Raw genomic sequence first — 125,000 nt, 5'->3', positions numbered from 1 at the left:
AGCTCCTCGTATCGGCCGGGCGAGAGTGGGCATCGAGCCAGGTGCCATGAAGCCGGCTCTCTACGCATCTGGTCTCCAGTGCGTCTCCTCGGGCCGGCGTACATGGCACCAGCCTTACGCATGGTGTCCCTGGTTCACCAGCACAGCCCAGTGCGGGCTATTCCACCTCGCCGCACTGGCAGGGCGACCGGGAGCATTCAACCAGGTAAGGTTGGGCAGGCTCCGTGCTCAAGAGCTCCAGTGCGCCTGCACGGTCCGGTCTATCCAGTGCCACCTCCAGTGCGCCAGGCTGTCTCTCTGTCTTCTCCATACAGGTGCTCCCGCCTGTCCAGTGGCGCCAGAGTCTCCCGCCTGTCCTGAGCCGCCAGAGTCTCCCGCCTGTCCTGAGCCGCCAGAGACTCCCGCCTGTCCTGAGCCGCCAGAGTCTCCCGCCTGTCCTGAGCCGCCAGAGTCTCCCGCCTGTCCTGAGCCGCCAGAGACTCCCGCCTGTCCTGAGCCGCCAGAGACTCCCGCCTGTCCTGAGCCGCCAGAGTCTCCCGCCTGTCCTGAGCCGCCAGAGTCTCCCGCCTGTCCAGCGCCGCCAGAGTCTCCCGCCTGTCCAGCGCCGCCAGAGTCTCCCGCCTGTCCAGCGCCGCCAGAGTCTCCCGCCTGTCCTGAGGCGCCAGAGACTCCCGCCTGTCCTGAGGCGCCAGAGTCTCCCGCCTGTCCTGAGGCGCCAGAGTCTCCCGCCTGTCCTGAGCCGCCAGAGTCTCCCGCCTGTCCTGAGCCGCCAGAGTCTCCCGCCTGTCATGAGCCGCCAGAGTCTCCCGCCTGTCCTGAGCCGCCAGAGTCTCCCGCCTGTCCTGAGCCGCCAGAGTCTCCCGCCTGTCCTGAGCCGCCAGAGTCTCCCGCCTGTCCTGAGCCGCCAGAGTCTCCCGTCTGTCCTTTGTTTTGTCTTTATTTAGTATGGTCAGGGCGTGAGTTGGGGTGGGCAGTCTATGTGTGTGTTTCTATGTTTTTCTATTTCTGTGTTTGGCCTGTGTTTGGCCTGATATGGTTCTCAATCAGAGGCAGCTGTTTATCGTTGTCCCTGATTGAGAACCATATTTAGGTAGCCTGGGTTTCACTGTTGGTTTGTGGGTGTTTGTTTCCGTGTGTGTGTTTGTCGCCACACGATACTGTTTCGGTTTGGTTATTTCACATATTTGTTTATTGTTTTTGTATTTGATAGTGTTCAGTGCTTTTCTTATTAAAATGGTCATGAACACTTACCACGCCGCATCTTGGTCCGATCCTTACTCCTCTTCAGACGAAGAGGAGGAAATCTACCGTTACAACTGCCTACTGTCTTCTGCCTACTGCCTACTGCCTACTGCCTACTGCCTACTGCCTACTGTCTACTGCCTACTGCTTACTGCCTACTGCCTACTGTCTACTGCCTACCTCCTACTGTCTTCTGCCTACTGTCTTCTGCCTACTGCCTACTGTCTTCTGTCTACTGCCAGCCTACTGCCTACTGTCTTCTGCCTACTGTCTTCTGCCTACTGCCTACTGTCTTCTGCCTACTGCCAGCCTACTGCCTACTGTCTTCTGCCTACTGTCTTCTGCCTACTGTCTACTGTCTTCTGCCTACTGCCTACTGTCTTCTGCCTACTGTCTACTGTCTTCTGCTGTCTACTGTCTTCTGCTGCCTACTGTCTTCTGCCTACTGCCTACTGTCTTCTGCCTACTGCCAGCCTACTGCCTACTGTCTACTGCCAGCCTACTGCCTACTGTCTACTGCCTACTGTCTACTGTCTACTGTCTTCTGCCTACTGTCTTCTGCCTACTGCCTACTGTCTTCTGCCTACTGTCTACTGTCTTCTGCCTACTGTCTTCTGCCTACTCCCTACTGTCTTCTGCCTACTGCCTACTGTCTTCTGCCTACTCCCTACTGTCTTCTGCCTACTGTCTTCTGCCTACTGTCTTCTGCCTACTGCCTACTGTCTTCTGCCTACTGTCTTCTGCCTACTGCCTACTGTCTTCTGCCTACTGTCTACTGTCTTCTGCCTACTGCCTACTGTCTTCTGCCTACTGTCTACTGTCTTCTGCCTACTGTCTACTGTCTTCTGCCTACTGTCTACTGTCTTCTGCCTACTGCCTACTGTCTTCTGCTGCCTACTGTCTTCTGCCTACCTCCTACTGTCTTCTGCCTGTTACCTCCTGTCTAATGTCTACAGTATACTGTCTAATGCCTACCTCCTACTGTCTTCTGCCTGTTACCTCCTGTCTAATGCCTACTGTCTACAGTCTACAGTCTACTGTCTACTGTCTCTGTTGGACCATGCCGTGTGTTTGTGTTCAGAAGTTACAATCCAAGCTGTGAATTGACCTTATCCCTGTTGTTGCTGACTCTCTCACTCTTTCCATCATCTCTCTCTCTGTCTGTCTCTCGGTCTCTCTCTTTCTCCTCTCTCTCAAATTCAAATGGCTTTATTGGCATGGACTGTGTTACCACATGCATTGCCAAAGCAAACATGATGATGATTTGATATCTTTCTCTTTTCTCTCCTCTCTCTCTTTATCTCTCTCTCTCATTAAAGGAAGCTTCATTCTGATCAAAACTTTTGTTGCTTCTGTCTGTGTAATGATGATGGCTCTGGTGTTTCTGTCATGTTGTCTGTCTGTGTAATGATGATGGCTCTGGTGTTTCTGTCATGTTGTCTGTCTGTGTAATGATGATGGCTCTGGTGTTTCTGTCATGTTGTCTGTCTGTGTAATGATGATGGCTCTGGTGTTTCTGTCATGTTGTCTGTCTGTGTAATGATGATGGCTCTGGTGTTTCTGTCAGGTTGTCTGTCTGTGTAATGATGATGGCTCTGGTGTTTCTGTCATGTTGTCTGTCTGTGTAATGATGATGGCTCTGGTGTTTCTGTCAGGTTGTCTGTCTGTGTAATGATGATGGCTCTGGTGTTTCTGTCAGGTTGTCTGTCTGTGTAATGATGATGGCTCTGGTGTTTCTGTCATGTTGTCTGTCTGTGTAATGATGATGGCTCTGGTGTTTCTGTCATGTTGTCTGTCTGTGTAATGATGATGGCTCTGGTGTTTCTGTCATGTTGTCTGTCTGTGTAATGATGATGGCTCTGGTGTTTCTGTCATGTTGTCTGTCTGTGTAATGATGATGGCTCTGGTGTTTCTGTCATGTTGTCTGTCTGTGTAATGATGATGGCTCTGGTGTTTCTGTCATGTTGTCTGTGTCTGTGTAATGATGATGGCTCTGGTGTTTCTGTCATGTTGTCTGTGTGTGTAATGATGATGGCTCTGGTGTTTCTGTCAGGTTGTCTGTGTGTGTAATGATGATGGCTCTGGTGTTTCTGTCATGTTGTCTGTCTGTGTGTAATGATGATGGCTCTGGTGTTTCTGTCATGTTGTCTGTGTAATGATGATGGCTCTGGTGTTTCTGTCATGTTGTCTGTGTAATGATGATGGCTCTGGTGTTTCTGTCATGTTGTCTGTCTGTGTGTAATGATGATGGCTCTGGTGTTTCTGTCATGTTGTCTGTGTAATGATGATGGCTCTGGTGTTTCTGTCATGTTGTCTGTCTGTGTAATGATGATGGCTCTGGTGTTTCTGTCATGTTGTCTGTCTGTGTAATGATGATGGCTCTGGTGTTTCTGTCATGTTGTCTGTCTGTGTAATGATGATGGCTCTGGTGTTTCTGTCATGTTGTCTGTGTGTGTGTAATGATGATGGCTCTGGTGTTTCTGTCATGTTGTCTGTGTCTGTGTAATGATGATGGCTCTGGTGTTTCTGTCAGGTTGTCTGTCTGTGTAATGATGATGGCTCTGGTGTTTCTGTCATGTTGTCTGTCTGTGTAATGATGATGGCTCTGGTGTTTCTGTCATGTTGTCTGTCTGTGTAATGATGATGGCTCTGGTGTTTCTGTCATGTTGTCTGTCTGTGTAATGATGATGGCTCTGGTGTTTCTGTCATGTTGTCTGTCTGTGTGTAATGATGATGGCTCTGGTGTTTCTGTCATGTTGTCTGTCTGTGTAATGATGATGGCTCTGGTGTTTCTGTCAGGTTGTCTGTCTGTGTAATGATGATGGCTCTGGTGTTTCTGTCATGTTGTCTGTGTGTGTAATGATGATGGCTCTGGTGTTTCTGTCATGTTGTCTGTCTGTGTAATGATGATGGCTCTGGTGTTTCTGTCATGTTGTCTGTCTGTGTAATGATGATGGCTCTGGTGTTTCTGTCAGGTTGTCTGTCTGTGTAATGATGATGGCTCTGGTGTTTCTGTCATGTTGTCTGTCTGTGTAATGATGATGGCTCTGGTGTTTCTGTCATGTTGTCTGTCTGTGTAATGATGATGGCTCTGGTGTTTCTGTCATGTTGTCTGTGTCTGTGTAATGATGATGGCTCTGGTGTTTCTGTCATGTTGTCTGTGTGTGTGTAATGATGATGGCTCTGGTGTTTCTGTCATGTTGTCTGTGTGTGTGTAATGATGATGGCTCTGGTGTTTCTGTCATGTTGTCTGTGTGTGTGTAATGATGATGGCTCTGGTGTTTCTGTCATGTTGTCTGTGTGTGTAATGATGATGGCTCTGGTGTTTCTGTCATGTTGTCTGTGTGTGTGTAATAATGATGGCTCTGGTGTTTCTGTCATGTTGTCTGTGTGTGTGTAATGATGATGGCTCTGGTGTTTCTGTCATGTTGTCTGTCTGTGTAATGATGATGGCTCTGGTGTTTCTGTCATGTTGTCTGTGTGTGTGTAATGATGATGGCTCTGGTGTTTCTGTCATGTTGTCTGTGTGTGTGTAATGATGATGGCTCTGGTGTTTCTGTCATGTTGTCTGTGTGTGTGTAATGATGATGGCTCTGGTGTTTCTGTCATGTTGTCTGTCTGTGTAATGATGATGGCTCTGGTGTTTCTGTCATGTTGTCTGTGTGTGTGTGCGCATGTGTGTGCGTCTGTGTGTGTGTGTGTGTGCGCGTCTGTCTGTGTGTGTGTGCGCATGTGTGTGCGTCTGTGTGTGTGTGCATGTGTGTGCGTCTGTCTGTGCGTGTGTGTGTGTGTGTGTGTGCGTCTGTCTGTGTGTGTGTGTGTGCATGTGTGTGCGTCTGTCTGTGTGTGTGTGTGTGTGCGCATCTGTCTGTGCGTGTGCGCATCTGTCTGTGCGTGTGTGTGTGAATCTATTGTGCTGATGTTGTTCTGGGTGATTTGACTCCCGCCACGGTGATATCATCTGGGATAACAGTGACACGCTGCACAGGGTCACTGTCCCCCAAGATGAGAATTACATGGCTTGTATCCCAAATGGCACCCTATTTCGTATGTAGTGCACTACGTTTGACCATAGGGAATACACACTTAGAAAAAAGGGTTCCAAAAGTTTGGGGGCTGTCCCTTTAGGAGAACGCTTTTTGATTCCAGGTAGAACTCTTTTTGGTTCCAGGTAGAACCCCTTTGGGTTTCCTGTAGAACCCTCTGTGGAAAGGGTTCTACGTGAAACCCAAAAGGGTTTAATCTGGAACCAAAAAGCGTTCTCCTACAGGAACAGCCCAATAGCCCTTATCTAGGTTTTTTAGGTTCTAGCTTTTTTTCTAAGAGTGTAGGACAGGAATGTAGGGTTCTATTTGGGACACAGACTCTTTGATATCTTCATTGGATTTTCTGAGTCAGACTTTATCTTCAGAGACTACGGGGAACTCAACACAGAACATCTGATTCAATAAAAAAAAGCTAATATGATCATCTTGTATAAGCTAGTCAGAATGTTTATATGGACTAGTCAGTATGGACTAGTCAGTATGTTAATATGGACTAGTCAGTATGTTTATATGCACTAGTCAGAATGTTTATATGGACTAGTCAGAATGTTTATATGGACTAGTCAGTATGTTAATATGCACTAGTCAGTATGTTAATATGGACTAGTCAGTATGTTAATATGGACTAGTCAGTATGGTTTGAGAGTCTGATATATGACAGTGAGAGAGACCCAGAAAAGTGTTCATTAATCATCCAAGGAGAATCTGTTTTGTATTTGCAGCCGACTCAGCTCTTGGTTTAGCTTGATTTCTCCCAGGATAGGGAGGATCCTGAATCTATCTTCAGTTGGACCCAGAGACTGAACAACTCAATGAGCTATTTTGACTGTCTGCTGAGTAGCTTTGTGTGTATTTTCTTTAGCCTGGCAGCAGGTTGTTAACCTTTGACCCTCTAGTGGCAGCAGGTGGGTTCTCTCAGCACCATCATATCCTTGTCTGTCAGATCCATCATACACTATATGTACAAAGGTATGTGGACATCCCTTCAAATGTAATGGATTCTATTTCAGCCAAACCTGTTGCTGACAGGTGTATAACATTGAGCACACAAACATGCGATCTCTATAGACAAATATTGGCAGTTGAATGGCCTTACTGAAGAGCTCAGTGTCTTTAAATGTGGCACCGTCATAGGATGCTACCTTTCCAACAAGTCAGTTCGTAACATTTCTGCCCTGCTCAAGCTGCCCAGATCCACTTTAAGTGCTGTTATTGTGAAGTGAAAACGTCTGGGAGCAACAACGGCTCAGCCGCGAAGTGGTAGACCACACAAGCTCACAGAAAGGGACAGCCTCGTCCTGAAGCGAGGTAAACACTCACTACCGAGTCCCAAGCTTCCTCTGGAAGTAACGTCAGCAACAGACCTATTCATCGAGAGCTTCATGCAATGGGTTTCCATGGCTGAGAAGCCACACACAAGCCTTTGTTCCCCATACCCACTGCCAAGCGTCGTAAGCAAATTCATAACATATTGTACGAATTGTAATTCGTAACATATCATATGAAATGGATGATGGACATGCATTTCATATGGTATGTATTGTGTAACATATCACACTGTTCTCGGATTTACATACAGAATAATATGAAATGCTCTGAGACCAGGTTGCACCATCATATCCTCGTCGGTCATATCCATCATATATTGTTTCTATTACAATGCCAGCATAACTGGTAAACTAATCATCAAGTTAGTTTAAATCCTTGATTAGTGCTGGAATAGAACAAATATGTGTCACGGTCTAACTAGATGTCCCAATGGATCAGAACAGTGAGCTCTGTCTGTCTGTCATAGGGGGAAAACACAACAGACATGCCAGCCCAGCCCGGGCAGTGAGCCGCCGTGTAAAGCCGAGCCCACTTCCTGTTACAGGGCCTCACAAGCACTGAGCCCACAGCTGTCTCTCTTGATCTATGACACAGACAGAACTCATCCAGGCAGCTCTGTTATGCTCTGTTCTGCTCTGTTCTGTTCTGCTCAGTTCTTCTCTGTTCTGTTCGTCTCTGTTCTGTTCTGCTCAGTTCTTCTCTGCTCTGTTCGTCTCTGTTCTGCTCAGTTCTGTTCATCTCTGTTATGCTCAGTTCTGTTCGTCTCTGTTCTGCTCAGTTCTGTTCATCTCTGCTCTGCTCTGTTCTGTTCGTCTCTGTTATGCTCAGTTCTGTTAGTCTCTGTTATGCTCAGTTCTTCTCTGCTCTGTTCTGCTCTGTCCAACGCCTCTGACTCACCACCTACACCGCACCACACCCAACCCATGTCCTGAAGGCTGGGAGGCTAGATATGCGTCCCAAATGGCACCCTGTTTCCTATTTAGTGCACTACTTTTGACCGGGGCCCTATAAAGGGAATAGGTTGCCAACCCTGGTCAAAAGCAACGCACTATATAGGCAATAGGGTGTTGTTTTTAATGCAGAATCGGGACTATCCCAGGTCCACAAGACAACGAGTTCAGGAAAGCTGCAAGCACAACGCCTCACACAATAAAGCTTCTCTTCTTGTTCTCGCTCCCAGTAACATAAAGTAGCCTACTGGGTGAATCTAGTCCTGCATCAATACTTCTGTGTGTTGTGCTGAAGGCTCTCCTTGCCCTTCGTGACATCACAGTCTTACCAGAGACTGAAATACACTATTGTAGCTCTGAGTCTTACACCTCTGCACAATGATCCTCACAAAGTCCCTCATAAAACGCATACATCTTGACTAAACATTAACTTGAGGAAATGCATATCTAGTGGATATGTAACCAGAGCCAGGACTGGTGCCTGTCCTCTACTGGCTGTTGTTGTTTCTGTTACTATGCCCTCATGGCAGGAAGGATTCAAGACGCTCCAGTGAAATCTTCAGCTGCATAAACAAACTGCTGCTCTGCTTTTATCTGAACTATGTAGCTACGTCTGTGTCACAAATGGTACCCGATGCCCTACTTAGTGCACTATACAGGGAATAGGGATACATTTTGGGACGAAGCCACTCTGGACAACCAGAACGGAGCTTGTTGAAGAGGAGCAGAGAGAAGTGATGGCCGCTCTAAATGCCAAGGTCAGGTGATGACACGGCAGAGCCAGGACAGCATCGGTCGGACAGATCATAACTCAATTAAATGTTATGATCAAATTATGTTTAGTGGATTTACTCATTATGACGTCACTGTCCAGCAGAGCTCCCGAGTGGAGCAGAGGTCTAAGGCACGGCATCTCAGAGCTGGAGGCGTCACTACAGACCCTGGTTCAGAGGTCTAAGGCACGGCATCTCAGAGCTGGAGGCGTCACTACAGACCCTGGTTCAGAGGTCTAAGGCACTGCATCTCAGAGCCAGAGGCGTCACTACAGACCCTGGTTCAGAGGTCTAAGGCACGGCATCTCAGAGCTAGATGCGTCACAACAGACCCTGGTTCAGAGGTCTAAGGCACGGCATCTCAGAGCTAGAGGCGTCACTACAGACCCTGGTTCAGAGGTCTAAGGCACTGCATCTCAGAGCTAGAGGCGTCACTACAGACCCTGGTTCAGAGGTCTAAGGCACTGCATCTCAGAGCTAGAGGCGTCACTACAGACCCTGGTTCAGAGGTCTAAGGCACTGCATCTCAGAGCTGGAGGCGTCACTACAGACCCTGGTTCAGAGGTCTAAGGCACTGCATCTCAGAGCCGGAGGCGTCACTACAGACCCTGGTTCAGAGGTCTAAGGCACTGCATCTCAGAGCCGGAGGCGTCACTACAGACCCTGGTTCAGAGGTCTAAGGCACTGCATCTCAGAGCTAGAGGCGTCACTACAGACCCTGGTTCAGAGGTCTAAGGCACTGCATCTCAGAGCTGGAGGCGTCACTACAGACCCTGGTTCAGAGGTCTAAGGCACTGCATCTCAGAGCCGGAGGCGTCACTACAGACCCTGGTTCAGAGGTCTAAGGCACTGCATCTCAGAGCTAGAGGCGTCACTAAAGACCCTGGTTCAGAGGTCTAAGGCACTGCATCTCAGAGCTAGAGGCGTCACTGTCCAACAGAGCTCCCGAGTGGAGCAGAGATCTAAGGCACTGCATCTCAGACCCTGGTTCGATTTCCATGATGTATCACAACCGGACGTGATTGGAAGTCCCATAGGGCGGCGCACAATTGACTCAGCGTCGTCCCGGTTAGGGTTTGGCCGGAGTAGGCTGTCATTGTAAATAAGAATATGTTCTTAACTGATTTGCCCAGTTAAATAAAGGTTAAATAAAAAAGAGGAGAAGATGGAATAAGTGAAGGGACAAGAGAGGAGAGGAGAGGAGAGGAGATGAGAGGAAATGGAGAGGAGGGAGAGGAGAGGAAATGGAGAGGAGAGGAGAGGAAATGGAGAGGAGAGGAGAGGAAATGGAGAAGAGAGGAGAGGAAATGGAGAGGAGGGGAGAGGAGAGGAGAGGAGAGGAGAGGAGAGGAGAGGAGAGGAGAGGAAAGGAAAGGAAAGGAGAAGAGAGGAGAGGAGAGGAGAGGAGAAATTAAGGGAGAGAGGAGGAGAGAAAAGAAGGGAGATATGTTCACTGACATGTTCACTACCCTTCATGGATTTGAAAAGAAATTACTGGAATTTGTAAACTCCGTCTCCAAGCCAACACCAATTAGTTTCTTTTAAATTTGTGTGGAGTAGTGAACTAGTGTACACTTCAGGAAGAAGGAGAGATGATTATGACCCACCTCAACTCTGGTCCCTGGAATGTTGCTGACCGGTCCTCAAATGGCACCAGATTCCCTACATAGTGCACTACATTGGACCAGGACCCAAAGGGCTCTCGTCAAAGCAGTGTACAATATGGGGAACAGGGTGCCATTGCGGATACACCCTCTATCTACTCAGTCAGTTCTCAAGTGTCTGTTTTAATATCAACTCTTATTCACCAAGGAGTAGACAGCACCGCTTCTCAGTCTGGGGTCCACATTCAGCAACACTGAAGGCTGTGAGACACTTAACAGGAACCCATAGGAACGACAACTAACCAAACACAACCACCTTAGTCAGATAGGATTACCCTGCTAGTCACGCAGAGAACAGACCTTTCCTTTCCCGTGACCCTCCAACCATTTGGACCAGCTCAGAGATCAACACCCTGTGTGTCCCAAATGGCCCCTACTCCCCCTTTTGGTCAAAAGTAGTGTACTAAATAGGGAATAGGGTGCCATTTGGTACGCAGGCCATTCAGATCAGACTAGCGGGGAAACAGCTTGCTCTCGACTTGGTGGACCTCCTCTCACACTCCATTGTTTTGGATAGTTAACCTCGCTTACAGTTATTCTCCCATTTCAACGTTTGCATCCCCCCTGATTTCACAGCGAATGTTCTACTTTTCCAACGGGTCTTGTGATTCTTGAACAGCTGTTTCCCTCGTTGCCAGGAGAGAACAAGAGGATGGAGGAATCAGTGGGAGGACACAGGAGGGGATGGACAAACAAGGAAGGAGAGAGGGAAGAAAGGAGTGAGGAGGGAGAGAGAGACGGAGAGAGAGAAAGAGGACAGATGATGGGATGGACAGACATGGAGGGATAGAGAGAGAGAGAGGGAAGGAGAGTGGGAGGGAGAAAGAGAGAGAGGGAGAGAGAGAGATAAAGAGAGAGAGGGAGAGAGAAAGAAAGAGGGAGGGAGAAAGGGGGGAGGTGGAGAAAGAGAGGGAGGGAGGGAGAGAGAGAGGGAGAAAGAGCAGGAGGGGAGAGAGAGAGAGAGAGAGAGAGAGAGCAGGAGGGGGAGAGAGAAAGAGAGAGGGGGAGACAGAGAGAGGAAAAGAGAGAGAGGGAGAGAGATGGGGAGAGGAAGTGAGGGAGGAGTGAAGAGGAGGGAGGGAAAGGGGAGAAGGAGAGATACAGATACACAGAGAGGGGGATCAGCATCACACTTGTTTGATTGTGTCTGCTCAGTTCAGCTCTGTGGGGAGAACGAAGAGGAGGGGAAAAATGTACATGAACACCACTCTGGAGAATGTGTGTCCCCGTGGCAACGACAAGCCATTAGCTCAAACAAGATGGCCTCTTTCATAACAACTCAAAACAAACAGCATGTCTCACCATATCAGCCCACTCAAATAACCTTTCTCCCATTGACCAAATGAGGTTGTCTGTCTGTCTCCTGGTCTGTCTGTCTCCTGGTCTGTCTCCTGGTCTGTCTCCTGGTCTGTCTGTCTCCTGGTCTGTCTGTCTCCTGGTCTGTCTGTCTCCTAGTCTGTCTGTCTCCTGGTCTGTCTGTCTCCTGGTCTGTCTGTCTCCTGGTCTGTCTCCTGGTCTGTCTGTCTCCTGGTCTGTCTGTCTCCTGGTCTGTCTGTCTCCTGGTCTGTCTGTCTCCTGGTCTGTCTGTCTCCTGGTCTGTCTGTCTCCTAGTCTGTCTGTCTCCTAGTCTGTCTGTCTCCTGGCCTGTCTGTCTCCTGGTCTGTCTGTCTCCTAGTCTGTCTGTCTCCTGGTCTGTCTGTCTCCTAGTCTGTCTGTCTCCTGGTCTGTCTGTCTCCTGGTCTGTCTGTCTCCTGGTCTGTCTGTCTCCTGGTCTGTCTGTCTCCTAGTCTGTCTGTCTCCTGGTCTGTCTGTGTCCTGGTCTGTCTACTGGTCTGTCTGTGTCCAGATCTGTCTCCTGGTCTGTCTGTCTCCTGGTCTGTCTGTCTCCTGGTCTGTCTGTCTCCTGGTCTGTCTGTCTCCTAGTCTGTCTGTCTCCTGGTCTGTCTCCTAGTCTGTCTGTCTCCTAGTCTGTCTGTCTCCTGGTCTGTCTGTCTCCTGGTCTGTCTCCTGGTCTGTCTGTCTCCTGGTCTGTCTGTCTCCTGGTCTGTCTCCTGGTCTGTCTCCTGGTCTGTCTCCTGGTCTGTCTGTCTCCTGGTCTGTCTCCTGGTCTGTCTGTCTCCTAGTCTGTCTGTATCCTGGTCTGCCTGTCTCCTGGTCTGTCTCCTAGTCTGTCTGTCTCCTGGTCTGTCTCCTAGTCTGTCTGTCTCCTAGTCTGTCTGTCTCCTGGTCTGTCTGTCTCCTGGTCTGTCTGTCTCCTGGTCTGTCTATCTCCTAGTCTGTCTGTCTCCTGGTCTGTCTGTCTCCTGGTCTGTCTGTCTCCTGGTCTGTCTGTCTCCTGGTCTGTCTGTCTCCTGGTCTGTCTGTCTCCTAGTCTGTCTGTCTCCTGGTCTGTCTGTGTCCTGGTCTGTCTACTGGTCTGTCTGTGTCCAGATCTGTCTCCTGGTCTGTCTGTCTCCTGGTCTGTCTGTCTCCTGGTCTGTCTGTCTCCTGGTCTGTCTGTCTCCTGGTCTGTCTGTCTCCTAGTCTGTCTGTCTCCTGGTCTGTCTACTGGTCTGTCTGTGTCCAGATCTGTCTCCTGGTCTGTCTGTCTCCTGGTCTGCCTGTCTCCTGGTCTGTCTGTCTCCTAGTCTGTCTCCTAGTCTGTCTGTCTCCTAGTCTGTCTCCTGGTCTGTCTGTCTCCTGGTCTGTCTCCTAGTCTGTCTGTCTCCTAGTCTGTCTGTCTCCTAGTCTGTCTGTCTCCTGGTCTGTCTGTCTCCTGGTCTGTCTCCTGGTCTGTCTCCTGGTCTGTCTGTCTCCTAGTCTGTCTCCTGGTCTGTCTGTCTCCTGGTCTGTCTCCTAGTCTGTCTGTCTCCTAGTCTGTCTGTCTCCTGGTCTGTCTGTCTCCTGGTCTGTCTCCTGGTCTGTCTCCTGGTCTGTCTCCTGGTCTGTCTCCTGGTCTGTCTGTCTCCTGGTCTGTCTCCTAGTCTGTCTGTCTCCTAGTCTGTCTGTCTCCTGGTCTGTCTGTCTCCTGGTCTGTCTGTCTCCTGGTCTGTCTATCTCCTAGTCTGTCTGTCTCCTGGTCTGTCTGTGTCCTGGTCTGTCTCCAAGACTGCCTATATCCTAGTCCGCCTGTCTCCTAGTCCGCCTGTCTCCTAGTCTGCATGTATCCTAGTCCGCCTGTCTCCTAGTCCGCCTGTCTCCAAGCCTGCCTGTCTCCTAGTCTGCCTGTATCCTAGTCCGCCTGTCTCCTAGTCCGCCCGTCTCCTAGTCCGCCCGTCTCCAAGCCCGCCTGTCTCCAAGCCTGCCTGTATCCTAGTCCGCCTGTCTCCAAGCCCGCCTGTCTCCAAGCCTGCCTGTATCCTAGTCCGCCTGTCTCCTAGTCGCCTGTCTCCTAGTCCGCCTGTCTCCTAGTCCGCCTGTATCCTAGTCCGCCTGTCTCCTAGTCGCCTGTCTCCTAGTCCGCCTGTCTCCTAGTCCGCCTGTCTCCTAGTCCGCCTGTCTCCTAGTCCGCCTGTATCCTAGTCCGCCTGTATCCTAGTCCGCCTGTCTCCTAGTCCGCCTGTCTCCTAGTCCGCATGTATCCTAGTCCGCCTGTATCCTAGTCCGCCTGTATCCTAGTCCGCCTGTCTCCTAGTCCGCCTGTATCCTAGTCCGCCTGTCTCCTAGTCCGCCTGTATCCTAGTCCGCCTGTCTCCAAGCCTGCCTGTATCCTAGTCCGCCTGTCTCCTAGTCCGCCTGTCTCCTAGTCCGCCTGTCTCCTAGTCCGCCTGTATCCTAGTCCGCCTGTATCCTAGTCCCCCTGTATCCTAGTCCGCCTGTCTCCTAGTCCGCCTGTATCCTAGTCCGCCTGTCTCCTAGTCCGCCTGTCTCCTAGTCCGCCTGTCTCCTAGTCCGCCTGTCTCCCAGTCCGCCTGTCTCCCAGTCCGCCTGTCTCCCAGTCCGCCTGTCTCCTAGTCCGCCTGTCTCCTAGTCCGCCTGTCTCCTAGTCCGCCTGTCTCCTAGTCCGCCTGTCTCCTAGTCCGCCTGTCTCCTAGTCCGCCTGTCTCCTAGTCCGCCTGTATCCTAGTCCGCCTGTATCCTAGTCCGCCTGTCTCCTAGTCCGCCTGTCTCCTAGTCTGCCTGTCTCCTAGTCTGCCTGTATCCTAGTCCGCCTGTATCCTAGTCTGTCTACTGATCCAGCTACAGAGAACACTCGTTATAACTCAGGACATGTGATTGGCTGGAGGACAAACAACATCATAAACACACACACAATCAAATGAACAAACACACAGGCTGTCAGAGATACACACTCAACCCCTTTAGATTCAACCAAAAGTATCATGGAGATTTTTATCCAACATAGTGACCACTTATTGTGCATACTGTAGTCAATGTTGCTAACCAACGGAGGCCCAATTACACTTTCTGTGATGCAGAAGTCCAACCATGGATGAATATTCTTGTGTATTTGAATACTTAATTCAAGGTTTGAGGTCAGCTCTGTCCAAGGCTGTAGAATTGGCGTTGGGAGTGAATGGGGGTTAGGCTCAGTTGGCAGGGCTGCTGACCCAGTTACACAGCAAACTGAGAGAGAGAGAGAGAGAGAGAGAAGAGAGAGAGAGAGACAGCAAAGAGAGAGAGAGAGAGAGAGAGAGAGAGAGAGAGAGAGAGAGAGAGAGAGAGAGAGAGAGAGAGAGAGAGAGAGAGAGAGAGAGAGAGAGAGAGAGAGAGAGAGAGAGAGAGAGAGAGAGAGAGAGAGAGAGAGAGAGAGAGAGAGGGGGGGGGGAGGGGGGGGAAAGAGTGAGGGTGAGAGAGAAAGAGTGGGGGAGAGATAGAAAGCGAGAGAGAAAGAGAGGAAAAGATAGAGAGAAAGAGGGGAAGAGAGAGAAAAAGAGCGAAGGGAGAGTGATAGATAGATGGAAAGGGAGAGGGGGGAGAGAGAGAGAGAGAGATAAAGAGGGGGAGCAGTGTAGGAAGTGTCATTGTTAGGTGATCCAGCGTGCGATGTAGAGTAGAAAACACCCTGGACCTGGTCAACGACCTGATTAATAATCACTCACAGACAGAACACAGTTCACCCAGCACCATGTTGCTGCATTGTTGTGTGGGTGTGTGTGTTCACAGAGCCAGTTCACCCAACTATCTCCATGCTCTCACATTGTTGTGTGGGTGTGTGTGTTCACAGAGCCAGTTCACCCAACTATCTCCATGCTCTCACATTGTTGTGTGGGTGTGTGTGTTCACAGAGCCAGTTCACCCAACTATCTCCATGCTCTCACATTGTTGGATGTGTGTGTTTGTGCATGTGCATGCGTGCATGAACAGGCGTTTGTTCAATTATCATAAACGGTATGAACCTCTCTGGTGCTAGCTACCTCTCCAACAATATGACACCATGCTCTCCGGTGCTGACTACCTCTCCAACAATATGACACCATGCTCTCTGGTGCTGGCTACCTCTCCAACAATATGACACCATGCTCTCCGGTGCTGACTACCTCTCCATCAATATGACACCATGCTCTCTGGTGCTGACTACCTCTCCAACAATATGACACCATGCTCTCCGGTGCTGACTACCTCTCCATCAATATGACACCATGCTCTCTGGTGCTGACTACCTCTCCAACAATATGACACCATGCTCTCCGGTGCTGGCTACCTCTCCAACAATATGACACCATGCTCTCTGGTGCTGGCTACCTGTACAACAATATGACACCATGCTCTCTGGTGCTAGCTACCTGTCCAACAATATGACACCATGCTCTCTGGTGCTGACTACCTCCAACAATATGACACCATGCTCTCTGGTGCTAGCTACCTCTCCAACAATATGACACCATGCTCTCTGGTGCTGACTACCTCTCCAACAATATGACACCATGCTCTCTGGTGCTAGCTACCTCTCCAACAATATGACACCATGCTCCCTGGTGCTGACTACCTCTCCAACAATATGACACCATGCTCTCTGGTGCTAGCTACCTCTCCAACAATATGACACCATGCTCTCTGGTGCTAGCTACCTCTCCAACAATATGACACCATGCTCTCTGGTGCTAGCTACCTCTCCAACAATATGACACCATGCTCTCCGGTGCTAGCTACCTCTCCAACAATATGACACCATGCTCTCTGGTGCTAGCTACCTCTACAACAATATGACACCATGCTCTCTGGTGCTAGCTACCTCTCCAACAATATGACACCATGCTCTCCGGTGCTAGCTACCTCTCCAACAATATGACACCATGCTCTCTGGTGCTGACTACCTCTCCAACAATATGACACCATGCTCCCTGGTGCTAGCTACCTCTACAACAACATGACACCATGCTCTCTGGTGCTAGCTACCTCTCCAACAATATGACACCATGCTCTCTGGTGCTGACTACCTCCAACAATATGACACCATGCTCTCTGGTGCTAGCTACCTCTCCAACAATATGACACCATGCTCTCTGGTGCTGACTACCTCTCCAACAATATGACACCATGCTCTCTGGTGCTAGCTACCTCTCCAACAATATGACACCATGCTCCCTGGTACTGGCTACCTCTCCAACAATATGACACCATGCTCTCTGGTGCTAGCTACCTCTCCAACAATATGACACCATGCTCTCTGGTGCTGACTCTCTCCAACAATATGACACCATGCTCTCTGGTGCTAGCTACCTCTCCAACAATATGACACCATGCTCTCCGGTGCTAGCTACCTCTCCAACAATATGACACCATGCTCCCTGGTGCTGGCTACCTCTCCAACAATATGACACCATGCTCCCTGGTACTGGCTACCTCTCCAACAATATGACACCATGCTCTCTGGTGCTGACTACCTCTCCAACAATATGACACCATGCTCCCTGGTGCTGGCTACCTCTCCAACAATATGACACCATGCTCTCTGGTGCTGACTACCTCTCCAACAATATGACACCATGCTCTCTGGTGCTAGCTACCTCTCCAACAATATGACACCATGCTCCCTGGTACTGGCTACCTCTCCAACAATATGACACCATGCTCTCTGGTGCTGACTACCTCTCCAACAATATGACACCATGCTCCCTGGTGCTGACTACCTCTCCAACAATATGACACCATGCTCCCTGGTGCTGACTACCTCTCCAACAATATGACACCATGCTCTCTGGTGCTAGCTACCTCTCCAACAATATGACACCATGCTCCCTGGTACTGGCTACCTCTCCAACAATATGACACCATGCTCCCTGGTGCTGACTACCTCTCCAACAATATGACACCATGCTCCCTGGTGCTGGCTACCTCTCCAACAATATGACACCATGCTCTCTGGTGCTGGCTACCTCTCCAACAATATGACACCATGCTCTCTGGTGCTAGCTACCTCTCCAACAATATGACACCATGCTCTCTGGTGCTAGCTACCTCTCCAACAATATGACACCATGCTCTCTGGTGCTAGCTACCTCTCCAACAATATGACACCATGCTCTCTGGTGCTGACTACCTCTCCAACAATATGACACCATGCTCCCTGGTGCTGGCTACCTCTCCAACAATATGACACCATGCTCTCTGGTGCTGACTACCTCTCCAACAATATGACACCATGCTCCCTGGTGCTGGCTACCTCTCCAACAATATGACACCATGCTCTCTGGTGCTAGCTACCTCTCCAACAATATGACACCATGCTCTCTGGTGCTAGCTACCTCTCCAACAATATGACACCATGCTCTCTGGTGCTGACTACCTCTCCAACAATATGACACCATGCTCCCTGGTGCTGGCTACCTCTCCAACAATATGACACCATGCTCTCTGGTGCTAGCTACCTCTCCAACAATATGACACCATGCTCTCTGGTGCTAGCTACCTCTCCAACAATATGACACCATGCTCCCTGGTACTGGCTACCTCTCCAACAATATGACACCATGCTCCCTGGTGCTGACTACCTCTCCAACAATATGACACCATGCTCTCTGGTGCTAGCTACCTCTCCAACAATATGACACCATGCTCTCTGGTGCTGACTACCTCTCCAACAATATGACACCATGCTCCCTGGTGCTGGCTACCTCTCCAACAATATGACACCATGCTCTCTGGTGCTAGCTACCTCTCCAACAATATGACACCATGCTCTCTGGTGCTGGCTACCTCTCCAACAATATGACACCATGCTCCCTGGTACTGGCTACCTCTCCAACAATATGACACCATGCTCTCTGGTGCTGACTACCTCTCCAACAATATGACACCATGCTCCCTGGTGGCCCTGAATCATGCCTGACTCATGTTCTTGACTGGGGGATGTGGCTCCACTTATTGTCCTCAACTTCTCTGATGCTTTAACTATAAACAATCATTGCATATTGGACTGAAACGTCATGGTCGTTTTCCTGAGGCTCTGCAGCTATTCAACATCCTGTGCTTTAACAGCGTTCAGACATATTGACACCAACAAACGCGTGTTCATGCACAAACACACACATCCAACATTGTGAGAACATGGAGATAGTTGGGTGAACTTCAGACATGCCGGGGCGGCAGTGTAGCCTAGTGGTTAGAGCGTTGGACTAGTAACCGGAAGGTTGAGAGTTCAAACCCCTGAGCTGACAAGGTACAAAATCTGTCGTTCTTCCACTGAACAGGCAGTTAACCCACTGTTCCCAGGCTGTCATTGAAAATAAGAATTTGTTCTGAACTGACTTGCCTGGTTAAATAAAGGTTAAAAAAAATAAAAAATATTCATTGCATATTGAACTGATCAGAAACCGCAAGCCTTTATGAGATCAACAGTTGGGTGCATTTGATTAAAAGAAATATCCTAATTAAATCAAAACGTATGTGTGGTTATGATTAATCTCAAACAGACAGCTGGTACGGTTTGACAAATTGTCTGTGTTACAGTAAAAACACCACTAGATATGGGTAACGACAGTATGATACTGTATAAACACCACTAGATATGGGTAACGACAGTATGATACTGTATAAACACCACTAGATATGGGTAATGACAGTATGATACTGTATAAACACTAGATATGGGTAACGACAGTATGATACTGTATAAACACTAGATATGGGTAACGACAGTATGAAACTGTATAAACACCACTAGATAAGGGTAACGACAGTATGATACTGTATAAACAACACTAGATATGGGTAACGACAGTATGATACTGTATAAACACCACTAGATATGGGTAACGACAGTATGATACTGTATAAACACTAGATATGGGTAACGACAGTATGATACTGTATAAACACCACTAGATATGGGTAACGACAGTATGATACTGTATAAACACTAGATATGGGTAACGACAGTATGATACTGTATAAACACCACTAGATATGGGTAACGACAGTATGATACTGTATAAACACCACTAGATATGGGTAATGACAGTATGATACTGTATAAACACTAGATATGGGTAACGACAGTATGATACTGTATAAACACCACTAGATATGGATAACGACAGTATGATACTGTATAAACACCACTAGATATGGGTAACGACAGTATGATACTGTATAAACACTAGATATGGGTAATGACAGTATGATACTGTATAAACACTAGATATGGGTAACGACAGTATGATACTGTATAAACACCACTAGATATGGGTAACGACAGTATGTTACAGTAAAAACACCACTAGATATGGGTAACGACAGTATGATACTGTATAAACACCACTAGATATGGGTAACGACAGTATGATACTGTATAAACACCACTAGATATGGGTAATGACAGTATGATACTGTATAAACACTAGATATGGGTAACGACAGTATGTTACTGTATAAACACTAGATATGGGTAACGACAGTATGAAACTGTATAAACACCACTAGATAAGGGTAACGACAGTATGATACTGTATAAACACCACTAGATATGGGTAACGACAGTATGATACTGTATAAACACCACTAGATATGGGTAACGACAGTATGATACTGTATAAACACTAGATATGGGTAACGACAGTATGATACTGTATAAACACCACTAGATATGGGTAACGACAGTATGATACTGTATAAACACCACTAGATATGGGTAATGACAGTATGATACTGTATAAACACTAGATATGGGTAACGACAGTATGATACTGTATAAACACCACTAGATATGGATAACGACAGTATGATACTGTATAAACACCACTAGATATGGGTAACGACAGTATGATACTGTATAAACACTAGATATGGGTAACGACAGTATGATACTGTATAAACACTAGATATGGGTAATGACAGTATGATACTGTATAAACACTAGATATGGATAACGACAGTATGATACTGTATAAACACTAGATATGGGTAACGACAGTATCACACTGTATAAACACCACTAGATATGGGTAACGACAGTATGATACTGTATAAACACTAGATATGGGTAACGACAGTATGATACTGTATAAACACCACTAGATATGGGTAACGACAGTATGATAATGTATAAACACCACTAGATATGGGTAACGACAGTATGATACTGTATAAACACCACTAGATATGGGTAACGACAGTATGATACTGTATAAACACCACTAGATATGGGTAACGACAGTATGATACTGTATAAACACTAGATATGGGTAACGACAGTATGATACTGTATAAACACTAGATATGGGTAACGACAGTATGATACTGTATAAACACCACTAGATATGGGTAACGACAGTATGATACTGTATAAACACCACTAGATATGGGTGCGACAGTATGATACTGTATAAACACCACTAGATATGGGTAATGACGTATGATACTGTATAAACACTAGATATGGATAACGACAGTATGATACTGTATAAACACTAGATATGGGTAACGACAGTATGATACTGTATAAACACTAGATATGGGTAACGACAGTATGATACTGTATAAACACCACTAGATATGGATAACGACAGTATGATACTGTATAAACACCACTAGATATGGGTAAAGACAGTATGATACTGTATAAACAACACTAGATATGGGTAACGACAGTATGATACTGTATAAACACCACTAGATATGGGTAACGACAGTATGATACTGTATAAACACCACTAGATAAGGGTAACGACAGTATGATACTGTATAAACAACACTAGATATGGGTAACGATAGTATGATACTGTATAAACACTAGATATGGGTAACGACAGTATGATACTGTATAAACACCACTAGATATGGGTAACGACAGTATGATACTGTATAAACACCACTAGATAAGGGTAACGACAGTATGATACTGTATAAACACTAGATATGGGTAATGACAGTATGATACTGTATAAACAACACTAGATATGGGTAACGACAGTATGATACTGTATAAACACTAGATATGGGTAACGACAGTATCACACTGTATAAACACCACTAGATATGGGTAATGACAGTATGATACTGTATAAACACTAGATATGGGTAACGACAGTATGATACTGTATAAACACCACTAGATATGGGTAACGACAGTATGATACTGTATAAACAACACTAGATATGGGTAACGACAGTATGATACTGTATAAACAACACTAGATATGGGTAACGACAGTATGATACTGTATAAACACTAGATATGGGTAACGACAGTGTGATACTGTATAAACACTAGATAAGGGTAACGACAGTATGATACTGTATAAACAACACTAGATAAGGGTAACGACAGTATGATACTGTATAAACACCACTAGATAAGGGTAACGACAGTATGATACTGTATAAACACTAGATATGGGTAACGACAGTATGATACTGTATAAACACCACTAGATAAGGGTAACGACAGTATGATACTGTATAAACACCACTAGATAAGGGTAACGACAGTATGATACTGTATAAACACTAGATATGGGTAACGACAGTATGATACTGTATAAACACTAGATATGGGTAACGACAGTATGATACTGTATAAACACCACTAGATATGGATAACGACAGTATGATACTGTATAAACACCACTAGATATGGGTAACGACAGTATGATACTGTATAAACACTAGATATGGGTAACGACAGTATGATACTGTATAAACACCACTAGATATGGGTAACGACAGTATGATACTGTATAAACACCACTAGATATGGGTAATGACAGTATGATACTGTATAAACACTAGATATGGGTAACGACAGTATGATACTGTATAAACACCACTAGATATGGGTAACGACAGTATGATACTGTATAAACACTAGATATGGGTAACGACAGTATGATACTGTATAAACACCACTAGATATGGGTAACGACAGTATGATACTGTATAAACACCACTAGATATGGGTAATGACAGTATGATACTGTATAAACACTAGATATGGGTAACGACAGTATGATACTGTATAAACACCACTAGATATGGATAACGACAGTATGATACTGTATAAACACCACTAGATATGGGTAACGACAGTATGATACTGTATAAACACTAGATATGGGTAATGACAGTATGATACTGTATAAACACTAGATATGGGTAACGACAGTATGATACTGTATAAACACCACTAGATATGGGTAACGACAGTATGTTACAGTAAAAACACCACTAGATATGGGTAACGACAGTATGATACTGTATAAACACCACTAGATATGGGTAACGACAGTATGATACTGTATAAACACCACTAGATATGGGTAATGACAGTATGATACTGTATAAACACTAGATATGGGTAACGACAGTATGTTACTGTATAAACACTAGATATGGGTAACGACAGTATGAAACTGTATAAACACCACTAGATAAGGGTAACGACAGTATGATACTGTATAAACACCACTAGATATGGGTAACGACAGTATGATACTGTATAAACACCACTAGATATGGGTAACGACAGTATGATACTGTATAAACACTAGATATGGGTAACGACAGTATGATACTGTATAAACACCACTAGATATGGGTAACGACAGTATGATACTGTATAAACACCACTAGATATGGGTAATGACAGTATGATACTGTATAAACACTAGATATGGGTAACGACAGTATGATACTGTATAAACACCACTAGATATGGGTAACGACAGTATGATAATGTATAAACACCACTAGATATGGGTAACGACAGTATGATACTGTATAAACACCACTAGATATGGGTAACGACAGTATGATACTGTATAAACACCACTAGATATGGGTAACGACAGTATGATACTGTATAAACACTAGATATGGGTAACGACAGTATGATACTGTATAAACACTAGATATGGGTAACGACAGTATGATACTGTATAAACACCACTAGATATGGGTAACGACAGTATGATACTGTATAAACACCACTAGATATGGGTAACGACAGTATGATACTGTATAAACACCACTAGATATGGGTAACGACAGTATGATACTGTATAAACACTAGATATGGATAACGACAGTATGATACTGTATAAACACTAGATATGGGTAACGACAGTATGATACTGTATAAACACTAGATATGGGTAACGACAGTATGATACTGTATAAACACCACTAGATATGGATAACGACAGTATGATACTGTATAAACACCACTAGATATGGGTAAAGACAGTATGATACTGTATAAACAACACTAGATATGGGTAACGACAGTATGATACTGTATAAACACCACTAGATATGGGTAACGACAGTATGATACTGTATAAACACCACTAGATAAGGGTAACGACAGTATGATACTGTATAAACAACACTAGATATGGGTAACGATAGTATGATACTGTATAAACACTAGATATGGGTAACGACAGTATGATACTGTATAAACACCACTAGATATGGGTAACGACAGTATGATACTGTATAAACACCACTAGATAAGGGTAACGACAGTATGATACTGTATAAACACTAGATATGGGTAATGACAGTATGATACTGTATAAACAACACTAGATATGGGTAACGACAGTATGATACTGTATAAACACTAGATATGGGTAACGACAGTATCACACTGTATAAACACCACTAGATATGGGTAATGACAGTATGATACTGTATAAACACTAGATATGGGTAACGACAGTATGATACTGTATAAACACCACTAGATATGGGTAACGACAGTATGATACTGTATAAACAACACTAGATATGGGTAACGACAGTATGATACTGTATAAACAACACTAGATATGGGTAACGACAGTATGATACTGTATAAACACTAGATATGGGTAACGACAGTGTGATACTGTATAAACACTAGATAAGGGTAACGACAGTATGATACTGTATAAACAACACTAGATAAGGGTAACGACAGTATGATACTGTATAAACACCACTAGATAAGGGTAACGACAGTATGATACTGTATAAACACTAGATATGGGTAACGACAGTATGATACTGTATAAACACCACTAGATAAGGGTAACGACAGTATGATACTGTATAAACACCACTAGATAAGGGTAACGACAGTATGATACTGTATAAACACTAGATATGGGTAACGACAGTATGATACTGTATAAACACTAGATATGGGTAACGACAGTATGATACTGTATAAACACCACTAGATATGGGTAACGACAGTATGATACTGTATAAACACTAGATATGGGTAACGACAGTATGATACTGTATAAACACCACTAGATATGGGTAACGACAGTATGATACTGTATAAACACTAGATATGGGTAACGACAGTATGATACTGTATAAACACCACTAGATATGGGTAATGACAGTATGATACTGTATAAACACTAGATATGGGTAACGACAGTATGATACTGTATAAACACTAGATATGGGTAACGACAGTATGATACTGTATAAACACCACTAGATATGGATAACGACAGTATGATACTGTATAAACACCACTAGATATGGGTAACGACAGTATGATACTGTATAAACACCACTAGATATGGGTAACGACAGTATGATACTGTATAAACAACACTAGATATGGGTAACGACAGTATGATACTGTATAAACAACACTAGATATGGGTAACGACAGTATGATACTGTATAAACACCACTAGATAAGGGTAACGACAGTATGATACTGTATAAACACCACTAGATAAGGGTAATGACAGTATGATACTGTATAAACACCACTAGATATGGGTAACGACAGTATGATACTGTATAAACACCACTAGATATGGATAACGACAGTATGATACTGTATAAACACCACTAGATAAGGGTAACGACAGTATGATACTGTATAAACACCACTAGATAAGGGTAATGACAGTATGATACTGTATAAACACTAGATATGGGTAACGACAGTATGATACTGTATAAACACCACTAGATAAGGGTAACGACAGTATGATACTGTATAAACAACACTTTACACCTCTGTAAACTGTGATCAGTTTTATGACCTTGTTGTCATTGTAAATGTAGTTTTAGTTCTGGATTCAGGCCAAAAGGGCAACATGTGGGTCGTACAGTTGGAGAAACCCTGCTGTGTGTTGACTGTCACGGAGGCTAACACCTGAAACCAATAAAGTGTGCCTGCCGACCTTGGGCACACATACGCGCACTGTTGCTGGTCGTAAAACAACATTCGTGTGTTTGTTTGTTGTGAATGTATAATATGCATCTGAAGGACTGCAGATTCTGCGTTGTGTGTGTGTGTGTGTGTGTGTGTGTGTGTGTGTGTGTGTGTGTGTGTGTGTGTGTGTGTGTGTGTGTGTGTGTGTGTGTGTGTGTGTGTGTGTGTGTGTGTGTGTGTGTGTGTGTGTGTGTGTGTGTGTGTGTGTGTGTGTGTGTGTGTGTGTGTGTGTGCAGAGAGGAATGTACGTGTCCTGCCAAATCTGTGAGTTAGGTGTGTGTGGTGTGTGTGTGTGTGTGTGTGTGTGTTTCGGTCCGTGTGTGGGTGTCCTGCCAGAGTGTATGCGCGTGTTGTGACAGAGCAGTAACTAGGAGTAGGTGGGTGACAATAGAAGCTTGGGATTGCAGTATGCAGTCTTCAGTGCTACCATGGAGACAGAGACAGTTCTAGAACACAGAGAAGTCTTTCATCTAATGTCTCTGCTGTGTACTCCTCCCTCCCTTCTCCTGTTATGTACTCCTCCCTCCCTTCTCCTGCTATGTACTCCTCCCTCCCTTCTCCTGCTATGTGCTCCTCCCTCCCTTCTCCTGCTATGTACTCCTCCCTCCCTTCTCCTGTTATGTACTCCTCTCTCCCTTCTCCTGCTATGTGCTCCTCTCTCCCTTCTCCTGCTATGTGCTCCTCCCTCCCTTCTCCTGCTATGTGCTCCTCCCTCCCTTCTCCTGCTTAGTATTCCTCCCTCCCTTCTCCTGCTATGTACTCCCCCCTCCCTTCTCCTGCTATGTGCTCCTCCCTCCCTTCTCCTGCTATGTACTCCTCCCTCCCTTCTGCTGCTATGTGCTCCTCCCTCCCTTCTCCTGCTATGTGCTCCTCCCTCCCTTCTCCTGCTATGTGCTCCTCCCTCCCTTCTCCTGCTATGTACTCCTCCCTCCCTTCTGCTGCTATGTGCTCCTCCCTCCCTTCTCCTGCTTAGTATTCCTCCCTCCCTTCTCCTGCTATGTACTCCTCCCTCCCTTCTTCTGCTATGTGCTCCTCCCTCCCTTCTCCTGCTATGTACTCCTCCCTCCCTTCTCCTGCTATGTGCTCCTCCCTCACTTCTCCTGCTGTGTGCTCCTCCCTCCCTTCTGCTGCTATGTGCTCCTCCCTCCCTTCTCCTGCTTAGTATTCCTCCCTCCCTTCTCCTGCTATGTGCTCCACCCTCCCTTCTCCTGCTATGTACTCCTCTCTCCCTTCTCCTGCTATGTGCTCCTCCCTCCCTTCTCCTGCTGTGTACTCCTCTCTCCCTTCTCCTGCTATTTTTTCCTCCCTCCCTTCTCCTGCTGTGTACTCCTCCCTCCCTTCTCCTGCTATGTACTCCTCCCTCCCTTCTCCTGCTGCTCCTCCCTCCCTTCTCCTGCTATGTACTCCTCCCTCCCTTCTCCTGCTATGTGCTCCTCCCTCCCTTCTCCTGCTATGTGCTCCTCCCTCCCTTCTCCTGCTATGTGCTCCTCCCTCCCTTCTCCTGCTATGTGCTCCTCCCTCCCTTCTCCTCCTCTTATTCCTCATACTTCCTCACCTTTGCTCTCTCTATTCTTCTCTCATTCTCTTTCTCCATTCCTCCAGTCCATACCCTAATTGTTTTAACACTGCAGGGCACCACTACCTCCAGCTTCACATTCAGTATCACAACATCATCATCTGAAAACACTAACAGGTACAAAGAATTCTGATGATGATTGATGATGATGATTGATGACATGGGGTCATACTGTAACTGAATGCTCACTGAGGCATGCCTTTAGTCTGGATACAACAATTCTGGAAATAATATCAGAATTCAGTTGGTGAAGGTTCATAAATAAATCAACAACAAATAGTTTCCTCATCTCTGATATTGTTTGTCAGCGTTTAAATCGTTGCCATGCAAATGTCAAGCAAAAGATCATCAGTCACGTGACCGGACCGGTTATAGCAGAGGCAGTAGCTTTCGCTGGTGGTCATTAAATTAAACTCTGGTTTGTATCCACTGAGCGAGCGCCTTTCCCAATGGAGGAGCGTCTACAGCGGACCGGTTGCCTTCGGAAATCTTTTGAGAGAATACATATTTTTCATTGGACCTCCTCTCTCCTGATGTAAGGATCTACTTTTTGAAAGGACTAGTTTAACTTCCACCCCTTCGCAGCACCCGCGTTATCGCACCGATACCCCTCTGATGTCCGCCCGGTAGCAGCAACAACCGCAGCTTCTCCAGACCCCCATCGCGTGCCACTTGCCAATGCAAACCAAGCGTAAGTGGGGAGAAGCGCTCCGTGGGTAAGGATTTTCACATTTTATAGCTTATTATTTCATGTGTGCGTCATCTAGGTTATTATTCATCACCATACTTCCTATATAATTACCTATTCAGGCGTCCAATGTAGGCTAATGAGCACGGGGAGCATCTGAGCGAGACTTATTGAGAAGTTCTGGAATAATTCATGCCCAAGCAGATTTAAATTGATATCTATAGGCATATGTGAGTGATGGTGAAACATAATTTCATCAACATTTATAATTCAATAACGTTCGTGTTTTGGACACTGTGTTGATATCTGTTAATAACAAAGTGCAAAGGTTATTGTCACTCTTTATGGTATTATTTTAGCCGATACATCAGATCCCCAAAGTATTAGCTGACGTCACGGAGATAAGAGATAATCAGAAGAGAAGAGATACTGTTTTAACCAGTACTTCCCGTTTGTTTGTTCATAAAACAGGTTCATGACATTTCTACTGTCCAGGACATGAAGGCATACAGATAGATGCAAGTAGGCTACTGTTGGCTGTAGTTTAAACACATTTCCTTATTCAGAATGCCTTCGTTCATAGGAAGGTGTTACATGGCTGCTGCAGACTGTCCTACAGCCTGTCCTATTCCTATGGAGAAATCTAGTTGATCAGCCTGTCCTATTCCTATGGAGAAATCTAGTTGATCAGCCTGTCCTATTCCTATGGAGAAATCTAGTTGATCAGCCTGTCCTATTCCTATGGAGAAATCTAGTTGAACAGCCTGTCCTATTCCTATGGAGAAATCTAGTTGATCAGCCTGTCCTATTCCTATGGAGAAATCTAGTTGATCAGCCTGTCCTATTCCTATGGAGAAATCTAGTTGATCAGCCTGTCCTATTCCTATGGAGAAATCTAGTTGATCAGCCTGTCCTATTCCTATGGAGAAATCTATGGAGAAATCTAGTTGATCAGCCTGTCCTATTCCTATGGAGAAATCTAGTTGATCAGCCTGTCCTATTCCTATGGAGAAATCTAGTTGATCAGCCTGTCCTATTCCTATGGAGAAATCTAGTTGATCAGCCTGTCCTATTCCTATGGAGAAATCTAGTTGATAGAACCAGTATGATATACTACTGTACAGTCCCTGCTTCCAGTCTGTACTGAAAAACTACTATACAGTTCCTACTTCCTGTCTGTACTGGGGGGCATATGAGAGATGGAGGTCACATAGTGCACTATTTTTGACCAGTTCTCTATGGGGTTCTGGTCAAAAGTAGTGCACTTCATAGGGAATAGGGTGCCATTTGGGACATATCCAGAGTTTCCTCCTACTTGACACAGCGAACAGAGCATCCTTACCCTCCCAGCCTCTGGAACCTTCCTCCAGCACTGCTCAGCGCTGAAGAGAGCACCTGACCTCTAACCTTTAACCCCAGGGGAAGGACATTTTTAAGCCATATTAAAACAGTGGAAGTTGTGTAACTGCTTGACCGAATTCCACCACAGCTCTAAATTCCTAAGGCAGAGATCATAGTCCCTTGTGCACACATCCCCCCCCCCTCCCCCAGCTCCAGTCTGGTGGCTAAAAATACGATGCAGGGCTCGCGGGTCTGGGTTGGAGAATGTTTCCCAGCCGCTGTGACTGACGGTCCAGGCATCCGGTCACATTCAGAAGGGCTCTGATCTCTCTGGTCACTTCAGCAGAACTACAGGTCTCACTGGTCACTCCAGCTGATCTACGGGGCTCTCTGATCGCTGCAGCAAAACTACAGGTCTCTCTGGTCACTGCAGCAGAACTACAGGTCTCTCTGGTCGCTGCAGTAGAACTACAGATCTCTCTGATCTCTCTGGTCACTGCAGCAGAACTACAGATCTCTGGTCACTGCAGCCAAACTACAGGTCTCTGATCTCTCTGGTCACTGCAGTAGAACTACAGGTCTCTGGTCACTGCAGCAGAACTACAGGTCTTTCTGATCATTGCAGCAGAACTACAGATCTCTCTGGTCACTGCAGCAGAACTACAGATCTCTCTGGTCACTGCAGTAGAACTACAGGTCTCTGGTCACTGCAGCAGAACTACAGATCTCTCTGGTCACTGCAGTAGAACTACAGGTCTCTGGTCAATGCAGCAGAACTACAGATCTCTCTGATCTCTCTGGTCACTGCAGCAGAACAACAGGTCTCTCTGGTCCCTTTGGTCACTGCAGGAGAACTACAGATCTCTCTGATCTCTCTGGTCACTGCAGCAGATCTACCAGTCTCTCTGGTCACTGCAGCAGAACTACAGATAACTCTGGTCACTGCAGCAGAACTACAGATAACTCTGGTCACTGCAGCAGAACTACAGATGTCTCTGGTCACTGCAGCAGAACTGCAGGTCTCTCTGATCTCCCTGGTCATTGCAGCAGAACTACAGGTGTCTCTGGTCACTGCAGCAGAACTACAGATCTCTCTGGTCACTGCAGCAGAACTACAGATCTCTCTGATCTCTCTGGTCACTGCAGCAGAACTACAGATGTCTCTGGTCACTGCAGCAGAACTACAGATCTCTCTGATCACTGCAGCAGAACTACAGATGTCTCTGGTCACTGCAGCAGAACTACAGATGTATCTGGTCACTGCAGCAGAACTACAGATCTCTCTGATCACTGCAGCAGAACTACAGGTCTCTCTGACCACTGCAGCAGAACTACAGGTCTCTCTGATCACTGCAGCAGAACTACAGATGTCTCTGGTCACTGCAGTAAAACTACAGATCTCTCTGGTCACTGCAGCAGAACTACAGGTCTCTCTGGTCACTGCAGCAGAACTACAGGTCTCTCTGGTCACTGCAGCAGAACTACAGATCTCTCTGATCTCTCTGGTGACTGCAGCAGAACTACAGGTCTCTGGTCACTGCAGAAAAACTAAAGGTCTCTGGTCACTGCAGCAGAACTACAGATGTCTCTGGTCACTGCAGCAGAACTACAGGTCTCTCTGATCTCCCTGGTCATTGCAGCAGAACTACAGGTGTCTCTGGTCACTGCAGCAGAACTACAGATCTCTCTGGTCACTGCAGCAGAACCACAGATCTCTCTGATCTCTCTGGTCACTGCAGCAGAACTACAGATCTCTCTGATCACTGCAGCAGAACTACAGGTCTCTCTGATCACTGCAGCAGAACTACAGATGTCTCCGGTCACTGCAGCAGAACTACAGATGTCTCTGGTCACTGCAGCAGAACTACAGATGTCTCTGGTCACTGCAGCAGAACTACAGATGTCTCTGGTCACTGCAGCAGAACTACAGATCTCTCTGGTCACTGCAGCAGAACTACAGATCTCTCTGATCACTGCAGCAGAACTACAGATCTCTCTGATCACTGCAGCAGAACTACAGATGTCTCTGGTCACTGCAGTAGAACTACAGATCTCTCTGGTCACTGCAGTAGAACTACAGATCTCTCTGGTCACTGCAGTAGAACTACAGATCTCTCTAATCACTGCAGCAGAACTACAGGTCTCTCTGATCACTGCAGCAGAACTACAGGTCTCTGCAGCAGACTACAGGTCTCTCTCTCTGGTGACTGCAGCAGAACTACAGGTCTCTCTGGTCACTGCAGAAAAACTAAAGGTCTCTGGTCACTACAGCAGAACTACAGATGTCTCTGGTCATTGCAGCAGAACTACAGGTCTCTCTGGTCACTGCAGCAGAACTACAGGTCTCTCTGGTCACTGCAGCAGAACTACATTGTCTATAGACTGCATGACTAGTATAAGAAATAGCATCATCATATAAACAAACACAATCTTCTATAACAGTGAGAGAAGGGTCTGTTTTATCAGCTGAAAGATCCTTGATGTATTACTGACTCACCACATCTCACCTGTCTAGGTATTACTGACTCACCACATCTCACCTGTCTAGGTATTACTGACTCACCACATCTCACCTGTCTAGGTATTACTGACTCACCACATCACCTGTCTAGGTATTACTGACTCACCACATCACCTGTCTAGGTATTACTGACTCACCACATCACCTGTCTAGGTATTACTGGCTCACATCTCACCTGTCTAGGTATTTAGTGACATCACACTTCACCCCTACCTATATGTACAAATTACCTCAACTAACCTGTAACCCGCACACTGACTCAGTACCGGTACCCCCTGTATATAGCCTCGTTGTTGTTAGGTTATTGTGTTACTTTTGATTATTTTCTATTATTTACTTTAGTTTATTTGGTAAATATTTTCTTAACTCTTCTTGAACTGCATGGTTGGTTAAGGGCTTGTAAGACAGCATTTCACGGTAAGGTCTCCCTACACATGTTGTATTCGGCGCATGTGACAAATAAAGTTTGATTTGAACTCACCTGTCTCGGTATTTAGTGATGTCACATCTCACCTGTCCTCTCCTTCTCTCCTCTTCTAGGTCTCCCTCCTCCATGGCCTCTTTTCCCTCCATCTCATCCCCCCTTCCCCTCCTCTCCCTCTTCCTCCTCCTCTCCATCCCTCCAGTGGCTCCTATCCAGCCCCAATGGCCCCTGCAACGCGTCCCTGTGGTCTTACCCCAGGTGACAGAGGACCGACCCGCCCCTCACTTCCAGGCTGACGCCCGATTGGACGTCACCTCCCCATGTGACCCAGAATGCCACAAGAAGGCTCTTCCCCCCAGCTACTGGGACCTGCGTAGCATCCTGTCATACGAGACACTCCATAGCAACGGTCGCCTCACCGAAACCGCCGTGGGGATCTACGGGTACACCGCCCGCACCCAGACCACGCCGGCACTGCCTTCCCGACGCAAACGTCAGATCTTTGGCCATGACGGGCGTTTCAGCATTGTAGGGCAAGACTTCCTGTTGAACTACCCATTCTCGGCAGCGGTCAAGCTGTCCACCGGGTGTTCCGGAACACTGGTGGGCGACCGGCACGTTCTAACCGCCGCCCACTGCGTCCACGACGGGAAGAACTACGTGAAAGGGGCGCAAAAGCTCCGGGTGGGTTTCCTGAAGCCAAAGCAGCGTGACTCTCCCAATCCGGCCTCTGCCACCAATGCATCCAACACCCATCCATCACCCCCAGATAAGATGAAGTTCCAGTGGATTCGTGCCAGGCGCACCCACGTGCCCAAAGGCTGGATCAAGGGCAACGGCAACGACATCGGAATGGACTACGACTACGCCTTATTAGAGCTCAAGAAGGCCCACAAACGACGCCACATGAAGCTGGGCGTCTCCCCGCCGGCGAAGCAGCTGCCCGGGCGCAGGGTCCAGTTCTCCGGCTATGACAACGACCGGCCGGGCCAGCTGGTCTACCGGTTCTGCCGGGCTGGAGAGGAGACGCCAGACCTGCTCTACCAGCACTGTGACGCCCAGCCCGGGGCCAGTGGCTCGGGGATCTACGCTCGTATGTGGGACCGGAGGAGGCGGCGCTGGGAGAGGAAGGTGATCGGGGTGTTCTCAGGGCACCAGTGGGTGGATCGAGACGGGGCGTCGCAAGAGTTTAACGTGGCGGTGAGGGTGACGCCTCTGAAATACGCCCAGATCTGCTACTGGATCAAAGGAAACTATGTAGACTGCCGAGAAGGATGAGGAAGAGGTGGTCATGCACATACTGCACACACACACACAGAGAGGATAATGGAGGACAAAGGGGTCTTCACTTCCCTCGCTGAGGAAGTGAAGTTGACAAGTGGACCCGTCATTCACACACATGCAGAACACACTTCATCACGCATCAATACTGTTTCATTACTAATACATACCATTGTTCTGCATGCAGAGACATCCCTCCCAACACACAACTAAGAACGACTCACATTTACATCCAGGAAGTCCTACTGTACATACATACATCCTCACTAACCCTTTCCGTCGTACATTAAGTCAAATGTAAAACATGTATTCGTGCCCTTCTTACTGCATGATCAACACTGTGCTTTGAAACACAACTGAAAGGTGTTATGACTGAGCTTTAGAAGATGGCTTTGACCAGGGACTCCCTGGACCAGCGTGTTATGATGGTGAAGAGAACATTTAATGCACTGAAAGAAAGGATGAAATAGGAGGAGGAACAAGAAGATGTGTAAGAGATTGGTGGAGAGACAGATGCAGTTTCACTGCTAATTCTATAGATTGTCAGAGCTCTGTTGGGACAACTTTTTTTTCTTGTTATTGCCAATGAATGTAACCCTGTCATCAACCAAAGGTGCTACCCTGCTCTTAAAAAATGTAAACTCAAGGTATAGACTGTCACAGTACAAACGGTTGTAGTTTCAAATGGACCCAAGAAAAATATCAATAGCTCCCTCTGCTGGGCCAAATACAATACTACAGGCCACTTTGATGACAGCAGAGTGTTGACTCTGGAACACTGACCCTCAACTACTCATGATATGCACTTTGTCAAACCTTATGGGTGAGCTATTTTTCTGTTTCAAAAACAATTGTGCAGCAATATATATATATATATATCAACTTTATAATGCTTTGGAATAAAATGCATAATGTGGTTTTGCAAATGGGTCTTTGTGGTTTCATCTCTTATCTACATGGTCTCATGGACAAACAAACATTTCACTAGTCAGTTTAACAGCATTATTTTAGTTTTTTATTTCAGATTTCAACAGCATAAAAAATGCTCATCAAAAATCAAACACTGTGAGCCATACGATAGTCCATGTCCCCCCCCCTCCATCTTCCTTCCACCTCACCCACTGAAAAGATAAACACACAGCTAACGTTCCAGGTCATCTTTATTGCAGTCATCCTGCACATATCAGATCTCACAACATCGCAGGTACCACATTCATCATTCATTTCATATAGCAATCTGCTGTGAGGCGCCTACAGCAGGACTGCATTAAAAGACAAGGTGGAACGCGCCCGTGAACAAACATGATCATACAGGCAACCTGGGATTTTGGCACGTTGATAAAACATGAATCATTCTAGATCAGCTGCTCATAGAAAAGGAACGAGATAGAATGGATGAGCGGACAGTTATGGCACTGGAAGCCATCTCACATCGTCATCTGGGACTGGCAACAAGGCAAGCTGTTTAAAATAACACTGCTAGCAGCGGAGCACAACTTGTAGCATTGAAGATACCAAGTGTCATTTGTAATTTAATTTCAAGCACACACTGGAAAGTAAAGCACATACACATGTCTGCACATTCAATGCGGTTCGTCTCCCATCTAGAAAACGGCAATCTGTTGCGGTGGTGGTGTCCATTCTATCCAGACTATATCTATGTTTTTCGCTTCTCAGGCACAGTGAAATGAAGAGCGGCAATTTGTGGTAAATGAATGACCTGAATGAACATGACACTGTGAAGAAGACATTGTGCCTGTCCCAAATGGCACCCTATTCCCTACATAGTGTAGGGAATAGGGTGCCATTTGGGACGTGGGTATGTTCTACAGGCACCAGAGTCAGCGCTCATGGCCAAACTGCAGACGGTCTTGCTACGAAACGAATCCTAATAAAACACCGTAAAGGGATGAATATGTTCTCTAAAGAGGCAGTGTGCAGGGAGAGGCGGGGTCTCCTCAGTCGCTTCCTTGATTGGCCAACCGAGCCAAAGTCTCATCCTTGATTGGCCACCGGTACCATCTGATTGGCTCTGAAGCCTTCTTTAAGCATCTTTGGTGGAAGTCGGAACGCGGTGAGCATAGGGGGAGCAGCTTAGCACAGCACGTGGGCGGGGCCTCATGGCATCAAGAACACAACTCACTCTCTCCCATCCAATCGCTTTGCACCATGAAGCAACAACAAACATCACATGACAATACTACCGTAATGCCCTGTTACTTTTGAAAACAGTATACAAAATAAAATATTATTTAAATAGGTATAAACATTGCATGAAAAATAGAACCGTATCAAAACAATATGAGTTCACAGTCAGTCCCTCCTGCTGCACGCCGACCCCTCTCTCACCTCCACCCCCTCCGTACAGCCGTAGTGGCAGGGAGGCTAGGGAGTATCCGAACCCACGTCCCCAGCTCCAGAACCCTCTCCTGGGGTGTCACTGGGACTTGAGCCCCAGGCCGTTGGTGGTGCCGGACCCGGGGCTGGAGGTAACAGGGTAGGAGTAGGCCTTGCCCAGCACGATGCGGTCCCGGAGCATCTTGAAGAGGACGTAGTAGTTACAGAACAGGATGAGGCCCAGGGACAGGGTGTGGTTCCAGCTGTCAGAGCGGAGCAGGGAGTACAACTGGTACAGGACTACGCTGGACTCGATCCAGATTAACAGGTTTAGGATCCGCAACGGCTTGTGGAAAAGGAACTGCAACACACATAACATCACGACTGGTATTTATTTATAAACATGTATTTATAGTTAGACTTGTAAATAAAAGGGACATCTCAAGGCAGTACATGGGCAGTACATAAACACACACAGACTAAAGGGTCTAGTGAAAGGCAGTACATAAACACACATAGACCAAAGGGTCTAGTGAAAGGCAGTACATAAACACACACAGACCAAAGGGTCTAGTGAAAGGCAGTACATAAACACACACAGACTAAAGGGTCTAGTGAAAGGCAGTACATAAACACACACAGACCAAAGGGTCTAGTGAAAGGCAGTACATAAACACACACAGACTAAAGGGTCTAGTGAAAGGCAGTACATAAAAACCAGACTAAAGGGGGAGACGTCTGAGGGCAGGGCCACGTTAAAGGGTCCTACAGCCTTGTACAGGCTGTACATAAACACCCCCTGGGGCCAGACTGTACTCTCAGACCATCTGCAACACACAATGAGAGGTGGAGGTTGATCCTGAAAGCCGACAGATCAAATAGAACCCTGCCTAGAAGACTAGACAGTCTGGTGGACAAGGGTCTAACCCTCTTCCTGGAGACTCCTTATGCAGGGCTTTCCTCCATCCCTGCTCTAACGCACCTGGTAGAGTCCTGAACAACATTAGATTAGAGTCAGATGTGTTGGAACAAAATCCTGCATATGTCTAGTTCTCTAGGAGAAAAGGTTGGGTTACGTACTGACACACAAGTGTTGCGGGGCGTTGTTGTAGAAGTATGTGTGTGTGGGGTGGACCACCTAAGCATGCTGTGGGCCGTTGCTGTAGAAGTATGTGTGTGTGTGGACCACCTACACGTGCTGTGAGCCGTTGTTGTAGAAGTATGTGAGTGTGGGGACCACCTACACGTGCTGTGGGGCGTTGTTGTAGAAGTATGTGAGTGTGGGGACCACCTACACGTGCTGTGGGGCGTTGTTGTAGAAGTATGTGAGTGTGGGGACCACCTACATGTGCTGTGGGGCGTTGTTGTAGAAGTATGTGTGTGTGGGGACCACCTACACGTGCTGTGGGGCGTTGTTGTAGAAGTATGTGTGTGGGGACCACCTACACGTGCTGTGGGCGTTGTTGTAGAAGTATGTGTGTGTGGGGACCACCTACACGTGCTGTGGGGCGTTGTTGTAGAAGTATGTGTGTGTGGGGACCACCGACACGTGCTGTGAGCCGTTGCTGTAGAAGTATGTGTGTGTGTGGACCACCTACACGTGCTGTGGGGCGTTGTTGTAGAAGTATGTGAGTGTGGGGACCACCTACACGTGCTGTGGGGCGTTGTTGTAGAAGTATGTGTGTGTGGGGACCACCTACACGTGCTGTGGGGCGTTGTTGTAGAAGTATGTGTGTGTGGGGACCACCTACACGTGCTGTGGGGCGTTGTTGTAGAAGTATGTGAGTGTGGGGACCACCTACACGTGCTGTGGGGCGTTGTTGTAGAAGTATGTGAGTGTGGGGACCACCTACACGTGCTGTGGGGCGTTGTTGTAGAAGTATGTTAGTGTGGGGACCACCTACACGTGCTGTGGGGCGTTGTTGTAGAAGTATGTGTGTGTGGGGACCACCTACACGTGCTGTGGGGCGTTGTTGTAGAAGTATGTGTGTGTGGGGACCACCTACACGTGCTGTGGGGCGTTGTTGTAGAAGTATGTGAGTGTGGGGACCACCTACACGTGCTGTGGGGCGTTGTTGTAGAAGTATGTGTGTGTGGGGACCACCTACACGTGCTGTGGGGCGTTGTTGTAGAAGTATGTGAGTGTGGGGACCACCTACACGTGCTGTGGGGCGTTGTTGTAGAAGTATATGTGTTTGGGGACCACCTACACGTGCTGTGGGGCGTTGTTGTAGAAGTATGTTAGTGTGGGGACCACCTACACGTGCTGTGGGGCGTTGTTGTAGAAGTATGTGTGTGTGGGGACCACCTACACGTGCTGTGGGGCGTTGTTGTAGAAGTATGTGAGTGTGGGGACCACCTACACGTGCTGTGGGGCGTTGTTGTAGAAGTATGTGAGTGTGGGGACCACCTACACGTGCTGTGGGGCGTTGTTGTAGAAGTATGTTAGTGTGGGGACCACCTACACGTGCTGTGGGGCGTTGTTGTAGAAGTATGTGTGTGTGGGGACCACCTACACGTGCTGTGGGCGTTGTTGTAGAAGTATGTGAGTGTGGGGACCACCTACACGTGCTGTGGGGCGTTGTTGTAGAAGTATGTGAGTGTGGGGACCACCTACACGTGCTGTGGGGCGTTGTTGTAGAAGTATGTGTGTTGGGGACCACCTACACGTGCTGTGGGGCGTTGTTGTAGAAGTATGTGAGTGTGGGGACCACCTACACGTGCTGTGGGGCGTTGTTGTAGAAGTATGTGTGTGTGGGGACCACCTACACGTGCTGTGGGGCGTTGTTGTAGAAGTATGTGAGTGTGGGGACCACCTACACGTGCTGTGGGGCGTTGTTGTAGAAGTATGTGTGTGGGGACCACCTACACGTGCTGTGGGGCGTTGTTGTAGAAGTATGTGAGTGTGGGGACCACCTACACGTGCTGTGGGGCGTTGTTGTAGAAGTATGTGTGTGTGGGGACCACCTACACGTGCTGGGGGCGTTGTTGTAGAAGTATGTGAGTGTGGGGACCACCTACACGTGCTGTGGGGCGTTGTTGTAGAAGTATGTGTGTGTGGGGACCACCTACACGTGCTGTGGGGCGTTGTTGTAGAAGTATGTGTGTGTGGGGACCACCAACACGTGCTGTGAGCCGTTGCTGTAGAAGTATGTGTGTGTGTGGACCACCTACACGTGCTGTGGGCCGCTGCTGTAGAAGTATGTGTGTGTGGGGACCACCGACACGTGCTGTGGGGCGTTGCTGTAGAAGTATGTGTGTGTGGGGACCACCTACACGTGCTGTGGGGCGTTGTTGAAGTATGTGTGTGTGGGGACCACCGACACGCGCTGTGGGGTGTTGCTGTAGAAGTATGTGTGTGTGGGGACCACCGACACGTGCTGTGAGCCGTTGCTGTAGAAGTATGTGTGTGTGTGGACCACCTACACGTGCTGTGGGCCGCTGCTGTAGAAGTATGTGTGTGTGGGGACCACCGACACGTGCTGTGGGGCGTTGCTGGAGAAGTATGTGTGTGTGGGGACCACCTACACGTGCTGTGGGGCGTTGTTGTAGAAGTATGTGTGTGTGGGGACCACCTACACGTGCTGTGGGCCGCTGCTGTAGAAGTATGTGTGTGTGGGGACCACCGACACGTGCTGTGGGCCGCTGCTGTAGAAGTATGTGTGTGTGTGGACCACCTACACGTGCTGTGGGCCATTGCTGTAGAAGTATGTGTATGTGTGTGTGTGTATGTGTGGACCACCTACACGTGCTGTGGCGCGTTGCTGTAGAATCCGTGCTCCAGCTTCTGCCAGCGCCCCAGGTGGGCTGCAGAGCGGTGCAGCAGGTCACAGTAGCTGGGAGGTAACAGCTGGCTCATCAGCATAACAAACGCATTGATCCACACCATGATCAGGTGCTCACAGGACCAGCGCATGTCATAGTACTGGGTACTCTGGAGGGGGAGAGAAGACCACGTTTTAGGGTTCAGGGGCCTTAACACAAACGCAGGAGACAACACCTAGGATACCTGGAGACTGAAGGAGGAGACTGTGAACACACAAAGACTCAGGGGAGGGGAGATGAGTACCAGCAGGGTGGACAGTTCCTTGGATAACGGGGAGGGAGATGAGTACCAGCAGGGTGGACAGTTCCTTGGATAACGGGGAGGGAGATGAGTACCAGCAGGGTGGACAGTTCCTTGATAACAGGGGAGGGGAGATGAGTACCAGCAGGGTGGACAGTTCCTTGGATAACAGGGGAGGGGAGATGAGTACCAGCAGGGTGGACAGTTCCTTGGATAACAGAGAGGAAGGCTACGTAGTAAGGGGGGAGATGAGTACCAGCAGGGTGGACAGTTCCTTGGATAACAGGGGAGATGAGTACCAGCAGGGTGGACAGTTCCTTGGATAACGGGGAGGGGAGATGAGTACCAGCAGGGTGGACAGTTCCTTGGATAACGGGGAGGGGAGATGAGTACCAGCAGGGTGGACAGTTCCTTGATAACAGAGAGGAAGGGGAGATGAGTACCAGCAGGGTGGACAGTTCCTTGGATAACTTGATGAAGCAGAGGGGAGATGAGTACCAGCATGGTGGACAGTTCCTTGGATAACGGGGAGGGGAGATGAGTACCAGCAGGGTGGACAGTTCCTTGGATAACAGGGAGGGGAGATGAGTACCAGCAGGGTGGACAGTTCCTTGGATAACGGGGAGGGGAGCTGAGTACCAGCAGGGTGGACAGTTCCTTGGATAACGGGGACCTTGGGGAGATGAGTACCAGCAGGGTGGACAGTTCCTTGGATAACGGGGAGGGGAGATGAGTACCAGCAGGGTGGACAGTTCCTTGGATAACGGGGAGGGGAGGAGAAGGAAAGGGAGAGGAAGTGTGACGTACCTTGACGAAGGAGAGAGGAAGGCTACGTAGTAAGGGTTAGGGTTTGTACCTTGATGAAGCAGAGGGAGGAAGGCTACGTAGTAAGGGTTAGGGTTTGTACCTTGATGAAGCAGAGAGGAAGGCTACGTAGTAAGGGTTAGGGTTTGTACCTTGATGAAGCAGAGAGGAAGGCTACGTAGTAAGGGTTAGGGTTTGTACCTTGATGAAGCAGAGAGGGCTACGTAGTAAGGGTTAGGCTAGGGTTTGTAGACGAAGCAGAGGAAGGGTTAGGGTTTGTACCTTGATGTAAGGGTTAGGGTTTGCAGAAGCAGTTAGGGGAGGAAGGCTACGTAGTAAGGGTTAGGGTTTGTACCTTGATGAAGCAGAGAGGAAGCAGAGGGTTAGGGTTTGTACCTTGATGAAAGGCTACGTAGTAAGGGTTAGGGTTTGTACCTTGACGAAGCAGAGGGAGGAAGGCTACGTAGTAAGGGTTAGGGTTTGTACCTTGATGAAGCAGAGAGGAAGGCTACGTAGTAAGGGTTAGGGTTTGTACCTTGATGAAGCAGAGAGGAAGGCTACGTAGTAAGGGTTAGGGTTTGTACCTTGATGAAGCAGAGGAAGGCTACGTAGTAAGGGTTAGGGTTTGTACCTTGATGAAGCAGAGAGGAAGGCTACGTAGTAAGGGTTAGGGTTTGTACCTTGACGAAGCAGAAGAAGGCTACGTAGTAAGGGTTAGGGTTTGTACCTTGACGTAGCAGAGAGGAAGGCTACGTAGTAAGGGTTAGGGTTTGTACCTTGATGAAGCAGAGGGAGGAAGGCTACGTAGTAAGGGTTAGGGTACCTTGATGAAGCAGAGAGAGGAAGGCTACGTAGTAAGGGTTAGGTTTGTACCTTGATGAAGCAGAGAGGAAGGCTACGTAGTAAGGGTTAGGGTTTGTACCTTGATGAAGCAGAGGGAGGAAGGCTACGTAGTAAGGGTTAGGGTTTGATACCTTGAGGGTTTGAAGCAGAGCAGAGGGAGGAAGGCTACGTAGTAAGGGTTAGGGTTTGTACCTTGATGAAGCAGAGAGGAAGGCTACGTAGTAAGGGTTAGGGTTTGTACCTTGACGAAGCAGAGAGGAAGGCTACGTAGTAAGGGTTTTACCTTGATGAAGCAGAGAGGAAGGCTTAGTAAGGGTTACCTTGTACCTTGATGAAGCAGGGAGGAAGGCTACGTAGTAAGGGTTAGGGTTTGTACCTTGATGAAGCAGAGGAAGGCTACGTAGTAAGGGTTAGGGTTTGTACCTTGATGAAGCAGAGGAAGGCTACGTAGTAAGGGTTAGGGTTTGTACCTTGACGTAGCAGAGAGGAAGGCTACGTAGTAAGGGTTAGGGTTTGTACCTTGATGAAGCAGAGGAGGAAGGCTACGTAGTAAGGGTTAGGGTTTGTACCTTGATGAAGCAGAGAGAGGAAGGCTACGTAGTAAGGGTTAGGGTTTGTACCTTGATGAAGCAGAGAGGAAGGCTACGTAGTAAGGGTTAGGGTTTGTACCTTGATGAAGCAGAGGGAGGAAGGCTGAGTAAGGGTTAGGGTTTGTACCTTGATGAAGAGAGGAAGGCTACGTAGTAAGGGTTAGGGTTTGTACCTTGATGAAGCAGAGGGGAGGAAGGCTACGTAGTAAGGGTTAGGGTTTGTACCTTGATGAAGCAGAGGGGGAGGAAGGCTACGTAGTAAGGGTTAGGGTTTGTACCTTGATGAAGCAGAGGGAGGAAGGCTACGTAGTAAGGGTTAGGGTTTGTACCTTGAGCGAAGCAGACCTTGGAAGCAGAGGAAGGCTACGTAGTAAGGGTTAGGGTTTGTACCTTGATGAAGCAGAGAGGAAGGCTACGTAGTAAGGGTTAGGGTTTGTACCTTGATGAAGCAGAGGAAGGCTACGTAGTAAGGGTTAGGGTTTGTACCTTGATGAAGCAGAGAGAGAGGCTACGTAGAAGGCTAGGGTACCTTGATGAAGCAGAGGGAGGAAGGCTACGTAGTAAGGGTTAGGGTTTGTACCTTTGAGCGAAGCAGATGAAGAGAGGAAGGCTACGTAGTAAGGGTTAGGTTTGTACCTTGTAGGCCGTAGTAAGGGTTAGGGTTTGTACCTTGAAGCAGAGGGAGGAAGGCTACGTAGTAAGGGTTAGGGTTTGTACCTTGATGAAGCAGAGGGAGGAAGGCTACGTAGTAAGGGTTAGGGTTTGTACCTTGATGAAGCAGAGAGGAAGGCTACGTAGTAAGGGTTAGGGTTTGTACCTTGATGAAGCAGAGAGGAAGGCTACGTAGTAAGGGTTAGGGTTTGTACCTTGATGAAGCAGAGAGGAAGGCTACGTAGTAAGGGTTAGGGTTTGTACCTTGATGAAGCAGAGAGGAAGGCTACGTAGTAAGGGTTAGGGTTTGTACCTTGATGAAGCAGAGAGGAGGAAGGCTAGCGTAGTAAGGGTTAGGGTTTGTACCTTGATGAAGCAGAGAGGAAGGCTACGTAGTAAGGGTTAGGGTTTGTACCTTGATGAAGCAGAGAGGAAGGCTACGTAGTAAGGGTTAGGGTTTGTACCTTGACGAAGCAGAGAGGAAGGCTACGTAGTAAGGGGCTACGTAGTAAGGGTTAGGGTTTGTACCTTGACGAAGCAGAGGGAGGAAGGCTACGTAGTAAGGGTTAGGGTTTGTACCTTGACGAAGCAGAGGGAAGAAGGCTACGTAGTAAGGGTTAGGGTTTGTACCTTGACGAAGCAGAGGGAGGAAGGCTACGTAGTAAGGGTTAGGGTTTGTACCTTGACGTAGCAGAGAGGAAGGCTACGTAGTAAGGGTTAGGGTTTGTACCTTGATGAAGCAGAGGGTTAGGGTTTGACCTTGAGGCAGAGAGGAACGTAGTAAGGGTTAGGGTTTGTACCTTGATGAAGCAGAGAGGAAGGCTACGTAGTAAGGGTTAGGGTTTGTACCTTGATGAAGCAGAGGGGGAGGAAGGCTACGTAGTAAGGGTTAGGGTTTGTACCTTGATGAAGCAGAGGGGGAGGAAGGCTACGTAGTAAGGGTTAGGGTTTGTACCTTGATGAAGCAGAGGGGGAGGAAGGCTACGTAGTAAGGGTTAGGGTTTGTACCTTGACGAAGCAGAGGGGGAGGAAGGCTACGTAGTAAGGGTTAGGGTTTGTACCTTGACGAAGCAGAGGGGGAGGAAGGCTATGTAGTAAGGGTTAGGGTTTGTACCTTGACGAAGCAGAGGGGGAGGAAGGCTACGTAGTAAGCGCTGAAGAGGGAGTTGAAGAGGACTTCCTTGATGCGACGGTTGAAGTCGCTCCGGAGTTCCTCCACCTCGCTGCGGATGAGTTCTGGAGACGGGGACTGGGGACAGGTGTGGTGGGGGATGTGGCCTGGAGTGGTAAACTGCTCTCTCAGGTTCTCCCTTAGTAACGCTAGGAAGTCCTTAGGCCTGGAGGGAGAAGAGAGAAGTAAGAATGATCTAGGATCAGTTTTTTCATAATGGAATAAGACTACAAGGACAAGGAGACCAGGGCCCGGTATCCAAAAATATCTCAAGAGTAGAAAATTGGTAGGAAGTGCTGAAAACAGACATTTTACTCCTACTCTTATGGGTAAAAATAAAAATCTATACATGAACCCTCTTATTAATAAATGTCACGACCTAGGCCCCTGTGCGCAAAGCATTTCAGAAAAGGTCGTAGGGATCCTGTTTAAACCTGTTTTAAGACGAACCTCCCAGCTCAGAGTAAGTTTTAGGATGACGTTAAGACACTACCCAGACAAACTCAGCCAGGAGTAAAATCAGGTCATGAAAATTGCTCTCAGATGGTTCTCATGAAAGTTTGAGGTACCACAAAGGAAAGATAGTGATGACGCTCATTAAGCCAGTTGCAAATGATTTGATATATTAGGATCCCCAGTAGCCAATGGTGACAGCTGGTCTTCCTGGGGTCCGACACATAACGATACATTTAAAAACATCAACATAGTGTCTGCATCTATCAGTTCCACATACACGTCAGTACAGACACACACCAGTAGGTCACATGGGGGAGAGGCGTTGTGCCGTGAGGTGTTCCTTTATTTGCTTTTGAAAATAGGTTTGCTGTCCACTTGCTCTATATGAGTGCAGCCCACTGCACTGAGGCTAGGAAACATTGTTGTCACCACAGATAAATCCACGATACTTGAGAATTTCAAAAAGCATTTTTCTACGACTGGCCATGTTTTCCACCTGGCTACCCCTACCCCGGTCAACAGCCCCCCCCCCCCCATTTCTCCATCACCCAAATACAGATAGCGGATGTTCTGAAAGAGCTGCAAAATCTGGACCCCTACAAATCAGCCGGGCTAGACAATCTGGACCCCTACAAATCAGCCGGGCTAGACAATCTGGACCCCTACAAATCAGCCGGGCAAGACAATCTGGACCCCTACAAATCAGCCGGGCTAGACAATCTGGACCCCTACAAATCAGCCGGGCTAGAAAATCTGGACCCCTACAAATCAGCCGGGCTATTTGTATGCTCTCGTTGGCTGGCCCTCGCTACATATTCGTCACCAAACCTACTGGCTCCAGGTCATCTATAAGTCTTTGCTAGGTAAAACACCGACTTATCTTAGCTCGCTGGTCACCATAGCAGCACCCATCCGTAGCACACGCTCCAGCAGGTATATTTCACTGGTCATCCCCAAAGCCAATTACTCATTTGGCCGCCTTTCCTTCCAGTTCTCTGTTGCCAATGACTGGAACGAATTGCAAAAATCACTGAAAATGGAGACTCATATTTCCCTCTCGAACTTTAAGCACCAGCTGTCAGAGCAGCTCACAGATCACTGCACATAGCCCATCTGTAAATAGCCTATCCAACTACCTCATCCCCATACGTTCTTTTTCTTCTTCTCCTTTGCACCCCAGTATCCCTACTTGCACATTCATCTTCTGCACGTCTATCACTCCAGTGTTTAATTGCTCATTTGTAATTTACTTCACCACCATGGCCTATTTATTGCCTTACCTCCCTTATCTTACCTCATTTGCACACACTGTATATAGACTTTTCTATTGTATTATTGACTGTACGTTTGTTTACTGATAAGCACTGATTTGCTTTATCTTGGCCATGTCGCAGTTGTAAATGAGAACTTGTTCTCAACTGGCCTACTTGGTTAAATAAAAAATAAATTTCAAATGAGATGGGAGTTCCATATACTCATGGCTCTGTATAATACTGTACGTTTCCTTGAATATGTTCTGGACCTGGGAACTGTGAAAAGACCCCTGGTGGCATGTCTGGTGGGGTAAGAGCGTATCCCATTTAACAAACCAAACATTCAATACCGTTATAGAAGGTAAAGTAAAAAACAAAACCGGTCCGCGCATCAATACTGGTATATAGTCAAATACGATGTACCGCCCAGCCCTAGCAGTCAGTCTTTCCTCAGCTCTTAGCCAAGAGAGACTGGCATGCATAGTTTTAATATTATTCCTCTGGTTACAATGAAGAGCAAGACGTTCTGCTCTGTTCTGGGACAGCTGCAGGTTAACTAGGTTTTTCTTTGTAGCACTTGACCACATGACTGGACAATAATCAAGATAAGATAAAACTAGAGCCTGCAGGACTTGCTTTGTGGAGTGTGGTGTCAAAAAAGCAGAGCATCTCTTTATTACGGACAGACCTCTCCCCATCTTTACAACCATTAAATCTATTTGTTTTGACCATGACAGTTTACAATCTAAGGTAACGCCAACTAAATTGTCTCAACTTGTTCAACAGCCACACCATTCATTAACAGATTCAGCTGAGGTCTAGAACTTAGGGAATGATTTGTAGCAAATACAATGCTCTTAGTTTTAGAGATGTTCAGGACCAGTTTATTACTGGCCACCCATTCCAAAACAGACCAACTCTTTGTTAAGGGTTTCAGTGACTTCATTAGCTGTATATGATTGAATCTTCAGCATACATGGAGACACATGATTTGTTTAATGCCAGTGGCAGGTCATTGGTAGAAATAGAAAAGAGTAGAAGTCTGAGAGAGCTGCCCTGCGGTACACCACAATTTACATGTTTGACATTAGAGAAGCTTCCATTAAAGAAAACCCTCTGAGCTCTATTAGATAGATGGCTCTGAATCCACGATATGGTAGAGGTTGAAAAGCCACAACACACAAGTTCTCAACAACAGATTATGGTCAATAATATCAAAGGCTGCACTGAAATCTAACAGTACAGCTCCCACAATCTTCTTAATATCAATTTATTTCAACCAGTCAGTCATTTGTGTCATTGCAGTACATATTGAGTGCCCTTCTCTATAAGCATGCTGAAAGTCTGTTGTTAATTTGTTTACAGAGAAACAGCATTGTATTTGGCCAAAAACAATTCCCCCAACAGTTTTCTAAGAGCTGGCAGCCAGCTGATTGGTCTGCTGTTAGAACCAGTAAAAGCCACTTTACCACTCTTGGGTAGTGGAATGACTTTGGCTTCCCTCCAGGCCTGAGGACAAAGACTTTCCTCAGGGCTCAGATTAAAGATATGACAGATGGGATGGTAGCTGACTCTAGAACCACTCCTATATAGCTTTCCATCTAAGGTGTCAATGCCAGGAAGTTTGTCATTATTGATTGACAACAATTATTCCACTTCTCCCAGACCAACTTCACAAAATTATAACTTAGAAAAACATTGTTTCATTATTAGTTTTTTAAATGTATGAATACGATGGATCACTCACTGTTCGTTGTTGGCATTTCCTGCCTAAGTTTTCCCACTTTGCCATTAAGTAATCATTAAAACAATTGCCAACATCCGATGATGGAGAATAATCCATCGCTGTGAACCCAATAGCATGTGTCAGACAACCACAGTGAATGTGACTGTACATTAAAACATTGCAATGATAAAACGTTTGATATCCTTTTCACATGACACGATCACTTCCTTCTCTTAAATTGTGGATGAATATGTATAATCAGTTTTTAAACTCATTCTGATCATGTATGATAATGTTGCATATGACATTTGAAAGGTCTAGAATTCTTTTCCCGAACACAATCAAAAGTTAACATAGGCCCTAGATGCCTTCAGCTGCCCAACTTATAGGCATGTCCAATCAATCAAAAGTTAACATAGGCCCTAGATGCCTTCAGCTGCCCAACTTATAGGCATGTCCAATCAATCAAAAGTTAACATAGGCCCTAGATGCCTTCAGCTGCCCAACTTATAGGCATGTCCAATCAATCAAAAGTTAACATAGGCCCTAGATGCCTTCAGCTACCCAACTTATAGGCATGTCCAATTTGGGCACCTTTTAACAATGTGATATTGTGCTCCAAAGGGATAGCTAGAAATAACATGATGTAGGTTAATGAAATAATACAAATAAAAATGTGAAATCACTGTCAAAGATACTGCTGCGTCGAGTGGAGCAGCGGTCTGAGGCTCAGGCTCGCTGTGCAGCATCGCTGTGCATCGTGCATGCTGTGCATCGCTGTGCATCGCTGTGCATCTGTGCATCGCTGTGCATCGCTGTGCATCGCTGTGCATCGCTGTGCATCTCGCTGTGTGCATCTCGCTGTGCATCTCGCTGTGCATCTCGCTGTGCATCGCTGTGCATCTCGCTGTGCATCTCGCTGTGCATCGCTGTGCATCTCGCTGCTGTGCATCTCGAGTCCAGGCTCGCTGTCGCAACCGCCGTGCACCGGGAGACTCATCGGGGCGGCGCACAATTCGCGTCATCTCGGGTTGGGGAGGGCTTGGCTGGTGCATCGTCCTGTCCCATCTCGCTGTGCATAGCTGTGCATCTCCTGTGATCGGGCATCGGGCGCAGTGCATCGCTGTGACACGGTGGCCAGGTGTATGTGCATTTCCGCTGACACATTGGTGCGGCTGGCATCCGGGTTAAGTGGGCATTGTGTCAAGAAGCAGTGCGGCTTGGTTGGGTTGTGTTTTGGATCTCGCTGTGCATCTCGCTGTCGCCTCTCCCAGTCCGTACGCTGGAAGGGATGTCCTTGCAGTTGCAGCGATGAGACAAGACTTTAACTACCAATTGGATCCCACAAAATTGGGGAGCATCTCGGTGTACATTTTTTTGTAATAAAAATTACAATTGACAATAATGTTGCATTTAAGTCTAGATTTATCATACAGAAATATCAAAACATTCTTTCAACATCTCCAAAGCAATTGCCTGACTAAGGCGCAGGTACCACTGACTCACTGCCCTTCTCTATTATCAAGAAGCTTGTTATAAAATAATACTTCTAATAAAGAAGAAACCTGCTGGTAACTGGTAATTGATTAGGACAGCTGGTGTTCTAAAGATATGTCAACTAGGTAGGACACTTACGACTAGAGGTTTCATGAACAGCTTGTATTCTGAACCATAAGAGCAGGAGATTCTCTATTCTCAGCACTAAAGACCAATTTTCTACTCTGAGCCTCTTTGTGGATACGGGGCCCAGCGCTCCTACTGCCATTAATAATACAGACACAGGAATAAAACAGATCAGACAAAAGTCAAGTCCTCTTCTGTCTTATTCAGTTTCATCCTTTTTAAAATGACACTATTATTGCATTTGTGAAAACGTCACATGACAGGAATATCACATTGTTGTCTCTTTGCAGTGTACTCTCTATGGTACTTCAAATGCCCACCCTATAGCTGGGGTGTCAGCTGAAAAGACCACGGACTAAACTCACACAATCAAAAAGAGGAATCCGTCCCAGGCTGTGAGAGAGAAGAAGTCCAGAGTTCCTGACTGCCTCTGATCCCGCCCACTTCACAGGGAACTTTAATCAATGTTCTGTCCCCCAGTCTGACCAGAAGGGTTGGTTTGGCTGGGGAGGAACATTGAAGTCTGTTGTTTATTTGTTTACCTGAATAAGAAGCTGTGTTGTGTGTTTATGTTTCTGAATAAGGAGAGTGTGTGTGTGTGTGTTTCTGTTTACCTGAATGTCAACTGGTGTGTTTCTGTTTACCTGAATAAGGAGAGTGTGTGTGTGTGTTTCTGTTTACCTGAATAAGAGAGTGTGTTGTGTGTTTCTGTTTACCTGAATAAGGAGATTGTGTGTGTGTTTCTGTTTACCTGAATAAGGGGAGTGTGTGTGTTTCTGTTTACCTGAATAAGGAGAGTGTGTGTGTTTCTGTTTACCTGAATAAGGAGAGTGTGTGTGTGTGTTTCTGTTTACCTGAATAAGGAGTGTGTGTGTTTCTGTTTACCTGAATAAGGAGAGTGTGTGTGTTTCTGTTTACCTGAATAAGGGGAGTGTGTGTGTTTATGTTTACCTGAATTTAGCTGTGTGTGTGTTTACCTGAATAAGGAAGTGTGTGTGTTTATGTTTACCTGAATAAGGACAGTGTGTGTGTTTATGTTTACCTGAACAAGGACAGTTGTGTGTTTATGTTTACCTGAATAAGGGAGTGTGTGTGTTTATGTTTACCTGATAATAGTGTGTGTGTTTATGTTTACCTGAATAAGGACAGTGTGTGTGTTTCTGTTTACCTGAATAAGGAGAGTGTGTGTGTTTCTGTTTACCTGAATAAGGGGAGTGTGTGTGTTTATGTTTACCTGAATAAGGGGAGTGTGTGTTTATGTTTACCTGAATAAGGGGAGTGTGTGTGTTTATGTTTACCTGAATAAGGAGAGTGTGTGTTTATGTTTACCTGAAATAGGCGGAGTGTGTGTGTTTATGTTTACCTGAATAAGGACAGTGTGTGTGTTTATGTTTACCTGAATAAGGAGAGTGTGTGTGTTTCTGTTTACCTGAAGAAGGAGAGTGTGTGTGTTTCTGTTTACCTGAATAAGGAGAGGAGTGTGTGTGTTTATGTTTACCTGAATAAGGGGTGTGTGTGTGTTTATGTTTACCTGAATAGTGTGTGTGTTTATGTTTACCTGAATAAGGGGAGTGTGTGTGTTTATGTTTATCTGAATAAGGAGAGTGTGTGTGTGTGTTTCTGTTTACCTGAATAAGGAGTGTGTGTGTTTATGTTTACCTGAATAAGGAGAGTGTGTGTGTTTATGTTTACCTGAATAAGGACAGTGTGTGTGTTTATGTTTACCTGAATAAGGACAGTGTGTGTGTTTATGTTTACCTGAATAAGGGGAGTGTGTGTGTTTATGTTTACCTGAATAAGGGGAGTGTGTGTGTTTATGTTTACCTGAATAAGGAGAGTGTGTGTGTTTATGTTTACCTGAATAAGGGGAGTGTGTGTGTTTATGTTTACCTGAATAAGGGGAGTGTGTGTGTTTATGTTTACCTGAAGAAGGGCCCGTGGGACAGGTCCTGGTCTGTGTAACTACAGTCTGAAGGCACTGGCTGGGCCCTACTCTCCTGATGGAAGCAACACAGGGGAACGTACACCCCAAACCTGTCGCACAGAGAGACAGGGATGAGAGAGACAGGGATGAGAGAGACAGGGATGAGAGAGACAGGGATGAGAGAGACAGGGATGAGAGAGAGAAAAAAATGAAAGAGAGAGGAGAAGAGAGAGAGGACAACGGGAAATAAAGAACCATGTGTTAAATCAACTAGATAATGGAGAATATGACACTGTGATCAACTAGATAATGGAGAATATGACACTGATATCACTAGATAATGGAGAATATGACACTGATATCACTAGATAATGGAGAATATGACACTGATATCACTAGATAATGGAGATTATGACAGTGATATCACTAGATAATGGAGGTTATGACACTGTGATCAACTAGATAATGGAGAATATGACACTGATCAACTAAGGAGAATATGACACTGATGAACTAGATAATGGAGAATATGACACTGATGAACTAGATAATGGAGATTATGACACTGATATCACTAGATAATGGAGAATATGACACTGATATCACTAGATAATGGAGAATATGACACTGATATCACTAGATAATGGAGAATATGACACTGATATCACTAGATAATGGAGAATATGACACTGTGATCAACTAGATAATGGAGAATATGACACTGATCAACTAGATAATGGAGAATATGACACTGTGATCAACTAGATAATGGAGAATATGACACTGTGATCAACTAGATAATGGAGAATATGACACTGATCAACTAGATAATGGAGAATATGACACTGATGAACTAGATAATGGAGAATATGACACTGATGAACTAGATAATGGAGAATATGACACTGTGATCAACTAGATAATGGAGAATATGACACGGTGATCAACTAGATAATGGAGAATATGACATGGTGATCAGCTAGATAATGGAGAATATGACACGGTGATCAACTAGATAATGGAGAATATGACACGGTGATCAACTAGATAATGGAGAATATGACACGGTGATCAACTAGATAATGGAGAATATGACACGGTGATCAACTAGATAATGGAGAATATGACACGGTGATCAACTAGATAATGGAGAATATGACACTGTGATCAACTAGATAATGGAGAATATGACACTGTGATCAACTAGATAATGGAGAACAATAAAACACATTACTTCCCAGTACACACATCATCTATGAATAACAATAAAACACACTACTTCCCAGTAAACACACACCATCTCTGAATCAAACCACTAGACTACCATCTACAGAGCTGTACTGACACATCAACTGTAGAGCTGTGGTCTGAAACCTCTGGTAGCTCCGCTCTCTGAACACAGACACTCACGGGTATCCAAGGAAGAGCAGGTTGAGCACCGAGTGGTTCTTGAACAGGTTGACCAGGGTCCAACAGAGAACCCAGCCACACAGAGTGAGGAGGCTGAGCCGTGCTGCGATCAGAACCACGTACCGTACCAAGGAACATGGACTGGTCTGAGACGCCTGGGGGGGGGACAGACAGAGAAACACACGCACAGGTTAGAGGTTATACAAACACAATCAACCACAATGCATTGCTACACACTAAGCTCTTAACTCGGACATAACAAGACCACAATCCTCCATATATAAAGCACAAGTCAGTCAAACACACACAACCCTGGCCAGAGTCCAGACACAACAATACTAAGCCAGTCACACACGAACGATGAAACTAGGAGGATCAGCGTAGGCCTAAATACTAGAAACAAGTTCATTCCCATCCCCACTACTACACCACAAACATGATGCAACCAGTTTAGAAACAGCTGATGAATAGGCAGATTAAGTTGAGGAAGGGAGAGAGAGGTAGAAAGAGAGAGAGAGGGGTAGAGGTAGAAAGAGAGAGAGAAAGAGAGAAGAAGAGAGAGAAAGAAAGAAAGAAAGAGAAGAAATGAGAGAAAGAAAGAGAGGGGTAGATAATGAGAGAATAGAGAGAGGTAGAAAGAGTATAAAGAGAATATGAAAGAGAAGAGGGGTAAGGTAGAAAAGAAGGTAGAGAGGTAGAGAGAGGTAGATAATGGAGAAGGGGTGAGAGGTAGAAAGAGATCAACTAGAGAGAGGTAGAAAGAGAGAAAGAGAGAGATAATGGAGAGGTAGAGAGAGAGGTCAACTAGGGATAATGGAGTAGAGAGAGAGGGATAACTAGATAAGAGGGATAGAAAGAGAGAGGTAGAAAAGAGAGGTAGAAAAAGAGAGAGGTAGAAAGAGAGAAGGTAGGAGAGAAGATGAGAGGTAGAAAGAGATAGATAATGGAGAATATGAGGGTGAGGTACTAGATAGATGGAGAATAGAGAGAGAGAGATACTAGATAATGGAGAATAAGAGAGAACTAGATAATGGAGAAGAGAGGAGACTGTAGAGAGAGGTAGATAAGGAGAGAAAGACAGAGAGAACTAGATAATGGAGAATAGACAGAGGAGATCAACTAGATAAGGAGAGGTAGAAAGATAGAGGTAGATCAAGAGATAATAGAAAGAAGAGAGACACGGTAGAAAACTAGATAATGGAGGTATACGTATAAAGACGGAGGGGTAGATCAGGTAGATAGAAAGAGAAGGTAGAAAGAGACGGTAGAAAGAGAGAGATCAGGGGTAGAGGTAAAGGAGAAGGTAGAGAGAGGTAGAAAGAGATAATGGAGAGATAAAGAGAGAAGGTAGATAATGAGAGAATAGAGGTAGAAAGAGGAGATCAGACTAGGGATAATGGAGAGGGATAGACAGAGGTGATCAGGTAGAGAATGGAGAAGAGGTAGAAAGAGATCAAGATGAGATAATGGAGAATAGAGAGAGGGGTAGATCAACTAGATAATGGAGAAGAGAGAGAGAGGTGAAGAACTAGATAAGGTGGAGAAGAGAGAGAGAGAGTGAGGTCAAAAGAGAGAGAGAGAGAGAGAGATAGACAGAGGTGATCAACTAGATAATGGAGAGAGAGAGAGGTAGAAGAGAGAGATCAAGGTAGATAATGAGAGAATATGACACGGAGGTCAACTAGATAGAAATGAGAGAGATAGACAGAGGTAGATAATGGAGAATAGAGAGAGGTCAACTAGATAATAGGAGAATATGAGACTAGAGAGAGAAAGATAGAAAGATGGAGATGACAGCGAGGTGGAAAGAGAGAGGTGAGAGAAGATGAGGATAGAGGTGGAGAGATACCTCTGACACTATAGTCCACACCAGTCTCCTGGCCAGCATCACTGTGATGAAGATAGCCAGGTGGTAGTCCATCAGATGGAAGTTCTGCAGAGAAGAGACAACAAACGGACTGAAGGTGTGTTCACTACCACTCACCAGATTGTAGGTTATCTCTGTGTGTGTGTGTTCACTACTACTCACCAGAGAGGTGGAGGCAGCAGGGTGACTATAAGGGTACCACCACACAGTCCTGTAGATATTAATATACTGAACAAACAGCGCCACCAACAGGTAGAGGAAGAGCAGGAACTCAAACAGCAGGCAGCTGTCCAATGGGAGGTCAGGGATCCGGTAGTGACGGACGGGTTCCGGCGTGATGAGGGCCGAGAGGGGTGGGGCAGAGAGACCCACACAGTTACTACTCCTGGAGGGAGGGGGCATAGAGAGAAGCTGTGGTTACTGGTCCGCCAGACTGCTCCCTGGAGAACGAGTCCGCCAGACTGCTCCCTGGAGATAAGTCCCCCGGACTACTACTGGAGAACGAGTCCCCCGGACTACTACTGGGAGAGTCCCCCGGACTACTACTGAGAACGAGTCCCCCGGACTACTACTGGAGAACGAGTCCCCCGGACTACTACTGGAGAACGAGTCCGCCCGGACTACTACTGGAGAACGAGTCCCCCGGACTACTACTGGAGAACGAGTCCCCCGGACTACTACTGGAGAACGAGTCGCCCGGACTGCTCCCTGGAATACGAGTCCGCCCGGACTACTACTGGATCAACGAGTCCGCCCGGACTGCTCCCTGGAGAATAGTCCGCCCGGACTGCTCCCTGGAGAACGAGTCCGCCCGGGTGAGTCCCCGGACTACTACTGGAGAATATGAGTCCCCCGGACTACTACTGGATCAACTCCCGCCGGACTACTACTGGAGAATGGAGAACGAGTCCCCCGGACTACTACTGTGAGTCCCCTAGACTACTACTGGAGAAGTCCGCCCGGACTGCTCCCTGGAGAACGAGTCCGCCCGGACACTGGAGAACGAGTCCGCCCGGACTACTACTGGAGAAGTCCCCCGGACTACTACTGGAGAACTAGAGTCCCCCGGACTACTACTGAGAATAGTCCCCCGGACTACTACTGGAGAATAGTCCGCCCGGACTGCTCCCTGGAGAACGAGTCCGCCCGGACTGCTCCCTGGAGAATAGTGCCCGGACTGCTCCCAACGAGTCCCCCGGACTAACTGGAGAATAGTCCCCCGGACTACTACTGATCAACTGGAGAACGAGTCCCCCGGACTACTACTGGAGAACGAGTCCCGCCGGACTACTACTGGAGAACGAGTCCCCCGGACTACTACTGGAGAATAGTCCCCCGGACTACTACTGGAGAACGAGTCCCCCGGACTACTACTGGAGAACGAGTCCGCCCGGACTGCTCCCTGGAGAACGAGTCCGCCCGGACTGCTCCCTGGAGAACGAGTCCCCCGGACTACTACTGGTCAACGAGTCCCCCGGACTACTACTGGAGAACGAGTCCCCCGGACTACTACTGGAGAACGAGTCCCCCGGACTACTACTGGAGAACGAGTCCCCCGGACTACTACTGGAGAACGAGTCCCCCGGACTACTACTGGACACTGAGTCCCCCGGACTACTACTGGAGAAGTCCCCCGGACTACTGACGAGTCCGCCCGGACTGCTCCCTGAGTCCGCCCGGACTGCTCCCAACGAGTCCCCCGGATAACTGGAGAATATGACTACTACTGTGAGTCCCCCGGACTACTACTAGATAGTCCCCCGGACTACTACTGAGAACGAGTCCGCCCGGACTGCTCCCTGGAGAATAAGTCCGCCCGGACTGCTCCCTGGAGAACGAGTCCGCCCGGACTGACACGAGTCCCCCGGACTACTACAACGAGTCCCCCGGACTACTACTGGAGAACGAGTCCCCCGGACTACTACTGGAGAACGAGTCCCCCGGACTACTACTGGAGAACGAGTCCCGCCGGACTACTACTGGAGAACGAGTCCCCCCGGACTACTACTGGAGAACGAGTCCCCCCGGACTACTACTGGAGAACGAGTCCCCCCGGACTACTACTGGAGAACGAGTCCGCCAGACTGCTCCCTGGAGAACGAGTCCGCCCGGACTGCTCCCTGGAGAACGAGTCCCCCCGGACTACTACTGGAGAACGAGTCCCCCGGACTACTACTGGAGAACGAGTCCCCCGGACTACTACTGGAGAACGAGTCCCCCGGACTACTACTGGAGAACAGTCCCCCGGACTACTACTGGAGAACGAGTCCCCCGGACTACTACTGGAGAACGAGTCCCCCGGACTACTACTGGAGAACGAGTCCCCCGGACTACTACTGAGAACGAGTCCCCCGGACTACTACTGGAGAACGAGTCCGCCCGGACTGCTCCCTGGAGAACGAGTCCGCCCGGACTGCTCCCTGGAGAACGAGTCCCCCGGACTACTACTGAAGAAACGAGTCCCCCGGACTACTACTGGAGAACGAGTCCCCCCGGACTACTACTGGAGAACGAGTCCCCCCGGACTACTACTGGAGAACGAGTCCGCCCGGACTGCTCCCTGGAGAACGAGTCCGCCCGGACTGCTCCCTGGAGAACGAGTCCGCCCGGACTGCTCCCTGGAGAACGAGTCCCCCCGGACTACTACTGGAGAACGAGTCCCCCCGGACTACTACTGGAGAACGAGTCCCCCCGGACTACTACTGGAGAACGAGTCCCCCCGGACTACTACTGGAGAACGAGTCCCTACGGACTACTACTGGAGAACGAGTCCCCCGGACTACTACTGAGAACGAGTCCCCCGGACTACTACTGGAGAACGAGTCCCCCCGGACTACTACTGGAGAACGAGTCCGCCAGACTGCTCCCTGGAGAACGAGTCCGCCCGGACTGCTCCCTGGAGAACGAGTCCCCCGGACTACTACTGGAGAACGAGTCCGCCCGGACTGCTCCCTGGAGAACGAGTCCGCCCGGACTGCTCCCTGGAGAACACAGTCCGCCCGGACTGCTCCCTGGAGAACGAGTCCCCCGGACTACTACTGAGAACGAGTCCCCCGGACTACTACTGGAGAACGAGTCCCCCGGACTACTACTGGAGAACGAGTCCCCCGGACTACTACTGGAGAACGAGTCCCGCCGGACTACTACTGGAGAACGAGTCCCCCGGACTACTACTGGAAACAAGTCCCCCGGACTACTACCCATCCCCCGGACTACTACTGGAGAACACCAGACTGGAAACATGACTGCTCCCAACCAGTCCCCCGGACTACTACTGGAGAACGAGTCCCCCGGACTACTACTGGAGGCAGTCCCCCGGACTACTACTGGAGGAAGGACTACTACTGGAGAAGAGTCCCCCGGACTACTACTGGAGAACAGAGTCCCCCGGACTACTACTGGAGAACGAGTCCCCCGGACTACTACTGGAGAACGAGTCCCCCGGACTACTACTGGAGAACGAGTCCGCCCGGACTGCTCCCTGGAGAACGAGTCCGCCCGGACTGCTCCCTGGAGAACGAGTCCCCCGGACTACTACTGGAGAGAGAGTCCCCCGGACTACTACTGGAGAACGAGTCCCCCGGACTACTACTGGAGAAACGAGTCCCCCGGACTACTACTGGAGAACGAGTCCGCCCGGACTGCTCCCTGGAGAACGAGTCCGCCCGGACTGCTCCCTGGAGAGGGTCCGCCCGGACTGGTGGAGAACGAGTCCCCCGGACTACTACTGGAGAACGAGTCCCCCGGACTACTACTGGAGAACGAGTCCCCCGGACTACTACTGGAGAAGAGTCCCCCGGACTACTACTGGAGAACGAGTCCCGCCGGACTACTACTGGAGAACGGGTCCCCCGGACTACTACTGGTAGAACGAGTCCCCCGGACTACTACTGGAGGAGTCCCCCGGACTACTACTGGAGAAACGAGTCCGCCAGACTGCTCCCTGGAGAACGAGTCCGCCCGGACTGCTCCCTGGAGAGAGTCCCCCGGACTACTACTGGAGAACGTAGTCCCCCGGACTACTACTGGAGAACGAGTCCCCCGGACTACTACTGGAGAAGAGAGTCCCCCGGACTACTACTGGAGAACGAGTCCCCCGGACTACTACTGGAGAACGAGTCCCCCGGACTACTACTGGAGAACGAGTCCCCCGGACTACTACTGGAGAACGAGTCCCCCGGACTACTACTGGAGGTAGAGTCCGCCCGGACTGCTCCCTGGAGAACGAGTCCGCCCGGACTGCTCCCTGGAGAACGAGTCCCCCGGACTACTACTGGAGAACGAGTCCCCCGGACTACTACTGGAGAAAGATAGTCCCCCGGACTACTACTGGAGAACGAGTCCCCCGGACTACTACTGGAGAACGAGTCCCCCGGACTACTACTGGAGAACGAGTCCCCCGGACTACTACTGGAGAACGAGTCCGCCCCGGACTGCTCCCTGGAGAACGAGTCCGCCCGGACTGCTCCTGGAGAACGAGTCCCCCGGACTACTACTGGAGAAGAGTCCCCCGGACTACTACTGGAGAACGAGTCCCCCGGACTACTAGAGAAGAGAGTCCCCCGGACTACTACTGGAAAACGAGTCCCCCGGACTACTACTGGAGAACGAGTCCCCCGGACTACTACTGGAGAACGAGTCCCCCGGACTACTACTGGAGAAGAGAGTCCCCCGGACTACTACTGGAGAGAGAGTCCCCCGGACTACTACTGGAGAACGAGTCCCCCCGGACTACTACTGAGAGAGGACTACTACTGAGAACGAGTCCCCCCGGACTACTACTGGAGAACGAGTCCCCCCGGACTACTACTGGAGAACGAGTCCCCCCGGACTACTACTGGAGAACGAGTCCGCCCGGACTGCTCCCTGGAGAACGAGTCCGCCCGGACTACTACTGGAGAACGAGTCCGCCCGGACTGCTCCCTGGAGAACGAGTCCGCCCGGACTGCTCCCTGGAGAACGAGTCCGCCCGGACTACTACTGGAGAACGAGTCCCCCCGGACTACTACTGGAGAACGAGTCCCCCCGGACTACTACTGGAGAACGAGTCCGCCAGACTGCTCCCTGGAGAACGAGTCCCCCCGGACTACTACTGGAGAACGAGTCCCCCCGGACTACTACTGGAGAACGAGTCCGCCCGGACTGACACTATAGTCCACCCGGACTGCTCCCTGGCGAGTCCGCCCGGATCACTGTGATGAAGATCCCCCGGACTACTACTGGTGGTAGTCCCCCGGACTACTCAGAGTGGAACTACTGGAGAAGAGTCCGCCCGGACTGCTCCCTGGAGAACAGTCCGCCCGGACTGCTCCCTGGAGAACGAGTCCGCCCGGACTACTACTGGAGAACAGTCCCCCGGACTACTACTGGAGAACGGTCCCCCGGACTACTACTGTGTGTGTGTCACTACCCCCGGACTACTACTGGAGAACGAGTCCCGCCGGACTACTACTGGAGAACGAGTCCCCCGGACTACTAGATATTAGTCCCCCGGACTACTAACAAACAGTCCCCCGGACTACAACAGCAGGTCCGCCCGGACTGGAAGAGTCCCCCGGACTGCTCAGGAACTCAAACAGCAGGCAGCTGTCCGGAATGAGAACGAGTCCCCCGGACTACTACTGGAGGGATCCCCCGACTACTACTAGTCCGCCCGGACTGGAGACGGGTTCCCGGACTGCTCCCTGAGAACGAGTCCGCCCGGACTACTACTGGAGAACGAGTCCCCCGGACTACTACTGGAGGCAGAGTCCCCCGGACTACTACTGGAGAACGAGTCCCCCGGACTACAACTGGAGAACGAGTCCCGCCGGACTACTACTGGAGAACGGTCCCCCGGACTACTACTGGAGAAACGAGTCCCCCGGACTACTACTGGAGAACGAGTCCCCCGGACTACTACTGGAGAACGAGTCCCCCCGGACTGCTCCCTGGAGAACGAGTCCCCCGGACTGCTCCCTGGAGAACGAGTCCCCCGGACTACTACTGAGAACGAGTCCCCCGGGAACGAGTCCCCCGGACTACTACTGGAGAACGAGTCCCCCGGACTACTACTGGAGAACGAGTCCCCCGGACTACTACTGGAGAACGAGTCCCCCTGGAGAACGAGTCCCCCGGACTACTACTGCGAGTCCCCCGGACTACTACTGGAGAACGAGTCCCCCGGACTACTACTGCGAGTCCCCCGGACTACTACTGGAGAACGAGTCCCCCGGACTACTACTGGAGAACGAGTCCCCCGGACTACTACTGGAGAACGAGTCCCCCGGACTACTACTGGAGAACGAGTCCCCCGGACTACTACTGGAGAACGAGTCCCCCCTACTACTGGAGAACGAGTCCCCCGGACTACTACTGGAGAACGAGTCCCCCGGACTACTACTGCTCCCCCGGACTACTACTGGAGAACGAGTCCCCCGGACTACTACTGGAGCGAGTCCCCCGGACTACTACTGGAGAACGAGTCCCCCGGACTACTACTGGAGAACGAGTCCCCCGGACTACTACTGAGAACGAGTCCCCCGGACTACTACTGGAGAACGAGTCCCCCCCCGAGACGAGTCCCGCCGGACTACTGGAGAACGAGTCCCCCGGACTACTACTGGAGAACGAGTCCCCCCGGACTACTACTGGAGAACGAGTCCCCCCGGACTACTACTGGAGAACGAGTCCCCCCGGACTACTACTGGAGAACGAGTCCCCCGGACTACTACTGGAGAACGAGTCCCCCCGGACTACTACTGGAGAACGAGTCCCCCGGACTACTACTGGAGAACGAGTCCCCCGGACTACTACTGGAGAACGAGTCCCCCGGACTACTACTGGAGAACGAGTCCCCCGGACTACTACTGGAGAACGAGTCCCCCGGACTACTACTGGAGAACGAGTCCCCCGGACTACTACTGGAGAACGAGTCCCCCGGACTACTACTGGAGAACGAGTCCCCCGGACTACTACTGGAGAACGAGTCCCCCGGACTACTACTGGAGAACGAGTCCCCCGGACTACTACTGGAGAACGAGTCCCCCCAGACTACTACTGGAGAACGAGTCCCGCCGGACTACTACTGGAGAACGAGTCCCCCCGGACTACTACTGGAGAACGAGTCCCCCCGGACTACTACTGGAGAACGAGTCCCCCCGGACTACTACTGGAGAACGAGTCCCCCGGACTACTACTGGGAACGAGTCCCCCGGACTACTACTGGAGAACGAGTCCCCCAGACTACTACTGGAGAACGAGTCCCCCCAGACTACTACTGGAGAACGAGTCCCCCCGGACTACTACTGGAGAACGAGTCCCCCCAGACTACTACTGGAGAACGAGTCCCCCCAGACTACTACTGGAGAACGAGTCCCCCCAGACTACTACTGGAGAACGCAGGAATGTGATTAACAGTGAGGGAAAGGAGAACATGTTGTGGCGAGAAAAGAACAGAACAATGGAAGTGAAATGATCTTGATGCCTCTTCCTCATCGGTGTTGATCTGCGCTGGCATACCTTCCTCCTCCTCAGAGGAGGTGTGGTATTAATAACCTGACTCCACCCCCCTCACTCACACCAATCATCTATTGGACTAACACTAATTATATTTGAATATTAAATCACAGTCAGGACGGGAAGGAAGAAGCTATGACCGTCTCATGGTAGATGCAGACAGTAACATCTTAAAAACAGAAGGTGTGATCAAATAGCCTGGAACTACACATTTAACTTCCTATAAGGCTTGGCTCAATAAATCATGTAGGCCTGTTTGTGTTTGGTGGGGTAGGAGGGTTTGGTCTGCTTGTTGTAGTACACTACTTTACCCCATCTGTGTGTGTGTGTGTGTGTTTGTGTGGGGTGTTGACAATATCTGTGTTTGTATCCTAACCTGTTTCTGAGTCCGTTGCCGAGGCTGCCCCCCACCAGAGTCTGCAGGGAGGGCAGAGCAGAGCGGCTCAGCTGTTGTCTACTTGGCCCCCTGCGGCCCCCGGGCATGGCCAGGCACCACCTCAACACCCCCTGCTACTGCCTCTCCACCTAGACCCAGAGACCAGCACCACCTCACAGCCCGGCCCAACACAGCCAGGCCACTGGAGAGACGGACAGAGAGAGAAAACAACGTCAGGGTCATGTTCATTAGGCACAACACGTTAGAAAACAGAGTCAAACAGGGAGGTAGAATACCATCTGAACTTGTGCACATTGCAACCCATTTTGTTATAGTGTGTGCTCTAATGAACACAACCCAGGTGCAATAAAGAACAGTCCCAATAGAGGACAGAATGTACACACGTTGCAGGTAGACTCCTGAAGTCTCCTGAAAAAACATGCCATGAATGAGTCGCTACTCTTCTCATCGGAGAGGCACGTAGGATGATATGACGTAGGATAAACAATGGATAAACTTTCCAGAACATGGTGTCCTACTGAACGCAGCCCTGGGGAAGATGGTGACAACAAAAGGCCAGACTAGGTCAGAGTCAATAGAACAGAGGTGGGTGAATAGGTCCTGGGTTACTGGTAGGACAACATCACCACAGTCAAGCACCCAGGGTCATGCAACTTTACATAAGACGACATCCTCAGACTGATCACAGACAGGCATCACAGAGACACACAGACAGACAGACATCAGACAGACAGACAGACAAGGCATCACACACAGACAGACAGACATCACAGACAGACAGACAGACATCCCAGACAGACAGACAGACAGACATCACAGACAGACAGACAGACAGGCATTAGACACAGTCAGACAGACATCCCAGACAGACAGACACAGGCATTAGACACACACAGACAGACAGGCATCACACACACAGACAGACAGGCATCACACACACAGACAGACAGGCATCACACACACAGATAGACAGGCATCACACACACAGACAGACAGGCATCACACACAGACAGACAGACAGGCAGGCAAACATCACACAGACAGACATACAGACAGACAGAGAGGCATCACACACAGACAGGCATCACACACAGAAAGACAGACAGACATCACACACAGACAGACAGACAGAGAGAGCGGCATCACACACACAGAGACAGACAAAAATCACACACAGACAGACAGGCAAACATCACACACAGACAGACAGGCAACGCACACAGACAGGCATCGCATGCATGTACAAGCACACAGTCACCAAACACACTTTACAATGGCAGCCAGGTGAGAGACAACAACCGTAGCTACTGTAGATGCCACGGTTATAGAACAAGAGATAAGCAAACCAGGTTATCGCAATGACCTTTGTGTGTGTGTGTGTGTGTGTGTGTGTGTGTGTGTGTATATATAATTGAGGAGCTTCCTAGTGGCTGTACATAGGCTAATGTATAGTTTGCTGGAACAATCCACACACACAGCCATTCCATTAAGGGAGACTGAACAGAAAGGAGTTAGGGAGAGAGACAATGCCCACAACCACAAAACAAAGGCAGCTGGCTAGTCCAGTACACTACAACCTTGACTACTGGAGGAGCAGGGAAGGGATGCAAAGGTGCCAGTCAACTTAGACTAGCTTGGCTGTCCTTCCATGTACTAATGTTTCTGGTGATGATGAGTGATAACGGCTTTAGAAGCATCCCCTTTAGCCGTGCTCGCATCAGATCAGAGCCTATCTGCAAACATAGCTAGCTACTGTTCTCAGGCAACACTTTCTTAAGCATGACTGTACTGTATGTAGTGTTGTATCGATACTGCAGTTTTTCAACTTTGCAAAATGCGGAAATCAGATCAGAAGGCATATGCGCAATAAAGTAACGGCTTTATGACAGTTCGTGGTAAACTGTGGCTGATAGAAGCTGTTACAATATTATAGGCAACTGTTACACAAGTCTGACACTTGTATTGAGAGTGCAATATTCCCAAATGGCAGAACATCGAATTTCTAACTACTTTATAACATTCAAGAAGATGAAACATTCTCATAGAAGTTGAAAAGTTGTATTTTCAAGACACGTAACTAACGTTAGCTAGCTAAACACATATTGTACTTACTACACATTTAACTAGATATGTATAAGCAATTTGTAGCTAGCTAGTTATTTCCAGTAACATTGTCAAGCTACCTAACGAACGGTACTAGCTAGTTTTTGTGTTATTGGACATGATCGAACTGTTTTTTGTTATTATAGAGGAGAAACGAGACAATGTACAGGATTCATCATTTCAAATGGGGGAAGTTAGCTAGCCTAGGTATATTATGTTTAATATTATGCATCGTATACAAAAACAGCTAGCTAATGAGCTACTCGTGCAGGAATTAAACAGAATACTCACACAACATTGACAAAAAGCGGATGGTGTGGACACGGATGCATCAGTCAATTGTGGGTTGACAAGCCGAGACAGGAGCGAACATTTCTCTCGTTTTAAAAGGGAATATATTCATAGGTTTTAGCGGGGACGGTGGTTGTGTGCTACTTATAAACACACAGGACGTTATATCGGTTTACCTCCAACAACAAACATACGGTTAAAAACGAGTCTGTTTGCAGTGCAACAGTAGCTTGCTACAGTCACTAGTAGCACACAGAGACCGACGTGGCAAAGCGATGCCTGTTTTGCCAAAACGTCATCATTCATGCGACGTGTTCTTCAGCCACGCAGCCGCACACGAATTTGGTGACGAATATTTACACAAATTGTACAATCCTCTTGCAAAGCAGTGGCTTTTCAAGTTAACATTTTCAATACAGGGTAAATGTTAAATACAAAAATATGCATTTAATTCCTGCTAACTTTGTTATATTGAATAAATTAATCACAAGCGAGTATGACATCCCATGGCACACATCTTATATGGATGGCCTTTGACCCTGAATGTAATTTGACAAATCAATTCTGCCAATTTGTCTTTACCTTGCCTTGAGCTAATCTGATTACAACACAAAGATGATCATATATAGGTCTGAAGCAGGCATTCACTGTCTGTGTAACTTACTGGACAATGGAGCTTCCTAGTGTCTGTGTGTCCTATAGGCCAGACTGTTGGGTGTGAGTGTCATTTGCCTCCATCATGTTTGAAATGGAAACCAGTTGGGTGAAGAAGACACCTGTACACAAAGGGATCTATAAAATAACTTTATTGAAAACATTTCCTTCATTGTCCCTAAGAGGGAGGAACTTACACCAACACCATTTTCTATCCAGAGACATCAAATCATACAGCTGTGATCTTCACATCAAAGCCCAGTTCACCCTGAGGAGATGGTGGTGGTTTTGCTTTCTCTAATAGGATAAGTCCCAAGCAAACTGACTTCACGTAACAGCACATCGTTTTTGCTCATTTTCCTGAGCCATATCGATACATACATAACTGGATATTCACAAGTCAAGATGTCCAGACAGAGCACAAAATTCAAAACTATTTACATGTACAACATGTAGAAAAGGGACCTGAGTGATCATGGAGTACAAGCCTACATAGGCTATGGCTAAAAACAAACAGGAAACATATTTTGTTTTCTGGTTTACTTTTGACAAACAATTAAATAAGGCATATTATGTATTATTCTCATCTGTTAATGTTATGGCAATGATACAAATAAAATGATGTGTAGTACCTTCAAAAACGTTAAAGAAATTGTAAACGTTCTAGAGTATGAATCTGGAAAATCAGATCGGCATGTCGAATTGCATGCCGCCAGGTATCATTCGTGCTTTCTAAGTCTTTCATATGTTGTCATTCATTTCTCTCATTTAGTCCTTTCTTTCCCCGTGAGGATAATACAAGATGGAGAGATGGAGGGCGGCTGGAGGAAAACAGAGGGCGAAGGTGAAGGACAACATGGCCGATGACCAAAAGACAATTGCTTAGCTCTGCAAAATTGCCAAACTTCAGCTCTTTCATATGTTGTCATTCATCCCGCTCTTTCCCCATTAGAATTAGAGGTCGACCGATTAATCAGAATGGCCGATTTCAAGTTTTCATAACAATCGGAAATCGGTATTTTTGGGCGACGATTTTGCCGATTTAAATGTATTTTTTATACCTTTATTTAACTAGGCAAGTCAGTTAAGAACACATTCTTATTTTCAATGATGGTCTAGGAACGATGGGTTAACTGCCTTGTTCAGGTGCAGAGCGACAGATTTTCACCTTGTCAGCTCGGGGGATCCAATCTTGCAACCTTACAGTTAACTAGTCCAATGCTCTAACCACCTGCCTCTCAGTGCACTCCACGAGGAGACTGCCTGTTACGCGAATGCAGTAGAAGCCAAGGTAAGTTGCTAGCTAGCATTAAACTTGTCTTATAAAAAACAAATCAATCATAATCACTAGTTATAACTACATATGGTTGATGATATTACTAGTTTATCTAGCGTGTCCTGCGTTGTATATAATCGATGCAACGCTGGGGGATGATTTAACAACAGCGTATTTGCGAAAAAAGCACAATCGTTGGACGACTGTACCAAACCATAAACACCAATGCCTATCTTAAAATCAATACACAGAAGTCTATATATTTAAACCTGCATATTTAGCTAAAATAAATCCAGGTTAGCAGGCAATATTAACCAGGGGAAATTGTGTCACTTCTCTTGCGTTCATTGCACGCAGAGTCAGGGTATACACAACAGTTTGGGCAGCTTGGCTCATTGCGAACTAATTTGCCAGAATTTTACGTAATTATGACTTAACATTGAAGGTTGTACAATGTAACAGGAATATTTAGACTTAGGGATGCAACCCGTTAGATAAAATACCGACCGGTTCCGTATTTCACTGAAATAAACATTTTGTTCTCGAAATGATAGTTTCTGGATTCAACCATATTAATGACCAAAGGCTCGTATTTCTGTGTGTTATGTTGTAATTAAGTCTATGATTTGATAGAGCAGTCTGACTGAGCGATGGTATGCAGCAGCAGGCTCGTAAGCATTCATTCAAACAGCACTTTCGTGCGTTTTCCAGCAGTTCTTCGCAAACACAACGCTGTTTATAACTTCAAGCCTATCAGCCTAATGGCTGGTGTAACCAATGTGTAATGGATAGCTAGTTAGCTGGGTGTGCACTAATACCGTTTCAAACGTCACTCGCTCTGAGACTTGGAGTAGTTATTCCCCTTGCCTAGCAAGGGCCGCGGCTATTGTGGAGCGATGGGTAACGCTGCTTCGAGTGTGGCTGTTGTCGATGAGCCCAGGTAGGGACGAGGAGAGAGACAGAAGCTATACTGTTACACTGGCAATACTAAAGTGCCTATAAGAACATCCAATAGTCAAAGGTATATGAAATACAAATGGTATAGAGAAATAGTCCTATAAATACTATATTAACTACAACCTAAAACTTCTTATCTTGGAATATTGAAGCCTCATCTTAAAAGGAACCACCAACTTTCCTATGTTCTCATGTTCTGAGCAAGGAACTGAAACGTTAGCTTTCTTACATGGCACATATTGCACTTTTACTTTTCCAACACTTTGTTTTTGCATTATTTAAACCAAATTTAACATGTTTCATTATTTATTTGAGGCTAAATAGATTTTTATTGATGTATTATATTAAGTTAAAGTAAGTGTTCATTCAGTATTGTTGTAATTGTCATTATTACAAATAAATAACATTTAAAATAATAATAATATATATTTTTTTGGAAGCGGCCGATTAATCAGTATCGGCTTTTTTTGGTCCTCCAATAATCGGTATCGGCGTTGAAAAATCATAATCGGTCGACCTCTAATTAGAATCGCACAATATGAGGAGACAGAGAGGGTGGAGGAGGACATGACAGTGTGACCTGAGACAATTGCTTAGCTCTGCAAAATTGCCCAACCTCAGCTCTTTCTACAGTTTCTGATTTCCCAATGCTGAGCCTTTCAAACTGCTCATCTACTGTTGAGGGCTGACTCACTGGCTGACTACTGTACTGCACACACAGCTTTTGTTTGCACAACAGATTGTCAAGATTGGGCACTTATCTGCACTGAGAGCGTTCAACCAGCAGAGGGGGCTGTTGTAATGCCATTCAGCAGAAGGAGAGGAGAGGTAGCCAGTGAGAGCCCAGATCACAGTGCCCTTGCCAGAACTCTTGCCCTGTAGCGGGACAGATTCATTAAAGGCTCCCTGAATGGAAGAAGTGACGAAACCAAGTAGTGTGCACCAGTGTGTCTTTGTGACTGATTCTTTCATATCTGTGTGATTATATGATCATGTGTAATTGAAGGCATGGATCAAATGCCATTGTCAGATGGTAAATGCTTTTGAAGGGGTGTGTGTGTGTGTGTGTGTGTGTATTCAGTGTACAAACTAAAGCAGAGTTTTAACAGAGTATCGCTCATTCCTCCTTGGTGGTTTCTGTCCCGGCTCGTATTCAGAATAGCTGGGCGGAATGTCTGAATACATCTCTCCTCCTCCTCCTCTTCTGTGACCTCTGCCCTCTCCTCTCCTGCTGTTTTCATCCTCATCTGAACTGAACGACCCTCTGCGGGAGCGGAGTAGTTGCTGGGAGGCGGGGCGCGACGCTGCTCCTCGAACAGGTCGTCTCTGGAGCGGGATCGAGGGACCCTGTCGCTGAGGTCGTCACGTGAACCCATTCGACCCCGCGCCCCCCGGCTCTCCCCGTCCAGAAAGTCTTCACTGTAGCTCCTTGGCATGCCACGGCTCCTTGACGGCGACGGGTAACGGCGCACGCTGGCTTCGCTGCGGTCGTCACGGTGATTGGTGACGCGACTCTCGCTGCGGCTGCTTCCTCTGGAGCTGGGTGGACGTGTTTTAGGAGCAAGCGGCAGCTGGCCCCCTCTCCGACCTCCTCGTCCAGGCTGCTCTACGATGGGAGGCATCTGGATGACCCCCCGGTAGTCCACGGCCCCGTCGTCCAGGCCAGAGAGCATGCTGGGAGGACCCGCTGAGTAGGGGACGTGCTGGGGCATCATGTGCTGAGGGGGAGGGGGTATCATCTGGAGCTGCTGGTGGTGGGGTTGGGGCTGCATCATGGGGCTGGTCCCATCCATGCCCCTCACCTGGCTCTCCAGGTAGTCCAGCATCTGCTTGTTGCCGGGATGTTGGTTGCCGTAGATGCTGGCAGCGTGGACACTGGGGGGCATGTTGTAGCCAGATGGGGGAGGTGGGAGGGGCATGGGGGCCATGGCAATGCTCTTCCCTGATTGGGAGCCTGATGGGATAGAGAAAACCATGATAAGTGACAAATATGGATTTGTTAAAGACACATTTAGAAGATCAGAAGCATAGCTCTGCTGTGTGTGTGTGTGTAAGACTCCGTGTGTGTGTGTGTGTGTGTGTGTGTGTGTGTGTATGACTCCGTGTGTGTGTGTGTGTATGACTCCGTGTGTGTGTGTGTGTGTATGACTCCGTGTGTGTGTGTGTGTATGACTCAGTGTGTGTGTGTGTGTATGACTCCGTGTGTGTGTGTGTGTATGACTCCGTGTGTGTGTGTGTGTATGACTCCGTGTGTGTGTGTGTGTATGACTCCGTGTGTGTGTGTGTGTGTGTATGACTCCGTGTGTGTGTGTGTGTGTATGACTGTGTGTGTGTGTGTGACTCCGTGTGTGTGTGTATGACTCCGTGTGTGTGTGTAACCTGACTCATCTGTGATCCGTGGCTCATGGGGTGTAGATGGGTGACCTATCCAGGGACTCCGTGTGTGCATGTGTGAGTACTAACCTGCATACAGCAGAGGGTTCATCTGTGAGGATCCGTGGCTCATGGGGCTGTAGATGGGTGACCTCCCATCCAGGGACCCATGGCCCTCTGGGCATCCTTCATCATCCTGTGCTGCATCACCGCTGGAGCAGGGACAGACAGAGGAAGAGGTTTCTCAGGAGCAGAAGGGTGTGAGGGAAAGCCCTTCCCTACCTTTCTCAGAGAGAGGTCCTTCCCTACCTTTTTCTCAGGCCCTTCCCTACCTTTCTCAGGACAGCAGGTCTGTGGCAGCAGGGACAGGGACCTTTCTCAGGACAGGAGAGCAGGGACAGACAGAGAGGCTCTTCCCTACCTTTCTCAGGACAGCAGGTCTGTGGGCAGCAGGGACAGACAGAGAGGCTCTTCCCTACCTTTCTCAGGTCTGTGGACACAGCAGCCCTTCCCTACCTTTCTCAGGACAGCAGGTCTGTGGGCAGCAGGGACAGACAGAGAGGCCCTTCCCTACCTTTCTCAGGACAGCAGGAGGTCTGTGGGCAGCAGGGACAGACAGAGAGGCCCTTCCCTACCTTTCTCAGGACAGCAGCAGGTCTGTGGGCAGCAGGGACAGACAGTCGCCCTTCCCTACCTTTCTCAGGACAGCAGGTCTGTGGGCAGCAGGGACAGACAGAGAGGCCCTTCCCTACCTTTCTTCTGTCAGGACAGGACAGCAGGTCTGTGGGCAGCAGGGACAGACAGAGAGGCCCTTCCCTACCTTTCTCAGGACAGCAGGTCTGTGGGCAGCAGGGACAGACAGAGAGGCCCTTCCCTACCTTTCTCAGGACAGCAGGTCTGTGGGCAGCAGGGACAGACAGAGAGGCCCTTCCCTACCTTTCTCAGGACAGCAGCAGGTCTGTGGGCAGCAGGGACAGACAGAGAGGCCCTTCCCTACCTTTCTCAGGACAGCAGGAGGTCTGTGGGCAGCAGGGACAGACAGAGAGGCCCTTCCCTACCTTTCTCAGGACAGCAGGAGGTCTGTGGGCAGCAGGGACAGACAGAGAGGCCCTTCCCTACCTTTCTCAGGACAGCAGGTCTGTGGACAGCAGGGACAGACAGAGAGGCCCTTCCCTACCTTTCTCAGGACAGCAGCAGGTCTGTGCCCTTCCCTACCTTTCTCAGGCAGCAGGGACAGACAGACAGAGAGGCCCTTCCCTACCTTTCTCAGGACAGCAGCAGGTCTGTGGGCAGCAGGGACAGACAGAGAGGCCCTTCCCTACCTTTCTCAGGACAGCAGGAGGTCTGTGGGCAGCAGGGACAGACAGAGAGGCCCTTCCCTACCTTTCTCAGGACAGCAGGAGGTCTGTGGGCAGCAGGGACAGACAGAGACACCCTTCCCTACCTTTCTCAGGACAGCAGCAGGTCTGTGGGCAGCAGGGACAGCGGACGTAGCAGCAGCACCTCTGAGGACAACACTGGCAGCAGCAGATACAGAAGAGCAGGATGAGGAGCAGAGCTCCAATCACTATGAACAGCACCGTCAGCCAGTCTGGAGACAGCCACAACACAGGAAATCATTACATCAGATGATACTTACTAGGTTGGGAAACAGACATGCACTTATACCAATGTCACTTCATTTCGAGTCCCACCAGGGTCTGTATTTACAAAGTGCATCACAGTAGGACTAGTGCTGATATAAGCTATGGCTTCTCCTAATGAATAAGATGACATGAAAACATAAATCTATGATAATCGATCATTTCAATAAGCATTTTTCTACAGCGGGCCATGCTTTCCGCCTGGCTACCCCTACCCCAGCCAACAGCTCTGTACCCCCCGCAGAAACTTTCCCAAGCCCCCCTCCCCACTTCTCCTTCACCCAAATCCAGACAGCTGATGTTCTGAAAGATCTGCAAAATCTGGACACCTACAAATCAGCAGGACTAGACAATCTGGACCCTCTCTTTCTAAAATTATCTGCCGCTATTGTTGCAACCTCTACTACCAGCCTGTTCAACCTCCCTTTTGTATCGTCTGATATCTCCAAAGATTGGAAAGCTACCGCGGTCATCCCCCTCTTCAAAGGGGGAGACACTCTAGACCCAAACTGTTATAGACCTAGCTCCATCCTGCCATGCCTTTCTCAAATCTTCAAAAGCCAAATTAACAAACAGATCACCGACTACCTTCTCCACTATGCCATCTGGTTTCCGAGCTGGTCATGGGTGCACCTCAGCCACGCTCGAGGTCCTAAACGATATCATAATCGCCATTGACAAAAGACAGTACTGTGCAGCCGTCTTCATCGACCTGGCCAAGGCTTTCGACTGTCAATCATCGCATTCTTATCGGCAGACTCAATAGCCTTGGTTTCTCAAATGATTGCCTCGCCTGGTTCACCAACTACTCAGATAGAGTTCAGTGTGTCAAATCGGAGGGCCTGCTGTCCGGACCTCTGGGATGCCTCAGGGTTCAATTCTCGGGCCCACTCTTTTCTCTGTATACATCAATGATGTCGCTCTTGCTGCTGGTGATTCTCTGATCCACCCCTACGCAGACGACACCATTCGGTATACATCTACCCCTTCTTTGGACACTGTGTTAACAAACCTCCAAACGAGCTTCAATGCCATACAACACTCCTTCCGTGGCCTCCAACTGCTTCTCAATGCTAGTGAAACTAAATGCATGCTCTTCAACTGATTGCTGCCCGCACCCTCCCACATGTCTAGCATCACTACTCTGGACGGTTCTGACTTAGAATATGTGGACAACTACAAATACCTAGGTGTCTGGTTAGACTGTAAACTCTCCTTCCAGAATCACATTAAGCATCTCCAATCCAAAATTAAATCTAGAATCAGTTTCCTATTTCGCAAAACAAAGCCTCCATTCACTCATGCTGCCAAACAGACCCTCGTAAAACTGACTATCCTACTGATCCTTGACTTCGGTGATGCCATTTACAAAATAGCCTCCAACTCTACTCAGCAAACTGGATGCAGTCGATCACAGTGCCATCCGTTTTGTCAACAAAGCCCCATACACTACCCACCACTGCGACCTGAATGCCCTCGTTGGCTGGCCCTCGCTACATATTCGTCGCCTAACCCACTGGCTCCAGGTCATCTATAAGTCTTTGCTAGGTAAAGCCCCGCCTTATCTCAGCTCACTGGTCACCATAGCAACACCCACCCGTAGCACACGCTCCAGCAGGTACATTTCACTGGTCATCCCCAAAGCCAACACCTACTTCGGCCTCCTTTCTTTCCAGTTTTCTGCTGCCAATGACTGGAACGAATTGCAAAAATCACTGAAGCTGGAGACTCATATTTCCCTCTCAAACTTTAAGCATAAGCTGTCAGAGCAGCTTACGATCGATCACTGTACCTGTACATAGCCCATCTTCAAATAGCACACCCAACTACCTCATCCCCAAGCCTTAGGAAGTGCAATCGGACCAAATTTACACTATCTTGGATTGGCATATACTTAAATCTACAAACCTCAGATTTCCCACTTCCTGGTTGGATTTTTTCTCAGGTTTTTGCCTGCCATATGAGTTCTGTTATACTCAGACATCATTCGAATAGTTTTAGAAACGTCAGAGTGTTTTATATACAAATATACTAATAATATGCATATATTAGCAACTGGGCCTGAGTAGCAGGCAGTTTACTCTGGGCACCTCTGGGCACCTTATTCATCCAAGCTACTCAATACTGCCCCTGCAGCCATAAGAAGATAATACTTGTATGTTTGAGGAATTTTAATTAGGAGATTTCTGTTGTTTGAATTTGGCGCCCTGCACTTTCACTGGCTGTGGTCAAATCGATCCCGTTAACGGGATTTTAGCCGTAAGAAGTAAGATGACATGGACAAGAAGGACCTCTTAACGAATCAGATGACATGGACAGGAAGGACCTCTTAACGAATCAGATGACATGGACAGGAAGGAAGGACCAGATGATCCTCAGAGATCAGCACTCAGATGACATGGACAGGAAGAGACGCTTCATCAGATGACACGGCCCAGGTTGTGGTCATAGCTGCTCTGGATAAACGTCTGCTAAATGACTTAAATGTAATGTAAATGTAACACGGCCCAGGTTGTGGTCAACTTACTGTAGACCATGAGTTTGATCACGCCATCCAAACCGCCGCTGGTGTCTCCCGTGGCTTCCACAGAACAGTAGTAAACTCCGTTGTCCCACCACATGATCTCATTGATCACCAGGTCAGCCTCTGTGGGGGAAGACAGGCCAACAACGTCAAAACATGTCAGAGTAGCAACAACCACACATTCACACGTTGTTTCTCAACCCATTCTTCTGGGAACCTCCAGTCATTTCACATTGTTGTTGTATTCCACCACTAGTTGGATTAGTTAACGCAGGTGTGACATTGTGACTGGATGAAAGTTACAAAATTCCAGTAACGTTCCTAAAAATCCCAGGTTTTCCAGAAATGCCCAGGTTGGATGATTTCCGGTATCAGGAGGGATTTAAGCAGGGAATTTGGAATTCTCCCACCAGGATTTCTATCAAACTGGGGGATTTAGGGGATGTTACTGGAATTTTGCAACACAAGGCTGTCTAGACTCACTGTTCTGGACGGAGATCTTGCGTTCCCGGTACTCTGTGCCCAGTATGGCCTCGTTGGAGCCTCTCTTCTGGACGATGATCCTCACCGTGCGCTGGCGGTCTGGGCAGTCATTGGCCGGGTCCTGACCCAGCTGCAGAGCATTCTGGTACGCTATAGAGGGAGATATGTTTCATACAGAGGTGAGTGGTACTGTACATCACCAGTAATTTAATTCATATTTCAGGTTCTAGAGTGAAACAGGAAGTTTGGGCCTCACTACAAATATACACCGTCAAAATGTAGCCCAACTAGTTAACATGGAGCCCAACTCCCAAAACACAGCTCCAGGCCAGTTCCCTTCAGGGTCCATTAACCTGGAGACCAGGGTCCATAACTAACCTGGAGACTAGTACAGGGTCCATAACTAACCTGGGGACTAGTACAGGGTCCATAACTAACCTGGGGACTAGTACAGGGTCCATAACTAACCTGGGGACTAATACAGGGTCCATAACTAACCTGGGGACTAATACAGGGTCCATAACTAACCTGGGGACTAGTACAGGGTCCATAACTAACCTGGAGACTAGTACAGGGTCCATAACTAACCTGGAGACTAGTACAGGGTCCATAACTAACCTGGAGACTAATACAGGGTCCATAACTAACCTGGGGACTAAGTACAGGGTCCATAACTAACCTGGGGACTGGGGACTAATACAGGGTCCATAACTAACCTGGAGACTAGTACAGGGTCCATAACTAACCTGGAGACTAATACAGGGTCCATAACTAACCTGGGGACTAGTACAGGGTCCATAACTAACCCGGGGACTAGTACAGGGTCCATAACTAACCCGGAGACTAGTACAGGGTCCATAACTAACCTGGGGACTAGTACAGGGTCCATAACTAACCTGGGGACTAATACAGGGTCCATAACTAACCTGGAGACTAGTACAGGGTCCATAACTAACCTGGGGACTAATACAGGGTCCATAACTAACCTGGGGACTAGTACAGGGTAACTAACCTGGGGACATAACTAACCTGGAGACTAATACAGGGTCCATAACTAACCTGGAGACTAGTACAGGGTCCATAACTAACCTGGGGACTAATACAGGGTCCATAACTAACCTGGGGACTAATACAGGGTCCATAACTAACCTTGGGAGTAATACTCCAGGATGGGGTCCTTGCAGAAGGACTTGTATCGCCAGGTGACCTGGACATCCTGCTGGTTAGCGGAGGTGGAGTAATCACACTTCAGGATGACGGAGGCAAACAGAGCTGTACTCCTCTCTGTCTGAGGAACATTCACCTGGACGCTCTGCACCTCTGATGGGATAGAAAACATCTTGTCAGTGTGTATATATGTATATATATACAGTGCCTTGCAAAAGTATTCGGGCCCCTTGAACTTTGCGACCTTTTGCCACATTTCAGGCTTCAAACATAAAGATATAAAACTGTATTTTTTTTGTGAAGAATCAACAACAAGTGGGACACCATCATGAAGTGGAACGACATTTATTGGATATTTCAAACTTTTTTAACAAATCAAAAACTGAAAAATTGGGCGTGCAAAATTATTCAGCCCCTTTACTTTCAGTGCAGCAAACTCTCTCCAGAAGTTCAGTGAGGATCTCTGAATGATCCAATGTTGACCTAAATGACTAATGATGATAAATACAATCCACCTGTGTGTAATCAAGTCTCCATATAAATGCACCTGCACTGTGATAGTCTCAGAGGTCCATTAAAAGCGCAGAGAGCATCATGAAGAACAAGGAACACACCAGGCAGGTCCGAGATACTGTTGTGAAGAAGTTTAAAGCCGGATTTGGATACAAAAAGATTTCCCAAGCTTTAAACATCCCAAGGAGCACTGTGCAAGCGATAATATTGAAATGGAAGGAGTATCAGACCACTGCAATCTACCAAGACCTGGCCGTCCCTCTAAACTTTCAGCTCATACAAGGAGAAGACTTGGCTGCATCTCTGATCAGAGGTCCATGATCACTCTGGATGAACTGCAGAGATCTACAGCTGAGGTGGGAGACTCTGTCCATAGGACAACAATCAGTCGTATATTGCACAAATCTGGCCTTTATGGAAGAGTGGCAAGAAGAAAGCCATTTCTTAAAGATATCCATAAAATGTGTTGTTTAAAGTTTGCCACAAGCCACCTGGGAGACACACCAAACATGTGGAAGAAGGTGCTCTGGTCAGATGAAACCAAAATTGAACTTTTTGGCAACAATGCAAAACGTTATGTTTGGCGTAAAAGCAACACAGCTCATCACCCTGAACACCATACCCACTGTCAAACATGGTGGTGGCAGCATCATGGTTTGGGCCTGCTTTTCTTCAGCAGGGACAGGGAAGATGGTTAAAATTGATGGGAAGATGGATGGAGCCAAATACAGGACCATTCTGGAAGAAAACCTGACAGAGTCTGCAAAAGACCTGAGACTGGGACGGAGATTTGTCTTCCAACAAGACAATGATCCAAAACATAAAGCAAAATCTACAATGGAATGGTTCAAAAATAAACATATCCAGGTGTTAGAATGGCCAAGTCAAAGTCCAGACCTGAATCCAATCGAGAATCTGTGGAAAGAACTGAAAACTGCTGTTCACAAATGCTCTCCATCCAACCTCACTGAGCTTGAGCTGTTTTGCAAGGAGGAATGGGAAAAAATGTCAGTCTCTCGATGTGCAAAACTGATAGAGACATACCCCAAGCGACTTACAGCTGTAATCGCAGCAAAAGGTGGCGCTACAGAGTATTAACTTAAGGGGGCTGAATAATTTTGCACGCCCAATTTTTCAGTTTTTGATTTGTTGAAAAAGTTTGAAATATCCAATAAATGTCATTCCACTTCATGATTGTGTCCCACTTGTTGTTGATTCTTCACAAAAAGATACAGTTTTATCTTTATGTTTGAAGCCTGAAATGTGGCAAAAGGTCGCAAAGTTCAAGGGGGCCAAATACTTTCGCAAGGCACTATATATATATATATATATATGAGTGTGTGTGTGTATATATGTGTGTGTGAAAGGGGGAATGTACACTGTTTTTGAAAGAAAAGCTCATTTTGGTCCATTAAAATAACATCAAATTAAATCAGTGTAGACATTGTTGATGTTGTAAATGACTGGAAACTGCAGATTTTTCATGGAATATCTACAGTTGAAGTTTACATACACTTAGGTTGGAGTCATTAAAACTTGTTTTTCAACCACTCCACAAATTTCTTGTTCACAAACTATAGTTTTGGCAAGTCGGTCAGGACATCTACTTTGTGCATGACACAAGTCATTTTTCCAACAATTGTTTACAGACAGATTATTACAGTGAATTATAAGTGAATGTGGGTCTGAAGTTTACATACACCGAGTTGACTGTGCATTTAAACAGCTTCCAGAAAATGTCACGGCTTTAGAAGCTTCTTGCTAATTGACATAATTTGAGTCAATTGGAGGTGTACCTGTGGATGTATTTCAAGGCCTAACTTCAAACTCAGTGCCTCTATGCTTGATATCATGGGGGGAAAAAAAATCAGCCAAGACCTCATAAAAGATGTAGACCTCCACAAGTCTGGTTCATCCTTGGGAGCAATTTACAAACAATAGTTTGCAAGTATAAACACCATGGGACCACGCAGCCGTCATACCGGTCAGGAAGGAGACGCGTTCTGTCTCCTATAGATTAATGTACTTTGGTGCAAAAAGGCAATGCTACCAAATACTAATTGAGTGTATGTAAACTTCTGACCCACTGGGAATGTGATGAAAGAAATAAAAGCTGAAATAAATCACTCTCTACTATTATTCTGACATTTCACATTCTTAAAATAAAGTGGTGATCCTAACTGACCTAAGACAGGGAATTTTTACTAGGATTAAATGTAAGGAATGGTGAAAAACTGAGTTTAAATGTATTTGGCTAGGGTGTAACTTCCGACTTCAACTGTACATAGACATACAGAGGCCCATTATCAACAACCATCCCTCCTGTGTTCCAACAGCACGTTGTGTTAGCTAATCCAAGTTTATCATTTTAAAAGGCTAATTGATCATTAGAAAACCCTTTTGCCATTAATGTTAGCACAGCTGGAAACGTATGATGAAAGAAGCAATAAAACTGGCCTTCTTTAGACTAGTTGAGTATCTGGAGCATCAGCATTCGTGGGTTCGATTACAGGCTCAAAATGTCCAGAAACCAAGTACTTTCTTTTAAAACTCTTCAGTCTATTCTTGTTCTGAGAAATGAAAGCTATTCCATGCAAGAAATTGCCAAGCAACTGAAGATCTCGTACAACGCTGTGTACTACTCCCTTCACAGAACAGCGCAAACTGGCCCTAACCAGAATAGAAAGAGAAGTGGGAGGCCCGGGTGAACAACTGAGCAAGAGGACATGTACATTAGAGTGTCTAGTTTAAGAAACAGACGCCTCACAAGTCCTCAACTGGCAGCTTCATTAAATAGTACCCGCAAAACACCAGTCTCAACGTCAACAGTGAAGAGGCGACTCCGGGATGCTTCTAGGCTGAGTTGCAAAGAACTCTGGCCAATAAAAATAAAATATTAAAATGGGCAAAAGAACAGACACTGGACAGAGGAACTTTGCCTAGAATGCCAGCATCCCGGAGTCGCCTCTTCACTGTTGACGTTGAGACTGGTGTTTTGTGGGTACTTTTTAATGAAGCTGCCTTGTGAGGCGTCTGTTTCTACAACTAGACACTAATGTACTTGTTCTTTTGCTCAGTTGTGCCTTAACCCTATTAGTCCCGAGGCCACAGCAAAAATCAGCTTCTCATTGATCTGACTTTCATTGATCTGCACATCCAGCCCTTATATTTATTCTCAAAATGAAGTGTTTTAACATTGTATTTTCAGGACAACCAGGGCTACAAGTAGAACACAAAACTATTTGACATAAACAGTTGTATTCATGAGTTTTATTGACAAATGCCAATACAAAACACAAGGTCCACCAAAGCAAAAACAAGTACAGAAATGGTTTGCTCACTGGGAAATGAATATCCAACTAGTCAGTGACAACTTTATGGAGTTTGTGACAGCAACTATTTAAGCTTATTACAATATTATAGACACTATGTCCTGGGATTTCCTATGATCTATGTAGAAGAACCCCTTACAATATTATAGACACTATGTCCTGGGATTTCCTATGATCTATGTAGAAGAACCCCTTACAGTATTATAGACACTATGTCCTATGATCTGCTATGTGGAATAACCTTATCTTCTAGCGACTCTTCTGTAGCTTGTGAGGTCATAGACCTAAACATGTCACACGTGCGTGTTCCTGAGAGCCTCAGCTTTTCAGAGATCGCTTTAAATAGTTTGTAGCTCAATCCATTCGGACTGCCCTGGTCTCGCAAACACCGCTCTAGCTCAGCCCCCGTTAAATCACAGAGGAATCGGTGGTACCAAAATGTGCTGGCGTTCCGGTGGGAATCATTGGGTTAAAGCGTATTGAATGAGATAGAGAGAATAAAAGAATGGGATAGAGTATGTGTACGTGTGTTGACAGAGCCCTGCTGAAGGTGGTTCAACTGGAAAAACTAGTGACTGAAAGCAAGAGACAGCTGCCACAGGAAACAGTTTGATTCAAATAGACTCAACTTCCATTGTAAAAATAACACTACAGTACAGGCCAGGTGTATTCAACTCTTACCGTACGACAGGGTTCTCCAACCCTGTTCCTGGAGAGCTACCCTCCTGTAGGATTTCACTCTAAGACCAGGTGTAACTAACCTGGTTCAGTTTATCAACCAGCTGATTATTATAATCAGGTGTGCTAGATTAAGGTTAGAGTGAAAACCTACGGGACGGTTTCTCCCCAGGGACAGTTTTGGAGAGACCTGACAAAACGCAGTGGAACTGGCTTTGAGGTCCAGAGTTGAGGGATATCGGCAATAGACCACCAGTTACAACCTGGTTTTAGAGCATTCCGTATTATTCTGTATGTAAATCCGAGATACTCCATTTAGTATGAAATGTTACGTTTCATATGGTATGTATTAATTTGTGTATGTCCATCACATTTCCTATGATATGTTAAAACTTACAATTCATATTACATGTTAGGAATTTGCAAAGAGTACAATATGTTAGGAATTTGCAAAAGGTATGACATGTTACAAATTCTAGCTAGGTGGTTAACGTTAGACAGCTTGCTAACGTTAGCTAGGCTAGGGGTTAAGGTTGAGTTTAGGAGTTATGTTAAAGGATTAAGGCTAGTGTTAGGGGAATGGGTTAGCTAAAACTGTTAGGGGAAGGGTTAGCTAACATGCTAAGTAGATGCAAAGTAGCAAGTAGTTAAACATCCTAATTAGCTAAAATGCTGAAGTTGTCTGTGATGAACTCGTAACCTTTTGGGTTGTTAGACGTTTGCATTACACACCCACCCATCCACCCTACTTTCTTTTTGCCTTAAGTAACAGTTTATCTTCTGTAACCAAACATAACATACCACACTCAATGGGGTGTCACGAATTTACGTACAGAATAATACGAAATGCTCTGAGACCAGGTTGCCATTTAGGCTAGTCAGGTTACTCTGTAACTGTCGGGGTCTATGTCCTTGAATACCCTCCATAATTACTATTATTGAGGTGCAATGTCAGGATAACTAACACCCCCCTCCCCCCCTCCAGCTGGAGCCAAACCAACAGGAGTTTTGCTCTAAAAAAGGTGAATTCCATTTTCAATCTACAGTATTTCGTTATGAGTAGGTCTAAATCTAGATAAGGATCCGTATCTGTAACTCGATAGGACGACAGTGCGAGTCATCGTGAGAACTCATCGGTATCTCTCCATCATGTGACCGATACCCCGGCTCCTGCCTAACTGGCTTGTCATTGGAACTTTTTGGGTTGTGGATGGATACATTAGAATAGCATAAACTTTTGACGCGACTAAATGAAACGAAGCTCTAATGCAAGAACAGGACGAATTGACAACATTTAACGATTCAAATATAAATTGCTAATTTTCATGAACAAAAACTCACCTGTCGGTAGGGAAGAGAGGACGAACGCGGCCAGTATCAACCTCCTCATCGTTGATTGATCCATTAAACTAATAAATATATCGTCCAATTTATGTCCTATAAAAAAAAGGACCTAAATTATCCTCCTAAACAGACTCCCCATTGTTATGTCTGTCTTGTGTCTTGTCTTGAACACGGCTCCTTCCTTGTCCGACACCTTTCGGGAATTTGGTTTGCTGGCTGCGGAGACAGACAGACCCCACCCCGAAACAGGTGCTGTATGTGACGTGGACAGGTGCTTCCTACCGCAGGAAGCCGCTATGAGAATACAGAATGAAAGCGACGGCAAATCTGTAATATGTTAATTCATTCGATATTTAAATAATTACTTTAATACATACATTAATATTCAGCCTTTTTTAAATGTGATTTAGGGTCTTTTTTTTTACACATGACATTGTTAGGCAATAATTAGCCGACAGTGAGATGTTTTTAGTTCGTTTGGAATACATTCATTCAAAAGGTTCATTTTTAATGGTTAGATGAATATAATTGAAAAGGCAAAGACACTGTAGCCTACAACGGGTGAAGTGATCCAGGGGACTGGAGGCCTAGTATGAAACCACTGGGTGTTCCCAGTAGCCGAGACCCTGTGCTGACACAAACGCTGCTGACTTTGTGACGGTTGTAGACGAGGGTGGGAATCCATTCAGTCCACATCATAATACTTGTTAATTCATTTGATGGAAATAATCCCATTCTAGCTGTTTGATGGCAACCAGTGTATCAGCCTAACACCTGTAAACTAAGCAGACAGTGTATCAGCCTAACACCTGTAAACTAAGCAGACAGTGTATCAGCCTAACACCTGTAAACTAAGCAGACAGTATATCAGCAACACCTGTAAACTAAGCAGACAGTGTATCAGCCTAACACCTGTAAACTAAGCAACCATTTGCTTAGCATCTCTCCCCCTCCCCTTCTTTCTCCCTCCCTCCCCTTCTTTCTCCCTCCCCTTCTTTCTCTCTCCCTCCCCTTCTTTCTCCCTCCCCCTTTCTCCCTCCCTCCCCTTCTTTCTCTCTCCCTCTCTCCCCTTCTTTCTCTCCCTCCCCTTCTTTCTCTCTCCCCCCTTTCTCCCTCCCTCCCCTTCTTTCTTTCTCCCTCCTTCTTCCTCTCTCCCTCCCCTTCTTTCTCTCTCCCTCCCCTTCTTTCTCCCTCCCCCTTTCTCCCTCCCTCCCCTTCTTTCTCTCTCCCTCTCTCCCCTTCTTTCTCTCCCTCCCCTTCTTTCTCTCTCCCCCCTTTCTCCCTCCCTCCCCTTCTTTCTTTCTCCCTCCCCTTCTTCCTCTCTCCCTCCCCTTCTTTCTCTCTCCCCCTTTCTCCCTCCCTCCCCTTCTCTCTCCCCCCCCTGTTTTGTGTGTTATTTGGCACTGTCTTGTGTAGACCTCTTAGCAGTGTTTTATTGCCCTGTGAACATAGTTTCCCAATGGAGAAAGCATGCGACCCCAGAACATTGCCATGTGAATGTAAAGCCTATAAAGCCCCACAGGCCTGGGGCCAACAGGTCTCAGAGCAGAGCCAGCGGCCCCCTGGTTCCCCCCAGCCGGCGACCGACAGGCTGCTTGTTCAACTCTGAGGAGACAACAGGTCTCAGAGCAGAGCCAGCGGCTCCCTGGTTCCCCCCAGCCGGGGACCGACAGGCTGCTTGTTCAACTCTGAGGAGACAACAGGACTTAGGGCAGAGCCAGGTTGCCCCAAAATGGCATCCTATATTCCCTATGTAGTGCACTACTTTTTGGGCTCTGGTCAAAATGAGTTTACTATGTAGGGAATAGGGTGTAATTTGCCCTGGTCAAAAGTAGTACACTATATATGAAATAGAGTACAATTTGCCCCAGTAAAAAGTAGTGCACTATACAGGGAATAGGTTGCCATTTGCCCTGGTCAAAAGTAGTGCACTATATAGGAAGTAGGGTGCCATTTGAGACGCATTCCCTGTCTCTCACCCAGGCCAACCAACCACTCTCACTACACCACTTGGTAGTACTCATAGACAATGTCCACAAATGGAAGTGTGTGTGTGTGTGTTTTTGTGCGTGCATGCTTGCAAACGTCTGTGTCTCTGTCTGTGTAGGTAAGGTATGTGGATCTAGGAATTCCTTAACAGATTGTTTCTCTCCCATGAGCACACCCACTCTACTCTGCACCTGCCCAGCTTTACCACTGGTGGTTTCCTGCTATTGTATTTTCATCCACAGAGGATGACAGCAGCTACTCTATCTTTCCTACTCAGTACTCAGTTGTATCCTGTCCCTGGGTTTCCAATATGGACCAGATGTTATTATTTGTCATGGAAATAAAACCTCCGAAGCGGTTTGACTTCTTGGACCAGTTTCCCGGAACCAGTTTAGGCTTAGTCCTAGACTAAAAGCATGCTGCTTCTGTGTCCAGGAACCAGACCCCTTGTGTGCTACGGGTGTAACTGACAGAGTTGTTATGATCTATCTGACATAGTTGTTGTTATCTAGCTGACATAGTTGTTGTTATCTATCTGACATAGTTGTTGTTATCTAGCTGACATAGTTGTTGTTATCTAGCTGACATAATTGTTGTTATCTGACATAGTTGTTGTTATTTAGCTGATGACAGAGTTGTTGTTATTTAGCTGATGACAGAGTTGTTGTTATCTAGCTGACATAGTTGTTATCTAGCTGACAGAGTTGTTATCTGACAGAGTTGTTGTTATCTAGCTGACATAGTTGTTGTTATCTAGCTGACATAGTTGTTGTTATCTAGCTGACATAGTTGTTATCTAGCTGACATAGTTGTTATCTAGCTGACTTAGTTGTTATCTAGCTGACATAGTTGTTATGACAGTTGTTGTTATCTGACATAGTTGTTGTTATCTAGCTGACGTTGTTATCTAGCTGACATAGTTATCTATCTGACAGAGTTGTTGTTATCTATCTGATGACAGAGTTGTTGTTATCTGACATAGTTGTTGTTATCTAGCTGACATAGTTGTTATCGAGCTGACATAGTTGTTATCGAGCTGACATAGTTGTTATCTAGCTGACATAGTTGTTATCGAGCTGACATAGTTGTTATCTAGCTGACATATTTGTTGTTATCCTCTCATAGAAGTGATGTCATCACTCCCCTCAGGCTGGGTGTGTGTAAGCTCTGAGACTCTCAGGCCGAGGAAGGACTTGCTCAACCACATTCCTCACATACAACCCTGAGCTGAGTGGTCAGCCCCTCCCCAACCTCATCATGAGTCGCCGGGCGGAAAACAGCCAGCGCCTCAGACACAACAGAGGACATGTGTATCAGAAAACAGAACAATTAACTGACCCACTTATATTAAGACTTTCTAGAGCATTGATATAGTCTTCATAACTAAAGTGTTGATTCACAAATAGTTTATAAAACATACCACAGTTTACAAGACATACTTCACTACAATGATTTATAAGACATACTTTACAACCATAAAGACACTTAAAGGGTGACAAAAGGTCCTTATGAAGTGAATGAAGGACAGTGGAGAAGATGTGGAGATTAAGTAGACTTTATTGAATCAGATTGAAGCTGCCTGGTCAACAGTATTTGAGGTAAAGGCTGTGGTTAAACTGCGTCTCTGGAGTTAAATAATAAATAGTTCATTAGGCATTAGTTTGTAATGGATGGTAAGTGTTATTGCAAAAAGCCCCAGTTATGGTACAAGTTATTATAACAAGGTAACCTAAAGGAGAAATACAACTTAAGTGTTTGTGTGTTTATTTATTTTACATTTTTTTAACTAGGCAAGTCAGTTAAGAACAAATTCTTTTTTTCAATGACGGCCTAGGAACAGTGGGTTAACTGCCTGTTCAGGGGCAGAAGGACAGATTTGTACCTTGTCAGCTCGGGGATTTGAACTTGCAGCCTTTTGGGTAACACTCTAACCACTAGGCTACTCTGCCGCTGTTTCACCAACATGCACTTTCCAAGATAGTGTGTGTGTGTGTGTGTGTGTGTGTGTGTGTGTGTGATTACCAGATCTCTTAGAGTAACAGTCAGTTGGTGATGATCATAAATAGACAAAGCCATTGTTGCCTGTCGCCTATGACCTCAACTCAGTGAAACAACGTGTCATTGACAGACAGGGAGCTGGGCTGTGAAACAACCGTCTCATTGACAGACAGATAAATGGAACACAGAAACACGATGACGTAGAACAAGCATAGAAAGAAAATAACATAGAAAAGCACAAAAGCTATGAACAATAAATACACTGAAAGAAGTGGAAAAAAACAACACTAAACATGAACAATTGTAACAAATCCTTCAACAGGTTTTGCAGGCGCGAGAAAGAGCTGTGGTAAGTTGACAGCCAGTGTGTGTGTGTGTGTGTGTGTGTGTGTGTGTGAGTGCTAATGAGTGGAGATAAAGTTGTGTGTTTAGCGGTTTACACAACGATATGAAAACTAAACACACCGTGGTTATCTTATCTTAAACACACACAGACATACCCACAAGTGCTTTCAGTTGCACTTGCACAATCATTTACTGCATTGTCATCACAACATGACTTAACACAGAGACAGGCAGAGTTGATAAACTATGTATAAAACTATTATAAACCAAATACAGTCTTTGAAGGACAGATGGCACATAATCACAACACAGAACATGTACGTCATTTAGCAGACGCTCTAATCCAGAGCGACTTACAGGAGCGATTAGGGTTAAGTGCCTTGCTCAAGGGCACATCAACACATTTCTTTTCACCTAGTCGGCTCGAGGATTTGAACCACCGACCTTTCGCTCTTAACCGCTAAGCTACCTGCCGTCCCTAAAGTTCCAGTTTCTCTCCCTGGCTCTGTTAGTAGTACCCTCTAGTCCAAACTTACTGGGTATAACCCACATTGTATCATTGCATTAAACACAATGATTAAGAAACACTGTGTCCTCTATCCACAGAGTCAAGGCCAAGCAAGGCCAACGGGTGGTTTACAATGGCACTGAAAAACACAATGGTATGGGGGATCCACACCATTCACACAACAGAATCCAAACGTTGTCTCAACGGCGGCCTTCGACCGTGACTGGGCAGTGGTGGTGGTGGTGGTGCAGGCAGTGACAGAAACTGCAGAGTGACATCATCATTCAGCGACTTCACAGAGAGAGCGTGCACTGTGTAGAGGTGGCAGTGACAGAAACTCCAGAGTGACATCATCATTCAGCGACTTCACAGAGAGAGCGTGCACTGTGTAGAGGTGGCAGTGACAGAAACTCCAGAGTGACATCATCATTCAGCGACTTCACAGAGAGAGCGTGCACTGTGTAGAGGTGGCAGTGACAGAAACTCCGGAATGACATCGTCATTCAGTGTGTGTTGTTAGTGAGAGAGGAGAATAGAATGGAGAAGACCGGGAGAAACTATTCACTCTGACACACAAAAGAGCAGACAGGAATAAGCACCATACTTCGTCTCACACACACACCAATACACACACACACACACAGTGCTATTTGTCCTGTGCATCCATAGGTCTTTGTCCCAGCTCTGAACATTACTCTTCTACTTAGGTCATGGTGCTTGATGTGTATCTGAAGCCTGATCAGACCGTCCCAAGTCCTGTGCCGTGGTCAGTCCAGTGGTTGTACTGCCTGTCACTCAGAGGTAGCCATTCCCTCTGCTGGTCACTGACCTCTCCATGGGGTTCTCTGCTTGCCCAGTGTGCTCTGAGAACCCCTCTCCTCCCCAGTGTGGGGTGATGGGGGGGTAGAGGATGATTCCCAGTGTCTTTCCCAGTGTCTGTATGTGTCCTCTCCAGGCATCAAACTATGAGAGAGTCTCTGCTAAGAAGAGTGCTCTGTTAAAAGAAAACAGCAAGAGAGCTTCACGTTAGTCACGTGTGTGCAGAGTGATGGAAGCTGTGCTTTGTGCTCATTTGGCCCAGTGTAACAGTGAAAAGACCCCGCTCGTCTCAGCCAAGCTCTGTCAGTTAGTTGGGAGAGGAGCAGCAGACCAAGCTCTGTCAGTTAGTTGGGAGAGGAGCAGCAAGCCAAGCTCTGTCAGTTAGTTGGGAGAGGAGCAGCAGGCCAAGCTCTGTCAGTTAGTTGGGAGAGGAGCAGCAAGCCCAGCTCTGTCAGTTAGTTGGGAGAGGAGCAACAAGCCAAGCTCTGTCAGTTAGTTGGGAGAGGAGCAGCAAGCCCAGCTCTGTCAGTTAGTTGGGAGAGGAGCAGCAAGCCCAGCTCTGTCAGTTAGTTGGGAGAGGAGCAGCAAGCCAAGCTCTGTCAGTTAGTTGGGAGAGGAGCAGCAAGCCCAGCTCTGTCAGTTAGTTGGGAGAGGAGCAGCAAGCCAAGCTCTGTCAGTTAGTTGGGAGAGGAAGCAGCAAGCCAAGCTCTGTCAGTTAGTTGGGAGAGGAGCAGCAAGCCCAGCTCTGTCAGTTAGTTGGGAGAGGAGCAGCAGGCCAAGCTCTGTCAGTTAGTTGGGAGAGGAGCAGCAAGCCAAGCTCTGTCAGTTAGTTGGGAGAGGAGCAGCAAGACAAGCTCTGTCAGTTAGTTAGGAGATGAAGCAGCAAGCCAAGCTCTGTCAGTTAGTTGGGAGAGGAGCAGCAAGCCCAGCTCTGTCAGTTAGTTGGGAGAGGAGCAGCAAGCCCAGCTCTGTCAGTTAGTTGGGAGAGGAGCAGCAAGCCAAGCTCTGTCAGTTAGTTGGGAGAGGAGCAGCAAGCCCAGCTCTGTCAGTTAGTTGGGAGAGGAGCAGCAAGCCAAGCTCTGTCAGTTAGTTGGGAGAGGAGCAGCAAGCCCAGCTCTGTCAGTTAGTTGGGAGAGGAGCAGCAAGCCAAGCTCTGTCAGTTAGTTGGGAGAGGAGCAGCAAGCCCAGCTCTGTCAGTTAGTTGGGAGAGGAGCAGCAAGCCAAGCTCTGTCAGTTAGTTGGGAGAGGAGCAGCAAGCCAAGCTCTGTCAGTTAGTTGGGAGAGGAGCAGCAAGCCAAGCTCTGTCAGTTAGTTGGGAGAGGAGCAGCAAGCCAAACTCTGTCAGTTAGTTGGGAGAGGAGCAGCAAGCCAAGCTCTGTCAGTTAGTTAGGAGAGGAAGCAGTAAGCCAAGCTCTGTCAGTTAGTTGGGAGAGGAGCAGCAAGCCAAGCTCTGTCAGTTAGTTGGGAGAGGAGCAGCAAGCCCAGCTCTGTCAGTTAGTTGGGAGAGGAGCAGCAAGCCAAGCTCTGTCAGTTAGTTGGGAGAGGAGCAGCAAGCCAAGCTCTGTCAGTTAGTTGGGAGAGGAGCAGCAAGCCAAGCTCTGTCAGTTAGTTGGGAGAGGAGCAGCAAGCCAAACTCTGTCAGTTAGTTGGGAGAGGAGCAGCAAGCCAAGCTCTGTCAGTTAGTTAGGAGAGGAAGCAGTAAGCCAAGCTCTGTCAGTTAGTTGGGAGAGGAGCAGCAAGCCAAGCTCTGTCAGTTAGTTGGGAGAGGAGCAGCAAGCCAAGCTCTGTCAGTTAGTTGGGAGAGGAGCAGCAAGCCAAGCTCTGTCAGTTAGTTGGGAGAGGAGCAGCAAGCAGGCAGAATAAGAAGGATAAGTGAGGTCAGGTTCTGGGGTCACATTGGGGGCACAAAGGTTACAAAGAGATTTCACCTGGCTCTGCCATTTCAACTGAGGTAAAAAAAAATCTGTTAGAAGGCTGAACACAATGCTGGCATTAGCCAAGTAGTAGTAGTAGTAGTAGTAGTAGTAGTAGTAGTAGTAGCGGTAGTAGTAGTAGTAGTAGTCAATATGTTAAGTTGAACAAATGTGATATCTAATCACCTGTGCCTTTTAATTGTAACTGATTACAGACAAATGGAGTTAGATCCATAAAAGTCAATATAAACACAGTTGTAAATCATTAGATTAGAAAAACAAACCCAGGGAATAAGAAACCCCCCCCAAAAAAAAATAGCAGAATGGAACGATATAAAAGGTAAGCAAAGTGGTTCAGGTTCAGATCTTGACGATAGTTTTCCAGCTTTTCTTATTATGGTCTGATTCTGCTTATCTCTCTGGCTAAGAGGCACAGGTGCAATGACTTCTATAACAGATTCCTTTCTCACCTGAGTCACAGTATATCTGTTAAGGTGAGCCTCCATACCTGAGAAAAATGGGCATAAGCTTATCTCTTGTCTTACCTTAAAGGGATACTTGGGGATTTTGGCAATGAAGCCCTTTATCTACTTCCCCAGTCAGATTAACTCATGGATACCAATTTTATGTCTCTGCATTCAGTAGTTTTGCAAACCAATGCTAACTAGCGTTGCTAGCAGTTACCATAGACGTCCAGTCATTGTGCTAACGCTAGTTAGCAACTTCCTTCAAACTGCGCGCAGAGACATAAAAATGGTATCCACAAGTTAATCTTACTCTGGGGAAGTAGATAAAGGGATTCATTGACAAAATCCTGAAGTATCCCTTTAAGCAGTCTTAGCTACAGTACTGTATGAACATAGGGATATCTTTGCCCTAAATAAGTAGACTCAACTATAGTACAGTATCTCTTCAGTATATTTCTACTGTGTATGACGTGAACCCATACTGGGTGTACCCTAAATGTAGCTCACCACTTTCCGGGGCTTCTCCCGCTCCTCTCCTCTCTCCTGCTGTAGGGTATGGGCGTGGCTATGGGTGGAGCCTCCGTTGGAAGGGCGGGAAGAATGGGTGGAGGGGCGAGGGGAGGGGGAGGGGCGCTCAGCGGCTCTGAACCGCTCTAACGCAGTCTGGCAGTACGGGGGTAGAGAGTCTTCTCCCCGTGAGTCTAATACCAACTCCACCTCCCTGTTGCTAGGCCAACGGCTATGGTGACGCTCGCCGCCACTGCCACTGCTCTTCTTAGAGCCCTTAGAACCCTTAGAGGGTGTGTCTGGGGCGTGTCCTCTTCGCTGCGCCCCCTCCCCTGCCCCTATCACCTCCACTGTCACTGGGCCCACCCCGTCTGGTCTTGCGCTCCAAAAGAGTGCTCAGGAGTTCGCCATCGTAGTCCCGCCCCCGGGGGCTCTGGCGAGGAGGGGGAGTAGGGGCGGGGGGTTTAGGGGGGCGCTGCTCCAGCTCGTTGTCCCACGTGCCCCGTCTCTTCTTGGGCGAGGGTGGCGGACTGCGTTGTCGGTTTCCCTGACGATCTCCATGGCAATCCTCTTGGCCTTCTCGTTCTCGCCAAGTCTCTGCGCGGTCATCGCGATCTCTGTTGTCACGGTAACCACGTTTTGTCATCTTGTCCCGGTAAGAAGGCGAATAGTATTCCCGATCTCGATCCCTATCCCGGTCACCTTCTCGTTCCCGCAGCTCTAGTCTCTCGTACTCCTGGTCGGTGTCTCTGATGTCCCTGACAGTGAGCTCCTCCCTGGGGCCTCTCTGTCTGTAGCACTGGGAAAACTCCTCCAGCTCATCCAGAGAGCCTGACTTCCCACCCAGGAGGAAGGCCTTACGCTGCAGGTGCTCTGAACGAGGGTTCCACCTGGACATAACATCTCATTAGGGACTTAGAACATGCAGACACACACACACACACACACACACACACACACACACACACACACACACACACACACACAACCCCCACTCCACCCAACACACACACACAACCGCTATGAAGACACACATACACACACACAACCCCCGCTCCCCTCCACACACACAACCCCCACTCCTACCAACACACACAACCCCCACTCCTACCAACACACACAAACCCTATGAAGACACACACACACACGACCCCTATGAAGACACACACACACACGACCCCCACTCCCCTCCACACACGACCCCCACTCCCCTCCACACACACGACCCCCACTCCCCTCCACACACACGACCCCCACTCCCCTCCATACACACAACCCCCACTCCCCTCCCCACACACAACCCCCACTCCCCTCCACACACACAACCCCCACTCCCCTCCACACACAGTCAGTTTAAAGGCGCTTCTGGAAACCTGCTGTTATTATCATGATGATGGTCCTCCTCAATGCTGCGGTTGCGGCGGTGCTGGTAGCGTGTGGAGCGACGGGTCTGAGAGGAGGACGAGGGATGATGGAGGTCAGGGATGTCTTCAAGGTCACGGTCGTGGTCAGGGATGGCTGGCAGGGCCTTCTTCTGTATCTGGCGGTAAGACTGACGGAAACCCCCTGTATCCACCTCATGGAGAGAACTGAGCTCTGAGATACTGCAGGCTGAGGAAGAGGAGAGGGGAGGAGGAGGAGAGAGGAGGGGTGGAGACATGAGTACGTTTCTGTATTGAGGATACTATGAATCGCAGTGTTAGTATCACAGTGACTAGGCCTAAGATAAGATGCCAGGTGAATGAAGAACCCAGTGGACATGCACAGAACACAGAGAGAGAGGAAGTCCTAGATGAAAAACCTCTGACACAAGCAGACACATTACAATAGGTCTTCTTTTACAGACTGTCTTTGACACACAAGGCCAACACATCCAATCGGAGCAAGAAAACAATCTACCAGCAGTTGATGAGGATTGGAGGAATTCGAGGAATGAATCATTAGATGAGGATCAACAAGGTGGTGATGTACGGATAGTGTGAGACTGGCTCACAAAACGAGGAAGAATCAGCTGGGTTGTCTTTATGAAGTAGGATGAATCAGGTGTGTTGTCTTTATGAAGTAGGAGGAATCAGGTGTGTTGTCTTTATGAAGTAGGGGAAATCAGGTGTATTGTCTTTATGAAGTAGGAATAATCAGGTGTGTTGTCTTTATGAAGTAGGAGGAATCAGGTGTGTTGTCTTTATGAAGTAGGAGGAATCAGGTGTGTTGTCTTTATGAAGTAGGAGAAATCAGGTGTGTTGTCTTCATGAAGTAGGAGGAATCAGGTGTGTTGTCTTTATGAAGTAGGAGGAATCAGGTGTGTTGTCTTTATGAAGTGGGAGGAATCAGGTGTGTTGTCTTTATGAAGTAGGAGGAATCAGGTGTGTTGTCTTTATGAAGTAGGAGGAATCAGGTGTGTTGTCTTTATGAAGTAGGAGGAATCAGGTGTGTTGTCTTTATGAAGTAGGAGGAATCAGGTGTGTTGTCTTTATGAAGTAGGAGGAATCAGGTGTGTTGTCTTTATGAAGTAGGAGGAATCAGGTGTGTTGTCTTTATGAAGTAGGAGGAATCAGGTGTGTTGTCTTTATGAAGTAGGAGGAATCAGGTGTGTTGTCTTTATGAAGTAGGAGGAATCAGGTGTGTTGTCTTTATGAAGTAGGAGGAATCAGGTGTGTTGTCTTTATGAAGTGGGAGGAATCAGGTGTGTTGTCTTTATGAAGTGGGAGGAATCAGGTGTGTTGTCTTTATGAAGTGGGAGGAATCAGGTGTGTTGTCTTTATGAAGTGGGAGGAATCAGGTGTGTTGTCTTTATGAAGTAGGGGGAATCAGGTGTGTTGTCTTTATGAAGTAGGAGGAATCAGGTGTGTTGTCTTTATGATTTCAAATCAAACACATTTTATTGGTCACATATTTAGCAGATGTTATTGCGGGTGTAGCGAAATGCTTGTGCAGTTGCAGGAGAAGAGAGAAGAGGAGCACTGTTGAAGCTAGGGTTTCAGAGAGTAGTGTGTAGGCAGAGGTTAGTTCAGAATGGATTTCATGCAGATTATAGCTAGAGTATAAAAAGCATGTTGACTGGATTTGATTTCACAGAGGATGTCAGAGTGTAGCAGATTATACGTCCTGCTGAGTCTACACAAGGTATGGTAACTGTCTGTCTGTAGGGCTTACAGTCATGACACATGCAGAAGTGGATTTCAGACAGAGTAGAGTATAGGGTGTATAGAGTCTACTGTCTGTCTGTCTGTCTGTCTGGCTGTCTGTCTGGCTGTCTGTCTGTCTGGCTGTCTGGCTGTCTGGCTGTCTGTCTGGCTGGCTGGCTGTCTGTCTGTCTGTCTGGCTGTCTGGCTGTCTGGCAGTCGTGGCTCATGCAGAAGTGGATTTCAGACAGAGTAGAGTATAGGGTGTATAGAGTCTACTGTCTGTCTGTCTGTCTGTCGGGCTTACAGTCGTGGCTCTGGGCCTTGGCCGGGTGGAAAAGAGCCAGCTGTTTCTCTACGTGCTGCAACACCTTCAGAGAGTCCTGATCCAGAGAGGACTGATCCAGAGAGGACTGCAGCCGGTACACAGGCCGCACTGAGACGTAGATGAGACAACAAACACTTGTCAGGCAGGAGAGGAGAGACAGGCCTCACTACGACAAACTGTTGGGCTCTGTATGAGCTTTCCACACACGTTCAACAAGGTGAAGAAATGGCTGTTCAACTATATCAGTATGTTTCTTATATTGCTGCTTTAAATGAAGTTAAAAATGAAAAGGCAGTTTGTTAGATAACATTTAAAACATCAGGACATCAATAGACAACACAGGTAATTGTTAAGACCCAGTACCCACCTCCAGCTGCGCTGTTCTCTGACACAGAGGGGGGAGCGGACATCATCGTGGTGTCCACCAGGGAGGGGGGAGCGATGGGGACCATGGCCGGGACCCCAGGTACGTAGTAGGGTGGATAGACAGCGATCTGGGGGGACGAAGCCCTGCTCCTCAACCCCTTTCCTGCCTCGTACACTACATGGAGAGAAGACAGAGAGATAGAAGACACAGGTAATACTGGAGGAGGAACATTCATCCCTGCAGGTATTCCAGACTCCACAGGTAATACTGCAGGTATTCCAGACTCCACAGGTAATACTTCAGGTATTCCAGACTCCACAGGTAATACTTCAGGTATTCCAGACTACACAGGTAATACTTCAGGTATTCCAGACTACACAGGTAATACTTCAGGTATTCCAGACTCCACAGGTAATACTTCAGGTATTCCAGACTCCACAGGTAATACTTCAGGTATTCCAGACTCCACAGGTAATACTTCAGGTATTCCAGACTACACAGGTAATACTTCAGGTATTCCAGACTACACAGGTAATACTTCAGGTATTCCAGACTCCACAGGTAATACTTCAGGTATTCCAGACTCCACAGGTAATACTTCAGGTATTCCAGACTCCACAGGTAATACTTCAGGTATTCCAGACTACACAGGTAATACTTCAGGTATTTCACACTCCACAGGTAATACTTCAGGTATTCCAGACTACACAGGTAATACTTCAGGTATTCCAGACTCCACAGGTAATACTTCAGGTATTCCAGACTACACAGGTAATACTTCAGGTATTCCAGACTCCACAGGTAATACTTCAGGTATTCCAGACTCCACAGGTAATACTTCAGGTATTCCAGACTACACAGGTAATACTTCAGGTATTCCAGACTCCACAGGTAATACTTCAGGTATTCCAGACTCCACAGGTAATACTTCAGGTATTCCAGACTCCACAGGTAATACTTCAGGTATTCCAGACTCCACAGGTAATACTTCAGGTATTCCAGACTACACAGGTAATACTTCAGGTATTCCAGACTCCACAGGTAATACTTCAGGTATTCCAGACTCCACAGGTAATACTTCAGGTATTCCACACTCCACAGGTAATACTTCAGGTATTCCAGACTACACAGGTAATACTTCAGGTATTCCAGACTACACAGGTAATACTTCAGGTATTCCAGACTCCACAGGTAATACTTCAGGTATTCCAGACTACACAGGTAATACTTCAGGTATTCCAGACTACACAGGTAATACTTCAGGTATTCCAGACTCCACAGGTAATACTTCAGGTATTCCACACTCCACAGGTGCTCTGGGAATTCTACAGTAGTAGAAATTATATCCACTAAAAAGGTGGTAGTGGATTGGTAGAATGAGTGACATATGCTACAATAACTGTAGTATGCTACAATATTAGTTTACTACAACAGTTGATCTAACGTGGTATGATCTCCAGTGGAAGCCGCAGAACTTACAGTGTCGTGGGCAGCAGCAGGTCTCAGGGCAGCACCAACAGGACACATAACAGCAGCAGGAGTGAGGACAGCACTGGCACCAACACACACCAAACAGCAAGATGAACAGGATAATACCCAGGGCTACCGAGCCCACAAAGGCCCATTCTGGAAGAGAGAGATGAGAGAGAGATGAAAGTTACATTTCTATGTAAAAACATTCTAGAGTAGGAAGTGGTATTTGTTTTTGCTTGGAAGAGTATTCCCTCGCACACAGAGTATTCCCTCCACACACACACACACACACACACACACACACACACACACACACACACACACACACACACACACACACACACACACACACACACACACACACACACATCCTCTCAACTCTTCAGGAAGTCTGGTCAGGGGACTAGGCTACAGGCAGGAAAGGGAAAGAGTGTTTCCTGTTACAGTATGTCATGCAGAGAGTACATTGCTGATACTGATCTAATCGACTACCATCATTATGACAGAATGATGACTACACACAGAGACATATATTTGTATTCTATATACTACACACAGCGACATATATTTGTATTCTATATACTACACACAAAGACATATATTTGTATTCTATATACTACACACAGAGATATATAATTATATTCTATATACTACACACAGAGACATATATTTGTATTCTATATACTACACACAGAGATATATAATTATATTCTATATACTACACACAGAGACATATATTTGTATTCTATATACTACACACAGAGACATATATTTGTATTCTATATACTACACACAGAGATATATAATTATATTCTATATACTACACACAGAGACATATATTTGTATTCTATATACTACACACAGAGACATATATTTGTATTCTATATACTACACACAGAGACATATATTTGTATTCTACATACTACACACAGAGATATATAATTATATTCTATATACTACACACAGAGACATATATTTGTATTCTATATACTACACACAGAGACATATATTTGTATTCTATATACTACACACAGAGATATATAATTATATTCTATATACTACACACAGAGACATATATGTGTATTCTAAATACTACACACAGAGACATATATTTGTATTCTATATACTACACACAGACATATATTTGTATTCTATATACTACACACAGAGACATATATTTGTATTCTATATACTACACACAGAGACATATTTGTATTATCTCTAATACACACAGAGACAAACAATGCATTCAGAATGTATTCAAACCCCTTCCATTATCCCACATTTTGTTTTTACATTACAGCCTTATTCTAAAATCGATTAACTAATTGTGTTCCTCATCAATCTACACACAACACCCCATTACGACAAAGCGAAAACAGTTTTCCAGAAATTTTAACAAATGTATTCAACTTAAAAAGCAGAAATACCTTATTTACATAAGTATTCAGACCCTTTTCTATGAGACTCAAAATTGAGCTCAGGTCCATCTTGTTTCCATTGATCATCCTTTAGATGTCTCTACATGTCACACCTGATCTGTTTTACCTGTCTTGTGCTTGTCTCCACCCCCTTCCAGGTGTTGCCCATTTTCCTCAATATCCCCTGTGTATTTATACCTGTGGTCTCTGTTTGTCTGTTGCCAGTTCATCTTGTCTCGTCAAGCCTGCCTGCGTTTTCCCATACTCCTGTTTTTCGCTATAGTCCCTGTTTTATAGTTTTCCCGGTTTTGACCGTTCTGCCTGCCCTGACCCTGAGCCTGCCTGCTGTTCTGTACCTTGTGACACGGTCCTGGATTACTGACCTCTGCCTGACCCAGACCCTGATCCTGCCTGCCGTTCTGTACCTTTCAGACTCTGCTCTGGATTACTGACCTCTGCCTGCCCTTGACCTGTCGTTGGCCTGCCCCCGTTGTTGTAATACACTTTTGTTATTTCGAACTGTCTGCATCTGGGTCTTATCCTGAGGTCTGATACTACAACTTGATTGGAGTCCACCGCTGGTAAATTCAATTGATTGGACATGATTTGGATAGGCACACAACTGTCTATATAACGTCCCATAGTTGACAGTGCATGTCAGAGCAAAAACCAAGCCAAGAGGTCGAAGGAATTGTCCGTAGAGCTCAGACAGGATTGTGTCAAGGCACAGATCTGGGGAAGGGTACTAAAATGTCTGCACTATTGAAGGTCCCCAAGAACACAGTGGCCTCCATCATTCTTAAATGGAAGAAGTTTGGAACCACCAGGACTCTTCCTAGAGCTGGCCACCCGGCCAAACTGAGCAAACGTGGGAGAAGGGCTTTGGTCAGGGAGGTGACCAAGAACCTGATGGTCACTCTGACAGAGCCCCAGAGTTCCTCTGTGGAGATGGGAGAACCTTCCAGAAGGACAATCATCTCTGCAGCACTCCACCAATCAGGCCTTTATGGTTGAGTGGCCAGACAGAAGCCACTCCTCACAAAAAGGCATATGACAGCCCACTTGGAGTTTTCCAAAAGGCACCTAAAGGTCTCTCAGACCAGGAGAAAGAAGATTCTCTGGTCTGATGAAACCAAATTGAAATCTTTGGCGTGAATGCCAAGCGTCACATCCGGAGGAAACCTGGCACCATCCCTATGGTGAAGCATGGTGGTGGCGGCATCATACTGTGGGGATGTTTTTCAGCGGCAGGGACTGGGAGACCAGTCAGGATCGAGGGAAATATGAACAGAGCAAAGTACAGAGAGGTCCTTGATGAAAACCTACTCCAGAGTGGTCAGGAGTTGAACCCGAATCGAACATCTCTGGAGAGACCTGAAAATAGCTTTGCAGCGACGCTCCCCATCAAACCTGACAGAGCTTGAGAGGATCTGCAGAGGAAAATGGGAGAAACTTCCCAAATACAGATGTGCCAAGCTTTCAGCATCATACCCAAGAAGACTCGAGGCTGTAATCACTGCCAAAGGTGCTTAAATAAAGTATTGAGTAAAGGGTCTGAATACTTGTGATATTTCAGATTTTTTTTAATACATTTGGACAAATATTCTACAAACCTGTTTTTGCTTTGTTTATGGGGTTTTGTGTGTAGATTGATGAGGGAAAAAAACTATTTAATCAATTTTAAAATAAGACTAACATATCGAAATGTGAGAAAAGTCAAGGGTTCTGAATACTTTCCAAACGCACTGAATATTTATATTTTACCTACAAACAGAAACACTACAGTACGATGTGGGAGTTGCTAAACACAAACACTACAGTACGATGTGGGAGCTGCTAAACACAAACATTACAGTACGATGTGGGAGCTGCTAAACACAAACACTACAGTACGATGTGGGAGCTGCTTAAACACAAACACTACAGTACGATGTGGGAGCTGCTAAACACAAACACTACAGTACGATGTGGGAGCTGCTAAACACAAACACTACAGTACGATGTGGGAGCTGCTAAACACAAACACTACAGTACGATGTGGGAGCTGCTGAACACAAACACTACACTACGATGTGGGAGCTGCTAAGCACAAACACTACAGTACGATGTGGGAGCTGCTAAACACAAACACTACAGTACGATGTGGGAGCTGCTAAACACAAACACTACAGTACGATGTGGGAGCTGCTAAACACAAACACTACAGTACGATGTGGGAGCTGCTTAAACACAAACATTACAGTACGATGTGGGAGCTGCTAAACACAAACACTACAGTATGATGTGGGAGCTGCTAAACACAAACACTACAGTACGATGTAGGAGCTGCTAGACACAAACATTACAGTACGATGTGGGAGCTGCTAAACACAAACAATACAGTACGATGTGGGAGCTGCTAAACACAAACACTACATTACGATGTGGGAGCTGCTAAACACAAACAATACAGTACGATGTGGGAGCTGCTTAAACACAAACACTACAGTACGATGTGGGAGCTGCTGTTATGTACTTGAGTGAAGACCCAAAAGCGGTTTTAACAGAAAACAGAGTTCTTTAATAAAAAAACAGGAATGGCATAAATCCTCTTCCAACGTAGTCAATGGAACAAAAGAACGTAGTATAATGCAGGATGCACCTGCCAGGCAGACTCCGACAGGATAGGACAAGGTGGAAGCAAACGGGACGACAGCTTGCTTCTGGTATCAAAAACACAAACAAGAATCAGACACTGAAAGTAGCAGGAACAGAGAGAGAAATAGAGACCTAATCAGAGGGGGAAGAGAGAACAGGTGGGGAAAGAGTGAATGAGCTAGTTAGGGGAAATGTAGAACAGCTGAAGAATGAGAGACAGAGAAGGTAACCTAAAAGACCAGCAGAGAGAGACAGAGTGAAGAGAAAGGACAGGAACAGACATAACAAGACATGACAGTACCCCCCCCACTCACCGAGCGCCTCCTGGCGCACTCGAGGAGGAAACCTGGCGGCAACGGAGGAAATCATCGATCAGCGAACGGTCCAGCACGTCCCGAGAGGGAACCCAACTCCTCTCCTCAGGACCGTACCCTCCCAATCCACTAGGTACTGCTGACCACGGCCCCGAGGGCGCATGTCCAAAATCTTACGAACCCTGTAGATGGGTGCGCCCTCGACAAGGATGGGGGGAGGGACGAGCGGGGGCGCGAAGAACGGGCTTAACACAGGAGACATGGAAGACCGGGTGAACGCGACGAAGATAGCGCGGGAGAAGAAGTCGCACTGCGACAGGATTAATGACCTGAGAAATACGGAACGGACCAATGAACCGCGGGGCCAACTTGCGAGAAGCTGTCTTAAGGGGAAGGTTCTGAGTGGAGAGCCATACTCTCTGACCGCAACAATATCTAGGACTCTTGGTCCTACGCTTATTAGCGGCCCTCACAGTCTGCGCCCTATTACGGCAAAGTGCCGACCTGACCCCCTTCCAGGTGCGCTCGCAACGCTGGACAAAAGCCTGAGCGGAGGGGACGCAGGACTCGGCGAGCTGAGATGAGAACAGCGGAGGCTGGTACCCGAGGCTACACTGAAAAGGGGATAGACCGGTAGCAGACGAGGGAAGCGAGTTGTGGGCGTACTCTGCCCAGGGGAGCTGTTCTGACCAAGACGCAGGGTTACGAAATGAAAGGCTGCGTAAAATGCGACCAACAGTCTGATTGGCCCGTTCGGCTTGACCGTTAGACTGGGGATGAAAGCCGGACGAGAGACTGACGGAAGCCCCAATCAAACGGCAAAACTCCCTCCAAAATTGAGACGTGAACTGCGGGCCTCTGTCGGAAACGACGTCAGAAGGAAGGCCATGAATACGGAAAACATTCTCGATAATGATCTGAGCCGTCTCCTTAGCAGAAGGGAGCTTATCGAGAGGAATGAAATGAGCCGCCTTAGAGAATCTATCGACAACCGTAAGAATAACTGTCTTCCCGCTGATGAAGGCAGTCCGGTGATAAAATCTAAAGCGATGTGAGACCACGGTCGAGAGGGAATGGGAAGCGGTCTGAGACGGCCGGCAGGAGGAGAGTTCCCAGATTTAGTCTGCGCGCAGACCGAACAAGCGGCGACAAATCGACGCGCGTCACGTTCCCGAGTGGGCCACCAGAAACGCTGGCGAATGGAAGCGAGCGTACCCCGAACGCCGGGGTGGCCGGCTAACTTGGCAGAGTGGGCCCACTGAAGAACGGCCGGACGAGTAGGAACGGGAACGAACAGAAGGTTCCTAGGACAAGCTCGCGGCGACGGAGTGTGAGCGAGTGCTTGCTTTACCTGCCTCTCAATTCCCCAGACAGTCAACCCGACAACACGCCCGTCAGGGAGAATCCCCTCGGGGTCGGTGGAGACCTCAGAAGAACTGAAGAGACGAGATAAAGCATCAGGCTTGGTGTTTTTGAGCCCGGACGATAAGAAATAACAAACTCGAAACGAGCGAAAAACAGAGCCCAACGAGCCTGACGCGCATTAAGTCGCGTTTGGCTGAACGGATGTACTCAAGGTTCCTATGGTCAGTCCAAACGACAAAAGGAACGGTCGCCCCTCCAACCACTGTCGCCATTCGCCTAGGGCTAAGCGGATGGCGAGCAGTTCGCGATTACCAACATCATAGTTACGTTCTGACGGCGATAAGCGATGAGAGAAAACGCGCAAGGATGGACCTTGCCGTCAGAGAGAGAGCGCTGAGAAAGAATGGCTCCCACGCCCACCTCTGACGCGTCAACCTCAACAACAAACTGTCTAGAGATGTCAGGTGTAACAAGAATAGGAGCGGATGTAAAACGATTCTTAAGAAGATCAAAAGCTCCTGGGCGGAAACGGACCACTTAAAGCACGTCTTAACAGAAGTAAGGGCTGTGAGGGAGCTGCCACCTGACCAAAGTTACGGATGAAACGACGATAGAAATTAGCGAAGCCCAGAAAGCGCTGCAGCTCGACGCGTGACTTAGGAACGGGCCAATCAATGACAGCCTGGACCTTAGCGGGATCCATCTTAATGCCCTCAGCGGAAATAACGGAACCGAGAAAAGGGACAGAGGCGGCATGAAAAATGCACTTCTCAGCCTTCACATAAAGACAGTTCTCCAAAAGGCGCTGAGGACGCGTCGCACGTGCTGAACATGAATCGAGAGAGACGGAGAAAAAATCAGGATATCGTCCATGTAAACGAAAACAAAAATGTTCAGCATGTCTCTCAGGACGTCGTTAACTAGTGCCTGAAAGACAGCTGGAGCGTTAACGAGGCCGAAAGGAAGAACCCGGTATTCAAAGTGCCCTAACGGAGTGTTAAACGCCGTCTTCCACTCGTCCCCTCCCTGATGCGCACGAGATGGTAGGCGTTACGAAGGTCCAATTTGGTGAAAAACCTGGCTCCCTGCAAGATCTCGAAGGCTGAAGACATAAGAGGAAGCGGATAACGATTCTTAACTGTTATGTCATTCAGCCCTCGATAATCCACGCATGGGCGCAGGGACCCGTCCTTCTTCTGAACAAAAAAAACCCCCGCTCCGGCAGGAGAGGAGGAGGAGACTATGGTACCGGCGTTGAGCGAAACCGACAAATAATCCTCGAGAGCCTTACGTTCGGGAGCCGACAGAGAGTATAATCTACCCCGGGGGGGAGTAGTTCCCGGAAGGAGATCAATACTACAGTCATACGACCGGTGTGGAGGGAGAGAAGTGGCCTTGGAACGACTGAACACCGTGCGCAGATCGTGATACTCCTCCGGCACCCCTGTCAAATCGCCAGGCTCCTCCTGTGAAGAAGAGACAGAGGAAACAGGAGGGATAGCAGACATTAAACAGGTCACATGACAAGAAACATTCCAGGATAGGATAGTATTACTAGACCAATTAATAGAAGGGTTATGGCGCACTAGCCAGGGATGACCCAAAACAACAGGTGTAAAAGGTGAACGAAAAATTAAAAAAGAAATGGTTTCGCTATGATTACCAGAGACAGTGAGGGTTAAAGGCAGCGTCTCACGCTGAATCTTGGGGAGAGAACTACCATCTAAAGCGAACAAGGCCGTGGGCTCCCTAACTGTCTGAGAGGAATGTCATGTTCCCGAGCCCAGGTCTCGTCCATAAAACAGCCCTCCGCCCCAGAGTCTATCAAGGCACTGCAGGAAGCAGATGAACCGGGCCAGCGGAGATGGACCGGAAAGGTAGTGCGTGATCCAGAAGGCGAGGCCTGAGTAGTTGCGCTCACCAGTAGCCCTCCCTTTACTGATGAGCTCTGGCTTTTACTGGACATGAGGTGACAAAATGACCAGCGGAGCCGCAGTAGAGACAGAGGCGATTGGTGATTCTCCGTTCCTTCTCCTTGGCCGAGATGCGGATACCCCCAGCTGCATAGGCTCAGCATCCGAGCCGGCGGAGGAGGGTGGCAGTGATGCGGCAGGTGGCAGTGATGTGGAGAGGGGAGCAATGGAGAACGCGAGCTCCTTTCCACGAGCTCGGCGACGAAGATCAAACCGTCGCTCTATGCGAATAGCGAGAGCTATTAAGGAGTCCAGACAGGAAGGAACCTCCCGGGAGAGGATCTCATCCTTAACCTCGACGAGGAGACCCTCCAGAAAACGAGCGAGCAAAGCCGGCTCGTTCCAGTCACTAGAGGCAGCGAGAGTGCGAAACTCAATAGAATAATCCGTTATGGATCTATTCCCCTGACATAGGGAAGACAGGGCCCTGGAAGCCTCCTCGCCAAAAACAGAACGGTCAAAAACGCGTATCATTTCCTCCTTAAAGTCCTGATAATGGTTAATACACTCAGCCCTCGCCTCCCAGATTGCCGTGCCCCACTCACGCGCCCGTCCGGCAAGGAGAGAAATGACGTAGGCGATGCGGGCTGCGCTCCTGGAGTAAGTGTTGGGCTGGAGAGAGAACACCACATCACACTGAGTGAGGAATGAGCGGCACTCAGTGGGCTCCCCAGAGTAACACGGCGGGTTGTTGATCCTGGGCTCCGGAGACTCGGAAACCCTGGAAGTGGGCGGTGGATCGAGGCGGAGTTGGTGAACCTGTCTTGTGAGGTCGGAGACTTGGACGGCCAGGGTCTCAACGGCATGTCGAGCAGCAGACAATTCCTCCTCGTGTCTGCCTAGCATCGCTCCCTGGATCTCGACGGCGGAGTGAAAAGGGTCCGGAGCCGCTGGGTCCATTCTTGGTCTGATTCTTCTGTTATGTACTTGAGTGAAGACCCAAAAGCGGTTTTAACAGAAAACAGAGTTCTTTAATAAAAAAACAGGAATGGCATAAATCCTCTTCCAACGTAGTCAATGGAACAAAGAACGTAGTATAATGCAGGATGCACCTGCCAGGCAGACTCCGACAGGATAGGACAAGGTGGAAGCAAACGGGACGACAGCTTGCTTCTGGTATCAAAAACACAAACAAGAATCAGACACTGAAAGTAGCAGGAACAGAGAGAGAAATAGAGACCTAATCAGAGGGGGAAGAGAGAACAGGTGGGGAAAGAGTGAATGAGCTAGTTAGGGGAAATGTAGAACAGCTGAAGAATGAGAGACAGAGAAGGTAACCTAAAAAGACCAGCAGAGAGAGACAGAGTGAAGAGAAAGGACAGGAACAGACATAACAAGACATGACAGCTGCTAAACACAAACACTACAGTATGATGTGGGAGCTGCTAAACACAAACACTACAGTACAATGTAGGAGCTGCTAGACACAAACATTACAGTACGATGTGGGAGCTGCTAAACACAAACAATACAGTACGATGTGGGAGCTGCTAAACACAAACACTACATTACGATGTGGGAGCTGCTAAACACAAACAATACAGTACGATGTGGGAGCTGCTTAAACACAAACACTACAGTACGATGTGGGAGCTGCTAAACACAAACACTACAGTACGATGTAGGAGCTGCTAGACACAAACATTACAGTACGATGTGGGAGCTGCTAAACACAAACATTACAGTACGATGTGGGAGCTGCTAAACACAAACACTACAGTACGATGTAGGAGCTGCTAGACACAAACATTACAGTACGATGTGGGAGCTGCTAAACACAAACACTACATTACGATGTGGGAGCTGCTAAACACAAACAATACAGTACGATGTGGGAGCTGCTTAAACACAAACACTACAGTACGATGTGGGAGCTACTAAACACAAACACTACAGTACGATGTGGGAGCTGCTAAACACAAACACTACAGTACGATGTAGGAGCTGCTAGACACAAACATTACAGTACGATGTGGGAGCTGCTAAACACAAACATTACAGTACGATGTGGGAGCTGCTAAACACAAATATTACAGTACGATGTGGGAGCTGCTTAAACACAAACACTACAGTACGATGTGGGAGCTGCTAAACACAAACATTACAGTACGATGTGGGAGCTGCTAAACACAAACACTGACTATGAAACACAACAGTACGATGTGGGAGCTGCTAAACACAAACATTACAGTACGATGTGGGAGCTGCTAAACACAAACACTACAGTACGATGTGGGAGCTGCTAAACACAAATATTACAGTACGATGTGGGAGCTGCTTAAACACAAACACTACAGTACGATGTGGGAGCTGCTAAACACAAACATTACAGTACGATGTGGGAGCTGCTAAACACAAACACTGACTATGAAACACAACAGTACGATGTGGGAGCTGCTAAACACAAACATTACAGTACGATGTGGGAGCTGCTAAACACAAACACTACAGTACGATGTGGGAGCTGCTAAACACAAATATTACAGTACGATGTGGGAGCTGCTTAAACACAAACACTACAGTACGATGTGGGAGCTGCTAAACACAAACATTACAGTACGATGTGGGAGCTGCTAAACACAAACACTGACTATGAAACACAACAGTACGATGTGGGAGCTGCTAAACACAAACATTACAGTACGATGTGGGAGCTGCTAAACACAAACACTACAGTACGATGTGGGAGCTGCTAAACACAAACACTGACTATGAAACACTACAGTACGATGTGGGAGCTGCTGTTGAGAAGAACATGTACTAATGCAACATCAACATTTGAAATGACAGTGAATGAGTCATCACTGAATAAGCCATTTCCATCTCACCATACCCAAATCTGTCAACAACCTCCAGGATGAGGAAACATCTGAATTTGGGGAATGTGACAGAAGACAATATAATCTCCCTTCTCTCTGACTCCCATGTCCCGTTCAACCATCCTGTAAACATCATTACTCCATAATGTCCTGTTCAACCATCCTGTAAACCTCATTACTCCATAATGTCCTGTTCAACCATCCTGTAGACATCATTACTCCATAATGTCCTGTTCAACCATCCTGTAAACATCATTACTCCATAATGTCATGTTCAACCATCCTGTAAACATCATTACTCCATAATGTCCAGGTCAACCATCCTGTAGACATCATTACTCCATAATGTCCAGGTCAACCATCCTCTAAACATCATTACTCCATAATGTCCTGTTCAACCATCCTGTAAACCTCATTACTCCATAATGTCCTGTTCAACCATCCTGTAAACATCATTACTCCATAATGTCATGTTCAACCATCCTCTAAACGTCATTACTCCGTAATGTCCCGTTCAACCATCCTGTAAACATCATTACTCCATAATGTCCCGTTCAACCATCATGTAAACTCTGTAAACATCATTACTCCGTAATGTCCCGTTCAACCATCATGTAAACTCTGTAAACATCATTACTCCATAATGTCCTGTTCAACCATCCTGTAAACATCATTACTCTGTAATGTCCAGGTCAACCATCCTGTAAACATCATTACTCCATAATGTCCTGTTCAACCATCCTGTAGACATCATTACTCCATAATGTCCAGGTCAACCATCCTCTAAACATCATTACTCAATAATGTCCTGTTCAACCATCCTGTAAATATCATTACTCAATAATGTCCTGTTCAACCATCCTGTAGACATCATTACTCCATAATGTCCCGTTCAACCATCCTGTAAACATCATTACTCCATAATGTCATGTTCAACCATCCTGTAGACATCATTACTCCATAATGTCCCGTTCAACCATCCTGTAAACATCATTACTCCATAATGTCCTGTTCAACCATCCTGTAAACTCTGTAAACATCATTACTCCATAATGTCCTGTTCAACCATCATGTAAACTCTGTAAACATCATTACTCCATAATGTCCTGTTCAACCATCCTCTAAACATCATTACTCAATAATGTCCTGTTCAACCATCCTGTAGACATCATTACTCCATAATGTCCCGTTCAACCATCATGTAAACTCTGTAAACATCATTACTCCATAATGTCCTGTTCAACCATCCTCTAAACATCATTACTCAATAATGTCCTGTTCAACCATCCTGTAGACATCATTACTCCATAATGTCCCGTTCAACCATCATGTAAACTCTGTAAACGTCATTACTCCGTAATGTCCCGTTCAACCATCATGTAAACATCATTACTCCATAATGTCCTGTTCAACCATCCTGTAAACATCATTACTCCATAATGTCCCGTTCAACCATCCTCTAAACATCACTACTCAATAATGTCCTGTTCAACCATCCTTTAAACATCATTACTCCATAATGTCCTGTTCAACCATCCTGTAGACATCATTACTCCATAATGTCCCGTTCAACCATCATGTAAACTCTGTAAACATCATTACTCCATAATGTCCTGTTCAACCATCCTGTAAACATCATTACTCCATAATGTCCCGTTCAACCATCATGTAAACTCTGTAAACATCATTACTCCATAATGTCCTGTTCAACCATCCTGTAAACATCATTACTCCATAATGTCCAGGTCAACCATCCTGTAGACATCATTACTCCATAATGTCCTGTTCAACCATCCTGTAGACATCATTACTCCATAATGTCCTGTTCAACCATCCTGTAAACATCATTACTCCATAATGTCCTGTTCAACCATCCTGTAAACATCATTACTCCATAATGTCCAGGTCAACCATCCTTTAAACATCATTACTCCATAATGTCCAGGTCAACCATCCTGTAGACATCATTACTCCATAATGTCCTGTTCAACCATCCTGTAGACATCATTACTCCATAATGTCCTGTTCAACCATCCTGTAAACATCATTACTCCATAATGTCCCGTTCAACTATCCTGTAAACATCATTACTCCATAATGTCCTGTTCAACCATCCTGTAAACATCATTACTCCATAATGTCCCGTTCAACCATCCTGTAAACATCATTACTCCATAATGTCCTGTTCAACCATCCTGTAAACATCATTACTCCATAATGTCCAGGTCAACCATCCTTTAAACATCATTACTCCATAATGTCATGTTCAACCATCCTGCAACAAACATCATTACTCCATAATGTCCCGTTCAACCATCCTGTAGACATCATTACTCCATAATGTCCTGTTCAACCATCCTGTAGACATCATTACTCCATAATGTCCCGTTCAACCATCCTGTAAACCCTTTAAACATCATTACTCCATAATGTCCCGTTCAACCATCCTGTAAACCCTTTAAACATCATTACTCCATAATGTCCCGTTCAACCATCCTGTAAACATCATTACTCCATAATGTCCCGTTCAACCATCCTGTAGACATCATTACTCCGTAATGTCCCGTTCAACCATCCTGTAAACATCATTACTCCATAATGTCCAGTTCAACCATCCTGTAAACCCTTTAAACATCATTACTCCATAATGTCCCGTTCAACCATCCTGTAAACATCATTACTCCATAATGTCCCGTTCAACCATCCTGTAAACATCATTACTCCATAATGTCCTGTTCAACCATCCTGTAAACATCATTACTCCATAATGTCCTGTTCAACCATCCTGTAGACATCATTACTCCATAATGTCCTGTTCAACCATCCTGTAAACATCATTACTCCATAATGTCCCGTTCAACCATCCTGTAAACCTCATTACTCCATAATGTCCAGGTCAACCATCCTTTAAACATCATTACTCCATAATGTCCCGTTCAACTATCCAGTAAACATCATTACTCCATAATGTCCTGTTCAACCATCCTTTAAACATCATTACTCCGTAATGTCATGTTCAACCATCCTGCAACAAACATCATTACTCCATAATGTCCCGTTCAACCATCCTGTAAACATCATTACTCCATAATGTCCTGTCCAACCATCCTTTAAACATAATTACTCCATAATGTCCCGTTCAACCATCCTGTAAACATCATTACTCCATAATGTCCTGTTCAACCATCCTGTAAACATCATTACTCCATAATGTCCTGTTCAACCATCCTGTAAACATCATTACTCCATAATGTCCCGCTCAACCATCCTGTAAACATCATTACTCCATAATGTCCCGCTCAACCATCCTGTAAACATCATTACTCCATAATGTCCCGCTCAACCATCCTCTAAACATCATTACTCCATAACGTCCTGTCCAACCATCCTGTAAACATCATTACTCCATAATGTCCTGTCCAACCATCCTGTAAACATCATTACTCTGTAATGTCCCGTTCAACCATCCTGTAAACCCTTTAAACATCATTACTCCATAATGTCCCGTTCAACCATCCTGTAAACATCATTACTCCATAATGTCCTGTTCAACCATCCTGTAAACATCATTACTCTGTAATGTCCCGTTCAACCATCCTGTAAACCCTTTAAACATCATTACTCAATTATGTCCCGTTCAACCATCCTGTAAACCCTTTAAACATCATTACTCCATAATGTCCTGTTCAACCATCCTGTAAACATCATTACTCCATAATGTCCCGTTCAACCATCCTGTAAACATCATTACTCCATAATGTCCTGTTCAACCATCCTGTAAACATCATTACTCCATAATGTCCCGTTCAACCATCCTGTAAACATCATTACTCCATAATGTCCTGTCCAACCATCCTGTAAACATCACTACTCCATAATGTCCCGTTCAACCATCCTGTAAACATCATTACTCCATAATGTCCTGTCCAACCATCCTGTAAACATCATTACTCTGTAATGTCCGTTCAACCATCCTGTAAACCCTTTAAACATCATTACTCCATAATGTCCCGTTCAACCATCCTGTAAACATCATTACTCCATAATGTCCTGTTCAACCATCCTGTAAACATCATTACTCTGTAATGTCCCGTTCAACCATCCTGTAAACCCTTTAAACATCATTACTCAATTATGTCCCGTTCAACCATCCTGTAAACCCTTTAAACATCATTACTCCATAATGTCCTGTTCAACCATCCTGTAAACATCATTACTCCATAATGTCCCGTTCAACCATCCTGTAAACCCTGTAAACATCATTACTCAATTATGTCCCGTTCAACCATCCTGTAAACCCTTTAAACATCATTACTCCATAATGTCCTGTTCAACCATCCTGTAAACATCATTACTCCATAATGTCATGTTCAACCATCCTGTAAACATCATTACTCCATAATGTCATGTTCAACCATCCTGTAAACATCATTACTCCATAATGTCCCGTTCAACCATCCTGTAAACATCATTACTCCATAATGTCCTGTTCAACCATCCTGTAAACATCATTACTCCATAATGTCCAGGTCAACCATCCTGTAAACATCATTACTCCATAATGTCCCGTTCAACCATCCTGCAAACCTTTAAACATCATTACTCAATAATGTCCCGTTCAACCATCCTGTAAACATCATTAATCCATAATGTCCCGTTCAACCATCCTGTAAACATCATTACTCCATAATGTCCAGGTCAACCATCCTGTAAACATCATTACTCCATAATGTCCAGGTCAACCATCCTGTAAACCTCATTACTCCATAATGTCCCGTTCAACCATCCTGTAAACATCATTACTCCATAATGTCCAGGTCAACCATCCTGTAAACCTCATTACTCCATAATGTCCCGTTCAACCATCCTGTAAACCTCATTACTCCATAATGTCCAGGTCAACCATCCTTTAAACATCATTACTCCATAATGTCCCGTTCAACTATCCAGTAAACATCATTACTCCATAATGTCCTGTTCAACCATCCTTTAAACATCATTACTCCGTAATGTCATGTTCAACCATCCTGCAACAAACATCATTACTCCATAATGTCCCGTTCAACCATCCTGTAAACATCATTACTCCATAATGTCCTGTCCAACCATCCTTTAAACATAATTACTCCATAATGTCCCGTTCAACCATCCTGTAAACATCATTACTCCATAATGTCCTGTTCAACCATCCTGTAAACATCATTACTCCATAATGTCCCGTTCAACCATCCTGTAAACATCATTACTCCATAATGTCCCGTTCAACCATCCTCTAAACATCATTACTCCATAACGTCCTGTCCAACCATCCTGTAAACATCATTACTCCATAATGTCCTGTCCAACCATCCTGTAAACATCATTACTCTGTAATGTCCCGTTCAACCATCCTGTAAACCCTTTAAACATCATTACTCCATAATGTCCCGTTCAACCATCCTGTAAACATCATTACTCCATAATGTCCTGTTCAACCATCCTGTAAACATCATTACTCTGTAATGTCCCGTTCAACCATCCTGTAAACCCTTTAAACATCATTACTCAATTATGTCCCGTTCAACCATCCTGTAAACCCTTTAAACATCATTACTCCATAATGTCCTGTTCAACCATCCTGTAAACATCATTACTCCATAATGTCCCGTTCAACCATCCTGTAAACCCTGTAAACAGCATTACTCCATAATGTCCTGTTCAACCATCCTGTAAACATCATTACTCCATAATGTCCTGTCCAACCATCCTTTAAACATAATTACTCCATAATGTCCCGTTCAACCATCCTGTAAACATCATTACTCCATAATGTCCTGTTCAACCATCCTGTAAACATCATTACTCCATAATGTCCCGTTCAACCATCCTGTAAACATCATTACTCCATAATGTCCTGTCCAACCATCCTGTAAACATCATTACTCCATAATGTCCCGTTCAACCATCCTGTAAACATCATTACTCCATAATGTCCTGTCCAACCATCCTGTAAACATCATTACTCTGTAATGTCCCGTTCAACCATCCTGTAAACCCTTTAAACATCATTACTCCATAATGTCCCGTTCAACCATCCTGTAAACATCATTACTCCATAATGTCCTGTTCAACCATCCTGTAAACATCATTACTCTGTAATGTCCCGTTCAACCATCCTGTAAACCCTTTAAACATCATTACTCAATTATGTCCCGTTCAACCATCCTGTAAACCCTTTAAACATCATTACTCCATAATGTCCTGTTCAACCATCCTGTAAACATCATTACTCCATAATGTCCCGTTCAACCATCCTGTAAACCCTTTAAACATCATTACTCCATAATGTCCTGTTCAACCATCCTGTAAACATCATTACTCCATAATGTCATGTTCAACCATCCTGTAAACATCATTACTCCATAATGTCCTGTTCAACCATCCTGTAAACATCATTACTCCATAATGTCCTGTTCAACCATCCTGTAAACCTCATTACTCCATAATGTCCCGTTCAACCATCCTGTAAACATCATTACTCCATAATGTCCCGTTCAACCATCCTGTAAACATCATTACTCCATAATGTCCAGGTCAACCATCCTGTAAACATCATTACTCCATAATGTCCAGGTCAACCATCCTGTAAACCTCATTACTCCATAATGTCCCGTTCAACCATCCTGTAAACATCATTACTCCATAATGTCCTGTTCAACCATCCTGTAGACATCATTACTCCATAATGTCCAGGTCAACCATCCTGTAGACATCATTACTTCATAATGTCCTGTTCAACCATCCTGTAAACATCATTACTCCATAATGTCCTGTTCAACCATCCTGTAAACCTCATTACTCCATAATGTCCCGTTCAACCATCCTGTAAACCTCATTACTCCATAATGTCCTGTTCAACCATCCTGTAAACTCTCTCACTATCATTATGTTACTCACAATAACAATCCCTAATGATGGACTTCCTTTGGGCTGGGTCAGACACCACAAGTCTCTCTCTCTCTTTCTCTCTCTGGTCTCGCTCTCTCTGGTCTGTCTCTCTCTGGTCTGTCTCTCTCTGGTCTGTCTCTCTCTGGTCTCGCTCTCTCTGGTCTGTCTCTCTCTGGTCTGTCTCTCTCTGGTCTGTCTCTCTCTTTCTTCCTATCTCTCTGGTCTGTCTCTTTCTGTCTCTGATCTCTCTCTCTCTTTCTTCCTATCTCTCTGGTCTCGCTCTCTCTGAGCTGTCTCTCTCTGGTCTGTCTCTCTCTTTCTTCCTATCTCTCTGGTCTGTCTCTTTCTGTCTCTGATCTGTCTCTCTCTGGTCTCGCTCTCTCTGGTCTGACTCTTTCTGTCTCTGATCTCTCTCTCTCTTTCTTCCTATCTCTCTGGTCTCGCTCTCTCTGGTTTGTCTCTTTCTATCTCTGATCTGTCTCTCTCGCTCTCTCTCTCATTGTTCAACAGTAAACTGACCATAATAATTTGTTTGATTTGTAATAAGATAACTGATTGGATTACTAAAGAACAACATGAGGCTGATTGGGCAGTGAAGAAGCAATAGTTTTGTGTTAATGAGTGAAAAGAAGAGACAGACAGACACAGGTGAGGAGGACACGCCCCTACCTACCTGGCATAATCTTCACATCAAAGTCAGGCAGGAGATCATCTGACACACCTGTACCTGTCTTACCTGGAGAGAGGAGAAGAGCAGAGGTGAAGGACAGGATAGGACAGAGCAGGGCAAGACAGGACAGAGGGCAGGAGAGGTCAGAAGACAGGGGAGTAGCAGGGTTGGGGTCAATTCCATTTCAATTCAGGACCAAAATTCTTATTCCACTTTTTTGGTATTGTGGCGAATTGTAATTTCAGTTTACTTCTTGTATCGACTGAATTAAAAAAGGGATTGTCAGGGTTCATGGGAAAGGTCAGCGAGAATGAAGTACAGGAGGCAACAGCAGGCAGAGATTTGGACAATCGAAGAGCCAAGAAGGTGGACATGTCAGCAGACAGAGATTTGGACAGTAGAGGAGCCAAGAAGGTGGACATGTCAGCAGACAGAGATTTGGACAATAGAGGAGCCAAGAAGGTGGACATGCCAGCAGACAGAGATTTGGACAATAGAGGAGCCAAGAAGGTGGACATGCCAGCAGACAGAGATTTGGACAGTAGAGGAGCCAAGAAGGTGGACATGCCAGCAGGCAGAGATTTGGACAATAGAGGAGCCAAGAAGGTGGACATGCCAGCCTGCAGAATATGCCACTTTTAGTCTAAATGTGGTTGTCACTGATATGGTTTTGTTGAAAAGCAATGACGCAGAGAAATATGACTGTGTTTCCTTCACCCCACATGTCCTTGAAATACAGCCTGACTCAAACAGTCTGATAGGGCTTTTCCATCACAGGGCTTTAGGGCTTTTAGGGTTGATAGGGCTTTTCCATCACAGGGCTTTAGGGCTTTTAGGGTTGATAGGGCTTTTCCATCACAGGGCTTTAGGGTTGATAGGGCTTTCCATCACAGGGCTTTAGGGCTTTTAGGGTTGATAGGGCTTTTCAATCACAGGGCTTTAGGGCTTTTAGGGTTGATAGGGCTTTTCCATCACAGGGCTTTAGGGCTTTTAGGGTTGATAGGGCTTTTCCATCAGTGGGCTTTAGGGCTTTTAGGGTTGATAGGGCTTTTCCATCACAGGGCTTTAGGGCTTTTAGGGTTGATAGGGCTTTTCCATCACAGGGCTTTAGGGTTGATAGGGCTTTCCATCACAGGGCTTTAGGGCTTTTAGGGTTGATAGGGCTTTTCAATCACAGGGCTTTAGGGCTTTTAGGGTTGATAGGGCTTTTCCATCACAGGGCTTTAGGGCTTTTAGGGTTGATAGGGCTTTTCCATCACAGGGCTTTAGGGTTGATAGGGCTTTCCATCACAGGGCTTTAGGGCTTTTAGGGTTGATAGGGCTTTTCAATCACAGGGCTTTAGGGCTTTTAGGGTTGATAGGGCTTTTCCATCACAGGGCTTTAGGACTTTTAGGGTTGATAGGGCTTTTCCATCACAGGGCTTTAGGGTTGATAGGGCTTTTCCATCACAGGGCTTTTAGGGTTGATAGGGCTTTTCCATCACAGGGCTTTAGGGCTTTTAGGGTTGATAGGGCTTTTCCATCACAGGGCTTTAGGGTTGATAGGGCTTTCCATCACAGGGCTTTAGGGCTTTTAGGGTTGATAGGGCTTTTCAATCACAGGGCTTTAGGGCTTTTAGGGTTGATAGGGCTTTTCCATCACAGGGCTTTAGGACTTTTAGGGTTGATAGGGCTTTTCCATCACAGGGCTTTAGGGTTGATAGGGCTTTTCCATCACAGGGCTTTAGGGTTGATAGGGCTTTTCCATCACAGGGCTTTAGGGCTTTTAGGGTTGATAGGGCTTTTCCATCACAGGGCTTTAGGGTTGATAGGGCTTTTCCATCAAAGCCCCACTGAATAGGTACCTGTTTTGGGAACTGTGTTTACTTTTCTCACATTTACATTTTTAGTAATTTAGCAGACGCTTTTACCCAGAGAGACTTACAGTAGAGTTCATACATTTCCATACTTAAAAACCCAACCCTGGCATTGCAGGCACCAGGCTCTACCCACTGGGCCACACAGGATCACATGGTTTCCATAGCTATCCATACTTTAAAACCCCAACCCTGGCATTGCAGACACCAGGCTCTACCCACTGGGCCACACAGGATCACATGGTTTCCATAGCTATCCATACTTTAAAACCCCAACCCTGGCATTGCATACACCAGGCTCTACCCACTGGGCCACACAGGATCACATGGTTTCCATAGCTATACATACTTTAAAACCCCAACCCTGGCATTGCATACACCAGGCTCTACCCACTGGGCCACACAGGATCACATGGTTTCCATAGCTATGGCCATGAGGACTTGTGAAGAGTACAGTCAGCAACCTCTGCTTTATGGAGACAGTCGAAGATCCTTCACCGTCATCTGGCTTTAACTTTAATGTGCTCGTCATTGATAAGGTTTTCAGTTGAAAAGCAATGCTTTGAGTCACCACACCTGTCCTCGAAATACAGCCTGACTCAAACAGACTGACTGAACCTGGTGCTGCTTCCCTTTATCTGCAGTGGATTGAATTGGGGAGCTTCCAGTCAGTCTGTAGACAAATGAGTTGAGGATATTACCAGTGGCATCACAGTGATGTCACAAATACACAGGCAGTGAACTCACTGACAGCAGCTCTGTGTTACAATAACAGGTTCTCTCTGTCTCTGACTGTTTCCCTCTCTGGCGATGTGAGTCACTGACGTTACTTCATATTTCAACTTCATATACAACTCTGCAAAAAATAGTTTAGCCACGCTCACACAAATGTGTTATAATGTGGGACAGGCTGGTACGAGAGAGAGAGGGGGGGGGAAGAGAAGAGAGAAAGAGGGGGGGGGTATAGAGAGAGAGAGAGAGAGAGAGAGAGAGAGAAGGATAGAGAGAGAGAGGGAGAGAGAGAGAAATGGGGGATGGAGAGTGAGGGTGAGAAAGGGAAAGAGGAATAGAGAGAAATGGGGGATGGAGAGTGAGGGTGAGGGTGAGAGGAGAGAGAGGAATAGAGAGAAATGGGGGAGTGAGGGTGAGAGGGGAGAGAGGAATAGAGAGAAATGGGGGATGGAGAGTGAGGGTGAGAGGGGAGAGAGGAATAGAGAGAAATTGGGGATGGAGAGTGAGGGTGAGAGGGGAGAGAGGAATAGAGAGAAATGGGGGATGGAGAGTGAGGGTGAGGGTGAGAGAGGGAAAGAGGAAGAGAGAGAAATGGGGGATGGAGAGTGAGGGTGAGGGTGAGAGAGGGAAAGAGGAAGAGAGAGAAATGGGGGATGGAGAGTGAGGGTGAGGGTGAGAGAGGGAAAGAGGAAGAGAGAGAAATGGGGGATGGAGAGTGAGGGTGAGGGTGAGAGAGGGAAAGAGGAAGAGAGAGAAATGGGGGATGAAGAGTGAGGGTGAGAAAGGGAAAGATGAAGAGAGAGACATGGGGGATGGAGAGTGAGGGTGAGAGGGGAGAGAGGAATAGAGAGAAAGGGGGATGGAGAGAGAGATTAGGGAAGACCATTTACTTCCCCCCATAATGTGGTTGTTTGATCTTGGCAGTGTGTTGGAATGTTGTACAGTTACCATAGAGATACACATGTAAAATACACACAGGGAGTACACTGTATCTTGGCTGCTACCATGCTGACACCAGAGTCCGTGTCACACTACTAGAAATGTAGCAGGTGAAGCAATACTTTTTCAAAGAAGGATACGAACCTGGAGTGTCGTAGAAAAGACTTCAATCCCCTCATGTTGATGTCAGACACAGAAGGTATTTAGAAGGTTATAAGTCCTGTAATGATCAGTGTGCTCAGCCTCCTATGAGAGCCTGTATTAACCTGACCTGTACATGTTGACATGCTTCTACTACAGCTGCCTAGGTTGGACCCTGCCTGGGGTTGGACACTGCCTGGGGTTGGACCCTGCCTGGGGTTGGACCCTGCCTGGGGTTGGACACTGCCTGGGGTTGGACCCTGCCTGGGGTTGGACCCTGCCTGGGGTTGGACCCTGCCTGGGGTTGGACACTGCCTGGGGTTGGACCCTGCCTGGGGTTGGACCCTGCCTGGGGTTGGACCCTGCCTGGGGTTGGACCCTGCCTGGGGTTGGACCCTGCCTGGGGTTGGACCCTGCCTAGGGTTGCACCCTGCCTGGGGTTGGACCCTGCCTGGGGTTGGACCCTGCCTGGGGTTGGACCCTGCCTAGGTTGGACCCTGCCTGGGGTTGGACCCTGCCTGGGGTTGGACCCTGCCTAGGTTGGACCCTGCCTGGGGTTGGACCCTGCCTGGGGTTGGACCCTGCCTAGGTTGGACCCTGCCTAGGTTGGACCCTGCCTGGGGTTGGACCCTGCCTGGGGTTGGACCCCTGCCTGGGGTTGGACCCTGCCTGATGGAATACAACCCTGTTTGTTTGTTGAAGTGTGCAGACCTATGTTTCTATTACCCCAAAGGAGCACAATGTTTCTCCTGTGGCCTCCAGTGGTTTGAAGCAGGGATCCTGATACCAACCTTGGCAATATGCTGCCCATATCTGTCTATTGTTCAGGCTGGTACAGGACAGTGTTGAGAAGTAGACTCTCTGTCCCGGCCTCCAGTGGTTTGAAGCAGGGATCCTGATACAGACCCGTGTCAGTACATTGTTCCTGTTCAGATAAAACAACTTTGTCAGAGTGAGTTGTAAGTATCAGACAGACAGAAAGAGGGTTTAATGGTGGAGGATCTCCACGGCCTCCTGGACGGACCGACTCTCTTTACCCACATCAAGAGCAGCTTGGCTGGATGTTCCTCCTGGAATTCCTCCCCTCACTGCTGGGTACTGGGCTAACTGGGTACTGGGCTAACTGGGTACTGGGCTAACTGGGTACTGGGCTAACTGGGTACTGGGTACTGGGCTAACTGGGTACTGGGCTAACTGGGTACTGGGCTAACTGGGTACTGGGTACCGGGCTAACTGGGTACTGGGCTAACTGGGTACTGGGCTAACTGGGTACTGGGTACCGGGCTAACTGGGTACTGGGCTAACTGGGTACTGGGCTAACTGGATACTGGGCTAACTGGGTACTGGGCTAACTGGGTACTGGGCTAGCTGGGTACTGGGCTAACTGGGTACTGGGCTAACTGGGTACTGGGTACCGGGCTAACTGGTTACTGGGCTAACTGGGTACTGGGCTAACTGGGTACAGGGCTAACTGGGTACTGTGCTAACTGGGTACTTGGCTAACTGGGTACTGGGCTAACTGGGTACTGGGCTAACTGGGTACTGGGCTAACGCACCGTTGCCTGACTGGCTGGCAGTCATTATGAAGCAGAGAGGAGTTTAGAGGTTTTCTGTTTCACTCAGTCTGGACGTTTGTTCTTTCCATGACCTCTGACCCATGTGTTGACTATTAAAGTGGAGAAAACTGTTCCTGCCCCCTTCACAACCAGAGAACCTGACCTTACAAGCCTACAATACAACACACACTAACAAGCCTACAATACAACACACACTAACAAGCCTACTGACGACAGGAAAACCCAGTTGTTGCCGTGGGAATCCCGACAAGTGGCTCCTACTATACTAGGTCAGTATGTGGGGTAACTCAATTTCTACTCAATGTCGTTCTGTGAGAGAAACTACACATCACAGAGGATATGGTCCACTGACAGACCGCTGTGGTTTAAAGGGAGGGTGTAGTTCTGTGAGAGAAACTACACGTCACAGAGAACATGGTCCACTGACAGACCACTGTGGTTTAAAGGGATGGTGTAGTTCTGTGAGAGAAATTACACGTCAGAGAGGACATGGTCCACTGACAGACCACTGTGGTTTAAAGGGAGGGTGTAGTTCTGTGAGAGAAACTACACGTCACAGAGGACATGGTCCACTGACAGACCACTGTGGTTTAAAGGGAGGGTGTGACAGCATGCTAGCTGTTCCTGTAGCCCTCCAGTCATTGCATTAGCACTAGTTAGCAACGGCTCCAGAAACGACCTTCAACTTCCTGCAGGCAGAGACATCTAAATGGTAAGTAGAAGAAAAGGCTCAGTGGTCAAAATGTGGCTCTGTCTCTTTACCACTGGGATGTGATGACATGAGTCCTGTGTGGCTCAGTCGGTAGAGCATGGCGCTTGCAACGCCAAGCGTCGTGGGTTCGATTCCCGCTGGGGCCACCCATATGTAAAAGTAGTGGCCCCAGCCGACTTGTAAGTCGCTTTGGACAAAAGCGTCTGCTAAATGGGATATATATATATATATGAAGACCATCTATCTATGTGGTTCTACTGGACTGTAGTGTGTTATAGAGACTCTGGACTTAGTGCTGAGTGGGTGGTTCTACTGGACTGTAGTGTGTTATAGAGACTCTGGACTTAGTGCTGAGTGGGTGGTTCTACTGGACTGTAGTGTGTTATAGAGACTCTGGACTTAGTGCTGAGTGTCAGGACCCGGTTTCGAACCTGGGTCCCCGGAGTGAGAAACAGTCACTTAACCAACTGAGCCACGAATAGACAGCAGAACCCAGAAGATGAGGCAGACACAGCAGTACTTAAGACGGTGTATTTAATAAAGAAAAAATCCTAAAATACAAAAAATGGCAAATCCAAAAGGTGGTAGGAAAAACACAAAAAGACCTCAAAAGAAACTCACCAAAAATAAACAAAAACAAAAAACAGAATACCACAAGAACGTCACCCGGAATCGACAAGAGCACACAGAACACTAGGGCAGGGTGCTAACATACAAACACAGAGCACAGAACTGAGGGAAACAAAGGGTTTAAATACAATCAGGGGAAACGAGACACAGGTGCAAATAATAATGGGGATCAAGGGAAAACATAGGGACAAAAAGCACAATGGGGGCATCTACTGACCAAAACCCGGAACAACCCTGGCCAAATCCTGACAGAATCCCCCTAGGAACGGCTCCTGACGTTCCTACCAGCTCTCTCAGGGTGGAGGACCCTGAACTGACGAATGAGGTCAGGGTCCAGGATGTCTTTGGCAGGAACCCAGGAGCGCTCCTCAGGACCGTAGCCTTCCCAGTCCACCAGATACTGCCAGGACCGCTGCACCCGGCGGGAATCCAGTATCCGGTGGACGGTATAAGCCGGCTGGCCTCCAATGACACGAGGCGGAGGGGGAGGTCTGTCTGCCGGGACAAGGGGAGAAAAAACAACAGGTTTTAACAATGACACGTGAAATGTGGGATTAATCTTAAGGGATCTGGGTAAGTGTAGGCGATAAGAAACTGGGTTAACTCTCCTGGCAACCTTGAAGGGACCGATGTATTTTGGGACAGCTTGCGGAGACTCCACCCGTAGAGGTAAGTCTCTTGTGGAAAGCCAGACTCTCTGGCCGGGGCGCAGGGTAGGCCCGGGACGGCGACGTCTGTTGGCTTGTTGTTGATACCTCTGTGAGGAACGCATCAGATTAAGACGGGTCTTCCTCCACATAAGCCGACAGCGTCTGACGAACCTCAAGGCTGAAGGCACTCTGACTTCTGCCTCCTGGTCCGGGAACAATGGAGGAGCATAGCCAAACTGACACTGCGGGGACATACCAGTGGAGGAGGAGCGCAAGGTGTGTGTGCGTATTCGGCCCAAACAATAAAGGATGACCATGTGGACGGGTTGTCACGAGTCATACATCGGAGGGTGGTTTCCAGCTCTTGATTCATCCTCTCTGTTTGGCCGTTGGACTCCGGATGGTACCCTGAAGATAGACTGGCAGAAGCCCCCATGAGTTGGCAGAAGGCCTTCCAAAACCTTGAGGCGAACTGGGGACCTCTGTCAGAAACCACATCTTGAGGAATGCCGAAGACTCGGAACACATGATTAATTACCAACTCAGCCGTTTCCTTGGCAGAAGGTAACTTAGTCAGAGGGACGAACCTGGCCGCCTTTGAAAACCTGTCGATTATGACTAGGATAGTAGTATTGCCATGGGATGGAGGAAGTCCAGTAATAAAGTCCAATGAGATATGGGACCAGGGTCTGTGGGGAACAGGTAAAGGGTGAAGGAGTCCTTGAGGGCGGAGGTGAGAAGATTTGCCCTGGCAGCACACGGGGCAGGCATTGACGAAAGTAGCAACGTCTTCTCTTATGGTAGGCCACCAGAACTTACGCTGGATGAACTCCAAGGTGCGACCTACGCCCGGATGACAGGTGAGGCGAGAGGAGTGCCCCCACAGAAGGACCTGAGTCCTCACTGCCTTGGGGACAAACAACCGATTGGCAGGGCCTCCTTTAGGGTCCGGTTCGCTAGCTTGAGCACGTCTCACGGTATCCTCAACTTGCCACGAGATCGGAGCCACAATCTTAGCAGCAGGAAGGACAGGCATGTCCGTGTCATCTCGAATGGCAGGAGCGTAGACTCGGGACAGGGCGTCCGGTTTGAGATTCTTCGACCCGGGCCGATAGGTGAGGATAAACTGGAATCGATTGAAGAAAAGAGACCATCTAGCTTGTCTAGAGTTCAATCGCTTCGCCTGCTGGATATACTCCAGATTTTTGTGGTCCGTAAGCACTTGAAACGGGTGAGAAGCCCCCTCGAGCCAGTGTCTCCATTCCTTCAATGCCATCTTAACCGCTAGGAGTTCACGATCCCCACATCGTAGTTCCTCTCAGTCGGGGTAAGCCGGTGTGAGAAGAAAGCGCACGGATGAAGCTTCTTGTCTTCACCCCTCTGAGACAGGACAGCTCCAACACCAACCTCTGATGAGTCTACCTCCACCACAAATGGTTCATCCGTAGTCGGTAGTATCAGGATGGGAGCAGAGAGGACGCGCTGCTTGAGTCCTTGGAAGGCCGTCTCAGCTTCTCTTCCCCACAAAAACCTTGCATTGCCACCTTTGGTTAAAGCTGAGAGGAGCTGCCACCAAACTGAAGTTCTTGATGAACTTGCGGTAAAAGTTTGTGAAGCCCAGGAAACGCTGAACATCCTTAACGGATTTGGGGGTGGGCCAATCCGCTACTGCCCCTACCTTCCTAGGGTCCATTTGGACTCGACCGGGTTCCACTACAAATCCCAGGAATTGTACTCGGGATGAATGGAATTCACATTTTTCCGGCTTAACGTACAGATGGCTGTCCAGGAGGCGTTTGAGTACTTGTCTGACATGCTTAGTGTGTTCTTGAAGGGAGCTCGAAAAGATGAGGATGTCATCCAAGTAAACGAACACAAATATGTTAAGCATATCCCTAAGCACATCGTTTATGAGCGCTTGGAACACCGCTGGGGCGTTGGTCAGGCCGAAGGGCATCACCAAGTATTCATAGTGACCAGTAGGCGTGTTGAAAGCGGTCTTCCACTCGTCACCAGGTCTGATCCGCACAAGATGGTATGCGTTCCGCAGGTCAAGCTTAGTGAAAACAACTGCTTCCTGGAGCAGCTCGAAGGCTGTGGCCATAAGGGGTAGCGGGTAACGGTTACGGACGGTTATGTCATTGAGTCCCCGGTAGTCGATGCAAGGACGTAATCCACCGTCTTTCTTGGCCACAAAGAAAAACCCTGCTCCCGCCGGGGAGGTGGATGGACGCATGAGGCCTGCTTCCAGAGCGTCCTTGATGTAGGTATCCATAGCAGCTCGTTCGGGTGGAGATAGGGAAAGATCCGACCCTGGGGGCAAGTGCCCGGAAACAGGTCGATGGGGCAATCGTAAGGTCTATGGGGTGGTAGCATGGTGGCCCTCTGTTTGCTAAACACCAGTTTGAGGTCATGGTAACACTCGGGAACTCGGGTCAGGTCGATGGATTCTAAAGACTCGGGAGTAGAACTCGGGAATTCTGGAAAATACAAGTAGCTTGGCACGTAGGACCCCACTGCTTGATAGTGCCCACAGACCAGTCGATGTGAGGGTTATGGCTGTGAAGCCAGGGGTATCCAAGGACGAGAGGGAACTCGGAACAGGAGATCAAATGAAAGTTCATCAATTCCTGGTGTTGTGAAACTGAAAGTCTCAAGGAGGTAGTGACATGAGTGACAAGTCCAGATCCCAAAGGGCTTCCATCCAATGTAGTAACCCTCATGGGGTCACTTAGAGGTTCAGAGGGAACGCCATTCTCCTTCGCCCAGACACCATCCATGAAGTTACCTGCGGCTCCAGAGTCTACCAAGGCTTGAAGGTGAAGCTTGTGGTTGTCCCAGGAGAGGGTGACTGGAATGAGCAGACGGGAGTTGGACGGATGGGAGGAGGTTATGTTTCCCGTTACAGTTCCCCCGGTCTGTACGGGACAGAGCGTTTCCCTGGAGCCCGGGACACGTGGAACGGAAATGGCCCGGTTTGCCGCAATATAGACAGCGTCGCTCCCTCATCCGGCGGTCTCTCTCAGCCTGGGAGATGCGTCCAATCTGCATGGGTTCCGGTGGAGCCAGCGATGATAAAGGTGGGGACTCGGAGCTGGGACTGATAGGGGCTAGAGGTCTACGGTTGAGTTCTCTCTCTCAGACGCTGGTCAATGCGTGAGGCCAACTTGATCAGGGACTCGAGATTGTCCGGTGGTTCCCGAGTGGCCAGTTCATCTTGGATAGTGTCGGAAAGGCCTTTCAGAAAGCACACCGTGAGCGCCTCGTTGTTCCAGCCACTCGCTGCTGCCACCGTGCGGAACTGGATGGCATAGTCCGTCACGCTGCGTCAACCTTGATGGAGAGTCAGGAGCTGTGTGGCTGAGTCAGAACCACTGCTTGGGCCTTGAAACACTCGTTTGAATTCCTCAGCAAAGGCAGAGTAGCTGGCACAGCAGGAACTATGGGCATCCCACACAGCAGTAGCCCAGGCCAGGGCTTTTTCCGACAGCAGGGTGATGATATATGCGATCTTAGACCGGTCGGTGGGAAACGACGAGGGTTGCAGCTCAAAGGAGAGAGAACATTGAGTGAGAAAGCCTTTACAAGCACTTGGATCACCTGAGAACCGTTGGGGAGGTGGAAGACGAGGTTCAGCCAGGGGGTTAACTGCCATGGGTACGTGAACCTGAGGTACTGGGACGGGAACTGTTGCCGGGGTAAGTCGATCAGATATTTGCTTAATGGAAGTCAGCATCTCCGACAGAAGATGAGAATGTCTAGCCATTAAGGCCTCTTGCTGAACCAGGGCGGCTTCGTGGCGTTGGACAGTCTCCTGGTGGTGGGACAGCGTGGCAAAAAGGTCCTGGGAACTGGCTGCCTCTGGGTTCATTTTTGGCTCTGTGTTTCTGTCAGGACCCGGTTTCGAACCTGGGTCTCCGGAGTGAGAAACAGTCACTTAACCAACTGAGCCACGAATAGACAGCAGAACCCAGAAGATGAGGCAGACACAGCAGTACTTAAGACGGTGTATTTAATAAAGAAAAAATCCTAAAATACAAAAAATGGCAAATCCAAAAGGTGGTAGGAAAAACACAAAAAGACCTCAAAAGAAACTCACCAAAAATAAACAAAAACAAAAAACAGAATACCACAAGAACGTCACCCGGAATCGACAAGAGCACACAGAACACTAGGGCAGGGTGCTAACATACAAACACAGAGCACAGAACTGAGGGAAACAAAGGGTTTAAATACAATCAGGGGAAACGAGACACAGGTGCAAATAATAATGGGGATCAAGGGAAAAACATAGGGACAAAAAGCACAATGGGGGCATCTACTGACCAAAACCCGGAACAACCCTGGCCAAATCCTGACACTGAGTGGGTGGTTCTACTGGACTGTAGTGTGTTATAGAGACTCTGGACTTAGTACTG

General features: G+C 47.1%; 2 protein-coding genes and 2 pseudogenes across 2 annotated transcripts; 1 reads left to right on the top strand and 3 right to left on the bottom strand.

Moving 5' to 3' along the window:
* The first annotated feature begins 27,563 nt into the window (after positions 1-27,563).
* Positions 27,564-34,356, top strand: LOC135535221 (serine protease 23-like). Its single transcript, XM_064961918.1, has 2 exons — positions 27,564-27,891; positions 32,266-34,356. The coding sequence occupies exons 1-2, from the start codon at positions 27,854-27,856 to the stop codon at positions 33,425-33,427; spliced, it is 1,200 nt and encodes a 399-aa protein (XP_064817990.1). The 5' UTR covers positions 27,564-27,853; the 3' UTR covers positions 33,428-34,356.
* Positions 34,357-35,030: 674 nt separating this feature from the next.
* On the bottom strand, positions 35,031-64,736 carry LOC135535222 (transmembrane protein 39A-like). Its single transcript, XM_064961919.1, has 10 exons — positions 64,440-64,736; positions 62,025-62,226; positions 54,314-54,536; positions 54,134-54,217; positions 52,285-52,439; positions 50,874-50,984; positions 43,836-44,058; positions 39,514-39,701; positions 36,486-36,594; positions 35,031-36,128 (listed from the first exon to the last, which is right to left on the bottom strand). The coding sequence occupies exons 2-10, from the start codon at positions 62,129-62,131 to the stop codon at positions 35,868-35,870; spliced, it is 1,461 nt and encodes a 486-aa protein (XP_064817991.1). The 5' UTR covers positions 62,132-62,226; positions 64,440-64,736; the 3' UTR covers positions 35,031-35,867.
* A 491-nt stretch (positions 64,737-65,227) lies between these two features.
* On the bottom strand, positions 65,228-81,604 carry LOC135535218 (immunoglobulin-like domain-containing receptor 1; annotated as a pseudogene).
* Positions 81,605-84,911: 3,307 nt separating this feature from the next.
* Positions 84,912-96,870, bottom strand: LOC135535211 (immunoglobulin-like domain-containing receptor 2; annotated as a pseudogene).
* Positions 96,871-125,000: the final 28,130 nt, after the last annotated feature.

The sequence above is a fragment of the Oncorhynchus masou genome, unplaced genomic scaffold, assembly GCF_036934945.1.
Source record: "Oncorhynchus masou masou isolate Uvic2021 unplaced genomic scaffold, UVic_Omas_1.1 unplaced_scaffold_461, whole genome shotgun sequence".
NCBI classification, from domain to species: Eukaryota; Metazoa; Chordata; class Actinopteri; order Salmoniformes; family Salmonidae; genus Oncorhynchus; species Oncorhynchus masou.
This window is presented reverse-complemented; position numbering and strand designations above follow the sequence as displayed.

What these genes read in the sequence shown, in the direction of transcription:
- LOC135535222 (XM_064961919.1), bottom strand. Translation starts at nt 62,131, where the DNA reads ATGCCCGGGGGCCGCAGGGGGCCAAGTAGACAACAGCTGAGCCGCTCT. An exon ending in TGTGGACTATAGTGTCAGAG is followed by an intron (nt 52,440 to 54,133) that starts GTATCTCTCCAC and finishes TCCCCCCCCCAG; the next exon opens with GCGTCTCAGACCAGTCCATG. An exon ending in TCCCCCTCTGCTTCGTCAAG is followed by an intron (nt 39,702 to 43,835) that starts GTACAAACCCTA and finishes CTCCCCCTCCAG; the next exon opens with AGTACCCAGTACTATGACAT.
- LOC135535221 (XM_064961918.1), top strand. Translation starts at nt 27,854, where the DNA reads ATGCAAACCAAGCGTAAGTGGGGAGAAGCGCTCCGTGG. An exon ending in TGGGGAGAAGCGCTCCGTGG is followed by an intron (nt 27,892 to 32,265) that starts GTAAGGATTTTC and finishes CTCCTCTTCTAG; the next exon opens with GTCTCCCTCCTCCATGGCCT.